The sequence below is a fragment of the Rhinolophus ferrumequinum genome, chromosome 14 (genome assembly GCF_004115265.2).
Source record: "Rhinolophus ferrumequinum isolate MPI-CBG mRhiFer1 chromosome 14, mRhiFer1_v1.p, whole genome shotgun sequence".
Taxonomy (NCBI): Eukaryota; Metazoa; Chordata; class Mammalia; order Chiroptera; family Rhinolophidae; genus Rhinolophus; species Rhinolophus ferrumequinum.
This window is the reverse complement of record NC_046297.1, coordinates 6,484,384-6,628,562: the sequence shown is the minus strand read 5'-3', so window position 1 is coordinate 6,628,562 and position 144,179 is coordinate 6,484,384. Positions and strand designations below refer to the sequence as shown.

At 35.7% G+C, this 144,179-nt stretch overlaps 1 long non-coding RNA gene across 1 annotated transcript; it reads left to right on the top strand.

Moving 5' to 3' along the window:
* Positions 1-59,407: 59,407 nt before the first annotated feature.
* LOC117034073 (uncharacterized) lies at positions 59,408-109,697 on the top strand. The gene is made up of 3 exons (XR_004425006.1): positions 59,408-59,489; positions 62,982-63,171; positions 109,168-109,697. It is a non-coding gene; the product is annotated as an uncharacterized LOC117034073 (long non-coding RNA).
* The last annotated feature ends 34,482 nt before the right edge of the window (positions 109,698-144,179 follow it).

Sequence of the window (144,179 nt, the reverse complement as noted above, 5' to 3'; positions counted from 1 at the left end):
TGTTACTCAGGTACTCATTTTTATTTTATTCATCATGAACTTCTCAAGAGATAGTCCATCCTCTGATACTTGTTGATCTAGGCTTTTCGCAAAGGACATTCTACTTAAAATAAAAAGCATGATCATTATAATTACTAGGAATCTTGGTTCCAGACTTTTGATGGGAAATAGTGGACTCTGTGGCTATATTGTTTACTGATTTCCTTTTACTGATCATCCTGAAAACTGCCAAAAGCTGTAGACATGCTTCTTTTTATTCTAACGCAGAGGTTGGAAGTCACGTCCCACAGGGCAAATCCAGCCATTGCCTGTTTTGGAAATAAAGTTGTACTGAATTGGAATCATACCCGTCTGTCTGTGGCTGTTAACTCACTACAATGGCAGAGCTGAGCAGTTGCAAAAGAGACTCCATGGCCTGTAAAGTCCACCATGTTTACCATTTGCCTCCTTTCAGCAAAAAATTATGCTGACCTTGCTCTAACTAGTCACAAAGTACTCAGTAGTTAAGTTTCCCATTTAAGTGGGTTGGTGTGATTGCGGTATTTTCTCAGAAGTCATCTGGTTTTATAATTTAAACTCTGCCTCCATAATACATACATTTGTACCGAAGTACTTATCTGATGAGTACTATCAGCAAAAATTAAGAAAAAAGTATTAGTAGAATGATTTTCTATTTTATTTATATCTTAAGATATTCAAGGTCAATAAAGATTACATTTAAGTTTGATGAATGCAACTTCAATTATCGTACACCTAATATGAAAGTAAGTTGCTCGAAAAACAATAGGATTTATTTACATATTCATAGCGCTCTATATACTAGATTATGACATTTCACTTTAATATTTCTGTTTCCTTACAACTCTGGAGTATTTTTGAATGTACGAAAGCAGAAGATGTCCAGAAATAGCATTAAATTTTTTTTAAGTATTGTGTTTATTATCTTCCAATTAAATTTTGTTTTCCATAACATCTACATCTCAAATAATAATGATGATTAATGGGAAAATATAATTTAATTTACCTATAACATTTTAAAAATGGAAATAATCTTCAAGGAATGGTCATCTGAATAACTAATAGTTTCCTATATAGGTTAGTATTTGGTTGGAGATTTTTTGTTAATGCTATAGTTGTTTTTAAATTAATCCAAAAACTAATAGACACAGACAACAGTTTAGTGGTTGCCAGATGGTAAGCGGGGAGGGGGTGGTAGATGAGGGTAAAAGGGATCAAATATATGGTGATGGAAGGAGAACTGACTCTGTGTGGTGAACACACAATGTGCTATATAGATGACGTATTATGGAATTGTCCACTTGAAACCTATATAATTTTACTAACCAATTTCACCCCAATAAATTCAATTTAAAAAATTAATCCAAATTTATCAATATCGTGGAAACAAAATATTTCCATCCTTAAAATGTGTTTGAGGATCACAGTCTGAATTAGATTATTTCTAGTTTCTCTAAAGTACGTATTTATATTTTTATGATACAAAATTTGATACTAAAGCATGTTGTTAGGGACAGATTTTAATAAGTTGGATATAATTACTTAAAACAGTGCGAGAATGATTAAAATATTATTCGGAAAATCCAAATAATAATTTTTCCAGTCATAACTCTATTTTCGTGATGTTATTTATTTATTTATTTATTTTAGAAAATGTGAAGCATTTCAAATGTTACACCCCAGTACTTTGACATTCCATGTTTCTCATAATGAATTTTAGTTAAAATATAACTTTATTTTCTATGTATTCCAAAATATGTCATCAAAGTTCAGTGTTGTGCCTGCATATCATCACTTCACCCAGCACCAACTCCAATATAGTTAAAATAAGATTAATTGCCATATGCATTGAGAATTTTACTTGAAAATCTAATTTGTGGTGCAGAGTTTGAAACTCATTAAAAGATTTATGTTTTTATTTCATAGAAAAATAATGTTGAATGACATATATGGAATATTTGGTTTTTAATTAATAGTTAAAATTGAGACATAATTCACAAGTATAATTATTCATGTTGGTTTTTATTGACATGAATGCAGACTCTGAAAGTAAAATCATATTATTATGATACGGCTATGTGTTTGTTTATATGAGGCTGTGTATGGTAGAATTGTCAAAATGGAGGATTATGGCAATTATTTGATGAATAGCGTTTTAATCTATATTCAGTTCCCAAGAAGCAGAACCACGCTTTGGTTATTTTCTCAGTTCTTGGGAGGAAATGGAATAGACATTCTGAGCAATGAGCAGAATTCCCACATTGGCTTCCCATGCCTTGAGGGCCATTATTTTGGAAAGGACTATGTGTAAGCATAGTGCACCTATAGCAATATGGCTTCCCTGGAAGAATTGTAGAAATGAAGTGGGAAGGAAGTAATTTTGACCACTACAGTATTCCCATTCAGTTGGCAGAACTAGCCAACAATTAGGTGTAACCAGGAGAACACCTGAAGACGGTTGCAAACTTACTTAGGAGGTGATTCAATTGCCACTGAAGCTCCAGAAATGTAATGGAGCAGAACAATACAACTTTAGATGACTGATGTACAATTGTTGACCCGATAGTTGCTTCTTTTTCTCTGGACCTACTTATAAAGATTGTGCTTCTACCTAGCAGGCTCACCAGTACACTTTCGGAGTATGGACTCAGGATGTTTCCTGCTCTCCTGCCCTCTGCCATCATGTAATCTGAAGGGGTTGTAATTGTTTTGACATCCTTTGACATCACACTATTCCCATATATTGATTATATTATAACGATTAGACCTTATGAACAGAGAGTGGCAAGTATCTTGGATGCCTCGGTAAGACATTTTTATGCTTTAAGAAAGGGGAATGAACACTATGGACGTTCAGAGGCCCGACACCTGACTGAAGTTTTGGGCACTTATTTTGTCTAGAGTATATGCTCACCAAAGTAAATGGAAAACTCACATACATTACATCATCTACTATTAATTCCCAGGCCCAATACTTGAAGGGCCTCTGACTATTGAAGAGAACATACAGCATTACAGATGTGTTGTTATGCCCTGTTTACTGAGTAACGAACAGACTGTCAGAGCAGGAGACCCAGGTCATACTCCCAGCTGCTCGGCCACTTGGACCTTGAGACCTTGAAGATCCAATAATATTCCTAGAGTTTGTGGCAAATAGAGATGCTTCACACAGCATCTGGCAAGCTTCAGTTAGAGATTAATGTTACCTATTCCTAAGGATTCAGAGCAAAGCCCTGCACTCATTTATAGAAAGCTAGCATTTTTTTCGAAAATAACTTTTTTGTTGTTAATTGGTCTTGGTAGAGACTGAACACCTGCTCTAGAACATGAAGGGAACATACAAACTGAGTTCCGAACATGAATGGGGTGTCATCGAATATTGAAATTATATATAAACACACACACACAGACATCTTTCAGAACTGCTCAGGACCAATTTTTTATTTACTGTTTCTGGATGATAGATTGCTCTTGCATATGTATGTGTGTGTGTGTGTGTGTGTGTGTGTGTGTGTGTGCGCGTGTGTGTGTGTACACACTATTTGGAGCAGTTCTGAAAGGCAAAAAAAATTTGCAGGAGCAGGTAGCTCATATACCTGAAATATCTATTTCTCTCGCAACACTTCCTCTCCTCAATCCATACTTGTGTCCTCATGAGAAGTTCCTGATGACCACTTGAATGAGAATAATAATAATAATAACAATAATAATAATAAAACTCAGGACTAATTTACAGATAGCTCTGTGAAATATGCTGGCATCACTGGAAGGAAACTATTACAGTTTTATAGTCTCGATATAATGTGCTTTTGAAAGACATCAAAACCCTGTTGGAAAAAGTTCATTAAGTACATTCACTTGTCTATTTGGAAGCCTTAGAAATTATGAGAAGTATGAATCTTCACTGATTTATGAATAGTGACTAATAGTTCTATTGGTCAGGAACTTAGAAAGAACAAAATGGAACACAAAAGAAAACGGTGGCAAGAAGATTGGGGCAGCAAGATGTAGATGGACCTCTCTATAGGCAGAGAGTGTGAACATATTTATGTTCCATGTGGAATGTTATTAAAGTGAATTTACTGACATTTCGGTTCTCAATGATCATATGGAGAAGGTGACATGTTCCATGGATGCCATATAAGTCAGCCTCTTCCCCAGACCTTCTTAATTTCTGAAAGGGCTCGTGACATACAGATGAAGACCATGCATAATGTCACGAAAATGAATTTCCCTCGAACAAGACTGATCTACTTACTACACTGCTTTGGAGGGCTCACCTGCCGACCACAGAGACCAACACAAAGCCCTCAGTGTGACGTGGTACTCTGAGGAGACCAGTCAGCCACCTGCTGGATGCTTGGTTACATTTGACCCCTTCCATTATGGCATGAGAGGCAACCTATTCTCCCTTGAATAGACACATGTAGTAAATATATATTTCCATCCTTGGCTCACCATGCTTATGCCAACATCACCGTCCACGATTTTACAAAGTGCTCTATTCACCAAAAAAATTCTCGGACCAATTGTATAGGAAACAAATGTTGTAATGAGCTTATGCCCATGGAAATCATCCGTTTTAATTCACTCACGTGCTGCTTGGCTGATAAAATTGCTAAATGATCTTCTGAAGATTGATCTGGTGCTAGCTGTAAGATGACAACCAAGAAGAGGGGAGTCTACCTTACAGGTATATGTTTGGAATGTTGACCTACATAGGGTGACCTATATATTTTTTTCCCATAGTCAAAGTACATAGGTCAACGTGATAGACATACTCACCTGAGAATGAAGACAATGCATCCCATGTAATAGGAATGAAAGGTAGCATACGAGTAATCAGGTAGAGAAACAGGTACGTTGGTAGATTTGGTGGTGGACCTTCCATGAAGTCTCTAATGATTGGTTGTATTTTCTCAGTGAAGCTGGAGTCCAGGTCACCAATGAAAGCATAAGTCTTTCAGTGTGGGGATGGGTGAGGGCCTCTGGAAATTCTACTAGAACGACAAAGATATGAAACCATCCCCAGGAGAACGAAATGACTGAGAAAATGACTGTTAGGCAATATTAAGGGCTGGTCTGAAGTGAGAGGTCATTCATTTAAAATAGGGCTAATGGGCACAGTTGGACATTTTCTCCAATCAATTGCAGGTACTCATATAGGTTCAGAGGAGGAGCAGGATCGGATTTAGCCAGGTGTTAATCTGTGAGTGCTACAGCGTGGGAAGACACACAGGAAGTGAGAATGTCTCTGAACGGGTGGTTATCCTGGTATTGTTATGGGGTATATAAGCTAAGTGGGAGGGGTGGAGATGCTGGAGCAGAGGCTTAAAGCTTCGCGGTCAAAAACTGAGGACTGATGAGGTAAAATTATTTTACACAGGTGTTTCATATAGGGTAAAGAGGCCACTTGTTGGCTTTTAGTTCATCCTTCAAATATATGCCTTTCAGTTACCTAGAACATTTTGTTTGTCTAATGTACGTGAATGCATTGATTTCAGTGATTGCCAGTAAATAGTGATTTTCGCCTGCAGCATAAATCCTATTTTTATGTGATTTTTTTTTCCTTTTTTCTTTTTTGGTGAATGGGGCTACTTAGATTGTATGGGAGGAATCAGTCGTTTTTCTATCTTTCCAAAAAGTAAGCATACTTTTTTGAAAGCGGTGAGGCAACACGGAACCTATTTAATTATTTGCAGTAGTGTTGAGTAGCAAACTCAAAATTTATGCAGCAGAAACTTTTAGCTTGAATGAATTAAAGCTTTTGGATTTGAAAACCTGTCTGTTTCTTAATATAATCAGATATGTGAGTCTCTATAAACTTTCTTTGCTTTCAAAGGCAAACATAGCTAATAATTTCTGTGAAGGTCTTGAGTCGGCCCAACATCTGTTCTTGGTTTACTATAAAAACCATGTCTCTGATCTCATGTGTTGAACTACTGTATGTTTGCCACTGTCTATTTCCTGTGAAAAAATACATTGAACAATAATAGCTTTTGTTCCTCACGCTCCAACCACTAAAACAGCTGAACAAATAGTATCCGTGCTTTCATTTGGAATAATTTATTCCGTGTATATGTTTATGCAGAGTCATTTGGCTTATTGGATGTTTCATCATTTAAAAATCAAATCTCAGAATTTTAGACTACTGAAAACCCTGGTCTAATAGTTTCCTCATGCTTATAGTAATTCTCTTAACAGCATTTCCTTCCTAATTCATCATCTTATTTTGTGTATAGTTGGGTATATCGGAGTAGAAGTGGTTAAAAATCCCCATTATTAACGAAGTTAGTGAAAATTTCCATTCAAGGTCGCACATTTCACAAATAACATTAAGAGATTAAATAATTTGGCATTGAAATCATACAAATAACTCCCTTTGCTCTTTTGTTACCTAAAGAAATAATGAGAGATTTGTAATGATATAAATTTTAATACATTTTTCTTAGCTCAACACACTCCAGATGGACTTAAAGGTAGGTTTGCAATACCGAGCGAGCCTAACTTCCATTCCACACAGTATCTTATTACATAAACTTTACTAGCCCAGACATGGAATAAGTCATGCACTGATTAAATAAGACAAATAAAAACACCGTTAAATGGAAGAAAAATAAGTTACTGAAAAATCAGTTTTAAATCATTTGCAGTGGCAACAGTTTGGAATTTTTTTTTTTTAAGCATACAAAACGCTCTTAAAATTTAGGAATTATAATTTAGAACTTGGTCACTACAACATCACACTGAAAACCAAAACCTGCAGTCGGTCCTCCAGCTCTCCAGTTGACCCAGTGTTTAATAGCAGACTATCGAGAAGGCTCAGGACACGTAATGTTTTCAATTTACATTCAGACATTACGACCTATGAGTAAAGTGATAGGACCTGTCAAGGTTAAGGTCTGAGTTTGGAATACCGGCGTGTGAGAGGTGAATATTTAATTAGAATTCAGCTACTTGAAGGAATAACCACTTTCTTGTTTCTGGGATATCCTAACACAGAAAATAGTGACATTATGGCTGTATTCATTTGCTAGGGTTCTTGTAACAAAGTGTCACAAAGGGAGTGGTTCCATAGAAATTGATTATCTCACAGTACTGGGTACCGAAGTCGAAAATCAAAGTGTGGACTAGGCCATACTCCCTTTGGAGGTTCTAGGGAAGACTCTGCATTATGCCCTCTTCTAGCTTCTGCTAGTAATTTGGCTTGTGGCAGCGTAACTCCCTTCTTCACATGCTGCGCTCTGTATCCGTGTCTCTCACTGCGTCCAGAATTTTCCCTTTTTATAAGAACACCTGTCACATTCGGTTAGGACTCATCCTAATGATCTCATTTTAACTTGATTACCTTTGTAAAGGTAACCTGTCTCCAAATAAAATTATATTATGAGCGCCTAGGAGTTAAGACTGCAACATTTCTTCTGAGAGGACACAATTCAATGCCTACAGTGGACGTTTATTTTGGCAGCCGTTTGTCATAGGTATGACACAGATACACTGTGTGACTCAATTGTTTTCTCAACAGTGGTACATTCTTAAAATTTTCTGTGCTACATATTTAGGATTAGGGATATTTTAAGAGCCTAGTCATTGTTCTAACCATAAGCAAAAACATGACTCACAATTATAATATGTCTTAAAAAATAATTTAGTAGCTGTTTCATAAATCCAGATGTATTTAGCTTCTGAGCTCGCACTGGATACCTCACTCTACCCTCACCCTTGAGATGTGGCTGGAATGCCCCCTTCAAACTTACATGAATCTCTGTTTGAGTGAAGCATGCTTCCTTAGAGGTGAGCATAACTCTAGTTATTTATATTAGCATAACATCAAACACTCTTGTAGCTCCATCCAGGCAATTTCTGGCGGCTTCTCTATTAGTGTGCGGTCAATTTTATTTTCTTCATGCCTTGTCAGAAGACCACAGAAGAAAGGATTTCAAATATTCAACACAGTTTCCTAATATGATGCCTCCTTCCCACTATTTTTCTCTACAGTCAAAAGTTGATGTTATGTGTACATCACTAGATCATTGCAAGGTAATCTTTCACAGCAAGGTGTACTTATTTATAGATTATGTTCAATTAATTTACAAATGCTGTCTGTGTTTACTGGTTACCATTTCTTGGAAATACTTCTAATTCTTAATTTCATTCAGGCGCATCTTCCTGCTAAATGACTTCCTTTTTCATGTTCCTTTTCAAGAACAAATTTTTGAGAAAAAAAACTGAAAAGAATGGAGTAGGATTTGAAACCTTAAGTCTGCTGCAAGATAGTTTTAATATTTATGGAGTTGGGTAGTGGCAAGAATCTCTAAGATATTCTGAGTTTGTATAAAAGTCTGACATTGTATGAAAGCTCTCCAAACTCTAATGGAATGTGCTGCATGATACAGTTTCTGAATGACATTTAAGATTAGAAGGATAATAACTACAACTTACATTGTACAAATTATGTGCCAGCTTGTGCTATGTGCTTTATATTTTTTTTTATTCTTATCGATTAACGTGTAGAAAAATGTTATCCTAATTTTATAGATGAAGAAATGCAGGTTCAAAGAGACTAAATATCTTTTGAAGGAATACATAGGTAAGAAATGGGGAGACCAGATTTTGAGCCCAGGTTTGCTGATTCTAACCAATTCACAAGCTGCCTCAAAACTACAACTGTCCAACAATTTGACCTGCTTAGTAATATAAGATTCTGCCTCAGTCTGTAATGATTCCTATAGTTCCAGATTCACTAGAAACACAGCCACAAAACAAAACAAAATAGAATAAAACTAAGAAAATATAATAAAGACACTTGTGGTCATCTGCCGGGGATACCAGAGTTCCATATGTAAGAGTATGAGATTCTTAAATTTTTGCTAATGCATTCGGATACTTACTTTTCTTTGTCATCCTATTCATTTCTATTTTATTCTAGTCTAGACTACCTTATTTTTTTTTTTTTTTTTAAATTCTGGTCACAAATCATTAAATGTGTTTCAAAAATCACTAATGGGTAAAAAGGTTGAAAATCATGCAATTAAGTGATACTTCCCTCTGTAATTTCATAACACACATGAACACAGCACACAAACACATTGTATTTTCGAACTGGGAACTCTGCTGGCCAGTGAGGGATGTTGGATATTGTATATCTTTGTTTCTATGTCTTTCAACATGTGGTGCTGGCAAGATGAGATCATAACTATTCCTCTGGTGGGTAAACTCCCTTCAGTGGGATTGGAGATCCCAAGGTCTAGCAAGGGTTTTCAGAAGCCTAATATGGGGAAATGAATTTGGCCTCTCTAATTTCCTGTCCTATCCAGAGTTTACTTATTCAAAAAAAAAAAATGCTCATTGAGCATTTAGTACAAGGTGCTGTGCTAGGCACTGAAATTTCATCAGTAAATGAACGCAGACATAAGCTATGCCCTCCCTGAGATTATAATCTAGATTTATAATCGTTCACATATAATCACACATAAAATACAGAATTGCAGCTTTTCATGATACACCTGAGGGTGATTATCTTGCTTCCAAAATGCCTCTCCCTACTGCTTTCCCTTCCTTTACCCTTCCTTGTCCCAGTAAATATTGGGAACGAAACAATCTTTAATAAGTAAATCTAGACAAGTGTTTTGTAGACAAGTCAACAAAAGTATCTCTCTGGGAAAAAAAAAAAAAACTGCACTCCTCAGGCCTCTCACATACAAATAGCGTATTACACTGCCTTTCAGGGGAAACAAAAAAGGAAGGAAGAAAGAAAAGATAACCCGGTCTCAATTCCTGCTGGTTAATTTCCAAATACAGATTAGAAATATGGCTCATTTGAATTTGAGGATTTCCTGCAAAGTAGTTTCGCAAAGCATCAGAACAGTGACCAAATTTTTGGTAAATTTTATTTATTTGATACATTACTTTTGGCTTAAAAGCTAGACATCTGCACCTTTGCTTTTTTTTTTTTCTTTTGAGGCAGATAGAGCCATGTAGATTCACAGAAGAAAACAGATTCGTCACTTTCGTTCTTCTCTTAGAATTGATTATTCTGTATTAAAATAGATTCTCCTTAAGTTTCAGACAGGCTTCCAGTCAGCGATAGTTTTCCTGAACAGTATTGGCAGGAAGCTCTGACGTTGATTTGGATTTTGAGCTTTAGTGTCAGGCGGAGTGAGGAGTTGATTAAATTATTTCATTTCATTTCTAAGGTACCATTTTTAAATGTCAAATCATTGTTAGATGCTAGACCTTTCATTGTATTTTCAAAGTGTATTTCAGCCTACCTTTAAAGAAAAAAATACTCCCTAAAATATTAGATCAATTGGATCTAAATGGTGGACATTTATGCAGTTGCACCCAGTTGTCTGAAAATGAGACTTACCTATCGTCCAGCTGTCGCTTGAAATCTTCCAGGCTTCCTTTGTGGTTGCTAGTATACTTTTCAGTGAGTGCCACCCATAGGTCACTACCGATTCTGATTTACAATGGGAAAAACTTCAGAATGAAACCTTATGATGAAGAATGCATTTACTCTTCGAGACAGATACTTTGTAGAAGTTATCCAAACAATCACATTTAATATCTTGCTCTCTATAGAACACCTTGCCTAAATTTAAATATAAATGAATGTAAAATTTATATCATGTTAATATATTCCTAATGAAGCAATAGTTTGGTTACACGGTTCTTTCCTTTCTCGCAACTTCCCTCCATCCTTCTCTCCCTTTCTGCTCCTCCTTTCTTTCTCTCTCTTTCCATAAAATATCTTTCAAAGGATAGATCACAAAAATGGAAGACCGAGTAAGGGCTAAAGCTTGATTAAATATTTACAAAGGAATTACAATGAAGCCACCAACTGAAAACAGGTGAAGTATGATATTGGACTGTGTACAGCTAGTATAAATATTAAACCATGTATTGCTTCTTCCTGTAATCTTGTAGGAACATAGTGTCGGGTACAGTTTTAGGGCTAAAACTTGGCCTTTGGGGCTAATCAGACTCTGTTCACTCACATTAGTTACACGTCCATGGGCAAATTATTTTACCTTTCTAAGCCTAAATTTCTCCACTTATGAAGTGGGGATAATATTGCACTACATTAAATAATTGACTCAGAGTGTCTTGTAGTGCCTGGTAACCAACAAATTATAGTTCTCTTGCACATTTCCCTGGTTTGCTCACAATTCACACCTCAATTTAACCCAAAAGTGGAGGGCCTGAAAAAGAATCACCTGCGGTACTAATTATCATTGCCCATCCTCAAGGTTCTGTGGATTGTGAAAATAGAATTTTTTTCCAAATTTTTTGCTGGTGTTTGTAACCCAAAGGGCTCTAAAAGTCAAATAGGTCTCTGATTCCTATAAGCCACCTCCATCTCCCCAGAGTCAGTGCTACCTGTACCCTCCAGGAATGATGCATTACTTGGAATTGTATTTTAGCAAGTTCTTACTACATTTTTTTCTCACTACCCTGCTTCCTTTGACTTCCGCTTGCTATCCAGATATTATTAGGCATTCTTTTATGATCAATTTTCTTCATAAATCTAGCTCAATGGACCTATTTTATATGAAGTAATGTTTAAACACTAGTGGACTGATTGTCTTATAGGATTCGTTAATCTTGCTATTTGATATTAATAAATGCCTCGAGGGTATTAGTTTTTGTTTGGTCAGTTTTTTTTCTTGAAAGAATTAGCAGCACTCTAGATTTGGATATCTGCAGAGTCCAGCCTGTAATTCCAATAGTGATCAAAAAAGGAAAAAAAAAAAAAGACGCTAAAGAATTTGGCTCATTGGATTCAATGTTGAAAGTGCCTAAAAAAATCTGAGTGACATTCTTGGTAGGTCAAATACAATCAGCAATGATCATTGATTGTGTTATTTTTATAAATTTTTCGTGTGACACACAGAATAAAAAAAATCACTGGCTGCTCACTGTATTTTCAACATCCAAGTTCTTGCTTGTCTTCTTAATTTCTTCATGCAACTGTACCTCATTCAGATTTGCTTCTGAGATTGTAAATTTGTTCACCGTATGTACTCTTTTACTATTTAAAATATGTCAAAATATGTTCAACAATTATTCTGGGGTTCACACTGGCCTTCGTGTATGTAGTTACATTGTTTGGGGCAAAGTAAACTTGTTTAAAATCATAGAAATAAATGACACAATGTTTTAAGTTGTAGAAACAGTCATAAACCAAAATTTAGTAATCTAATTTCTGAGATTTTTGTGTCAGGGAAACACTGAGAAATTAATGAATATTACATCCAAATATATATTGCAGCCTTATTTTTACTGGTGAAAAGTTCAAATAAGCAACCAAAATTATGCATGCATATAAACACTACAGGAAATTATAGAAACATTTTAAAGATTGATTTCTCTCTATGGTTAGATTATTGTTGACTTTCTGTTTGTATTACATTTGATAATATCAAAATTATTTCTAAAGTTTTATACACACACACACACACACACACACACACACACACACACCATTTTTTATGGAAATCAACACTCATTTCCCAAATACATTTGAGTGCCATCATTTATACATGTGGTTCTAAAATTTAGTTCTAAAAATAAGCCATGATATTTAAATGTTTACCTTTTTGAAGTTTTATTTTAAAATACCAGGCATCTTTGAAAATAGTGAAGGTTGGAACTGACCAAAATGATTAAGCAAGTTTAAATGTATCCCCGTGATAGAATTCAGCATATATATTTTCAAAGTAACGAAATCCACTTGACTCTCCTTGAGACTGATTGCGTCCCCATCTCGCAGCTACACAGTGTAAACATAATGACAGACAACGTCCAAGCAATCCACAACTATAACCAAGCCACTGTTATGTTACATTTGTATAAAATCTTAGACTATCATAATAACATGAATACACCTATGAAATCTGAATACAAAGGTAACATTTACTAATAAAAGACAGTGGTCACCTATTGCCAGCGGGTCATGACTCTCAATAATAGTAAACTAAGAGTAGCAGCTTTCATCAAAAATAAAATAAATCTTATTGCAAGCCAGCAGTAAATGACATTAAGCCTTACTAAGTTCCTTTTAGCAATTTTAGCCCACACCACATGGGCCCTCTTCTCTTTGGAGGAAGTTAGCAAAACCGAGAAATCGAGCACGGAGTTTTACATTTTCACTACAGAGTGGATCATTTTGTCATTCTTTAAATTCAGGTGGATATAAGAAAATCCAACTCCGCATTTCTACCGCTGAGACACGTATGAAATAAACATCGCTATAGTAAAATTAAAAGAAAAGATACAGTCTGGTGCTCACAGGGCACTTGCTGTTTATGAACACTACTTTACATTTGTGAACCATTATCTGTGACATTAAGTATTTTAATACTGAGATTTTCTTTATAAATTATTTTTGTAATGGATATCACTGAGTCTCTATCTCTGTTTTTACTTTTGTCCATGTGAAAAGCATGATTTGCACAGAGACCAGGTCCTACCCAAGTGCAAACTTTCCTTTAGATTCAGAACATATAAACTGGAGTGAAATGATATTTGGATTAGTAATAAGAATGGATAGTAGAAGTGGATAAATTAGCAACATCACATTACCTGTAGATGATTTCAGGGCATGGTTTGAGACATGGAGGAAATTTAGAGGCAAAATCCCACTCACTGAAACCTACCTGTAAGCTCTTTTGCAAACTCAGAGAGCCAACATTTTGAATATTGTTCTATAAGGTCCGATTTTTCTTATCAAGTTAATGGCAAAATCAGTACATAACCGACATCATTGAGAAGTTGGTACCCGCTAATCGCTTTATACACAGCACCTCATTTCACCTTCTCGGCAGTCGTTGAGGTGGCAATTGTGACCCTAATTGACATAGAAGGAAACCGAAGCTTAGAGATAATCAATACCACATTCAAGACCACTCTGTTAATAAAGAGCAACACCAGAACTAGATCCCAGCTCTATCTGTTCCAGAGATGATGCTGTTTAATTATGTTCTTATACAGCGGAAGGACATGCATCTAGGAGCCCAGACTCACAAAACAAAACAGCCCAATAATAAAATAAATCAAACACTGTGTTTTAAATTGCTGATCAATGTTTTAAAAACACACTGTTGTAACATATAACAAATGGCCAATCATGAAGGCAGGACATGCATGATGCAAATCCAGGAGACAGGTGAGCAGAAGCAGTAACAGCCCACAGGTGGAGAGGGGACGGGCTGGACTGCAAGTGGCAGGTTACAATGTGTTTCTGGGCGGCTCTTTGCTGTTGTAAAAAGTCTCAAGTGTCATGGAAGGAACTAATATTCTGAGTGATATTTACAGCCGAGCAGAAGATACTGCAGCCCTGCAGACTGAGAGGACAATTTTCAAAGGAAAGTCATCGCAAGGCACACTGACTGATGTGATTCCAGTGGATGTTTTCTGATGAGTTTGGGCATCTTTATTTTCTTCTACTAAGTCACTTTGATAGACTCCTACCTGCTAGTCAAAACAATTTCCCAGATATTAAAAGTGACTACATTTTTATCACTGTAAAATCTTTCTTCTTATGACATTTTAAAGGAATGTCATATGTGAATTACAAACTGTTATTTTCGTGTGTGTGTGAAAGAACCCATGAGTAAAATCCATGTATTAAATTTAAATAACTAATATATTAGTTAAAAACTATTTTCCTATTTCCTATTTTTGATTGATGCTGTATGCTTACTGAGGGTGTCGAGTATTTCATAAAATATTTAAAGGGTGTTTAAATATCTTATACATTATACATTTATTATATGTATATTTATTTTTATATTTGGTTTAAATTAAACTTGCTCAGTTTTTTTTTTTTGTTTTTTTTTTTTTACCATCCCTTGTATCCCAGTATGCTAAAATGCCTTTTCCTTTTTGGTATTACGACATCCAAACATACATATTATTAATTCAGAACAGCTCAGTGCCTAGCCACTCCAGAGAGATGGTCATCTGCTGTACACCCTCTGCCATCAGTTGGCATCCATCAGCTGCATCAGAGTTCTGTTTTCTAGCTGTTTTGCTTTCCTAGAACAAAGTATGCTGCAGAGGGCTGCACGCGAGAAAGTCTGGGCCAAGCTAAATCATTTAGTTTCCCGACTGGTCAGCTTTCCACTAAGGTAACGAGGTAAGAAGACTACATCCTGCCACGCCCAGAAGGCAATCTCTTAGTAACAGTCACGGTCAATGTAATGTTGGAAGAGAACAGGTGAGGGATGAAAGTATGCTCTAGGGTGAGGATTACAGGTACTATATTTTTCTTTTCATTACATTTTCTGTAAAATGATTACATTGTATAATTAAGGTTCAGTAACCAGACCCCTGCCATCATGTTGCCATATCCCCTAGGAGCTCCGTAGCTATTGTATTTTGAATGAGTTGTGAACCCTGAAATGCAGGATTTCTGCAGGCGGAATTCTCTCATTTCCATAATCAATCATGCCACATCATCATATTCGAAGATTTGACTGACTGTATCTCTTTCAGCTTATTCAAATTTCTAAGACCAATTTAAGTCATATTTGTTGGGAAAATGACACACCAATCAACACATCCTAAACAAGACCTATATTATACAACACATATTATGCATTCTAAGCAAGACCTATAGAAATATTGTAACTCGTTCATACTATCATAGGCTATAGAATCAGGTAGCTATCTACGGTGAGCTAAGGGCAAGGCCCCGCGGCAGTGAGGCATAAGACAGTAAATTTTCATATGACTGTGAGAATCAGGAATATGCTCCTACCTGTGTAGGACAGGTGGTTGGCCCCGCACGGAATAGAGTCGTGGGTGATGGATGACCACTGGACACTATGGAGGAAACATAGAAAAGTTTGTGATACCACATTGGTGATAACAGTAACCGCTTTACATGGAGTTTTTACCGTAAGCCGAATATTCTTCTGCTAAGTACATTACTTTATAAACATGACTTGTAATTTTCAAAACTTTCACAAGAATGCTTAACGTTAAAGATGAAGATGCCATCATGGAGACACTTTAAATCACACATCCAAAGCCACGCAGCTAATAGATGGTTCAGCTCGGGTTTCTTGGAGTCCCACCTACTCCACAGTATGCATTTCCCATTTATTAATTATGATAAATCGAAATGTTCATGGGGATTTTCTTCACAGGTGATTTGCCTTTGATTTCTTTAAGGGATATTTAGGTCAAACCCTTGCCTACTGGCCCTGGCATTTCCAACACCGGAACAATGAGTTAAGTAAGCTCTAAAATCCCAACTCCTGTGATAAAGTACTTCACTGCTTATCACTCCCCGCTGCCCCATTCTTTTCCCACTATATCCAAGAGGGACACTCAATGAACAGGTGTGACCTGGGGCTACATTTTAGTGTGCAAAATATATCGAAAATTAACCCCTCCCATGATGAATTATCGGTAGAAATCCATCGAAGTTCAGTGATGCCAGGATCCCATGTCAGAATTAATTCCATAATGCCTCACTGTGAAAACCTTCATTTACTTATATAGCTGTCATGCGGGGTCTCTAGTCCCGCTCCCCACATAAGAACACAGGATATGGCGAGGCCAAAAAGGAACACCCATGGAGCCATAGGTAGGGGAGTCACACCACTATATTCTCGCTGGCGGCTGGGTTGGAGACACAGGAAGCAGGAGCCACAATCGGCCTTCTGCTTCTCTGCCAACCAACCAACCAACTAGTGTAGCCAAGGCAGTTATATTAGTAGCCAATGACTAACTGGCTACAGCTGACGGCCACCTGATCACAGCTGAAGGCCATCTACTACTACCCGAGCAAGCGCCTTTCCACGGGAGGTTGAGAGCCTGCAACCTGCTCTCTGGGACTCTGTCCCCACAACATCCTTTGGTTTTCTTTGATGAAGAATACAGATAGAGGATTTTATATCAGTAAAATGAAAATATCCAAAGGGTTTCATCATCCATATGAAAGGTGTAATTAATAGATTCAAATTCCTATAACCCCATGCCCTAAATATATACATTTACTCTTTTATTGCAAAGTTGAGATAAATCGTTTTCTAATTCCATCTTTTCCATGTTCCATTTCTCACATCTATGCATTCTTTATGATATTTTTGAAATATAAGGAGAATCAACAGAATGAAGGATTGGAGGAAGGAAAAGTATTTTGTTGTTGTGCTGAGTTCTTTCTCCATTCTTTCCTGTCTCTTATTGTATATGAATAGCCTTATTAGGAAAATCCTAACACATACTTTCCCTTTGTTCTTTCATTTTATCATGCTCCATTTTTTAAAATCCCATGTAATCTAAAATACTACATTGCTTTCCCATGGAGTTCTCCAGGAGTTTACAACCCTGCATGCCCAAAAAGTCCCAAAATATACCATCACGGAAAAGTATTTACATGTGAAAAATTATGTGATTTACAAATCATTAATAACTCAATAGTAAGAATTAAGAGTTCTATAGTAAGAATTCTTACTAATACAGATATCTGAGGAATGAACGACCTATAGTTACTGCCTGGCTATTTATTTCCCAGTTGATTTCATGTAGAATAGGGATTTTTCCTTGCCCTGTCAGATCATATCTCCTACACAGACTTCCTGAAAGTGAACGATATATGGCCTTGACAGTATTAGTAAATGTGAGAAAAACATTCTTGGTTCTCATTCAAGATCATAGAAGTATGCCATTAAAAATACTCTCTTCCCTCTTTATCTTGATAATACCACAAAGCAGAGTATGCTTCCATTTTAAGAAAAATATTAGACAAATTAAAAAAACAACAACTCAGACTTTCATAGCATTAAAGACTGCATTATGCAAAATACCACTTTTTTTCAATATTTTATAAACAAGGACACTCATCAAGTTAAATCTATTTGGCAAACTTCTCTTGTGTGGTAAACACAGTCCATTTATGATTAAAAACATAGCATTGTTCATGTTTTTGATAAGACAGACCTCAATGAAATGAACACATAGTTTAATCAGTTGTTTTAAATGGTAATGTTTTCCATTCTTAAGCAATTAACAACAGTTCATTTAAAGAGCAGTCAGTGCCTTTTGGAAGTCTTTTTAAGCATCTTCCTTACTGTCTTTTTCTTTCTTTTGAAAAACGAGATGTGCTTTGATAAACTGTATAAACACATTATGCATTATTAAACCTTAAAATTATATGCTCGACAGATAGCATATAGTTCTCTCTGGGGATTTATTTCGGTCTGTGCAACTTATTAGTTGTGATTTCATTGCCAGTGGCAAAGCTCAGAATGTTCTATAAATTAAAACATTTGGCTATGGCTATGGGAAATTCTCCATGATGAGCGGGGGCGGGGAGGGAGTGGGGAACAAACGTGTTTTCATCCAAAAAAGAAAAAAAAAAAATCAGTGCTGGCTGAACTGGTGCTTAGGTTTGTTTATCTCAGAGACTGCACATTCCAAACAATGTAGGGATCACAGTAATTTTAGAGCCTGTGTAGATAAATTTACAACTTAAATCACAATGTTTACAAAAGACTATGTAGAGCAGTACACCTTACTTATACCAGATGCTGGCAATCGGGACAGTGGGAGAACAGTACAGTCAATGGTAACTTGGCTCTTCTTTATGTACACTCCATTTGCCAATTTTTTTTTTTTTTTTTTTGCTTAGCATGGACCTGCTGTTTCTTGTCATCATCATCGTTTACTATCTCTTCATTTTCTATTTCATGATTAATTATTTTTTTTGAAATTATATATATATATATATACATATATATATATATATGTATATTTCCCCATTGGCCTGTGCAGATCAAACCAACATTAGTTTCTGAAGTGAATACATTTCACCTGTAATGATATAGGCAGTTGATTTCATATGCATTGGTATTGTATTAATACGAAATTCAGCTTAGGCACCCATGTTTATGACATTAAACATGTATATATATCCTTACTGCAACTTACAGCTTTACATAGGATAGAAATGATCAAGATGAGTTCACTGTAAATACATTATTATCAACACATAACTAGCAAGGACACTTTGAAATGATCTACTGATCCCCAATTAAACTTGCCAAATAATTACATGATAATCACGGCTCTCATCAGCAACTGTTGTAAACTGATGAAATTTGACTCAACAGAACATGTATAAATTTGCGCATCTGGCAACTGTGGCAAACACAGCGCTAGCGGCATTTCTGCAGTCTTTGTGAAACCACGTTGAAACCAGCATGCTTTTCTCCTTTACAACATGCAACCTTGCTCTTTTTATTTCTCCCTTCCTTGCTTCTTCCCTTCTTCTCTTTTAGTTTCCTGACTCTCCTCAATCTCATCTTTATGAGAAATTTAAATACAGTACATATCATTCATGTTATTCTGCCATTAAATTCCGAATCTAAAGCATTTTATCTTTGAATGTGGCTTTTGTGAACCTAGAAATATAGTACACAGGTGCACCCATTTTGTTTTTCAAATTCTATAGTAAACACACGTAGTGCCCATTTTTTATAAAATAATTGACAATAGATTGACTTCAATTGCATTATTTATTTTTCAGACTGTGAAAAATTATAAGTACATCTGGTTTCCTTACAATAGAATTTGTCCTCACCTACGTCACATCCTCTGAGACCTCTTTCTGAGCGAAAGCCATAAGTATCCCTTCCTTAGCCTGAATTCACATGTCAAAACTATTTTAAAACCGAGTTATCTTATATGTGGAATAATCACACACCTGCCTATCCACCCATTCTTGTCCTTTTTCCTACATACCGGAGGGGTGAACAGTAAGACAAAACAAACGTGGGCAATTAAATTTAGTTCATACATTGTTTGAAATGTGGGAGTAGGCATGACAAAAATTTTCAATTCGTATCCTGGCTTGCTGTTTATAAACAGCTTGCAAATATACTTCCTCATTACACTGGAAAAATGAAGGCAGCAGTTATATCTACTGATTTCACCATTATATCAGCAGCTCCAAGTAATGTTCTCTGTATAACGCTTTCACGACATGCATCAATGGTACAAAAGGGTCTCTGTTATGGAATAGCTTTACTTAGTTTATCAGAAGTATTTTGGTACTTTTCAGGAATCAATAGATTCCTAATAAATCTACGTTCCTGAAAATGTTGTAATCCATGCATGGGAAATGAGGAGAAATTACCTGTGGATGAAGCACAATGGGAAGAAACAACAGTTTGATCATTTCTCTCGAGTGGTGCTTTGGTTAAACATTTCATTGTTTGCTTTGGAGATGACCTTAAAACTCATTCGTTTTAAGTTCCTGATAGTACAGATGAGACAACAAAGCCTCAGGGAGGTAGCGAGGGCCTTGACCGAAGGATTTCCCATGAACCAGTACAGTGCTCTTTCCACGCCACTTGCTGTTATCAGCCCGAGTATTTATGGAAGGACCGTAGTAGAGTGGAGCAAACAAAGAATTAAAATTGGAGACCTCAGACTATATACTACTTTTGTCATTTACTGGCAAGAAACTCAGTTCTGCTAAGCGTCAGCTTCCACATGTAGACAATTATAATTATCTCGTCTATTCTGGAATTGGGGCAGATAGGATCATCAAAGAATATACTCTCTATGAAAGGGAACTGAACTCTAGAACATGTTTTCTTTATGCAAATACATTCAATTTTATACTTGTATAGTACATAAATGCATTCCCAAACTAAATTCAATTATTCGATCACCATTTTCTATTTGGACATTTCCCTCATTTCTCTGATTTAGCATGTAGTCGTTCATTGAAAAACATTGAACACAAGCCATAGACCAAACACAATAGTCCACACAGGAGATGTAAAGTTAAAAGAGAGATTGCTTTCCGTTCAGAGTTTATTTTACTTGGCTAAGCTATGTTCAAATTCCAAATGCTTTCATTAATAAATTTTTCACAGTCACAGATTATACTCAGAGCATCGTCAGTGCTATGCAACCAGACGAAGAAAGAGTAGGAATGAGCAGGGATTTGGGGCAGAAGTCAAACTTACTTTCCGCCTTTTGCTTAAGTCTCACAGGTAATACTTGACCAAATCCTGCTGGCTCTAAACTCCTTCCAAGCCAGTCTTCTTTCCATCTCAAGGTATCCACCTAAGAGAAGGAGGCTTTGGAGTTCACACTTAATGTGAAGCAAAAGAAAGAAGAAACTATATAATAAGAGGGAGGTAGAGAAAAGAAGATTCATATGTGAGGACTACATGGGAGGAGGGCTAGCGTGAAAGATTAGGGAGGCTAAGATTAGAAGGTAAAATGTGGAAAATATGTCTAACGTGGACCTTATTATGGCATGTATTAAAATGATTTCTACTATGCCATATCATCGCACTTTTTGACTGAGACAAATAATGTTCAAAATTACAGTCATTTTCTTGTGGGGGGGCTATGGTAGACTTTTGGAATGATAGGTGAAGGTGAAAAAGAGTTGAGAAGTATTATAAAGATGCTCAATGTATAAGAAACAATGAAGGTTCTCACCAATGACCATGCAGATGTGGTTACAAACCAAAATATCTGCTAATTTCTCTTGGAATCATCCTCTTATAATGAATGGTACACTAACTAAGCATTATCGCTGATATCTTTTGTGCTACCATCTTTTGTGTTACCATGCATTTCAGTATAGAGTAAAATTATGGGCAGTGTGTGGATAACTGTAGAACTCGATGCTTTAAGTTTCTGTTTTGAAGACATACATTGCTGCCACCTCACTTCATTGAGTTTGGTCTTTGTCTACAATTTCTTTCAGCTCTTCGACCCTTTCTGCTGTTTTCCTAATCCTCTAATGAAGACCACTGGTCACTTAACCTATTGCTTTTGTTTCTTAGCTTTCACTCTGCCTGGGTTCTGTTCTAAAACAATTAACTAATTCTTTTTTATTATGACAGATACTTATATTCATAGCATATTTATAAAAGTAATTCACACTATTTTAAAAAATTATGGCAATGCTCATAATAAAAAGTGACACTTCATTACACAGAGAAAAACACAAACTGTAAGCATTATTCATTCAACAGATATGTGCCCACTCCCTTGGGATAATAAGTTTTAATTGTTCATAATCTAATTCTGAAGTAAGTTCTTGTAAAGCTATTGTAAAATTTAACACCTCTAGATATGAATCAACTGGCACCCTGATACAGTAAATGAAGAGTTATTTTTACCAACTCCCTTTCCTTCTCCCACTTCCTCCAATATAGTTTTATCACTTTTTTCATCTCTCAACTGAGAAACATTGTAACTTAAATAATTTACATACATAAACAGTCCCTTTACATTTCTTCAATTTAGACACTATCGTTTGATTCTCAGCTTTGGAGTATGAAGATAGTAATATCTATCTCTATCTCCCTCATTGCTAAAACAACTAAATGTAACCATATTTTCATTTACTTTTACATTTTTAATAGGTCTTGTAACTATAATTTTATGCTTAGTCTTTAGGGTCATTCAAATAGCTGAAACTCAACAAATATGTTTGCGTTATTGTATGTTTGGCCATTACTATTATGTTATTACATGTTTCACTACTTAATATTTCACAGCCAAGTATTGAGACTCATTTCCTTTGACATGTTTGTTTGTTTTTCATTTTATGGGGTTCTAATTGCCTTCTATTGTTGCATTTCCTCATTATTTTGTGGATTCTTTAGTATCTTTCCTTTATCCTTCACTTTACTCCATCAGAAATACATTTGAAAATTTGAGTTGGATAATGCTGAAAAGAAGGAGAACAGTTAGGAGGCGTCTGCCCTGTCCAAGAAGAAATATTAAGGAAGCTTAAATGACAACAGTGACAGGAGAATCAGCTGAAATCCATCATTATTATGAGGAAAACACCTGGAAGCTCATGCTCTCCAAAGAGTGTGTCAGTAGCTTCATTTTGCATAAGGAAAAGTATTGCATAAGATCATCATATTTTCCATCATGCAAGTCCTAAGATTAGAGATCATAAAGCCACTCTAGGTCAGAGTAATTTCACAACTGACAAATATGGTAAACACACACACACATACGCACACATTAAATAACTATCAGTATAGTAGTATGTTACAATTTTATGGTATTTTTAATAGCTGCACTAACATTTTTATTAGTTTTTAAAATTAAGTCACAGGGATAAAAAAAATCCCTGAATTATAATGAAGTAAGTGCTTTTTATAATATGCATCCTTAATAGACAATAATTAATTGGAGCATGTATGTATTGGGGGTGTGTAGTGGTTAGTATTTGTAAAGGATGACCTTGACCTGGTTTGTGAGGCCTCTAAAGCAATTACTGTAGAAAGGGAGATGGAGAACAATGGCAAAATGGAGATAGAACTGCTTGAATTAGTCCAAATCACAGACATTGCTCTGCAGCATTAGATGACAGTTAACTTTTAATGAGGGAAGACACGAGGTAATTAAATCTTGACATACAATTATGAAAGAAAATATCAGGTAACAATCTTGCTATGCAATAGAAAAGAAGAGAAGGCATTTTCTGAAAACTTGCCTGATGCTCTGTCATCTGAAACTATTCTTTATGAGTGCAGGGTGAAGGTCAGGAAGGTATCTCAACTCCATCAATCCTTTGGACAGTTACAAATGACCTTTCGCTTTCCATAAGACATTCAATATTCTGAATTGGAGGGATACATTTTTCTGTGTTTAGAAAATGGCAAAATTGAAACCTTTCCTATTGCAGGAGGTGCACCTATGTGGACTCTCTTGGACAGCCCGATTGTCCCCAAGGCTTGTTCAAGCTATGATCTCATTTGCATGGACTACCTAATCTACAAATACACGTCAGGTTTATGTTGTGTCTCAGAAACTGTTCTACACGCTCAATAAGTTTTGCTCAGGTTTTTTTAAAAAACAACAACAACATCGGCCTGTGAGAGAATGATAATATGTCCTTTAAAATGCCTGAGTGTTTAACTTCAAAGAAAATAATAGACCATCAGTTTTTCATTTAGAACGCGAATAAGGGGGGGCGGGAGCAAGATCTTGGTTCTTGAATTGTTTTCCTACCTGATATTTTTTAAAATGGTGATTTTTGAGCAACAATGAAAATACATTAAGAAAGGTTCAGTTCAGAACTAAGACTTTTGCTCTAACAAATTCAGATTTTTCCAATCCTTACTTTTTCTTAGTTTTCCATATAAAAGGTCACGGTAATGAAGCTGTCATCAACTTATGATACATATAACACTACAGCCACTGGCTAAAATTCATTTATAGGTACCTTAAGATAACACAAGACTTATACTATGCTTATGAATAAGTGCATTGTGACACGTAGTTACAAAGCGATAAGCATTAAAAATGCGTGCAACACTAGTTCAAAGAGTAAGGCATTTTAATTTTCCCTTACTTACTTCCTTATTCCTTTATTATAGGAGTACTGGGTCTCTTACATGTTCGAGATTGATCTAGACACCGAGGATACAGCCAGGGAAGAAGAGAGACACCATCTCTGTCCTGTGGAAATCCCACAGTGGCCAGATGAAGACATATATAGGCAAATACATAAATAGTATTATTCCAAATACTGCTAAATCCTTTGAAGAAAATAAAACAGGGTAATAGATAATGTGAAATTGGAGTGGAGGACCCCACTGTACTGTGGTCAGGGAAACTTTGAATAAAGTGTGTTCTCTTGCCTGCAAAGCTACTTACTAGAGTTGAGAAACATACTTGTATGTCATCTAATGAGTAATTGATTGAGGTTTTGGTCACTGATTACATTCTTCCCAAAGCCCTTTCTCCAACTGAACCATATACTGATTTTTACTTTTTCTCATTATTTAGTCTTCTAAAAGGAAAAGGGAGCTTTGGTTCATTGACTAATTTTATAGATTACAGAACATCAATTCTTACATTGCTTGCGATACAGCGGTAAAGAATTTAGTATGTTTTGTGTGATAATTTTCTAAGTTTAATTAGAGAAGTTAGTACAACAGATGAATGTTTTCATTTCCTAAATGTTGCCTTTACATTTTTAGGTAAAGTATAGGATTTATTAGAAAATTATGCAAAAATCCCATCAGATATTATAGAAAAGACCATGCACTGCTCTAAAATGTTCTTTTGTTTTCTGAAGTTTACATGATAATCATGCCCTCTCCTTTTGGATTTCTATGTGATATTAAAGGTTTACCTTTGAGGGGCAAAGAATAATTTTTGTTGGCCAAAAAACAGATGCAGACAACTAACGGCAATCTCAAAATAAAAGACAAACCAAAAAATAAAAAATAAAAAAAATAATTGATGAGTCTTAAAAAGTTAAAAATAGTTTCGAAATTTAGTTCAAGGAAAATAAGCTTACTCCATGATAAATTATGATGCGTTCTACTCAGAGTATATAGTTGGCTTCATGTTAGCTGACCCAAAGATTTTGTATGCAATGCAGTTACTTGTCTCACCTCAGTGAAAACACTTCAGGTTTCAAAGGCAAATAAAACCTAGTTCAGAAAAATAATAAACTTTAGGAAAATTTAAATAATAAAATTTAGGGGAAAAAATAACAAAATTTAGGAAAAATTAAAAGTTGTAGCAAGATCTTCTATTTTCAACAGGAAAAAATATTTTACCCCTTGTACTTCAGATTGACTTCCAACCTACAAATAATGGTTTTGATTTTTGCACACTGTAGGCTGACATATAAACTATTCTATAGCCAAATCAGAGTCACGTGAATCAGAGATCTTAACCAGTAGCGAACTTTCCTAAAAAGTTCAAGGATACAACTCATAAGGCACAAGCAAAATAGAAAATGGTCTGGGATCTCCAGCGCCTCTCCCAGGCTCTACCCTACATATAGTCACCGGAAGAAGCCATTTTGGCCATGAACTATCTCCATTTTGTACTTAGCTACATGGCTTACATCACATTCTCCAGGGAGCCAGCTTCATGCCACATGGATTTGCAGGTTCCAGGTTTGGCATCCTCGCCAAGCAGGCTTGTCCTTGTATATTCACAGATAAGGATAATCCTATTTGTAAGTACCAAATTTTCTTTTAACAAGAGGTCTATAATTAGCCTGTTTAGAAGAAGATTTGACTGTGGCAAATTCTTTCTATCCCAGAGACATCACCCTTCCACATTCTTCAGCCAGGAAGTGTGTGTAAAATCGAGCTTCCGTTTAACCATTCATTTCCCATAAGCAAACTGCTACACCCATTTCAAATTCTTTATTTCTGGCTCATATACATTGGTAGAGGAGCCACTTTTAACCTAGCATAATGAGGAGTATTTCCACCAGCACATATCTGTGAGAAGGTACAGACACTTGTTTCTTCCACCAACGTCCTCTTGCTCATCAAGAGGAAACCAAGCTCCACCTCAAATAAAAATGATCATTGCAACAAAATCATTGCTATAATTCATAGAAACTAGAGTTTCATTACTGCTCCTGTACATCCAGCTTGAAGTTTATGACAGGTGACGTGAAGAAAATAATTCTATCCAGCTGCCTTTCTGTGTAGATGAGGAAAACCTAAGAGAGAGTGTGTATTGGTGAAGGGTTCAACTCTAAAGTCACTGTGCCTGGATTAACATCTGGCTTTGTTCCTTAAACTACCTGATGTTGAAAGAATTATTCAATCACTACTTGGTTCATTTCTACAACAATAAAGTGAGAATTATAATTATACTTGATACCTAATGTCATTATAAGAATTAAGGAGCAGCTGTTCTCAGAACATCACCACCTTCAATATCGTTGCAAGCTTCCGTTGTATTATTCAGTTTTTCTGTTTTAACAGACAATTATCAAGATACAATTATACTCAGGTAACTTATTCTCCCATCACTTGCATCTTATTGTTTACATTTCACAAATTTGTTTTCTATGTTTCTATTGTGCTAGAGGTCTCCTTGACAACAGTGGGTTAAAGATTCCAATGCCACAAATTGAAACATAATTTTAATTATTAAAATATGGATATAGACATCAAACGTATAGTATTATAAATGTTAATAAGAACAGACATCAGTAAAACTATGGATTGCAAATTTTTGTAATGATTTTGCAATGAACATAGGCTGTCATTACTTCCCACAAGTAGCTGAAAGAGAAAAAAAGCACAAACAAGAAATATGAAACCGGTATCAAAATACTGTATTTTATCACAATAACAATCTGTGTACCCCCAGTATCCTGTATGTTTTGGTCATAAAATGTTAATTAGTTGTGTCTGTCTGTTCAAAGTACACTGTCTAGTAATCTGATTGAGACACTCCAGAATAGTTCCAAAAAAAAATGCTTTTCTATAGTAAATGAATGTTGTCCAAAAAGGTAAAGAAGAAACCAAAACTACACCAGCATCAAAGTCACATCCCTGTAACAAAAAAAGGCAGATACAGTATTTCTGAGAAGTTAATGAAGCTACTGCAATGTGAATGACAAACTTGCCCAGAGAACAAGATGTGTATGGCATATTGGCAGAACTCCTTCACCAAGTGTATGGTTGCACAGGGCATAGCACCAGCGGCATTTGTAGCAGAAGAGAACAGGCTGTGGAGTAGATGGAGTAGCTGATATCTCTGTTTACAGGCGGATGACTCAACCCAGGCCGACTATGACACTCTCTTAGCAAGTTGGCAAACTATATGGGAGAAAATAGTATGTGAAAGAAGGGTTTATTTGCTCTTTTATAATTGAGAAATCATAGCCTAAGGGGGGTTTGCTATTTTCTGAATTTTGGTGAAGATATGGATAACTATTAATACTTACATTTTATGTTTAGAGTCATGATGCCGACTGGGAAAGGTACTTGGGATCCATTTTAACGGGACATCACTCAAAAGGAGTCTGCCCTAAATGAACTCTCCATATTGTCCTCCCAAAAGAATATTTGGAAGGCACCAACAGAGCTTTTGTAGTGTGGTTTGAATGTTAAAAGAAATAGTAAATCTAGTGTATTAGAAAGGGACTAAATTCCAGTCACAGCTAACAAGAGTACATTTTTTCAGCGTCCAGAGAATTCAAAGGTTTGCTTTTCCATTTTGAAGTATGTGTCTTATGAAAAATCCTCATGCTAGTATGTAAAATGGATAAAATATAAACATTTCTTCATGACACTGAAATTGTCAGGAAAATATTACATCCAAGTGGCCTAACTTAGTAATAAATACAGCATCTTAAAATGCCTGAATCTATCACTCTAGGGCCAATATGTCATGCTTTTAATGTTGACAATTACACTTTTGCATTGGAAAAAGATAAGCGAATAGCTTGATCAAAGACAGTTTTAACTCTTCTGAAAAGTGAATTCTATTTTTTTTTAAATCTCTGGAGGAAAAAAATGAACACATATCAATATATGGTATTAGTTGTCAATGGCAGCTAACAAATTACTACACACCTAGCCCCTTATCACATATATCTTGGTTTCTGTGGGTGAGGCATCTTGGCTAAGCTTACAAGGGTTCTTTGCTTAGGATGCCAGAATGCTGCAATCAAATATCAGCCAGACTGTGTTCCTATCTGGAGGCTTGACCAGGGAGGACTGTGATTCTGAACTTATTCAGGTTGTTGGCAGAATTTATTTCCTTACAGCTGGATGATGGAAGTCCTGTATTTTTTTGCTAGCTACCAGCCACGGGCTGCCCTTAGTTCCCAGGGATCATTCTCAGGTCCTCGGCCCTCTCCCACACGGGAGCTTATTTCTTCAAGGCTATCGGGAGAGTCTCTCTTTTGATTAATTTAAAGTCAACGTATTAGTGACCTTAATTGTATCTGTGACATCCTTTCCCTTTGCTGTGTAATAGAACCTAACCATGAGCGTCATGCTCTGTCCTCTTCTCAATATTCTATTGCTTTGAAACACATCACACGTTCTTTTCTAATTTCTTGGGTTGAATGCTATATTAATTTTTAATGTTTCAAGGGTAAGTAGAACATGGACCCAGATGACCTCTTCTACTTTTTTATTAAGAATTTATACTTTTCAAGCAATTTTATGCTCACAGCAACACTGAGAAGAAGGTGCAGAGATTTCTCATACAGTACCCTTTGTTCCCCCTACGCGCAACCTCCCGTCTTATCAACATCCCACACCAGAGCGGAACATATGTTACAACTGATAAGTGTACACTGGCACATTATCACCACCAAAGGCAGCAGTTTACATTCGCGTTTACTCCCGGTGTTCTAATTTCAATGGGTTCGGACAAACACATAACGACACGTGTCTATCACAATAGCATCATACAGAGTATTTTCACTGCCCTAAAAATCTTCTGTGCTCCGCCAGTCGGTCTCTAACCTCCTGTCCTCTGCTCCCAACCTGGGTAACCACGGATGCTTTTTACTGTCTCTATAGTTTTGCTTTTGCCAGGATGTCATGCAGTTGAGATACTACAGTATGTAGACTATTCTGAGTGACTTCTTTCATTTACTGTGTTTCCCCCAAAATAAGACCTAGCTGGACAATCAGCTCTCTTTTGGAGCTAAAATTAATATAAGACCCCATATCATATCATATCACATCATATTATAAAGACCCAGTCTTACGTTATAGTAAAATAATACCGGGTCTTATATTAATTGTTGCTCCAAAAGATGCTTTAGAGCTGATTGTCTAGCTAGGTCTTATTTTGGGGGAAACACGGTAGTACAACATGAATTGAAGTTTCCTCCATGTCTTTTCATGGCTTGATAGCTTGTATCTTTTTTATCTTTTTGTGCTGGATAAGCTGGATAATATTCCATGGTCTGGATGTACTATATTTAGGTCTTTGATCCATTTTGAGTTAACTATTATGAAGGGTGTAAGGTTTGTGCGTAGATTCATTTTTTTCTTTTTTTGCACGTGGATGTCCAGTTGTTCCAGCACCATTTGTTGAAGAGACTAATTGCTCCATTGTATTACTTCTGCTCCACTATCAAAGATCAGTATTCTATATTTATGGGGGGTTATTTCTGGGATCTCTTTTGTGTTCTATTGAACTATTTGTCTATTCTTTCACCAATACCACACTGTCTTGATTACTGTAATTTTGTAGTGAGTCATGAGGTTGGGTCATATCAGTCCTCCATCTTTGTTCTTTTCTTTCAATATTATTATTGTGGTGATTCTGGGTCTTTCGCATCTTCATAGAAACGTTGGATTCTATTTGTTGGTGTCTGCAAAATAATTTGTCGGGATTTTGATTGAAATTGCATGGAATCTATAGATCAAGTTGGGAAGAACTGACATTTTGATAATATTGAACTTTCCTATCCAAGAACATGGAATAAATCTCATTTATTTAGTTCGTTGATTTCTTTCCCCGGAGTTTTGCTGTTTTCCTCATACAGATCTTGTATATACTTTGGTAGATTTATACCTACGTATTCCATTTGGGGGCTACTAATGTAAAAGATATTGTGTTTTCAATTTCAAATTCTGCTTCTTCATCGCTTGTATATAGGAAAGTGACTTTGTTGTATTAACCTTGTTTCTTGCAATCCTGCTATAATCACTTATTAGTTCTAGTGTTTTTTTTTTGTCACTTCTTTCAGATTTTCTACATAAACTGTCATGTCATCTGTGAACAAAGATTAATTTTTCCTCCCCAGTTATTTACCTTTTATTTCATTTTATTTTCTTACTGAATTAGCAGGTACTTCTTGTACAATGCTAAAAAAGAGTGATAAGAGGGGACATTCTTTCTTTCTACCTTGGCAGAGAATATTACAACCACTTAATTGTTCAGTCATTTAGATCAGGGTTCCCTTTGTCTAAATTGCGCTGGAATCACATTGACACATTATATTTACTAGTCTATGCAGATCACAACTCTTCCATTGTGAAAATATTGCCTTGTGCACATTAAAAATTGAAAATAACTTTATAAATTAGCTCTTGACACAGTTCCTACTACAGAGTCCACTCAGTTCTTTTATATAGATTTATATTACAGTGTTTGCATTCATCTTCAATATCGCCTACCATGCATTGACTCATTAGAACATGGCACATTTTCTAAATTGTACCATAAGTAATAAATGTCAAAATTCTTACTCATGGTCAAGGATATTTGGAAAATGTTGTTATTTTATATTTCCCTCTTGGAATTTCAAAGTTCACATTAGCCTTTATAAGCTCAGAGAAATCTACTAGGAATAAACAAAATTTAAATTGTTTTACTTGTTCTTTTCCAAATAGAAGTGACCATGTCACATTAATATTCCTCAGATACAGCTTTTTCATCTTATTCACATAATTGGTTTTTCCAGATAACTTAAAATTAACACATAAATGTACAATAAATAACTTTCAATAAAGTTATAACCAATTTTGTTTTGTATATGTATCACTTTATTTGACGAGTTTTCTCGTCCTCAGTATTGCACCTTATGGATTTTTCCTCATCACAGATAAGAAAGTGCTTATTTTAAAACTCAAACTCAAATGTGATCATGTCACTCTCACTCCAAAGATGTCAATAAATGTCAACCATCTTGAATTGGATGACGATGGCTGAAACTCTTAGCATGACAAGCATGGTCCTTAATGACCTGCGTTACCCTACCTCTTCAGACTGACTTTATTTATTTATTATTGTCTCTCACAGAGTAAGTGTTAATGGTTGGCTTACTTTTTTTTATTCCCTCTTTTCGCTTTCTGAGCAGTGAGGCCCTGCTATGGCTATCAGGTCTACCTCACTACCTTGCTCCTCTCTTTTATGCCATTATACATATTTTCCTGAATTTCTCTAGATATTAGTACATTTCAAAATTTCTGGGCCAGAACCTCTTACATAAGTTACCTACATTCAGAGTACATATATACTACTCTTCAAAGCATATTATCTTTTCTAGATAACTCACCTATCACTGACATAATACAGTCTCTGGATGTGTGTAGTTTATATTCATGGTGATGGTTAACCTAAACTTTCATGACTTTATTCCTTATGAAATATATGGAGTTGTTGACATACATAAAGCTAGAATTGATAGTAATAAAAATGTACTAAGCACCTTTTCACTTATTTGAACAGAGTATTTATGTGTATGTACAGAATATTTGCAATACATGGAAAATAGTGAATTTAAATATTGTCTAATATATCATTGTAAATACAAAAATGTTTTATCTTAGTAGTACTTTTTCTGACTATTATATTTAAGTCATACATCATTGAAAAAACTCATGTCTCTTAAAGGAGGATAAAGTAAATTTGGGTGGAAGAAAACTTCTTTTGCAAAATAATCTCCAGCTAGTTCTAATACTACCCAAATTTTTGCAATCTCTCCTTTTTTGCACATTCTCCTTTGTATACACAATGCCTGAAAGAATGCCTGTTACATTGTAGAAAAAGTATATATTTTGAATAAATGGATGAAAAGTGGATGATTCAAATTTTGAAAGACATATGTCTCAAGATTACCTACCCTTGTGAGAACTTCTATTCTCCATATCTTCAAAGTCATAAAGTTTTTAGTGATAGTCAGCAAACTATGTTCCAGTTAAGGCTTCACTGATTTAATTTGTTGATTGTAGTCCCTATATTTAAATTATTATATTCAAATATACTTGGCCTATTTATTATAAAGAGGATGTACATTTGAAGTTGTCAATTGAATTTTTATGAGAATTATGGATGTAATTTTCCTTGTTTCAGGTTTCTTCTTGAATGAATAATAATATTAGATTTAGTTAGACAAAGAGATGTCATTAGTGAGTAAATGGGAGTTTTTCCTATACTATATCACTGTGTTTTGGTATATATCAGACAATGTGCTAATTATTTTGTCTGTATTGCTCATTTAAATTCATACAACAGCCATACAAAGAATAAAATGTCTCTTCATAGCTATGGAAGATGAAGGTTGGAATTGTTAAATAAATAATTTGAAGCTACTAGATAGCAGATTTAGGATTTGAGCCCAGGGGATCTCTTTCCAGTAGTTATGCGTTAAAGTACTACACTGCTTCCTCACTCAGAGGAGGGACTTCATATTATTTCCCAAAGTAAATACAGACCCTACCATAGATTCTGGCCAAGAGGAGGTACTCAAGTAATTTTTTTGGAATTGGATGCTTAATCTAAAGTGAAGTCTGTTAGAATATTAAGTACCAGGAATAAAAACTCATTTTTTATAATAGAAAGGATGTAAAAATTCTGTACCAAAATGACTTCAGATATTCTTTTTAACTCCATATAGACGTAGAGATCTACAGATACCCTGGAACACCAGAAAGACGAACAAGGGGGTCCTAGAGCAAATTAAGCCTGAAACATCACTGGAGGCAAATATGACAAATCTGAAGCCGTCCTACTTTGGGCACCTCATGAGAAGGCAGGGTTCTTTGGAAAAGACAGTAATGCCAGGAAAATGGAAGGCAGCAGGACAAGAGGAGGACCAAATATGAGATGGACTGACTCCGTAAAGACTCTCACCATAGGCACGAGTCCATAGGAGCTGAGCAGGGCTGTGGGGACAGGACAGTGTGTATGTCACTTATTCATAGGGTCCCCAGGAGTTAGAACAACTCAACGACATGTAATGCACAGAGATTCATAAGATTATGCAATTGACAGAAAAATGATATACACTTATTATCATAAAACTTTTGAGTCCAATGCCACCTCGTTGGATTATGCAAGATATTCAGTTTTAATATTTAAAATGAATTTTAAAAACTATATACTACCATTGTATGGACAAAGTAATACAGAGCTTTTATCTTATAAAAGATTTTCAAAGTCATTTTTAATATTAGAATATTAACCATTGCATATTTTACATAATCTAGTCAAAATATACAGGATTCAAACTCTACACATCCTCCCCCAAATTTAAATCAATCATTGACATTATTTAGAGAAAACAAAGTTTTAAAGGTAATGTTAACCTTTTTATTCACATTTCTAATCTCTTTATTTAAGAAATTCAATATGCGTATTTATTCCATAACAATCTTAACTAACCCACTTTTTCTGTCCCAAAATTGTCCCTACTTTTCAATATAGTCTTCATTATATATTCTATTTATATCAGTAATAGCATTTTCCCCACAAATATGTGATTCTCTTACGTTCTCTGTTTTAACCTCTTTCCATGGGCCTACTTCAAATTAAATTATCATAATTAAAGGTTACATTTTAAATGTTTTTATGCCCTATTTAAAATATGCCTATAAAGATGTTTGAACTAACATGAAAAATTCACTCAATCTCCTTCCCCATAATTCTTTCCAGGAGCTGAGATACCAATCTTCTTGAGTCATCATAACCCCTTCCAGTATATTATTCATAAACTTTACTTCTTGAATATATAAATATTTATGTATTTATAAAATAAATACATCTTTTTTGAGATCTACAGAATCTGTACATATTTTAAATATTGGTCCTGGTAACATCATATATCCTTTCAGATCACACAATTCTTTTATATGAGGGACTAAAGACACTCAATTTATAAATAAGGGGAGGAGATTAGACTTAGCTATTGAAATATATAAATAGCAACCAGTTCATAAAAGACAATTTGCCTTACACATAGTCAACAACTGCTGTAGTTCAATTAATCTTACAAGGCATCGATGAAAGTAATTCTTTAAAATAGAATTGAAAGCAAGTGACCACTACCCCCCACTACTTTTTTTTATAAAATTCTTTTTCTGGATTTAAATTTTCCTTTATTTGTCCTCATCATGAGAGTTTACATGTTTATTTTTTAAAGTTATGACAAATGGAAGTTTTATCTCTCTTAGGTCAACAGTTTCATCAAAAAGTAGCCTGAGAGGTGATAATGACGCACATCTCTACCTAGGGCTATCTGTATATAATAAAAGCAAAAGTATTTAAATCATGTTGAAAACCTTATGGACACATAAAAAAATAAGAAGTAAAGTACTGATAGATGTTACAACTTGCATGGACCTAATAAAGATTATGCTGAGTAAAAGAAGACAGTCAGGAAGGAACACAAATCGCAGGATTCCATTTATATGAAGTGCCCAGAAGAGATGAAATCGGTGATTGGTTGCCCCGTGCTGAGGGTAGGGATGGGATGTGACTGTCAATCAGCGTAAGACTTCTTTTCAGAGTGATGTATATGATCTAAAATTAGATTGTGGTATAGTTCTACAAGTCTACACATACACTAAAATCCAACGAACTGCACATTTAAAACAGATCAACGTATGGCATATAAATTATATCTCAAAAAGTATGGGAAACTCACCTGACCCCCCAAAAAATATCATCTACGAACAAAGGCATTAGAGGCCCAGCAACTGTGGAAGAAGACACAGAAGAAGAACACTGAAAAGATTGGTACTTGAATCGCATTTTCTCTAACCATAAATTTTCTCCTTGACTCATGCTTGATCGTATTCTCAGCTGGAAATGGTGACACTGAATTATAGGTGAACACCTTGAAACTATTGAGTAGAGATTGAATCTCAAAGGTTTTAAGGTGAAACCCAATATTTAACACAAAAGTTAACTACCTGATGTTCTCAGAAAACACAAAAGTGTTTTTAACTTATTGTGCTGTCATTATGGATGAAAAAAGTTTTTAAAACTTTCACTGTCCCCAGTGTCAGTATGACAGTTTTGTTTTCTTATCTGTTGCCTGCAGAGAGCTCAGAATATAAAGGTAAATAGATGTGCTGACAGTGTGTGATATTGTACAGGGATTGCATTCTACTACTTAGTTTGTGGAAATTCATATCCTAGTTAGCCCAGAGAGGTAAATTAGTATAAACTTAGTGAATTGATGAGTAGAAGATGGAAAGGACTAGTGACAAATGCAGCATACGGAGTTGTGAAGGTAACTGAAAGAATGTTTTTGAAACACCTTTAATTTCTAAAACCAGGGGTGCAGTGAATCGGGAGTACTGGCTCTGATTGTACAGTAATTCAACTCCATAGTGAGAAAATTGCTCACCAAAATGGGGTGAATTATCTCTTCTCGAAATACGAAGGTTCCAGGGCACTAATGTACTGGAAGTGATTATTTACCGAACGTCATTCTGATCTTTTGAAGTTAATCCAATTCACATGGTTAAAAATGTGTATATCTAGTGACTATTTACTTTGGCTAATACCATCTTTTCATGTTAAATTTATATTTAAAATATTTGTGTTAGTGGATTTGCGTAGCTGCTGTTTTACAACGACTGGATATATGCATAGTAAAAAAAAAGAAAAATGTTAATAATTAGGGAGGCTTTTTCTCTTAATACTCTTGAAATGAAATTTTACACAAGACTTTAAAAGTTAACAGTTGCTACCCTGGCAGCAAGAAAAGAAATAAAAGAGCATAAAAAATGAAAACAGATCTTCCATAGAAAATATCTGGTTACTTGTTCCTCTATAAAATTTGCTAGTTGGGAGTGCCGACTGTGTTAATGGAGGGAGCGATTTTAAGCTGTAATCAGGATTAAGCCTCCATAAGACTCTTCATTTTTCTTTTCCATTTGATGACAATTTTCTGTAATTAATATCAGTCCTTTTTTACATCAACCAACTGCCCTGATATTACAAATAGAACATTGTGCTCTAGCTTTAGGTAAGGAGTAAATTAAGAACAGATGAATTCTTAATAACAGTCCTCTCACAAAATGTTCATGATTATAAAACAATATAAGTAAATAATTAACGAGGATTTAGAAACACAAGGAGAAAACTCATGTAACAATGCTTGGTGATTTTTCTGAAATTCCATTAAGTTCATCTGGGCCTATGTATTTATTTACACGAACATGCCCAGAAATCTACAAAATGCATTGCAACATATAAGAATCAAGTACCTGTCCATTTTCAGACGAATATATGTCTATTTTAATATCAGAAATATAATTTTTAAAAGGACATTCAAAATCAACCAAATATTAAAATTTTAAATGAGGTTATTACTCACGAACATGAATATTATCTCCCCGTTGTACACATGTAATAAACTACACAAAGAGTACATAGGAAATTTTTAATTTTTTGTTTTTATTGCTATAGGAAACAAAAGAATGAAAACTTGTATATCAAAATATTGCCAGTGGTCATATTCTATCAGAAGATAAGACAAAAAATGTATATTGAGTTATATTGATTTCTTTTCCTTTCACTCATGAATAGCTTCTATGTTATTTCTGTATAATACATATTTTTGTTGTATTTACAATAAATAAATGTATTTAAAATAAAAGTTTCGTGATCATACACAGTTTGAGAATTTTGCTTTGAAAACTTTTAGAAGCACAAAAGAATAGAAATATGAGTTTTAAATTAGACAAGTCTTTTTACTTTTGTCTCAAATCAAATAGTTAATAAGGGTTTAAATGGATTTAAATGGTTCTTCATACTGGGAAATGTAAGTCTAGCCTTTAGTGAATAAATGGAATTAATATTATTAACCAATTAAGTAGAACTGAACTAAAACAAAATCATACAATAGAAACAGTAGGATGAAGTGATACAAATATAAAACATATATATCATTTAATTCTAACTAACAGCCAGAATATAAGTATCCTGTCTCTGGGTTTTGTTTCACTGCAATGGGGATCAGTGACCCAGTCCGTATCGTACATATTACGAAAAAAGTTATAAATCAGGGTAATAACCTTGCAACTGAGACAATGAGTGCCCCCTGGAACCACAGAATGAAGGAATGCAATTGATAATAGAGTGATGGTGCCCCCGGAAATTTCAACTCCTCCTATTACGTGTCAATATGAAATGAAGATGTTTCTTTTAATCAAGAAACACGATTTATCACCTTAAAAAAAAAAAAAGAGTCTTCCCCGAAATCAAACCCTTTCCCCTCCATACAGGCAGTAACTTCACCACTTAAAATTTAATAATTTCTAAAAACATATCATTACGTTCATTAAATAAGAATGATCAACATAGGGGCAAAGGTGTCACTGGCTTATTTTGTCATAATCCCCAAATAAATGTTACTTTGTCTGGTAACAAATCTTTAGAAAATAATGTTCACATGAGCACAAAGTAAATCTTTTATTAAGTTATGCAATCCTTTTGGAAGTGACAATGATGATTCATTAGCAAAAAAATCCTTTTTTTTTTCCTTTTAATGTGTTTTATTCTGTCATCTGGTCTTGAGCAAAACTTGCAGAGACTATATTTTAAAACTTTGTTTTACCAACATTTTGAAAACCCTGCCAAGCTTTTTGTTTAAAGTATAAAGTGATTGTAAGTTTTAGGTTTTTAGAATTCCTGAGGGGCCACAAAAGGAAAAAAAAATCTGAACCTTTTAGGCTTATAAAAAGTTGAAAGTTATGCAGTACTTATATTTGGAGCAGACTCAGTTGAACAGTCTCAGGTTACTGCCTGAGCTTAGTAGAATAACAAAATATTGCTACTGCAGAAATAAGTTACTCTGTCACTGGGGAACGCCAGAAGAATACACTTACATTTGAAAGAATATCAAAGAAATCCAACTCAGAGTTGATGCAAAACCTGAACAAAAAAATAAATTGCTTCATGAAAAAGAAATAAATAGGTGAGAGGAAGTAATTTAACTACGTGTTTTATTTATTTTTGATAGTAAATATATATGTGAGATAAAATATTTGTATAAAGAGCACAAAATGTTTTTGTGTTTTTCAGTTCAAATAAAGCCTATTTTAGGCAGCGAAACACGTAAGTGTGGAATGAGCTAAATACTGGAGTTGAATTCCAACACCTTTTTTTTTATTTAGGTGGTATTCAGTAAGCTTTTAAAAGCATCAAGTGTACTCATGATTATATGCAAAGCTTTGTTGAATAAATATTAAATCTGCTGTATAAATCAAGTATGAATAAAATGCCTGTACATTTAGTTATACATTACCCTTTAAAAATAATTTCAAAGCCCAAAATCCAAGTTTTCAGGCTCTCCATTTAAAGTTCTGAAGTAGAACCAAAGATCATGAAGGTTACATGTCCAATTTATTAATGTCTGCTGTTATAAGTCAAATTGTATTTCCAGTGACCATGAGCTTTATTATTGAGTAAACGCTGTTCCAGTTTTGTGTACTGAAATCCTCATGTTTCCTGAAAGAAATATTTACATTTCTATGTTCACACGCTTATGGAGGAAGATTTCTAAGTTAGGGCAACCATTTCAAAAGAAAATGGCATTGATAAAGGTATTCGAACGATCAGTCACATGCCTGTATGTACTTTGTCTTACATTATTAATTTTTCAAAAATGACAATTTGACATTTGCATTCTATTTTTATAGCCATCTTTACAAAAATCATTTAGAGATGATTTCCATGTTTAAGTCATTTCACTCTTCATGGCTAGTCCTTTATAGGTGGATTTTCCATTCATTTGTTCTTTATTGTTTTACTATATAATTGAGGCAGTATATTAGTTTGCTAGGGCTGCTGTAACAAAATACCACAAACTGGGTGTCTTAAACAGCAATCAGTTATTGTCTTACAGTTCGGGAGGGTAGGAGATCTAGGTCATGGGCAGGGCTGGTTCCTTCTGAGAGTGGTGAAGGATCTGTTCCCCTGTCTCTCCGAGCCTCTGGTTATTTGCTGGCTATCCGACATACTTTGGCTTCTGCTGGGTCCTTCAGCCTCTGCCTTCATCTTCACACTGTGTTCTGGTGTGTGTGTGTGTGTGTGTGTGTGTGTGTGTGTGTCCAAATCCCCCCTTTATAAGGACCCCTGTCATATTGAAGGCCCCACATGACACATTTTAACTAACAATATCTGCAATGATCCCATTTTCAAGTGAAGTCCCATTCTAAGGCACTGGGGGTCAGGGCGTCAACACATGAATTTTGGGGGTGATGCAATCCATATTCACGTTACAGGAAGTATATCTTCAATTAAATAACTATTTGTGGAGTAATGTGGGTAATATGTTTTCTAGTCCTATCCCACTGGAAAAAGTTTTAGTTCCTTTCATATACAAACAACCACTTTGCTGGTCATAAAATTTCTGAATCATTTCTGGATGAAAAAATGTTCAAGAAGATACGCTACGATCACCTGATTCTGAAGCCAGATTGTTTGTATTTCCTTTATGGACTTTGTTGTTTTTGCTCATCTATTTGAAGACTTTTTTATTTTCTGTATCATAGATATTATTTCCTTCTAAAAATTACCTGCTCCATAGTAAACCAATGCAATCTGTGAGATCTGGTGGCACTAGTTAGGATAATGGTTTTGCTCTTGAAACAGCCATGGTTCACAGGAACTTAAACTTTCTAGAAGTTTCTTATTTATTTCTCTTTTATAAAAGTTCTTCTGTTTTCAGGGCTTTCCTCCATGAAGTCACTGGGGGCCCACACACAGTATGTCTTGTTGCTAGTCACTCTCGATATCCAGCGTCCGTTTTCTGATCTGAAATGCTTATTTCAGTTGCTGCCATTTTAACCCATTCCAGCTACAGAGAGAAGAAACAGAGACACTGCACAGGTTGCTGTTGTAAAGATGGTATCGTTTAAACCTTCAAGCAAACCCGCAACAATTGTACTCCAGAGGCTGGCTTTAAGGGACACTGATTTGAGAAATTCCATGATAATTTGGTCTACATGAGCTTCCCAGACTAAAAAGAGAGAATTAGTCAAATATGACAAATTATTACCTACACTTTTAAAAATCAGACGTGCTTCCCTTTAGACGCAGACATTTACATAAGGTTCCTTAATTTAACTCGTAGAAATATCCAGCTATGTGTTCAGCTGCTAATCCTTGCATGTCAATTGACACATTTTGCTAAGACCATCCACTGATGAAAATTATTTTAGTTAATTTATTTATTAACTTTAGAATGCCATATATTTTTTAGTTACCTTGATATACTCATCATTTCCTACATAGTTTTAGTTTAAGACCACCATTAGATCTTGATTTGAATCATTCATATATGTTGCAGAGATTATTTTTTAATACATTTTTACCCTTATAGAAAAAAATATATTGGTAGAAAATTTCATTTACTGAGGAACTTTTGTTAATCTTTTATGATTTATATAGAATAGGCAACATTTATGGCAGGCTTACTATTTGTTAGAAATGTCTTTAGCATTTTAATGGCTTACTTCATTTTACTTCCATGACAATTTTATCAGGTAAATTATTACTCTCTCTTACACACAGTGTGGGACGTGAGTTCCAAGATCATACAGATGTAAAACAGAGATCACACCCCCTCAGATGTTTCAGCCATGAAGCACCTGTGCTTACTCTGAGACAGGCTAAACTAGATCAATATTTTCTACACCAGAATACAGAAGAAAGTGGCAGAGGGGCAGAATGGGACAGAGCAGGGCCTTACAATTTCTTCCAAAGAGCTGGCTGGCAACATAAAACTGCCAGTGGAACTTTCTGGAAGAAAGTTCCTATAATTGCTCTGTTTATGTGGCTGGTTGTGTATGGCCCTGAGTTGTCTTGTGAATCACATCCAGAAACTGTTAAAAAATCAAGGAACACTGGGATCCTTTGATGGGTTCTGATGATAGGTTTTGATGATAGGTTCGAACCACTGCTAGAAGAAGCCGTTACTCTTGACAGCAGCTCTATTGGGAGCTGCAAAAGGCATCTAAGAGTCAACAACAGCAAGACTTACGGCCACAAATGAAATTGCCATGTATGCAACTGGGAGCCACAATGGTGATAATTATATGGGAAACCAGGCTTTAGTCCTTTAGTCTCCTCTGTTCCCAAACTTTGAAAGAAGCGATTTTCTACTAGATGCTGAGAACTTAGTGTTCATAACTTTTGTCTCGCAACATGTTTTCATGTAAATAATTTTTTCTCCATGATGGTGTATGGGGAAGGAGGGGACATTCTGGATGAGTAGAAAAGTAGAAGTGGCAAATTAGCAAATTGCGAAATCTATTTTTTTTAAATTGTTTAAATTTGTTTCGCCCAAAAGTGAGGTCAGCCCTAAGGCTAAGTTTTTCTACTTCTCAATTAATATATGACATTGGTCCTTACAATGTTACAAATCAGAAGCAATTTATGAAAGAGTGATAGAATTTATCCATTCTCAGAAGGTTCAGGTCACCTTATTTACTCATGTCATTTGGCAATCTTCCAGTGTTGTCTTATTGGGTGACTTTTATCATGTAGTTAACGAAAAACATTACTTTCTAGGAAAATTTGATTCAATAGATTGGGAATGACAGTGAATCTTTCACTGCATGTGGATTGGAATATTAGTGACAGTGATTTGAATCTTAAAAGAGTATAAAATACGCTAGGGATTGCATGAACATCTCATTATTTTTTTATTCATAAATCATACATTAATTGAGCACTTACTTTGTTAACCTATTAGCATTTAGTCTTAGTTCTGCTCCTTAAAATTATTTTTTAGTTGTTTTTAACATTTTTCTATTTGGTTTATTTACAGAATTTTGAATATGTTAAACTTAAATATGACTTCTTTGCTCTGTTTAAATTTTATGACAAACAGTTTTGCAAATTCTTAACTATTATTTCTTCCCATAAAGTTTCTGTTTTTTTTCTGTCTCTTTTTTCCTTCTAGGATTCCCATTGCATACATATTAGACATTTTCACTGCATCCTTTATTTTATTTTTTTGTCCCCCTTACCCCCTTTTTTTAAATCATGTTGTGTCTGTGCTACTTTCTACCATTTTCTAGTTAGTATTTTCCAGGGCACTATTTTCTAGTTCACTAATCTTTTCTTCACCTGTGTCTAATATGTTTTCAAATCAATTTGTGGAATTGACTAAGATGCTCCTTTCAGCTCTAAAATTTTGTTAAAATCTCAGTGCCCAGTGATAAAATACATCCTGGTCTCTTTCTGTGTGGTTTATTTCAATAAAATCTTTTATTAAAATTTAAGCTCTATAATCTCTTTTTTTCATGAAAAAATATTCATTCATCATTTAAATAAATGATATAATGTAAGGCTTTGGAATTATATTTTTATAGGTGACTAGGTGGACTGTGTGTAACAATATAGACAATATCTCTGCATTCATTAGCATTTCTAAACTTCCTATTATCATTATTTCAATAGTCAGAAGTTTTATTTTTAACCTTAAAAGTTACATTGCACATCTTAAAGTCCTTTGTACTGTGTTGCATATTTTTGGTACCTGATATAAAAAAAATATTTATACTAAATTTTAGTATTATCTGATAGTATAATATTGGAAAGTACTACTTTGTCTATTAAAGTTGCAGCTCTAATAATGTAGATATGCAACATTCAGTATTCTTATATAATAATTTGCATGGATATGTCCCATTTACTTTTAGCATCACTTTCTTCACATTGGGAGACTATCAATCTATTCTTTCTATCTATCTATCTATCTATCTATCTATCTATCTATCTATCTATCTATCTATCTATTTATCTAGCTAGCTAGCTAGCTAGCTATCTCCTTGGAATAACTTCTTTCTTTCTGTTCTCTTAGTAAGGAAAATTTACTATTATGTGATTTATGCACTAGTACTCTGAATCAACTCAACTCTTTTCCACAATTTTATCCTATGTATTTATTTCAACAAGTCTCCAGTTTGTAGAGTATATTTGAAAAAACAGAATAAAAAAGAAAATTTAGCAAGCATTGATTGAAAACAAAATATATTATTTCATATTCCAAATCCCATTTCTACTTCATACAATGATAGTAAAATAATATTTAAATTAAATTTAAATCATATTCTCTTTCGTTTACCACATTTTGGTAACGTTACACTTTACTACTGTGATGTATTGACTCTACAGTGTTCCAGAACGGATGGGAACTCCCTCTAGAAGGAGCTTCAGAACTGAACAAGTTGCTAATTTTTTAAAACATTCTGAAAAATCTTTTTTTGTGTGTGTGTGGCTCATTAGTTCTTAGATTCTATAGAAGAAGACATCAGCTCTCTTCCCACCACAAAGAGCTTACAATATGATTATGGAAATAAGACTGAGAGTGACAGGAAAATCAAGAAACTAATTCCAATACCATCAGAATCTAATCAGTTTCATTGCGTTTTAATTGTGGTTTTATATTGGAAGAGCTAAACACTAATACTTAGTCATGTAAGTATTAAGTAATTTTGTGAAGAGGTTGTAGGACTGAAATTTAGACCGCACATTTCAAAAGTTGGTGAGGAATTTTATAACCTTTGGCCTTGTAGAAATTACATAAATCATAAAGCTAAGACTGGGAGGGGACAGAGATAGAAGGTAGAATGAATAGTCTAGTTTCTTTATATTTCATAATCAGTAATCAGTTTACAAATCAAGTACCACATCAAAGTGATAAAAGTATTAATATAAAAATGACTGTATAAAATTATAAAGATAGCCATTAAAGAAAATTATACAGTTGAAATTATGTAGTGGATGTTATAAATATTGCTCATATCTCACTCTCTTTTCTTTCTTGGTATCTGCAAGGAATACTCTCTCCTTCCTGGAACTTAGGTTATGGCCAAAGGGATGTCCACAGAAATGACTGCTGTCACCTCCTGGCTGATGCACTGAATTCCTGACACAGACTCGTCCATGTTCCCCACCCCTGCAGAGTGGACCCCAAAGCTCTGTATTGAGAAGGAGGTGTCGCAAGATGAAAACAGCTTGGGTCCTGAGCACCACGTGGCGAACAGCTGCTCTGACAGATCATAGGGCACTTTGAGCAAGAAATAAATTCTGCTGTGATATGTCACTGAAATGTTGTGCTCTTTTTTTTACTGCGATATAACCTAGCCTTTTCTGTTTGACACGAAATGAGCGGTGGTTGGGACCTAAGTAGAAGAGGAAGTGAATAGAGCCAGTCCAATGATTTAGATAACTAAGAACACTGCTAGAAGTAATAGCTTCAAAGAAAATCACTAGATGATGTGTAAACATTCCAAATGATCAGGAGAAAAACACAAACATACATAAAAGAACATAAACATTGTTCATATAGTGAAGGATTAAAAAGAAACGGTGGAAAAAATAAATGACATAATTAACCAAGCATATATACTATTTAAATAAATGCAAATGGGTTTAACTCAATCATTTAAAGTAAAAGACTGTCTGTTAGAACCAAGAACAAAACCTAATAATACATTGTGTACAAAAATACACACGTGACAAAAGAACCCAAAAAAGCCAGAGATAGAAAAGATAGATATAGTCATCTTAGTTATATGCAAGTAAGTAAAAACCAAAAAATGGGATTTGGTAATTTTAAATCAGAAGAAAATAATACAATTTACAATGAAGATCAAAGGGAATATTTATTCATAAAATAATATAGTCATAGATCTAAGTTATCAGGAAATCCAAGGAGAAATAGACAAACACATTTGTAACAGGAGACTTTAAATTTTCTTTTCTATTTCATCAAAGTAAATTAAAACAAAAGTAAATATGTAAAAGATCTAAATGACATCACTGATCTATAGTGGTAATTTTTAAAATTTTCTACACTGATAATAGAAATACTCTTTTTAAAAAAATGCTATGAACTTTTCAAAAATTGGCCATATATAATGTCACAAAACACTTCAATCAGCTTTGAAAAGTCAGACTCATAAAACTACATCCTCTGATTTGATAGAAGAAAGCACAAAATTATATAGGAAAGTATGAAAAGCAACAGTGTGTAAATTTAAAAACTATACATGTGTGTATATTTAAATATATTTAATGATTCTATCGTGAAACATTTTAAACATAAAATGAGTACGTTTCAGGTCTATAATTCAATGATTTTTAGTACCTTTATCAACTGGTATACAACCACCACCATAAAGTTTTGGAGCATTTCCTGATCTCCCAGAAAGAGTCCTCAAACGCATTTATCATTCAGCCCCATCTCCATCCTCTTTTCCACCTCCAGCCTCAGGCATCCACTAATCTACTTTCTGTAGATTCTCTAAAACCGCCTTTGTTGGACATTTCATATAAATCGGGGCATCCGACACTTGTAGTCTCCTGTGGCTAGTTTCTTACACTTAGAATAATGTTTTCTGAAGTTAATCCATGACACGCACAGCCAGTCGTTCAGTCTGTTTTTGTTGCTGAGTAGTATTCTACACGTGTATACCCCATTTTGTCTATTCATTCATCATTCGATGGGCATTTGTTTCCACTTTTTCGCTGTTATGGAGAGGCTGCTGGGAGCACTCATGTACATGTGTTTGTGTGTACATACATTTTCACGTGCCTTGAACATATACCTCGGAGTCCTGGGACCTATGGTAGGGTTTGGGTGACTTTTTGAGAAACTGCTCAACTGTTTTCCAAAGTGTCTCTACCATGTCACATTTCCCAGAAATGGATGTGACGCCCCATTTTTCCACACTGTCACTAATATGTGTTGTTGTTGATCTTATTTTGTGGAGCTGATCTAGTGGGTATGAAATGGTGTCTCATTTTTGTTTGAAACTGTATTTCTCCAATGATCATCTTGCCGTGTCCTTATTATCTCAGATGTGTGTTTTTCCAACACTATCAAGCAATGAATTCAGTTGACACCATCTACCTGGAGACAGCACCAGATGACACAATTTAAGAGCTCAGTCCTACAAAACTGACACCCCACCCACCCGCCCACCCACACACACAATTCAGAGGCTAAACTCAAACTCAATAGTTGATTCTAGAGGTCTTCTTTCGAGAAATCTTATGAAGGTCCAGTGTTATATTTTCCTTTGTATTCTATTTTATAATTCATCTCGGCTTTTTGTGTTTGTGAGAAGGGGCTCACAGTTTTCCTGGATCAGAAATAACTGTTACGTCCTTTAGTTCTATACTAAATAGTTCCCTTTGTATATAACTTATTGAACCAATTAGATAAATAATGGTAGTTTTGCACTAAATGCAACGTGTACATCAGTGGTTTTGCATTCAAAATGAACTCCAAGAAAACACCAATGTAATATTTAAGTGTAACATATTTCAAATTTTAAGAATATACAAAGAAAATAAAAACTGACTCAATTAGTGATCAAATCCAGAGTAGGATCTATTAAAACTTGTACAGCTACACGACAGACCTAACTTCCATCATCTCTCCCTTTTCCCCTCTCTCTTATCTTTATCTATTATGGTTATCTATCTCTCTTTCCATAGGGCTATTATCTAGCCATTTCCTTAAAATCTACTCTCACCTAAGACTTAAAAAGGCTTTTAGGATAAGTTGTACATTTAGATTCCTTTCTGAAGGCAATAGACAGCATCTGATTAGCTTACTAATGGAGGTAAATGCCTGTTCTGATTGGGAGAAAAATACCACAGCATTGTACCACTATATCATGATGTCATAAGAAAGGAGTATAATGCATCGCTTTTATCTGCATTTGCTGGCCTTATTGAAGCAAGGAATGAGACTAGAATAGGTGATGGAGAAGGGCACTACAACTCCAGGCGGCGCTCTCTGGTCCATGTCTGGACTAGCATAAAAAGGCCGAGATGACGCTGGGAGCCAAGGTGTCAGGGAAACACCTCATTAGAGACAGGCGCCCAGGGAGAGCAGAAGGAACACTGCGGCTTTCGAGCAGCGAAGGAGCTAGTCCAGACTTACAGGAATTCATACACCTGAAGTCTGGAACAGTCAAACCAGCTTGAGGCATCTATCACCATGGCGGTGAGTGGGCTGCAGGGGCTGTCTGAACCCCAGATTCCTGGAGGGAGTACAATACTGGAGTGACTACATCACAGAACGGCTGACCCTGAGATCCGGTAACTAGAGGTTCAGAAAGCAAGGATCAAGAGGTTTGGTTCTCCCTGGGCACTTAGCTCCCACGGCGAACAGGCATTCATTAGACAGATAAGGCTCAAGTTGGAGAGATAGGTCTTAAGGATTAGCATGAGCCTATGTGAGGCCTTCTAAAGCGAAAGTGCAGGACACCTGGCAGAGTGGACAGGGCTCAGAGAAAGCACAGCTGGGGCCGACACAGAAGCTAGGGCCAGGGAGAAGTTTATTATAAATGCTCATGTCTCCAAGAAAAGCCAAATGGATTGGGTGAGATAGTGTCAAACACTCATCCTGGCTATTCCTAAATACATAATTTTGTGTGTTTTTGACTGATTTGAGTAATATTTCATTTCTAGTATCTCTAAAAACTTAGTAAGTGAATTTTAAAGATTATGTTTGGAGAAACTTCAGAGCTGGAAAAAAGGATTGTAGAGATAACATATTCTATCTGAAACCCACGAAAACCATTTACAAATGAGAAATGGGACACTCAGGGAGATTTCCTAACCGGCCTACAGTCGTGAGTGGTAATGAAAGATTTACTACGTCGCTGACTCCTAGCACAAGCTTAGTTTAACTATGCAGTATAGCTTCCTTCTGCGAACATAGCATTAATTTGCTAATTACAGTTTCTAATTTATTTCCATTTTTAAAAACATGAGCAGCACCAACTAACAGTGTGCTAAGTTAAGATTGCAGAAACACAGTTCTTTAAAAGAAAAAAACTTTATGTATATAAGTTATAGGCAGATCCTGTATGACTGACTATATAAAATGTATCTAATGCCATTATTTATGTATTACAAATATAGGGATATATATATATATATATATATATATATATATATATATATATATATGGCTTTATATGTAAAGAAATATGTGTAAGAATATATAAGCATACAAACATGTGTGTGTGTGTGTGTGTGTGTGTGTGTGTGTAGTGTTAACATATAGCTATTCCCTAAGGATGTAATTCATGGAGATATGCTTAGCTCCTATTTTTGTGGAGCTGCTCGTTATAACCCCATTCACTTCCTGGCTCACCAGCTCCAGTCCCATTGAGAAAGAGGGCACTTTAAAACCAAATTACCCTGGCAGTGACATCAAACAGCCAAGCTGCTTGGTGTAAACCTTTTGGGTCTAAGATCTCAGGATTTCTTTAATGTTCACAATGAAAATCTTGGTCCCTGCCTGCATTATGGGTGAATCCATTCACATTGTTAAAGAAATCTACTTTTGCTAAGAAATATTTGTACAGGTAGGTAGATGATAGACAGATAGATAGATAGACAGACTAGATAGATAGATGATACATAGATAGATAGATAGATAGATAGATAGATAGATAGATAGATAGATAGATCCAGATGATACATACATACATACATACATACATACATACATACATACATACATACATGAATAGACAGATAGAGATGGGTAAATCTTTTCCTAAGAACATGACAAAGGGGATGACTTTTGATACTTGATAGGAGGGAAGAACTGTCACAGAGGGAGCAGAATTTGCAATTTCTAACACTGATGAAGACATGGTGTCGGGTGATAACCCTCACCGCCCCAGCATGATGGTTGAGAAAATGGAAAGTCTACTCTCAACGCTGCCTTATCGGACAAAGAATATTTTAATTATTATCGTAGGAACAACTTGGAAAATATAAGACTGGAAAATTAAATTGTTTTCTCATATATGTCACCCAGGTATTGAGCCATTTATAAGTTTGTCCTAACTATGTAGCAATCTGTTTTTTGTTTGTTTGTTTATTTTTTAGCTATTAGCATGTAATTTTCTTAATTTTTATTTTTACTTTATGGTAGTAAGAACACTTAATATGAGACCTGCCCACTTAGCATGACATTCATTTGATGTATAAAATCATTGGTTAATTGCATAATTTTATTTATTTTTATATTTCAAATTGTTTTTGTTATATTCTTTTTTTTCTTAGGCTTTGGAACCATACAGTGCTTGGCATAAAATGTATAATGTAAGGCTGCATATGTGTTGAGTAAAAATATATATAATTACCAAAGTACATTACATAATGAATATGAAATCCAGCGAGTCAGAAATTAAGCAAGGTTTTGAACTCCTTTTCTTAGATATTGCTCTTTCCCCAGACCTTATCTATGACAAGCAATCTGGGGCAGGGACACAATAAAACCACTTTCCATGGTTTTTAATCCTACAACTTCACCACATTTCCTCATGTGAAAATCTAATAATATAAGAACCCAGGAATAGACTAAAGTAATCACTTGAGGAGACTTTCGGGGTGGGCTGTAATGAAACAGCCTCTTCCCTAGTCCTCCTCTTTATAACTCAAAAACCCGAACATAACGCAACAAGCAATCACAGGAAGACTGTGAATGATGGAAAGAAAATGACGCGCTGACTAAGGACGATGGGATTTAAGGAATGAAAAGAGAGCGATTTCCCTGGGTTGTCATTTTGCTTTCGATATAGGCAGGATGAGGCACTGGGGGCCTGCAACCTGGACCCACCAAAAAATGCAGACAAAGAGACCCAAGAAAAACCTGCTCCTTCTTGCCAAAGGAGAAGAAAAAGGGTAGCCTACTAGAATAGCCATCTTTTTGACAATACCTGCTCTATTCCCTCAAAATGCCAATGGAAAAGCTGTCTTCTCCCCACCCCTGGTGTCGGGGGGGTCAATTATATCAACAAATTTCCACCCTCCCCCCCTAGCAACCCCTGGCAGCATAGGCAGTATTCTGATTACCCCACCAGATAGTTCTTAGTTGAGCCAGAGAACTGAACTTTGATTCCATAAGGCAGCAACAAGGTGGAACAAAACAAGGCAAGTTGGAGCTATTAGGCAGCCTGCTCCCCACATCTCCTCCACTGTCAGGGAGGCCTGTAGAGCAATGAATCCCCCGCCCCGCACTGTCACCTTGAGGCAGTAGAGGGGCTGGAGGCAGTGTGAGTCGGCACTGCTTTTCTTGGCAATGTAATATGAGTGGGGGGTCAGCAGAGAGCTGAGCTCCTGTCCCATCCAGCAACAGCAAGGTGGTGCAGTGCCAAGCTCTGCCTTCATAGGTGTCCTGTCACTAGGGCCTTTGGTAACCTGGACAGCCGTCTCTACCCAGAGCAGCTTGCTACAGCGAAACAGGGTGACTGCCTGCTGAAAAAGAAGACGGAATAGGATCCAGGATCTCACCACATATCCCAGAAGTCTAGGACACAATCCAAAATCACACATCATTCCAAGAACCAGAACAATCAAAAGTTGAATGACAAAACAACAAACAAACAAACAAGCAAACAAAAAACAGATGCCCACACTGCTATAACTCAAATATTGGAATTATTTGATAAGAATGTGCAATTATTAATTTCCTTCAAGAAACAATTATAAACTCTTGTAATAAATGGGGGAAAAAGACAAATTCTCTGCAAAAAAATGGTGTTCATTTTTAAAAAAGAAACTATAAAACCTATAAAGATATAAAATAAATAAAGTCTTACTAGACTGGTTTAGTAGACTGAATATGATAGAGGAAAGAATCCTGAACTTAATGGTAGAACAACAGAAATTACCTAATCTGAATAGTAGAGCTTTGGTGACATGTAGACCAATTTCAAAACATCTAATATTCACGTTACTTCACTGATATGTGGGATATAAAACTGAAAGCAACAAAGGAACAAGACACACAAAGAAACAAAAACTGACAGACACAGATAATAGTTTAGTGGTTACCAGAGGGTAAGGGGGAGGGGTGTGGGAGATGAGGGTAAAGGGGGTCAAATATATGGTGATGGAAGAACTGGCTCTGGGTGGTGAACATACAATGTGATATAGAGATGATGTATTACAGAATTGTACACTTGAAAACTATGTAACTTTACTAACCATCGTCACCCCAATTAACTTTAATTAAAAAAAAAAAAATCTCAGGAGAGGATAAAAGAGCATAAGGTTAAAAAAGTACTCAAAGAAATAATAGCTGAAAACTCCCCAAATTTGGTTCAATGAAGAAACCATCAGATTCAAGAAGCTGAGCAAAACCCAAACAGAGCAAACCCAAAGAAATCCACACTGAAACACATCATAATCAAACTTCTGAAAACTAAAGACAAAGAATCTTCCATTTGAAAATAAGCACAAAATAACAATATATTTCCACCCTGTTAAAGGTAATTTTTAAATTGATTTATGATTTATTTTTAGAAAAATCTAACAAATCAGGTTGTTTTTTAAAAATCCACAGATGTCCCTTGCACTTGTTTTATTATTATTGAAAAAAACATATTAGGGAGACACTTAAACACAGGATTGCACAAGATATCTTTAAGAGATTTATAAGAGCATAAGGAGAAAGTCATGTTTCAGAACAAAGAAATTTTAAAATAAAGTAATTTTTATACATGGAGGTTCTATAATAATTTTCATAATTTCTTACATTTAAATAAACTTTTATGGTAAAATTTTTAATCAATAACTTTTTAATCAAATTCCTACCATTGAAAAATGTAGCAGGTGTATTTATTTATTTTTATTTTACAGCATCTGTATGAAATTAAACATTATGTCCCCATTTTACAGGTGAGGAAACTGAGACTCAGAGATGTTTAATAGTTTAAGTTTACACAGCTAATAATTAATACAGATTTGATTGAAACTCGGGTTGGCTTGGAAACTCTGCTTGGGTTCCAGTCCAATATGGTGATATGTTTACCTTTGTGATATATTACATTTTGACTTTATGTTGCAATAAAAAAACCATTAAACTGGCACAGAAATTCCAGTGAGAATTAGTATGTGACTGGCTCAAGATGCCAGTCACATACCCTGAATATAAATAACAAGAAACATTTTCTGAAAACACATGAAGAGTATCACTGTTGAACCTTTAAACAATCCTGCCTATAAGGGTTTCCATTTTGGTTTTAAAGAACTAGTATGTTCTTGGTGAAAAATTTGACCAATTGTCACGTTTGTCTTTCCAAATTAAAGTAGACATTTATTCTCATAAAACTTACTGTTTGTTCAAAAGAAAATATTATAGATTATAATTGCAATGACAATGATTCACTTAACCTACTCATTTTCAAATTTTGGAAACTATAAGTAATTGATTGATTGATTTTTTCATTGCATAAGATTCCAAATTGGTAAATTTATTAGTTTTGAAATACAGAGTCTCTCATGAATATTGTTCTCCAAATACAGGCATGCCTCATTTTATTGTGCTTCACTTTATTGTGCTTTGCAGATATTGCATTTGTTACAAATTGAAGGTTTGTGGCAACCCTGCATCGAAAAAGTTTATCAGTGCCTTTTTTTTCCAACAGTATTTGCTCACTCCATGTCTGTGACACGTTTTGGTAATTCTTGCATAATTTCAAATTTTCCATTACTATTACATTTATTATGGTGACCTGTGAGCAGTGATCTTTGATGGTACTATTGTGACTTGGGGCACCATGCACCACACACACATAAAACGGCACACTTAATCGATAAATGTTGTATGTGTTCTAAGTTTTCCATCGACCAGCCGCTCCCCCACCCCTCTCTGGACTCCCCTATTCCCTGAGACACAAACATTTTGAAATTAGGCCGATTAATAATCCTATCATGGCTTCTCAATGTTCAAGTGAAAGGAAGAACCACAGGTCTCTCACTTGAAATCAAAAGCTAGAAATGATTAGCTCAGTGAGGAAGGCATGTCGAAAGCCAAGATAGGTTTAAAGCTAGGCCTCTCGCACCAGTTAGCCAAGATGTGAAAGCAAAAGAAAGGTTCTTGAAGGAAATTGAAAGTGGTACTCCAGTGAACACATAAATGATAAGAAAGTGAAACAGCCTTACTACTGACACAGAGAGAGATTTAGTGGTTTGGATAGAAGGTCAAACCAGGCGCAGCATTCCCTTAAGCCAAAGCCTCATCCAGAGCAAGGCCCTGACCCTCTTCAATACTCTGAAGGCTGAGAGAGGTAAGGAAGGAAAGTTTGAAGCTAGCAGAGTTTAAGGAAAGATGCTATCTCTATAACATGAAAGGCGAGGTGAAGCAGCAAGTGCTGATGGAGAAGACGCAGCAAGTATCCAGAAGTTCTAGCTAAGATAACTCACAAAGAAGGTGGCTACACTGAACAACAGATTTTCACCATAGATCAAACAGCTTTTATTGGAAGAGGATGCCATCTAGGAATTTCCAGGACTAGCTAGAGAGGAGAAGTCAATCCCTGGCTTCAAAGATTCAGAGGACAGGTTGACTCTCTCGGTAGGGGCTCATGCAGCTGGTTACTTTAAGTTCAAGCCAATGCTCCTCTACCATCCTGAAAATCCCAGGGCCCTTAGGAATTATACTAAATCTCCTCTACCTGTGCTCTGTAAATGGAAACACAAAGTCTGGATGAGAGCACATCTGTTTACAACATGGTTCACTGACTGTTTTAAGCCCACTGTTGAGACCGACTGCTCAGAAGAAAAGATTCCTTTAAACCTATGACTGCTCATTGACAATGCACCTGGTCACCCAAGCGCTCTGATGGAGACGGACAATGAGATGAAAGTTGTTTTCATGCCTGTTAACATAACATCCTTTCTGCAGCCCAGGGATCAAGGAGTGATTCTGACTTTCAGGTCTTGTTATTTAAGACAGACATTTCATAAGGTTTTAGCTGTCATAGACAGTGATTCCTCTGATGGATTTGGGGAAAGTCAATTGAAAACCTTCTGGAAAGGATTCACCATTCTGGATGCCATTAAGAACATTCATGATTCATGGGAAGAGGTCAAAACAGCAACATTAACAGGGGTTTGGAAGAAGTTGATTCCAACCCTCAGGGATGACTTGAGGGGGGTCAAGATTTCAGTGAAGGAAGTCACTGCAAATGTGGTGGAGAACAGCAAGAGAACTAGAACTAGAAGTGGAGCCTGAAGATATAACTCTATTTCTGCAATCTCATGAGAAAAATTTAACGGATGAGGAGTTGCTTTTTATGGATGAGCAAACAAAGTGGTTCCTTGAGATGGACTCTACTTCTGATTCCATGTTGAAGACTGTTGAAATGACAATGGAGGATTTAGAATATTACATAAACTTAGTCGATAAAGCAACAGCAGGGATTGAGAGGACTGACTCAAATTTTGAAAGAAGTTCTACTGTGGATAAAATGCTATCAAGTAGAATCACACGCGTCAGAGAAATTATTCATGAAAGGATTAGTTCATCAATGCAGCAAACGTTTTTCTTGTACTCTTTTAACAAATTACCATGACCACCTTAGCCTTCAGCAACCACCACCCTGTCAGTCAGCAGCCATCAACATCAAGACAAGACCCTCCACCAGCAAAAAGATTATGACTCGCTGAAGACTCAGATGATGGTTCTCATTTTTAGCAATAAAGTCTTTTTAAATTAAGGTGTATACATTGATTTTTTTAGACATCATGCTATTGCTCACTTCATAGACTACAGTATAGTGTAAACATAACTTTTAGATGCAGTGGGAAACCAAAAAAAAAAAAATGTGTATGACTCGCTTTATTGTGATAGTCACTTTTTTGCATTGTTCTGGAACCAAACTCGCAATATCTACAATGTACATCTACAGAGGAATTAGGTGTGTATTTAACACATCTCTATCATTATTGCTGCTGAAAGCTTCAGTTCAGTTCACCATGCATTTGTGTGCACCTATTATATGCCAGTGCGGAGCTAGGGCACCGGGTGGAAAACAAATAGCATAGTCTGTTGTCTCACTAAAGAATGGCCTAATTTTAGTACATTGTATAGAGTAACCAGTACAGAAGACATTGTTTGAATCTCAACAATCAATAATGAGCCTCTAAGCTCCTAGTAATAGGACTGGCCATAAATACTAGTTTTCTGATTATATTACACATTATGTAGCAGTGGGTTCCCGCTGAGGCCCTTTCGTAAAATGCAATTTAGAGGAAATACCACTTTCCTCTGCACCTTGTAACCCTTGGTAGTCACTGCGTACAGTCTAGTTTCTCTTGACCTTAACTTCTAACCTTTAGTGTGTTGAGTTCCAGTCTAGCATCCCACTATTTCATCTTATAATCTTTGTGCTAACTGTTGAGTTCCTCTAATTCTACCTTAGGATACACACGGTTGACTGCTTACAGTGTAGTTCCCTCAATTCTTCAGATCTCTGAATTATTCTCGGATATTAAGCACGTTTCCATCTCCATGTATCTCCTGTCCTACAACCCACCCCAATAAGGTCAACCTAAACATAGATAGCAACTGGTATTATCTGAGTTCTAGTAACGATTGCATTTATGGTTCCAAGGAAATCCTCCACTATGCATGATGGCCTTCTTTCAATGCAAATGGGAAAATCCAGCCTCTTTATAAAAATGAGAGACTATTTACCATTGCTAAGCAAGGTAAATAAGTGGATGGCAAAGAGTTCAAATCACAAAACTTTAGAGATGACTTAGTTTAGATGCATGATTTGTACTGATTTGTGATTTATATTCAGTATTACACTATCATTATCATTGTTTAGATTATCCTGACTGTAATATAAACACTTTTTTTCATTTAAAAATCAGTTTATTAATCCAATAACGTATATCACAAAACTCAAATCTCTCAAGAAAAATAACAGCATGCTACAGTAGGAAGAGAGAAGGATTTGGAGTTTAGTTTCTTTATCTATAAAACAGAGTGATAATATTTTACAAGTTTAAAACAGGGACGAAATGAGAAAAACAGTCGTATGAAATACATTTGTAAAATGCAATGAAAGTTTTAACTTAAATAAGTATCCGCTAATTAATGCTAAAAATAAAAAATCTAATTAACTAAACATAATAGAATAATTCTCAGAGAAGAGAAATATCTCGATTATATAAAACAAGTACGTGGAAGTCCTGCTTTTAGACTTGTTGCAAATATATGATAGCTCCTTGATTCCCTAAGATGTCTAAACAGCATATGTGAAACAACCCTGGGCTGAGATAATTGGTTTCACTTTGATATTCCTGAGTTTCTACATTTACATTAGCTGTACTACCAGAGAGGCATGCTTGTTTATTTTTTTCTAAGTAGGTCTATAATAATGTTTAAAGAATATAATGAACAGAATAGATCTGGTATCACGAACATTAATTTCTCATTATAACCACGATCTTCAATGGAATGCAAACATCGATGTAAGTTTAAGAAAGAGGGTAGATCACAGAGGAAGAAAAGCTGAAACAGCTAATATACTTGACCAGTACAGGAGGGAGAAAGCTGTTTTTGCAACTGAAAAGCTACAAAAGGCCATGCAGTCCTTGCACGTGGATGGCATAGCTACCCAACAGACTCACAAAGTGGAACTTGCTCAGCTAGAATAACGGATAGCACAGCTTGAAAGCGACTTTCCAGCTGCCAGAAAACTTTGTAGTGAGAGCAGCTACACCCTGGAGATTGTGAGAAATGGGGAAACAGATATCTGTTCAAAAAACACGTTGCTATTGATAAGGAGAGGGAGCCTGAAACACATTACTTTGTTCATTTGTTTTCTGAATTATTGAGAAATATCTATTTTACCATAAATTTTGTGAATCTTATCTTTCTCTTGTTTGTCTCTAAATTCAATATAGACCTTAAGTGTTGGTTGTAGAAATGCCATCAAGTTTTATTTAGATAGAGATCAAAACGAAATAAAATGGTAGTATTTATTAACTTACGACTGGAGATGGCTTGGAGATAAATCTGCCCCAACTCTAAGTGTAAATCCTTCCATATTCACTTTGTATTTCAGAGGCAAAGCAAACGACACATTTTTCCTGGTGAGGAAAATGACACACGTCTGACAGGTGAAATTAACACCACCTTTCCTATTGAACTCACCAAGCGCTTACTGTAGAGAGAGCTAAGCTTCGGCCTCTGCTCGATGCTGGTGACACACAGATGGATAAATAGGGTAAAGTGTCTATGTACGTGGAGGGCATACCTGCTGGAAATTCAGAGTGGACCTCTGCAATGCACAGGCCCTTGCAATATGGTTCACTGAAAAGCACATTTACTTTACAAGGAATGTGATTTTTATTATTCATTAAAGGCAGTTTTTTGTTTGTTTGTTTGTTTTTGCTTTTTAGTGAAATAATAGAAGTCAATTATTTGAATTCTGATCAACATGTATGTGTACTCTACATCCCAGAATTTTCCCATTTCTAATTCTTTAAACATATATTCATGAAACACGAATAGAGAATTCTAGTACCTTAGACTTTTTAAACTCATGATTGTACAAAGTAGTGTTTTTCTGTTTGTTTGTTTTTTAATCTGGATGCTAATGGAGCCTGCTAAGAATTAGGGAATGAAAGAATTGGCCATGGAGAGTTCCAGAAGTTTTAAGTTTTCCATAAACAGACAAACAAAACAATATAACTCATGTTTTTAAGAATTTCTGAAGTGTTTCATTATCTTAAATTATTTAAAGACTGTTAGCAATAGTGATAGCAAGGCATACTTGAGTCTGGTTTTCAATTTAACAGTTCGTTAGGGAAAAGCCATTTAGAATTGAATGGACTTTAATCCATACCTTTTATTAATAATGACGGAAGTAATGGAATATTGAAATACATACCCAGAAGATATTACATGCCATTTACTAAGTTTTGTACACATGAGAAAATAGGTTAATATAAATAATTGTTGTGTTAAAATTATAGCCAAACAAGCAGGTTTTAAGCTGTCTAAAGTAATTCCACATTCTCAATGAATAATGTTTAACATTTGAACCAAAAACAGTTCGGCACGAATAATTAAAGGCTTACGTTAAATACATAGACAGTCATTTAAATTTAGATCTGCAATAACATTTACTATTATTCTCCAAGGCTTTGACTGCTTGACAGAAACAAAGTACTCTGGGATTAATTTCAAGAAATGGTGCCAACTGTGCCGCAATTTGCTGTAATTAAGACATAAAAGAACACTAAATATTCAGATTAAAAGAAGCATGATGGGCACGATAGAGCATCAAGGTGTGGCAGGGAGCCAATTAAAAAAAATTTAAAAAGCCAGGAATACCATATTGATGGATAGGAAAACAGCACCAGCAAAGTTTACTGAATTTTCTTTTAAAGAAGCACATTCATTTATCATGTTAGTCTTCAATTATATTTAATGTCTTTCCTCACTCAGATTTAAAGCGGAGACGTGGTATGTTAGAAAGATGATAAAATTGAGAAAGCAAGTGACAAACATTGTATTCTTATAAAGCTAATTAGCTTAAGTGGTATGGAGAAGTCATTAGGAGGATATCATAATTATCTTTATGGTGAAGGGATTTCCCTGTGTGTCACATTAGTGTAGTTTGCTTTAGAGCTAAATGAAAGAGCTATATAGGTGGTAACTCAAAGAGATTAAATGCACTTTTTGTATTCATTAAATTCCTCTTTATATTTTAAAGAGAAAGAATTCATTTTGATCCAACGAGTCTGCTTTTTAATTCCCTAGGAATTATGGGAAATATTTTCTTTAGCCTTTGAACCTTCGTGTATTGATTAAGACTGCGTTTAAGCTAATGGTGAATCCTCCTTCCGTCTTTTTTTTTTTTTTTTTTTTTTTTTTTTTTTTAAAGAAAGTCCCTTTAAGGTTTGATCCCAGAAGAGATGAGGACACTTGACCCAGTTGCTAATGAGGGGCTGTATCATCTCCAGTGTCCTATGGCTCAAAATAGCAGGATGCAATATAAAAAGTACATCATAAAAGCCACTATTGGAATGCTTTTTGTCTTCACAGGCAATACGCAAAAGATAGGACTTTCGAAGGAAGCCAGAAGCTGGTCTCCTGCAGGCACACGAAGCCATCAAAGTCAAAGTGGGTAAGGCGAAGCGGCTTGACAGTGTGGTCAAGAGACTGAGAGCAAACATCAGGGATACACGGTGAGGGAAGATTCTGGAAGAGCACTCATCACGAGAGCAGGGCTGCAGCAGCCAGGGGGGTCCTGCAGAATCTGCCTAGAACAGCCTTTGTGAGAGCAATGAGCACACCCTGAATTGTATACTTCATCAGAATGGAAATCTGTTGCAGCCTGACAAAAGAGAATTTCACATGATGGATAGATGATCGGAGGCTCAGAAAAGGAAGCGTGGGTCTTTTCAGGCTTTGAGGTAGATGCTGTGAAGAGTCAGCATCTTCCTGAGAACCATAAAAACAAAACTGAGTCGTTTCCACGCACAGAGATCTTTGCAGAAAATGTAATGTCTTTTGGATACAGACCGTGGATCTTAGCTCTTTCCCTGATGTTGCAAATCTTCATTTGGGGGTGGGGGGCGGGGGGGAAAGCTAAAAATAAAGGGCTTATTGTGCAGTGCTCTTAAACAGTTCAAATTGATACTCACTCTAGAATCTTACTATTCTACTTAAAAAAGAAGTAATTGAAGACATATCAAAGTATTTCACTGAGGCTAGTATTTACATAACTTAGCTAAGATAGAAATAAGGGAATTTATCCCATAGTATAAATAAATAAACAATATTGCTTATAATCTGTGCTGCATAATAGTCACGAGACATTGAATCTCCGTAATTGGAGTCCATATGTTTGTTAAGGTTGTTTTTAGTGTTTTTTTTCCATATAAATAAATAGTATGAAGGCATGAGCACGCTTATCATTATTATTACTTTTGAGCTATTGTTTGACTAAATTTAGTAGTGTAATACTTTTATGAAATAAAATATTAACGAAGCCATTGGGTCCATAAAAAACAACCCTCGTCGACCCCTTAATTTCTCCTCCCACTCTTTGCAACATTGCCAGATACGTGTTCCTGGATAAAAACCCCTAGAGGTCTCCTGCAAATTCTTTTTCAATACAACCAGATCATTGCAGATAATTGTATTACACAGTGTATCGATCCCAAATCGTTGTGCACCGGAAACATCTGAAAAAACATGATTATAGCTTTCTGTTTATTGTTCGTACATCATATAAGCAGGCTTTTGTGTGAATCACCTGTAAAAAAGGCAAGGTGGAAACATCAGAGAAATTACCTCTTTACAAGAATCTATTGATCACTTTAAATCAAAGAAGTATGTTTGACATAAGATTACCTGCCAGTTTGAACATTAGGTACACTATGTTATAGCCTAGGGCAGTTGTAAGTCTGACAAAGGGATTGTAAATAAAGCATGCAGCTCTGACTGCCTCTGGCTTGGGATCAACTCAGGCTCAAGTCCAAGATATAGGTAAACTCAAAATAATTTACCCCTTTTTAACCAGCATGCAATGAATTAGAGTAGACTCTTAGGAGAACGCTGACGCATAAATCTCTTAGTCATTTCGAAATGGCAAACTTCACAGAAAATTCACATCCCACAGAGTCGATAAAAGGTCTTTTGGGGTACGTGCTACAAGTTGACTCAAGTGGTCCTGAAGTCGGTCTATTGGTATGAGTACATTCTTCAAAACAGAAACTTCTTATATGCATAATTGTTTGTATGTGGCCTGATTGCTCCAAGTCCTAACTCTCTCCATTTCCCAGTCTGCAAATTTTCTTCACAACTCATTGAAAAAGTTTGGGCGTTGTTTTTTCATAAGAAAGGGGATAAAGCTTTATAAAGTGAGATATTACAAAAACTATTCACGCAACCATGTTAGCAATGCTAAAAACATATCACTCTCAAGAGATTGTTTTCATTTGGTTACATTTTCTTATTGGTCAAGGACAGGGCAGCCTGTCCATATTTTTTAAGCTTGAATTTTTCCTTTAATGTTGAAAGCAAACTTGTAGTAAATTCTTCCTTGGATTCTCCTCCCCCTCAGACTTCAACATGTGTTGAAATTATTAAACATTTAACTCATTTGTTCAGAGAGATTTCGATGTATTTGGAATTTAATAAAGATGAGCTCTGGGTGATGCATTCTTCCTTGTTAAATATTTAGCTGTTTGCATTAGCTCTGTGGTTTCCTGAGGCACAAACTTAAACTGTTAATATATAGCAGGTTTAAGCTATAAAAATTGTAGATGCCGTAATTTCTTCTGGGGCAAAACTGGTCATTTCCAACACTCGCGAGAAAACAAAGCTAACACGCATGCACACATTTATTAAAATATAAGCACCCAGTTGCTCAAAATCTATATATGAGAAACTGAGAATCGGATTTTCTTAGATCTAATTTATAAGGGAGATATCATTCAACTTCAAAGATGAGTGATAAATGCAGAATATTTATATAGAGTATCTTTTTTATGAGGTTGCCGGGAAAAGGTACCTCTGATGTAGGATTGTAATCTCTTGCTTTCCAACTTTATTGAAGCTTAATATAAACACCATTTTGGGGGACATAAAATGAGAATCATTAACAGGGAAGATACTCTTTTTATAAAAATATAGCCTTCTCCATTTCTATTTATATTGGTTTAGGGGTCCTAAAAGTATTATTTTCCCTTCATTTTGGGCTGCAAGATTAAAATTACTGATTTTCATAAAACATCATTATTTTGAATGCAAAGGGTTGTATATCCACTTAGATTTCAAATTACCTTGAAAATGCCCTATATAACATACTGTGTATAAATATATATCCAAACATGATTAAAAAATAAAATAAAAACCTGATAGCATTTACATTTGATGGTATGTATTTGAGGCAATAGCAGAAAAACCAGATAAGCCCTTTTATAAAGGGGAAATATTCGAACATAATGTACAGATATATATCTCTAGGAATACAGTCAACAAAGAACAAAGGAAAAATGTCTTTGTCTTAAATCACTTATTTTTTGAGAGCTTGAAGCATACTGCCTAAATCTTCTTTGGTCTAATGAAATAGTGCCATCTATTGGATGACCTTGAAAAAGTGCTTAAATTTCACAAATATTCCACATGAAAATAAATCAGTGGCGAGCCATCATTTTGGCATAATTTATAACACATCAGTTTTTGTCTATGTGAATATATATGTATACATATCTATATATATACACATATAGATATATCTGAGGCCTATGCTAAAGAAAGAATATGAATGCTATTTGTTAACATTATTCTTTTATAAATGTAGAAGCAGAAGTCTCAAAAATAAACTCAGCGAATGGTGCCTGATTAAGACATCTAATTGCTGAATTCAAATGTTTTATAAACTTGAGATTACAACAGGCATCTTGTATTTCTTCATACATACCTGTGTTTACTTGTGCTTTAAATAAAAGGATCTGAAAATTGAATGCACGAGCTTGTATTTTGACAAGAAGGATCTGTTTAAATCTTCCTCAAAGTTGCATTGCATAAAATTTAAACCAAAAACAAAAGGAAAAAAAATACATGTGCTTGGTTTTTTAAAAGGCAATGTTCTTGTTTTATCTTTCAGCCCAAGAACTTGCCAGTCAAGATGAAAAACTTCTTCTAATGGAATCCAGCTTGAAAGCTAGTCAAGAGCAGCTAACTGAGCAAATAGCAGAAACATTTCGCCAAGGAGAGAACAGTAGAAAACCCCAGGCAGAGCTGAAGACAGTGACAGAAAGGATTATTGCTTCTGAAGAAGAAAAAAATGATTACAAGTGAGTTGTTTTTGAGTATTTCAGAAAGTTTTACTTTAGCACTGAAATCAAGTCAGTCCTTTTGACTTTAGTTGCTAAATATTTAACTCTCCATGTCTTGCAAAAGGTTATGTGTAAATGTGCTAGCTTGTTCAAGAAATTGGGGGTTCCAAAATAGATAAACTTTAGATTTGCAACATTTCTTCACTGAAATGGCACATGTTGAAAATTGTAATGGTCCTATTCCAGATTCTAAATAATGATGTGGCAATCAACTTTCTTGTTAACTATCAAGAAAGGTTCAAGGTAGGATGCGAGAGAAAGAATACACTGTATTTCTGTGGCACCTATCTGCCAGTGCCCTTCTCATCTTTCTCCTTTTGGAGTCCAAAGGTTACATATGGCTCTTGTTCCCTTGCCTTTTTGTTCAAGTAGCAGCTCTAAGCAAGGCGCTATTAAATTGAGAGACATTTAGAGTAGAATTTTTGGTCAGACCACTGAGTCATGTAAGGAACTATGAAGAAAATGAATAAAGAACTATGCTGTTTTGAAACATTCATGAAAATTATTCTTAGTGAAACATCTTCTAGTATTTCATTTTTGTTTTTATCATCTAAATCTTTATGTAATTATTAGACCTAATACAATGTTTTCAGGTTTCATCATTTACTTTTCAAATAAATGTACAATAGTTTCATTTTTGAGGGTTCTGATAATTAAGTATTCTATCCTCTTTGACTTTTGCTTGATTTTCTTAGCCTGTTTTTTTAAAAAATAATCATGAAAGTAGCGTAGCCCAGATGTTTGTCTGTCTGTCTGTCTGTTTCTCTCTCTGTGTATTTGTCAAGAATTACACTTCACTTACTGAACGTTGGTTAAATTGAGTAATCACAGTTAGATAAAGCACACACACACATTTAAATGTTTTTATCCCATCACTCATATGTTTGAACACAGTCCCGAGGCCAAAAGTAAAATGTGCATTTGATATTAACTGATCTTTGGAGGCCAAATTCTAAACTTACATTACTAACTGCATATTTTGATATATCTATCAATAGGATTTCAAAATACTATATACGGTGAACCTTAAAATTCTTCCTTGATTCATAGTTTGTAATTCTAACTAATAATGTTACAATGCAAAAGAAAAATTTTTGAAGTTTGTTCATAAGGAATTTTTTTTTCGGTGTTTTAATCTAATGATTTAATGTTATAAGGCACTAAAAATAATTGTACAATCTAGGATGACATTTTACGTGCTTCTAAATAAAATTAAACACTCAGATAAACACTGTTTGCATTAACGTACCTTTAGTCAGCTGCCAGAATTCAAACAAAAAAGCCACATTTAAAAAGTATTAAAAGGTAGAAATTGGTACCAAGGATTAAAACCATATTGGGCAAAGTTTCTTTGGGAATGGCTATAGTAATGTACTATTGTTATAAATATTATGGTCTTTTAAAAAGCTAAATTATAGTAGGAGAATAATATGCTTAAGGTATATTTAGAGAACAAGAAACAAATTAAAATGGTGTGAACACTAATGTAAAGCAAATGACAATGTTCGATGTTAACTAAATATTAAAATAATGCAGTTGAACATCACTATAAATGCACGTTATTCATTATACCCACAAAAATATCATTTTTGCTCAGAAAACTGGCATGTAATGACCTGCTTCCAATCTTGAATTTTATAATAAACCAGTGATTCATCCAGCTAAGTTACAATGAAAGATCAAACTTAAGTTCTACGTAGTTGATCTACATTTATCCATTTTATTTTCCAATGAAGCTTGATCATGATATTAAGTATTCTTTCTTAACGTGAATTGCTAGCAAGGTATACAAGTCTCATGCAAGAGAGGAGTTAATAATTGCCTCAGTGTTTTGTTTTGTTTTTAAATCTATTTACAATGATTTTTAACAATTAAACATCTTAAAAGTCATAAAATTATAAATATTATGACATGTTATGATAAAATGTTGCTGTAGAATTTTAAAGGTACTGATACATGATCATAATCAAAGCAGGGATGGTTTCTTAGGAAGAGCAATTTCACCTTTTAAAATACAGCCTTGACAGAGATTGTCACTGGATATGCTGACATGCTAGTTGTGTGTCTTAACGTGAAAAAAATACTAGTCTTTAAATGTAAAATCAAATCAAAGACTTTTAACCCTAGCAAACAAAAAAAAGTTGGTTTATTTATTTTTATTTTTTTTTCCCACTCCAGCGACAGGTGGCATGAATTGATCAAAATTACCAATTGATTCGGCACTGGCCAGTGCCACACACCATGGCGTGCACCAGTCAGAAGAAAGAAAAGGCATGTCAGGTGTCGTAAGGCACGGAAGCATTGTATAATAGTTAGTTCCTTTCACCAGTCATTCCTTTACTTGGAAAAGTCTAGATTTTGATGAAAGGATGCAAAGGGAAATGTATGGAACATAAAGTGAAGGGCAAAGGCTTCAGTAGTTTGTAGAGCTCACAATCACAGCACAGATTTTGCTGCAGAGAATAGAGGATCTCACTAGAACAAAGCATTCTGGGACTTTGTTTTCAAAAGAAGAGAAAATTATTTCTGAAATCATAATTCTTTTATTTTACAAAAATAGAAAAAATGGGAAACCTGAAACACAATTTTGGAAATGTGTGGGACTAAATCATAAAATTAGTAAGAAGAATATGTATTTTAAGGGATCTGCTACAATTTTCAATATGCATCAGGGTCTTATATTTATCTTTCTAACAGTGATAATATACCTACATAGCTTTCTGATAAGTAATTATCTCAAAATGACTTCCTTTATTAATTTCCTTTGGAACAGTCATTCAGAACCAGCCAGGTTCCCATACCACCAAAATCTAGGACTAGGTTAAGTCATTTCTTAACTAAATATGAAACAGTTAAAAAAGAAGCATGCAAAAATTTTGGCAATCAAAAGGAAGAGTGTTTTTAACATTAAAATGTGACCTGCAAGTTATTGGTTCCATAAAGCTGAATTTTTAAAGAACACATAGGACTTAGATTTTATTTTTCTCCTTCTCTCTTTGAACTAAATGTAGAGAACACACACCATATACTCAGTATAAGCCTGTTACACTTGAAAGATTTGTTCTGAATGTCCAGTGGGAACCTGGAAATCGTAATAATTTGTAGTATCGATTGAGTGAAGCTATGCAGCTGGGGCCTCCGGTGAATAGACAGGAATAGACATTTTATTGATTAACTTTTACAGTCATATTTTCAAGACTCCGCTGCAACATAATTTTCACTTCTCAGCTTTGTGTTGCTGCATCATGAAACTTGAATTCTTCTCTCTTAACATTTACCCACTTGAGGAAAAAAGTAGGGACCTGTCTGGCCAGGGTTGTGATCTACAGAGAGGCAAAACTTTTCTGGAAAATGATTTCTCTCGAGTGCTATTCTACCACGAACAGTAGAAAGGAACTAACTGCTTATAACAGTTTTTGGAAATATCATTATGGCAACTATTTGGTAATTACATTTCTCCATATTTTCCTCATTCTTTAGGAACCTTAATTTTCCTTCCTTCACTTCATGCCGGTAACTATCAAAACGAATTATCTTGTGATGCATTGTTTTTATTCATTTATACTTTACATCATTTAATGTGAGCAGAAGAAAAAATATTGTAATAATACTCTATAATTTAGTCTAGAATGAAAGTTATTAAATACTAAATCATTTTGGTCAATAATTTCAAAGTATGAAAATGTAAATATATTCCTATTGGGTATATGTGATATTTCCCTAGTCCTGTGAGAGTTTTTAAAAATTAAGTAAAAAAACAAAATGTTGTATTCGCACAGGTGAGTATATTGCAAATATTGTGTATGTAATCATATGTTTATTTACTTCAAGTTCTTTACTTCTTGCATTTTTTGGTCACTGAAGCAAATTGCAGGTTTTATAGTCTAGTTTACATATGTGGAAAATATTTCACTGTAATTTTATTTAAGAGCTGGTGACAGAGATATTTAGACTTAGATTAGATTTGAAAATGGGATTTAAAGAGAAAGATGACATCAATTCCTTTTTAAAAAATCACATCTGTTATTTTTTTTTTATATAATTTTGAAAAATCTAACGTGAGAATAAACTGATTCAAAGATAAAATTTCGGAGCTTCCTGTGACTACACCAGCTCAGAAGATATGAAATATGATTAAATTACCCCCCGAATTTAGCATTAAGTTTTAATAGTTCTATAAATCATAGTCTATGAAGATTATGCCTCATACAGTTAATTTTAGCAGTTTCCTTTTATTCAAGATCACTGATAATTAAACTGAAAATTTGGTTCTAAAATTTACAGACTTGATTTAAAAATATTCAAAGCATTTTACACTTTTAATTTACGTCTCTTTTAATTCCCCCCAAAAAACTGCGTAAAACACTCCATCTTAATAATGAGAGTGTGAAACTGATCATTTTTCTCTCATTACACTGAATATTAAACTTTTTAATGATTTTCAACAGGTTTATAATTTGTTTCTTACTGATTTTCAAAGATACACATATTAAGAATTTGTTTTTATTTTTCTTCCATGGAGCATTAATTTATTCTGCAAAATGTCTTACAAGCACTTTATGTGCAAAATACACGTATAGACAGTGCTTATTGAAGTTCCCCAGTTATCAAAACCAATACAGCACATCACTGTGCTCCAAGATTTTTCAGTTACTTGCTTATATGAAACTATGTTTTTCTTCTGATGGAATAGGCCTTTTATTTATAATTCAAAAGTGTTTGAATAAAATATCTAGGAATTCTTCCCTTCACAATACAAGAATGAATAAAATAATGTAGAAAGAATACAGGGCATTTTTATAATGTGTGTGTCTCTTAGAAGACTCTTACCTGTGTAATCAAGTATGTGTTTAAATTTATTTACCAAAATAAGGAATGCAATTAAGACAGATCAAGTAATAAACATAAAACACAAAAAGTCTGAATTGAGATTGATTTCAACATAATCCTGTAGCGGAATCCCCACTTATTGATCAATTTTAAAGCCCATGCATAGCACTTAGAAAGATAAAGTAAGCAAGGTCAGATAATCAAAGCATTTAAATAGTAAAAACAGCAACTGCCACTGTAGACGGCTAAAATAAATCCATAATACAAATTGCTTTAGCAAAAAGTGGATGAGCAGCTGATGTTCCTATTGAACTTGGATATTGTTCAGTGACCACACTGGGCAAAGGATTGGGAGAAATGCCTTAAAGATCAATACTGAGTGAGATGTAACAGGCTTCATTTTCAACATGAACGCATTACAGGTGTGAGAGGACAGACATCTTCAGGAGATGGCGTCAAGTGGAGATTGTTTCACATAGTAGTTAAAACAAATCAGGCATCTACCTATGCCTGACATTGCCATACAATAGCCATATGCATGCTTTCCTAACTGTTTCAACCAAATATTTAAATGGAGTTTAAAAGAACTCTCGGATCTGAACTTACAGAAAGTTGACTTTATACTAAAATTGTAGTCGCACTACTTCCCAAAGTCAATTAATACGTCTATAAATACAGAGGGTGCCAAACAAATGGATACACATTTTAAGAAATGAAAAAAAACTATTAAAATTGTATTACTAAAATTCAATATGTACCGATAACAAAAGATGAATACAAGTCACGTTTGACTTCTGCAATTACAAGAGGTGCTCAGAATGGTTCCTATCATTGTCCAGACACTTCTGATGATAGCGAACTACTGCTTGAGCAACGGTGACCAAAGTGTCTACTTGCATACATTTTTTTTGGCACCCCCAGTATAGTCTACATAGACTCATGTCACCAATACATATTTGGGATATCGAATAATTATGGGATGGTAGTCTCCGGTCCTGGAGAGAGGTATAAATATTAATTGCAGAACAGGGGATGGAAGAATGATTTTGGGAATTTTATGGAAGTGGAGTACTTCTGGGCTGAGTCCCTTTTGGAAATTCGTCGCAGTTTGGGGAGTCCTATTTTTAACGAGTGTTTGAATTCTACTGGTTAATTATATTCTTGCCTTTAGTGAACTCCAACAGGAGTTTTCAGTATATCGATTTATGATCAGCAGAATCAGGTTTAACATAATTAACCACCATTCGTACAAAATTTGCGTTTTAACTTCTACTGAAGGAGACATCTTCATAGCTAGAACGAAGTAGTGTGGAATAGTGAATAGAATTTCGCGTAAGTACATGCAGTCTTATTGTATCTTGGAAAAAGGTCTTCTTTGGGTAAAATGGACAATGTCATTGAATTACTCCCTATCTTTTCTCAGGCTCCCATAGGTGTCATCCTTACTTCATTATCTGTTTCCATCACTTCTAAATTCATCAGCGTGCTCTTTACGTGAAGAGTATTGTATTCCGATAGGCACACCCATAAGATTTCCCATACATACTTTTCCACTAGGTATGTCTGATGAACTATAACCATAGCCTCCTAATAATTTGAATGTAGTGTTTAGAGCTTTACAATATTACTGATTGAAAGATCTTCCTTTTTCAAAATGACCTTCCATTTACAAAAACCTTTCAATATTGAACCTCTCAATTACATGACAAAAAGCACTGAATTACTTCAATCGATTTTCTTCCAGAACAGAACAGAGAAGAAAGAACTAAAACGAAGATTGGTTATATTTAAGACAGAATTTCCATATGAAAATGAAACCTAAAAATCAGGCTCGGGGCTTAAAAGTTGCATAACTTGGACTTAATTTTTTTCCCATTCCTTTCTTACCATAATGAATAGTTATTTACAACTCTTGTAGTCTCCTTGTTTGCTGTATGAATTGCTGATAGCAGCGGTTTTAATGGTAAAATTGTGAAACAATATTCATAGTTGTCAGAAAAAGGTCGTTCTATTTGCATTCATTAGGAAGCTGGAGGACCATGCAGTGTGCATTTCCTTTGGGATGTTGTAGCTATTGATTTATATACAGCTGTAGGAAAAATTAATTAGGATTATATTTCACTTATTACTGCAGGCTGTGTAATAAGAAAGAAAACCATTTTTTTGTTAGAAAGTTGAACAGAAAAACCTAAATGGAATCATTGTTTCTTAACTCACAACTACTTGATCACATAATTTTTCTTTTATAATCTGGTTAAAGGCTTAGTGCATTCATGGAAATTTAATTAGCACTTTGAAAAAGGAGTGTTTTAGTGCATATCCTATAATAATCGTGATAATTCAAATTAAGCAAAAGAGACATTTTCCCCTTGTTAATTGAAACTTCCCTCTCAGCTAAGTCAATGTGGCTGTTTGAAGGTTTGGGGAAGCTTTTGTCCAAAGAGTTAAATTAAAAAAAACCAAACAGGGACCCAGATCAGGTGAATTCTCAAGGTGAAGAAACAAACTCTGAAACGAGAGTTTTAGGAGTGAAACAACAAGAGAGGGAAGTTCACCTGATTTTGACATTTTCAGTCTAAGAAACTTCATAATTAGGTTCTGCTGTGAGTTTTAAGACTGCAAATAAATTGGAATGTGTTACACTGATAGTATTCTCAGTCAGTCTGATAATATGAGATTTCGCATTGTTTCAAAATACATATTTGGCATCTATGAATGCCATGCGTAGGTACTCTAAGTGGAAAACTATCCAATTCAGTTCTCCACATTGTTTATACGTGACACATGTTTGAGATTAATCAAATTGTAGTCACTTCTAATTAATAGCAGAGAATAATTTTGAAATGGGGCAGAACCAGATGACAAAGGATGGTTTGTGTGTGTTCATGACATGCTTTATGAATGGAAACACATGCCTATTGTGACATTTCTAACTTGAAAATTTTATTAACTCCCCTGTTGTCTCAGATATGTAGCATTTTAAGAGAATCCCACTGCCTGGACTATTGTGGACACTTAGGTGTAGGATCAGCATTTAGGGGAAAACAAAATCAAAGAGAAGGGTTTTGATGTGCCTATGAAATCTAAAACTAAACTCTAAAAATCCATTTGTACAATGGGAAGTGCTTAGGTTTTATGAAAAGTTTATAAGAGGCCAACAGCAAAACAGCATACAAATACAGGCTTCTACTCTACATTTTACAGATTAAATATTGTCTAAAAAATTAATGACTAGGATTAAAAATACATTACTTCCCTCTCCAAAACTTTTAACATAGCTTTGCTTAACTATGACCACAGGATCTATTCCTTAGCATACCTAGTAGAATATAAATTGGGTAATGTTTTGTCCTTTGCTTTTCTGCTTCAAATGCTTGGGCTCCCATCAAGAGAAAGCAGTTTTTCTTTGAATAATGTAGACCAATCCAAGTGATAAGAAATATTTTCCACCTTGGCACATTTTGTATTCTGCTGCATATATTACATGAGGTAATTATACTGAGATTCATTGCAAGTCCTTGGCTTCTGTAGTGAATGTAGCTTTTCTCAGTTTGTTTTCAGGATAATACTGTGTTAGATTAATAATGAGGTAACTAAGTAAGAATTTTGCAAATTCATGGAGGTCTACAGCTAACATTTTGAATTACTCCTTCAACTAAAACAAAATGACCAGAATGGTATTTCTTAGGAAAATTTACTGATCAAGCCACATATTGAAAAGCTAGTGTTTTAAGTCACTCTTTCTCTGGGTTGGGAGGGGCATAAAAAAATAGCTAATATGTGGTTCTTGACCATGAAATGCTCATAATCAAATAGGGGAAAATTCATGTAACAGATGTTCACACAACTAAGGAATGTGTGTGATTTATTCTCTAAAATTAACGGAAAACCTTTGCAGTGTAGAAACAATTCCTCCAGAAGTGGTAATTAAAGAGTCAATAATTGGTCATTATATTTTCAAAATGTGTAATATTTGACAGGACATTTTACATGGGCAGAAGGAGCATGAAGCAAAAACACAATGAGATAGTATATTTCTTGGCCTGCATAATGATGAGTAATTTATTTTGTAGAGAATATTTGAGTGTCTGGAAAGGCAGGTTAAGACCGCATCGTGGGGGCCTCTCAGTTTCAGGTACCCCCTCTAGTAAGAGAGCTGTACTTTTGCCTTAACAAACATCTTTGCTCCTCTACCTCTCAAAAACAACCACCACCACCACAACAATAACAAAAAACATTGTGGGTGGTCTCTATGCTAGTTTTAGGAAAGTAATTTGCTTAGAAGTAGTGAGGAGATTTTTATAAAGAGTGGTGAACAGTCGAGTGCATACGACTACAATAATATTAGAGAAGCAATAGTGTGAATCTCTCACTCTTTTCTCTTAACATTTCACCTGGCTTATTCCTAATGATCCTTAAATACTAATAGTTTAGGCCAGCTCCTCCCTGGGGCTGCCTCTTCACTCATTCCACACTGAAGTATGTTACATACTTTGTGTCTCCCAGGCACCGACTCCATACTCTGTCACAATGCGCGTCTTACCCTATTCTACCTATTGGTATAAGTGTAAAGGCCCATTTCCCCCACGGATAACTTTGCTCATTACTATCTTCCTGGACCGTTGTACGCACTGCCATCTTTTAATTCACCGGTTACATTAGTCATGGATGAAGGGGATGAACTTTGCTCTGTGCCTGGTCCAGTGTCCCATCCATCAACCAGGGAAACATGCTGAGTTGCCTGCCTGACCCCTAGCAGATACTGAGAGTATCAGAGGAAAACTTAATTTTCATCAAAGTGCACTGCCGATCTTTAACCCCTAACTACACGTATATACGCCTTCAAGACTAAGAGAAACGAGCTTGGAAATGAAAGCTTTATTGAAGTAGAATGGGGATGGGAGGTGGCTAGATGCAAACAATTAAACAATGTGTGTGTATTGAATAAGAGGTCCTCAGCTCTGCTTTCCATGTGTGGTGCTGCTATGGTCTGAATGTGTGTGCCCCCCACACCCTCCATTCATATACTGAACTACTAACCCCAAAGTGGTGGTATTCGTTAAGTGTGGCCTTTGGAAAGTAATCAGGCTTGGAGTGTTAAGCCTTCATGAATGGAATTGGCACCCTTCCCCAAGGGGCCCGAGGAAGCACCCTTGCCCCTTCCATCATGTGTGCCCATAGCGATAAGATGGTCGTGAATGAACCAGGAAGCAGGCTCTCACCACACACAGAATCTGCTCATGCCTTCATCTTTCAGTTCCCAGCTTCCAGAACTGCGAGGAATACATATCTGTCATCGATAAGCTGTCCAGTTTATGGTCTTTTGTTGTAGCAGCCCTAACACACTCAGACAGGTGGGGAAATAGGAAAGAAAAGAGAGACAGAGTGGGAGATGCACAGGTGTGAGGAGGGACCGTGTCCTTATCCAACAGAGACTTGAATTTGAAGATGGACAGGGGTAAGAAGCAAGTGGACGTGGAGAACACGGGAATGAAAGTAGGCAAGTGATAGAGCAAGGAATCAGAAAATATAACAGACGTTTGTGAAACGTAAAGGCAGACTCTTAGAAGGGTCTCCTCTACATCTGAGAAAAGATATGGGTGGCTGATAGGCAGAGGTGTAAGGAAAACTTGAGGGCATTTCAGGAAAATGAGAAGGGCTTTGAAAATAAAATCATCTGACAAAAGCGAGCATAGCAGGGCTTTATAGGACTGTGAGCAGGACCCTCAAAAACCAGCAAATCATTGAACATTAAGTGAAATATGAGAAGCCAGCATACACTAACGTATGCTTCAGGCAAATTAGACTCACAAGAAATTGAGATTGTGTGCAAGGATTACTGGGTTCATGTGAATTTGAAAATACTAAATTAATTCATTGAATTCATCCAATTCTTTACTCTTGGTCTCATGGCTTCACTTACAGAGATAAATCCAAAGTGTTAGAGGCTCTGGGCTACCTCATGTAGGTGGCAAGGGTACGTTTTCCCATCTTTTTCTGCTCCTGGTAAATTTAATCTAATTTTCAAATTAAAATTATTCTATTTTTCAACATCGTTGTACCTGAATCTCTCAACATCCTGGAGTCCTAAACCATCATCCTCACACTTTGTTAATACGACACTTAACCAGAGACAGATTCACACTGGTGGTCACTGCTTTGTATCTGTATTATTCCCAATATGAATTAAGGTAACGATAAGCCACAGCTGGTCTAACATTGTTAACCACAGAACTCAGACGGATTCACTCAGAAACCAATTCATATTTTAAATAAAATTTTAAAAGAATAAAACAATGGTAAATAGAGACCTTAGAAAGGCTTTGGACTTCTTTATCACCATCGACAGCTAATGTTTCTATCACATGGTGCCTGATCTTCCTAACTCCTGAAGCCATGTTTTTAGTTGCTAATATACATACAGTTGATAGGGAGAAATTTGTTTTTGTTTGTTTTGTATTTGCTTTTTGCCCCTCACTCTAAAGCCCAATGTCTTTTTGTGACCCTAGACACGTTCCCAATTTCATCCAATAACTCTCTTCATTGAACTTTCTGTGATTACCTCCCAAGCTGGGTGGGAGGCCTCAGAGCCTGTACCTCTTAAAATGTTTCCTACGTAAGTGAAGGTCAAACGCCTACATACCTGAAGACCTTCATCCAGAACATCACGTATGAGTGACTTCTACAAAATGAAGGTTGGAAGCTACAAGAATGAGTGAGCAAAGTGACCAGTGTTCACTGCCATGTGAACTTGAAAAGGTGAGATGTAATTAGGAGACCATCTCAGGGTTGCCAATAGCCAATCCAAGTGTGGACACAAGAAATATATTGACGATTCTTGGACAATCAAGTGACCACATTTTTTTAGGTGAGACTAAAGCGAATTCAAACCTGAACTAAGGTAAAATTACTCAAAATTCTCTAAGGAGAATTCAAAAACAGCATGCTAATTAAAGAGAATATTCGTCATACATTGAGGACTCAGTGTGCGCTGGGCTCGGTATGAATGGCTTCACATGCATTGTTTAATTTACTCTCCACATCACCTGATTAACACAAATAGTATTGCTATCACTTTCCTAGAACAAAACTAGGGACTGCAGAAATTATAGAATTTGCTGCCATATCCATACCTGAGATTTAACTTCCTGTGTAATTAGACCCTGACATTTATATTTTCAACCATTAAATAAACTGCATTGATTCAAAACTACAAATATACAGTGAGGAAAACCTCAGTTGATGGGTGGAGAAGATGTACAGTGTCTTTTTAAATAGGAGTTCCTGGAGTCACAAAATTCATTCTGGCCACTGTAGATTATACCAATAGCGGATACTATTACTACAATGATAACTTATCAATGTGGTGAGAAAAAACAACAACAATGAAAATATATAAAAATGAGCTTTAAACACAAATAGAAAATTTTAGCATGTCGATCATATTAAGAAAAACCTTAAAAACATATCAATCAGTCCCAGCCAATAGATCAGACTACGATGCAATTGACAATGTTTTGAATGATAATGATGGAGTAGTCCCACTTGCCTGGGATATTTGCAAGCAATAACTATTATTACATGCACAAATACATACTACATGCACCCACATGAGTGTAATTTTAGTTGGGGAATGTAGAATTGTAGAAACTTGTGGAATAAGAATTTTACCCTGATACTGGAAATGGTTCCATATATACTGGGGATGCCAAAAAATGTATACACAATTTAAGAGATGTTATCTATGCTCAAGCAGTAGTTCGCTGTAATCAGAAGTGTCTGGATGCTGATGGTAACCACTTTGAGCACGTCTTGTACTTGCAGAAGTCACACGTGACTTGTATTCATCTTTTGTTATCAGTACATACTGAGTATTACAATTAATAATTTTTTCCTTTCTTAAAATGTGTATGCATTTTTTGGCACCCTCTGTATTAACTTGACATTTACAAAACTATAATACTTTTGACTCTATGATACTTTGAAAAAAATTCTGAATATTCAGACTTCTGTGGTTTCTCTAATTTTCTTAAGGAGTGAAATAACATACACAAATAGGTTTTCAAAATATCATATATACATATACATATATACATGTATGTATATATATGTATATATATATGTGTGTGTATATATGTGTGTGTGTGTGTGTGTATATATATATATGTGTGTGTGTGTGTGCGTGTGTGTGTGTGTGTATATATATGCATTTGTATGCTAAATCCAAAAAGGATTTGGGAAAACTTTAAATGAAAACACATTTTCTTTCAATAGAAATAACTGATGGCAAATCCAAAGAATAAGGCAAAAGTAGGAAGACTACACAATAATTCTGGGAGGAACCTGGCTATTGAAATCACTGCCTCTGTGCACCTGACACCAGGAAATCAATACTTGGGCAGAAATGCAGTGTTGATTGAATCAAGGGTGCTGGAATTTTCCCAGAGAAGGGACCCAGGGAAACCCTGGAATGCTGAGATGGGAAAAACTGTAAGATCAGGGAGACCCATCCCATTCCACAGCTGGCCAAGCTGCCACTTGTGACATTGCAATGGGGACACAGCCACTTTTGGGAAAGCATAGTTATTTCACTGGCAAAAAGGTGAATAGATTAAGTGTGTCAAATCAGCAACCTTCATTATTGTGGAGGAAACAAGTAGGCAGAGCTTTAGTTTCTTGACGCTCCCCATAAAACCGCACCTCCTCTGTGAGGTTACAAGGCTGGGTGAGCGCACATGTCCAAAAAGCTTTTCAGGAACACTTCTCTTCTCAAGTTAAGCACTGGAATGAGTAATATTGCTGTGCCTAGATGTGTTTTCCTCCTAATAAATTAGTCAGGATTTCTGGCTTAATAGCTTACTAGGAATAGCTTTTTGTTTGAGAAACAACAACAACACACATTGTGAAAACTGCTATGTGGGTAGGGATGCATTGGTGGGTGTTCATGACATCTCTGCTGCTCTCTGTCCCTCCTGCTGAGACAGACACCACGTTAGCCCTCGGTGGCAAAGAGAGGACACTTTGGATGACAGTACTTTTTATGGCAGAGCTTTCACTTTTTTCCCTGATGGACCTAAAAGCTTAACTCTACTTTTAAATTCAACTGTATACCTCCAGACAAACAAACGTGCTACAGACTTATGCCCAGAGTAAAGGGAAACTTACACAAGCACTTACAGAATAAATGGGCACAAAAGGAAGAAGAGGAGGTGAAAACAATGAAATAAAGATACATTTATATGGCATATGCATTTATATGGCATATTAGCCCCATATAAACAGTGACATTTTAATTTGTGTTACCCTAATACAAAATTAGTACATATCAATTCTTCCAGTTCACAGGAGGTCCCCGCCACTTTTTTTCTTTTTAATTATGAAGAAATCAAAATAGGTAAATTCTGTGATCTCCTCCTCCAGGTAATGATGTATCTGGGGACAGAACACTGGTTTTCTGATGAACCTCAATAATCTTCTAATTAGGAGTTGTTTTAAATTAAATCTGAGTTTTATAAAAATATATTGACCAGAGAACTCTATATTTCACTGCATATGATTTAATGTGAATGTGAGAGTTGAGATGCAGTAGATAACTGGCAAGAAGGCAACGTGCGAAACAATTCTTACCCTTAGGTGAATATTTCAAATATGTTATTCCGTGCTTGAGGTTAAAGTGAATTTTTGCTCATGCAAGAAATAAATTCTGCTTAGGTAAAATGCAGCGTATTATTTTCCTTCTTATAATTAATAAGTGGCCTTGAGGAATCAAAATCGCTGAGTAGTATGATAAAGTACTTGTTAATGGAGAGACATTTATCCAAAGAAATATTTATTTTTTCCGAAGTGTAAACCTTTCCAGACCTGCCCCATCAGCCCATGTGAAATATCAGACCATGAGCTGGACTGGGCTCAGGAGAAATGTGGCTTTGCTCAAGAGAGGCTTTTAGGTGTCTAGGCTCAAATGTTCTTGGTTGCACTTGACTGCAGCGGATAAAGGAACCCATTCACCTGGTCATATAGGAAGTAGACGAAAGATGAGCGCATCCATTCTTTTCAATAGTGATACAGAAAGTATCCTTAACAGATTTTTACTGGATGTCATTGTAAGCAATATGTATGGTTAACTCTACATCAAATTCAGGTTGGCTTATAAACAAAGATTTAAAATGATTATTTTGAACCCATTACTTGTTTTTCCTTAAAAAACAATAGCGTCCTCAAATAGTAGTGCAGCATCTGATAATAGCTTATGGAGTCAGACGGACATGAGTCTGAATTCTTATAAGCTATCACCACCTTGAACAAATTACTTCACTTCTAAGATTCAGTATTTTCATCTGTAACATGAAGATAATCGCATCTTCCTTGTAGGGATGAGAAAGCAGAAGATTTTGTAGAGGGCATGCACTGTTCCTGACACAGTTGTGGTTCTTATTAATTAGTAAACATTGCGAAACTAGAAATAGAGGTTCTTTTGTGTCAGATGAAAGATGTTACCAGTTTTCTAATAAAACTCCATCATTAACTATGCACGGGGACATGACAGATACAAGATTAAACAGATTATTTTATGAATACTGCCCTTATTTATGTCTTGATAAGTGGATATAAAGAAGCGTCTGGCAACCCCCGATTGAAGGGTTTTTTTATTTTATTTATCCATCTATCTATTTATTTATTCATTTATTTTGGTGAGTTTCAACATGGGTTATTGCCTGGCACCAGCTCTCAAGAAAACAAACACTTTTCCTCCCAAATCCAGCAGCATCATATTTGCAATATTATTAACCTCTTTTGAGAAAAAAAAAAAAAAAAAAAAAAACCTGGTTCTCTAGGAATTATCTAGAAGTATTCCCTTTAAACTTGCAGTCTCTTCAAATTTAGTATTTTGCAAACTAGGTTAGATATAGTTTTAACATAACCCTTGCAAGAAGAAAGAGATTGATTAATTTGCTGCTGACAAGAGTTCACATTCTTTTTGTTTTTCTCAGAGGATGCATCTGCTTCCTATTCTGAACATGGTTCTACTTACAATCTAATTGCACTACCCTTCACTGCTCTATTATTTTCTGAGTCTGAGCCTACATTTTAGGCCAATCATTGGAGAGTACAGGAAGAGAAGACTTGGAAATTGAAGGCTACACATATACATACTCATCTCGTGTCATACACACGCACGCGCGTGCGCACACACACACACACACACACACACCTCAGTATAGCTGCTTCATATTGTGTAAGTATGCAATTCTATTCTTTAGGCTTGTCCTCACAATTTCCTGAGATAGGTCAGAATTATTGTCTCCATATGAGGTGTGATATTTGTCATCTAATGATGAATGGTTGAATGATTTAAGGACTTATTTTGGCTTCAAACTTACCTTGCTCCTTTCACTGATACTCAGGTCATATAGTTAGAATATTTTATCCAGATGTATAAATGGAGACTTGAAAGAAATCACAAATTTCTTCAGGCTCTATTAAGTTTAACTACTGAAGTATCACTGAGTAGTGATTAAATTAGCATCCATGAAATACTATAATAAATAAGATACAATTTAAAGCAAATATTACATATATGAAAACTAAATTCAAATTAAGATCACCTCTTCTGCATGTTAATTTAATCAATTTAAGTTTTCTTACATGGTCATCGTATTCTCTAGAAACCCATCTTGGTGGTACTCATTCCACATCTAGTAACATATACTGGGGGTGCCAAAAAAATTGTGTACACATGACTTATATTCATCTTTTGTTATCGGTATATATTAAGTATTACAATTTTTATAGTTTTTTTTTCATTTATTAAAATGTGTATACATTTTTTTGGCACCTCTGTATATTTCCTCATAACTTGGAGTTAGAAGATTTTGTGAACCTTGGGTAGAAGTTGTATATTTGAGCTTGGTGCATATAGCTCAGGTCTTGAATTTCTGTTTCTTCTCTCTAGACATGAAATCTTTAATTACCAAATTACCCAATGACTGCTGCTTAGCATAGGAAAACCTTAACTGCAAAGGCTAGTACAAGAAATGAATCCCACCTCAGAACAGAATCATCAGCCTACGAATTACAGAGGGTGAAATCACTCAGACTCATCTTGACAAGTGTTCACTTCTGAATATTGACTTACTCTGTTATATTTCTAGAATCATTGGCCATATGTGAAATATTCAACACTGAACATTTATGAAAACAGGTCCTAAAATAATGTTATTGGAAACTTTCATACATCATATATACGATCCAAATGCCATCATTTTACAACTGAACAAACAGGTTCAGAGAGATGATTTAACTCTGCTGAAGTCATACAGCTAGTAAACAGCAGGTTAGAATTTTAAATCCAGGACTTCTAAATTCAAGGCCAGCATATATTCAATTATGCTATATTTGACTCTGATGATACTATATAAAGTTTAACAGAATTTGAAAAATATTGTGTTGTCTTCATTAGTCTTGGTCCCCACCCCCTCCCCAAAGTTAAAACCAATGATCCATTTATTGAGTAAGACCCCCAAGGGCAGGACCATGGCTTCTGTCTCTCTGTAGAGTCTCAGAATCTAGTATGTACAGTGTTCTCCATGAGTAGGCATGCAGTAAGAGCTGACTCAGATGGACAGAGATCATTTTATAAACCGATTCTGAAATGGAGACGCCTGAGTAGGAAGTCTGTAGGGATGCTCTGGGAAGATACAGGAAGGCAGTGCCGGGAAGGGGAGAGGGAAGCTGTCCAGCTACCTTCAACCTGGACGCCACCAAGCCATCAACTGATCACATCTGTGATCAGTTGAGAAGGCAACTGGGGACTCCGCAGTTATCCCAAACTGAGGAAAAGAAGTCAAGCCTTTATATTCCTGTATCATCCAGGCATTGGCTCCAAAAAGAAGCGTAACATTGGGTAATTCCCAGTAAGGAGACTCGGCCTGGATCTGTCAGCCACTGATAATATTTCCAGCAGCTCGGGGACGGAGGCTGGTCCCTGCACAGATTTGGTGTAGCAACACAGCGTTCCCTACAACCATCTGCCATTGTAAATATAACATCGAATTTAGAGAAGATTCCACCACTCTCTGTGCAAATCAATTACACGCATTTGAAACTTTTCCCTCCATCTTAAAACTATATCCCTCAATATTATTCAGCTTCAGCCTCAGGTATACAGTGCAGTTATCAGGCACCCACACCACCCATGACGTGGTCTCCCTAATAAGACAAGTGCCCATCTGATACCCTACACAATCTTTACAACATTATTGATTATATTCCCCAAACTGTCTTTCATGTCCCCATGGCAACGTTGTGGTTAACAATTGGTGTTTGATAATACTCTCACCTTCTGCCTTATCCCCACTCCCTTCCCATCTAGCAACCCTCAGTGTTTCCTCAATATCTCTGAAACTATTTCTGTTTATTTTGCTCTCTTATTCTGTTCTGGAGGGGTGTAAATGTCTAACTATTATATTGTTGTACACCTGAAACTAAACAACAACAACAACAACAACAAAACTGACTACATCCCTCATCGACTTGGATTTCTATAATCAAACAATCTATCTTGAAACCTATTCTATTAAATAACCTCAACAATCAGTAACAAAACAACTCAGAAAATCCAGAATCAAGGAACAAAACAGATGCTGAATGGAAAAAATGGACAGCACAATAACTAAACTTTTAAAGCAGTGGATAATTTCATAAAGTGCTCTCATTAGTAATAGTTCATTTGGTACTTAAACTGACTCATACTGGAATTTCCTTTTTGGTACTGAAGACATTGAGGCACAAAGAGATGATACGATTTAACTAAGGTCAATGATGGAACCTTAAATTAAACCATGTCTTTTGACACCAGGTAACCATCAGCAGCAATATTAACTTGGTAGGTGAGGCAAAGGCAACAGAAGTTTCGATGGAGCCAAACTTGTAGTTCATACATATGCTGTTTCAACATATCAAAAGCAAATATACTTTTAATTAATGCACATTCATCTTAAAGTGAAAATCATAAAATCCCAGACTATCAAAATAAAAAATAAATTCTATCTATCTAATATCCACTAAAAATACTCAATTTCCACATTAAATTTGATGTTTATTTTTTTAAAAAACTCGAAAATGTTCTGTCTCAAATTCCCAAGGCAGTTATGTCCAATTAATAGTAAGTCGATTTTGATCATAAGATTCAAAGAGTCAAAAATACTCTGAGTGTCTACCATGTACCAATGCCCATTGCAGGCACTGGAAAAAGAAGGATGAAATAGGAGTTCTGTTTCCCTCATGGCATTTATGTTCAAACAAGGAAAAACAGAAATAGGGACACAAGCAGATGTGATCAACTGAGAAGGCAAGAAGTGCTTTGGAGAAAAACAAATATTGAAAGGTAACAAAATAGAATAGGTTGGGAAAGTACTTTATTTCTGAGAAATAAATAGTTCATTTGACTCAAATAAAAATGAGGCGTTAGCATTCGAATTCTAGGTGAAGAGCATTCTAGAAAGAGGAAACAGGTAGATTCTTCAGATGAGGATGAGGTGGGTGGTGAGGGAAGTCTTACTGGAACATTCTGAATAAGTGTGGAGGGCGAGAGCTGGGGTCAAGGAAGTGGACAAAGGCCAGATCAGGAAGAGTCTTGTGGTTCCTGCGTCTGTTTTTTACTCTAATTCCAATCAGAAGCCATTGGACTTCAGCAGGCTAATAATTTAACCTGATAACCCCTTTTAAAATATTACTTGAGCTGTTTCTTGGAGAATGTGCTAAATAGTAATGTAACAAACATGAATCTCCTTTGATGCACAGTTTATGTGAAAGGGAAAAGCTTGCCGAGGATGTTTTTGATTAACATCTGTTTTCTGATACACTGATCAACTTCACACAAAACAAAATCAAAATAAGCATGTAAACACTTCAATTGATCAGTTCTACCATAACTCAGATTAGGCAAACTTCAGAGCTATGAATTTGAGATTGTTATCACTCTCGTTATTAAATGGAAACACATCCTGTGAAAGTCCTCCTGGAGAAACCGTCCCATTGCCATAGGTTATGTACATGGAGCTCCATGGGAAGTTTTGTGGTGTATTTATGATCAACACATAAAGAAGAAAGAAGAGTTTGTTAAAAACAATGTTGCTTATTGAATGGGAAAACATGTTAATGACTTTTAAATTCCACAGCAAATATCACCGACCCTCTACAATACACCAGGCCTTTTGCTGAGATTTAGAATATTAGGGTTAATAGATATTTGCTATTATTTTTCTCTTACAACATTCATCTATGAATGATACATAACCAGATATTTCTATATGAATGTATTTGTGCTTTTAAAATATCCATCTTGTGCACTAACAGTGAGTTTTGTGAATGAAAAATGAAGATCTGTTTGTCCACCCAGTACTGCATTCCTGGAAGATATTACAGTATGCTTTCAATTGCTACTTGGTGAATAAATTAATGAATAACTGAATACAATGAAATGTGGCTTAATAGAGTAATAATGAGTATTTTTCTTTTATCAGTTAATCTCAAAAATCAGGTATTATTTATTGCATAATTTTCGTATGCCAAACTTGGATTGTGTATATGAAAGTAATTTCATACTCAGAAAAATTGGTTTAACTATCCTGTGTTAAATTTTATAACTTAGTATTTGCCTCCTAACAAATCCTTCTTTTAGGAAATTTACAGTGCAATTGGGCCAGTGCATTGATTTTTTAAAGCTGTACTTCCCAAAACATAGCTCTATGAGATGTATTTCTGAACTCAACACTTTCCCACTATGTACACATCTTTCATTTCTCATTCATTTTCATTAGTTTTTATTCAATATTTTTTTCTTGAAACCAATTTAAGTCATAATATTTTTCCTAACTTAAAAATAAAACACTATTCGCTAAAACTTTTGATCATACTATGATAAATGAACATAACTACAATTTTAATTAAAAACAAATAACTTTGACAGTATAATTATTTCATGTAAATTTGCATTCTTCATCATACTTTTTGAAATTTTGAAATTTTAGGTACCTTTGCATGCTTTTGGGAATATTAAAGAGAGCACAGACTTTCTTATCACTGTCTTTTAGAGTCATTGATCATTTTGAAACATTTTATCCCTGAGACATTTTTTTTTTGCTCCAAGTCTATTAAGGGGATATTTTTCCTATGTTTATCGCATATACGAGGTCTGACAATTAAGTTCACAAACTCATCCTAGAAAAAGTGCTACGTACCTCATCACCGAACATCACTACAGTCACCTTGAAAGTACTCCCTTTGAGAAGTTATGCACTGATGCCAGTGCCTAGTCCACCCTTCAAAGCAATTTGGAACTCTTTTTCTGGAATGACCATCAGAGCTGTTGTTGTATTACCCTGAAATGTCCTGAATGTCATCAAAATGTCTTCCTTTCAATATTGCCTTTATCTTCAGGTAAAGAAAGAAGTCATTGGGAGCCAGATCAGGTGAGTAGTGATTTGTTTACTGTCTAAAAACTCCCTCACAGACAGTGCCATGGGAGCTGGTACATTGTTGTGATGCAAGAGCCATGAATTGTTGGCGAAAAGTTCAGGTTGTCTAACTTTTTCACACAGCATTTTCAGCACTTGCAAATAGTAAACTTGGTTAACTGTTTGTTAGTTGGTACAAATTCATAATGAATAATAACTCTGATATCACAAAAGATTAGCAACATCATTGCAACAAGTTCACGAACTTACTTGTCACATCTCGTAATCATTCTCCGTTGTTATTGTTTATCCACCAGAAAATTTGATTTAATGTTATGGAACCAAACCCAAATTTCATTTGAAAATTATAATGTGTGTGTGTATGTGTGTGTCTGTGTATGCCAAAACACATAACCATATAAACGTCCATCCTGAAAGATCAAGATGAAATGAATTTCATCTTTTGCAAACTTCCAGTAGAGAAACCAGTATTTCCTCACTCTTCCTCTTCTACTTTGGACAGCCACAACAATGAAAGGTAAATAGACCTCATTTATTAATCATTAAACTCTAACTCACATCTCAAACTTTATCCACATACCTTTTATCATTTCCCATAACACTTACTAAAAAATACTATTAGTCTTTAAAATATCCATTAAAGAATTGTCAGCTTCTAGAGTAAGTGTGACTTAACTCTCTGTATTGATACACTCTCCATAATGTATCAAAATGGATTTCTAGCAACATAATTGGGCAATTGTTTAACACCAAGCACTGACCTCCATTTTATGTTTACTGTAATGATAATATACTTATTCACTTTCTACTCTGAACTTTCTTTGCTAAAGCATGGCATTCCAAAGTGGTATGAAATTGTTTTAGTCAAGAACCTCCTGCCCACATTAGGGGTATAGCATATGAATTAGGGGTATAGGGTATGAATTGTTGCATAATTGAGTCTCGTGTGACTTTCCTAGTTTGTCCACTCATACAATAATTGAGTTATATTACAGAAAAGGAAAATGATTTTCATCTTGACCAGTGTACCCTATCTTTGGTCTATCCATTTTTCCTTTCAGAATTATACAAAGAACGTATCATAAGCCTTTAGTATGATCTAGGAAACTGAACCTGTAGTGTGCACTTACACTGAAGTTGAGTCAAAGGGAAACATTTCTTTTTTCATGGCCAGAAGTCTAAATAATCTTTTTCCAATGCCAAACCTGAATACTGAACTGAGCACTCCAATGAGGGAAAAAAAAAAAAGAGTAACAAAAACTGCTGGTATCACAGGAAATGGAGGTGAGAGAGAGAGAGAGAGAGAGAGAGAGAGAGAGAGAGAGAGAGAGAGAGAGAGAGAGAGAGGAGAAGGAGGAGAAGGAGGAGAAGGAGAAGGAGAAGAAGGAGAACATAGGGTTTGTTCTTAGGCCTTATCCTGACTAGACTGGTGGAAGAAAAAGACCGTGGTCCATATTTCCTTGCACTGAGTTTTCACTCACTTTGAAAACTTGTCTCCTACAAAATGGAGATTATGGATTTCTCCAAAATCCATAATGCCTTTTATCCTGGGAATTTGATTCTGATCAATTTCTGGATTTGTGCGGGGGTTCGTGGCAGATGGAAGGAAAAGAGGGGAATGTGAGAAATCTTGCACTTACTCTGGGGTAAAAAGTATTGATTTATAAATTTAAAGCTAAAAGATCTCAGTAGTTTTTTTTTTGTTTGTTTGTTTTATTAAATGGCAGATGATGTACTTAGATAATATTGTATTAATTGATGTAAGGGGCTGTGATGCTGAATGAGATTTACTTTATCTAGTTTTAAACAGCAATTTACCTGGTACATTAGAAATATAATTCCACTCATAAGTATAATAAAACAATTCATAAGTATATCTATTAATACGGGAAGACATACCTATGAATTTAGAGAGATTTTTACTACTGAATTAGTTATGAAAATGTTAAAGGCCATCTAATTAACTTTGAAACTTGTTTTCTAAAATGTTAAGAATAATTTAAGATGACATTGAAAAGTTTGACTATCTCTGTCTTGGTAAAAGTAAATGAATGTTGATTTGCTTTAGAAAAAAGTGAAAGAGGATTCATTTTTGAGATGAAAAGGTGGATTTGCTTTTTTTCTATTGTGGTAAAAATCACATATGATGAAATCTATTCTCTTACCAGCTTTTTAAGTGTGTCATAGTGTTATTAAATGCATGCACATTGTTGAACAGCAGATCTTAAATCTATGATAATGGCTCTTCCTTCCTAAATTCTTTTCTTGAAAGTTCATGTAGGAAACCTTAGGTTTCCTTCACATTCTTCACATTTGTTCATTAACTCGCCACCTTCAAGTGGTTAAGACAAGATACCAGACACCCCACACAAGAATCCTGAGGCTGTCATTTACTGCTGTATAACTTTCGAATAAGTTGTTTTCTGAGCATTTAAAGTACTCCAATGTTAAGTGAAGATAATACTTGTGTTGACTTCATAGGGTTTTGATGAGGATCAAAGAAGAGAATGTGTACAAAGTTATTGACATAGCGCCAAGAATTTAATAAATGGGAGAGATTATAATCATTATTGTTCTTCATAATACATTCTAGTCTCATGTACTGATGACTGCTGAATCCAAGTTCCAGACCAGCACTATCCGATAAACTTTTCTACGATGATGAAAATGGTATACAATTCTGCTGTCCAACATGGCAGCTATTAACCACATGTGACTAGTGAAATGTTTGAAAGGTAGCTATTGTGACACAAAAGCTGGATTTTTAATTTTACTTAATTTTAATTTTAATTAAGATAAAATTTAAATAACCATATGAGACCAGGGACTAGTCTATTGAACAGCACAGCTCTAGACCTTGATTGTTTCACTTCTTAAAAGAACTAAGTTCACAATGTTAAAACATGTCTAACAACCACTTCCACCTCCTATGGGTATAGAACACGCTACTTTTCTGAATCCCCTGGTTCAGTTAATGGAATCACCATTCACCAAGGCAACAACATTGAAATGCTATGTGATGTATTAGGATTCATTCCAAAATGAAAAGAGCATGACCTTTGAATCAAACACACCTGCCTCCGAATAGGGCATCTCCATTTCCTTGCCATTTGACCTTAGGCAAATTAAATAACCTGCCAGAGTCCCCCCTTTTTTTTCATTTGTAAAATAGAAATAAATATGTGTATCACACAAGGCTATTATCAGGATTAAATTGCATAGCATATGTAAAACACCTGGCGTAGAGCTGGACATATAAAACGTATAGATTTCATACATATACATTACCTCTCTCCTTGCCTCCCATTTCAAATGGATTAACAGATCCTATTCATCTCCTGTTGAAAAATTTTGAGTCTTTCTTCTCTTTTTATTCTCATTGAATATGTTCTTATCAATCTCCTTCTCATAAAATGTTTCCGCTAGAATACCTCTTACTCAATACCTGTTCCCCAGTTCTCTTTTATTAATCTCACTCATCTAATCCACCCTCTAAATTTCTACAAAATAGGTTTTTAAAACATAGGGCTGATTCTGTCACTCACTATTTATTGCTTTATGGTTTTACTACACAAGTATATAATTCTGTATTGCATGGTTCTTTTATAAAGTCAGTGGTATCACAAGTTTACCGAAGTACAAATATCCTTCTGCAGCTTTCATTCTTGCATCTTTGGGCTCCACAATGATGTATTCAGGTACACATAGTCTCATTTATTTATTTTTATATTTATAGCACATTTACAAACTACCTGACTGTAAGATCTTTTCTTAAAATGGCAAAGAGATATAAGGCAGTATCTCATAGATACTTTCAGACAGAAAAATAAAAATCAAGCCTCTGAAGGGTATGCCTCACACAACTTTTCTGCTAAACAGAAAGGATCTAAGAACCTCCTGAAGTTCCACGGTTACAGGTAGTAGATATGAGATTCCTGGGTTAGAAAAGAATAGTTTATTACACCGAAACGCCAGAGTATCCATATTTTTGTATGAGTTCTTGATTCCCACAGTGCATTGAAAAGAGGGCCAGATGACATTTGAACGTGCAGAGGCTAGTGTTATAGGAGAGGGACCCTAAACTTAAGGGATTGTATGTTTTCTAATGGTTGATAAATCAGATGGATCTTGAATACAGAAGGAGACAGTGTGTTTTTTATACCGAAGACTAAGCAAATCTTAGTCTTAGTCTCTTGGCTCCAAACGCTTTGGAGTCTTTTCAAGGTTAAGAAAACTGGACCTTTGCTCCAAAGAAAGACACTCTATCTCTCTTCCTGGACTATTTGCTATGTCCCAGAAAAGACATCCCTGATGGAACAGTCAGTATCTCACTCACAAGACAGGCAGAAGCAACAGAGAGCCACGGAGAATGATCTCCTGACAAGAAGTGGAGACGATTAAAATGCAACGAGTATCATCCATACAAAGACAACCATGTTATACATTTAATTTGGTAAAATTTTGTTAAGAATTTTTGCACAGGTGTTCATGGGGCGTAGATGTCTACAGCTTTCTGTACTTGTAATGTCTTTGGTTTTGGTGAATTAGAAAGTATTCCCTCCTCTTCAATTTCTCTGGAAGAGTTCTTCGTAGAATTGGTAGTATTTTATCCTTGATGTGTGTGTTCACTGGGGAAATCATCTGGACCTGAAGTGTTTTTGTTGGTTTGTTTGACAATGATTTTGACAATTAATTTAATTTAGTAGATATGAGGCTACCCAAGTTATTTCTTCTTCAATAAACTTTGGTCGTTCTTGTGTTTCAATACATTTTTCCCTTTCATATAAGTTTTTAAATTTATCGACACAATAAAGTTGTTCATATTTATTTTCCTGCTAATGTCTTAAGAATCTGTATAGATGTCACTTTTGTCATTCATGATATTGGTTAATTTATGTCTCCTCTCTCTTTTTTCTTACTAGTCTAGCTAGAGGTTTATCAATTTTATAGATATCAAAGAACTATATTTTAGTTGTACTGATTTTTTTCTCTTGCTTGGCTATCTATCTCATTGATAGCTTTTCTGATTATATTATTGCTTCACTGCTGATTATTTATAGTTACTTTTGCTCTTCTTTTTGTAGTTTCTTAAGGTGAAATGGTTCAATGCAAGTATTTAGTGTATTTATTGACAATAGTGATTTAGTATATATTTTTTATCTCAAACACTCCAATTTTCATTTCTAGAGACTTGATTTAATTTTTTTAATATTGGACATGTCTCCACTTAACTTTTGGATCATGAGATACGGTAATAACTTTTAATGTCTTCGTCTTCAACGACTAATATTTGTGTCAGTTTTCACTTAGTGTCAATGTATTCATTTTTCTCGTCATCATCAGATGTGTTGTTCTGCTTCATTGTATTCTTTGGTATCAAATGTTGGGCTTGCCTCTGGTTTTCTTCTCTCTTGAGTCTTAGTTCCTCAAATTCTTTCTTCCTCTGGAGATCTCTAATACTTTAACATAGTCTTTTGTGGTTGTTGTTGTGTTTATATCCGTTTTCAAAGTGTTATCACCAGATGGTTGGCACAGAACAAGCTAGGCTGTGCTGCCGTTGGTGGTAATGGGATTCACCAATTATTTCATTTTGAATATAAAATAACAGATTACAGAAGAACATTATTACTAGCTGCAAATGAGTTACTTGACGATTCATGCTTCATAATAGGATCCGAGGTTTACAGAAGGTTTATAAATGTTTCTCCTTTGATTTCTGGAATGCTACAGTTCTCTCCTAGCTCTCTACGCCATAGAGACTAAATAATAAATTTATTCCAGAGCAAGACTTCAGTTAAAAAATCTCTCCCCCAAAACTGTCAAACCTGGATGACAAAGACTTGTTCATCTTCGATTCCCACTGTACTTGGCCCAGTGTTTCAAATATAAATTTATTTTCAAAATAAAGTAGTATTTTGAGTTTCTATGATTATTTGGGGGAATTACATTAAAAATATTTTAAAACACCTAAGATGTGCTAATCATTGCACTGAATGATTTCATTGTATTTTCTTATTTAGCCTGCACAGTAACATTATGGTGTAGTTTTAAGGCAGGGAAAATTCAAATCTTGTTTATAACTGTAAACAACTCCTGTTGGAGAATTAAGTTCGCGAACTTTCCACCGTACACTTACACAGTGGATAGTTCATGAACTTAATCGTCCCCCATGGCATATACTCACGCCCCAAACATATCTGTTTTGGCTGTGTTCATTTGAAATCATATCACACATTCCATATTTAATGTTTTATGCCTTGGGAGTTATAAGAGGAATTTATATGTTTGTGTTTCTGACAATTTTATTCTCATTAACAATGATGGAAAGAATGCACTTTAGAGTGAGAGGTTACTTTCAGGCCCAACCTGGTCCTTGCTTTAATGTTACACAGCCCATTCTCTTCCCAGAAGCACTTGTGGCTTGGATCCTGTATTGCTTATCCATCTCTCATGCTGGCTGAATATCCGCTTCATTCACAGTGTACACCTCTCTCCCTTTTATCTTCTTCTGTGCCTGCAGCTCCCTCTCTGTGCCCCAGTTCCCTACTGGGACAGCCCTAGTGACATCACACGCTGTGTGCCTTGACCATGAGGTTCTTTATTGCCCAACGCAATGCTTTGCCCGCCATGATTCCTTCCAAAGATTATGTTGATTCCTTCCCCAGAGGAGCAAGTCTAGCCCCAGATTCTGTCACTTCCACTCTTTCCCTGATCTGAAGGCTGAAATTTTATAGCTCAATCAGTGCAGGGTAGAGAATAAAACTCAGAAGAGGTGAGTGACCTACCATGTATGGTCACGTACCCAAAGAGTGGCAGCCCAGAATGGGAGCCTGTATCTCCCATTTAGACTTGAACAGGAAAATAATAAATCAAAATCAGACGTGGGCAACCAGAAAAGAAGGATAGTCTACTTATCTGTGCAAATCTACTGCATTATATACAAAGACCATCTAAAAAGCAGAGATCTAAGTAAATATATAAAGATATACCATATTTCCACAATTCAAAGGTGACTACTTTTCAACATTTTAATATTTTTGTAGCTTACTGTTGTAAGTATATGGATAATTACAGCACTTTTTGGTTCTTTATTTTTCCTGAAAAAATTAATTAACAGTGTGTCTTAGAATCCAGGAAATTAGTATTTATCGATTTGTTTCTGCGAATTTATCTCTGTAGACATCACAGACTTGAAACCCATTATCCAATTTATGCTCTTAGTACATGATTAAACCATTTTATATTGACAAGTTTTGGTCATAGCAGAACACACACACACACACACACACACACACACACACACACAAAGGAAGATAAATATCATTCATTTTTTCTCCTATTATAAATATCTTTGTTTTTTTTAAATGGCTTATTTACAGTAGTACCATAAATACTAATTGTGTTAATAGTTTTTCCACCTTAACTAATTGCAATAATGTCATTGTGAGTAAAAAACAAAACAAAACGAAAACAACAAAAAAAGATAAACCTCATTGCAATAATTTAAATACTTTTGTATGGATTTACATTTTCTTGAACAAAGTGTTGATGATCTTTTTGATCTGTTTAGACCATTGAAAGAAAGGTAAAATTGGTTTTAAATGGGGATATATTACTCAGAGTACTTTGATTCAATTTTCCATGAAAGAAAAATAATCAAACATATTTTTCTTTAGCTTTGAAAATGGAGATGTGAACATATGATGTTACTGGACCAGTAACATATGATGTCATGAGGAATTTGACTTATTTCACTTCCGTGTCCAGAAAGAGGTCCTATCTCAGAACTTTTCTACTTTTACAGAAAGAATTCCTGCATAGACTATGATAATTATACTTAGGCTTAATTTTGAAACTATATAAACCCATCCTGTAGTAGCAGGTGCTAAATTATGGGTCTCAAGTCTGGTTTCAAGGGATTTTACTTGCTTTGTTTTCAGTATTTGGTATGAAATTGGCAATAGAGAATGTGTGATTATGCACTTATGGTCTCTCTCCTATGTGCTAGTTTTCTGCTGATGTTAAAAGACCTTTCGTCTGATAAATTGAAAGTAAAAACCGTATCTGCAGTTAAAGTGTTCAAGTTACACTTTATATTCCTTCATAAGTAAAAATAGAAACTTTACATGCTGAAAAATTGCCATGCACCAAACGTTGCAAATTTGTAGTTTCTCCATAAAGAGAGCCAGACATTCAATATACACGAACACTGTTGCCTCAACATCTATTCCAAAAAGTGAAGAATAGTCATTCTGAAAGGTATGTTAGTAAATGCACTGTGTGTCTTATATAATCTGACTTTAAATTCAAGATGGCCAGAAATCTGGAATGCTTTCAAGTTCAAGTTGTAATGTTTTCCACATCCTTAATTTTGAAAAATCTGGTATGCTAAAGCCTTAACACAATCTAAACACCATTGCTGCATGTGCTGATGTAATGTGACAGATTAGTGACCTTTTGCACAATTTTATTCTCCTAATGACTTTTTAAACACTTATTGTCCGAGCAATGACTATTCTTGTAAATCTTCTCGTTTTAACCTTTTGCTAAATCATGGGAACAAAATTTGACTTCTGTTGCCTAAGAAACTTAATTTAGATGACTTTTAAGTAAGAATATTAGGTGTAACAACAAACAGAAACAGTGGAAAAATTCTATGTATGTCACTGTTCCCATTTTACATAATATTAGGTTGGTGCAAAAGTCTCTGCGGTTTAAAAGGTTAAAAATAATTGCAAAACCCGCAATGACTTTTGCACCAACCTAATATTATTAATGATAATAACATAGCATAGTCAAAATTGTCTGGGTACTGCTCTGGGATCTTTAGAGTGTAAACGGGGGGAAGGTTATGTTCTCTTAGTGTCCATAGCATGACCAGTGCGGAATGAAAGTTCAGCACATATGAGATGAGCACTGTTGCAACCAATTTGGTCGCCTGGAACATCAGCATACATTTTGTGATCATGCCTTCAACGCATTTATTGATTTAAAACTTATGGAATGCTACTGAACTATTATATACATCATGAAACATATAAAAACCAGTAATGGAAAAAGTGAGACATAATTGAACATCAACAGAACTAGGACCTCTTATTTTGCTGGGTAGAACGCCGAATAGGTTCCCGAAGCCTCTCCTTTCCCACCTGTAGAAGTTGTACCCAAACCCACACCCAGCGCAGGGAGAGACGGAAACATCTAAATACGTAAAATCCACTTTGTTCTTCAAGAGGTACTCAGTCTAGTGCAGCCTAGTCTAGTCTACGTTGAATTCTATATTTCTGGGCATCTTACAACTTCTTCAATTTTCTTGACACTTACAACATATGACTTTCATGAACAGACTTCTCTAGTCATCGGTCCCCATGCCACATAAAAAAGGAATCCTACAATTAAGTACCTATACGATATTATGTTCAAACCAAGGCCGTTCACAATTGTTAAGTTTCCCAGGATAACAGGCACAAATAGTACTACCCTGGAAAAATGGGAGCTTATATTTACCCCATTAATAAGGGTTATTGTGAGGTATCTGTAAGAGAATGATTCACGCACTCCATTCACTCCCCTAAGCCCTCTGTGTATGTGAAAGTTACCTGTGCATGATTGTGTAAACTTCCTGTGAATTAGGCTAGCATTGTCTTTTTTTTTCAGTTTCATTAAATTTATTGGAGTGACCATTGTTTAGTAAAATTCCATAGATTTCAGGTGTACGATTCTGTAATACATCATTTACATGTCACCTTGTGTGCTCACCACCCAGAGTCAGTTCTTCCATCGTCGTCTTTTCTCTCTCATTAAAAAGACTTGGTCTTTGACACTTTATATTTTCTTCCTTCTGAACTTTCAAATCTTTCATCTAATAACACAATTTTTTTTTAAAAAAAGAATTGAGTAAAATAGGTTGTTTTTTGTTTTGTTTCCTCCTCTTTTACACAGTGACAAGGCTAAAATGCATATGGAGAAAAAAGTGCTCGACAAAAAAGAGTGTGTCTGGAGAGAAAGAGTGTAACATAAATGAAAAAGTACAGCCCCAAAATGTCCTTCCTTCTATACACCACAGCAAAATTGCTAAAAGAACCAGTTTAGTGAAGGTTTGCAAGGGGAACAATTCTCATTTTGGGAAAGGAGAAACATTTTTCTCTATGTCAATTTCATGACACTACTTTAGAAAGAAAAGAACTACTTTGTTTTTTTCCACTTTTATTTATGCTTGAGTTATGACAGCACTACATATAATTTTATTAGGCCAAGTTAATGGCATGTGACACTTTTTAATGTGTAATCCTTGTACTCTAATGTTAACTGCATAACCCCTTGGGGTATCGCAGGTCACAACACAAGACTTGGCTGGACTAAACCAGCTAAACTAAAATTAATGGGTTTTGATCTATCGGATTTTAGAATATATTTTAATTTAATTAATTTAAGTTTAAATTGAGTTCATTTCTCAGAAAAATTCTTAAGAGCACAGTTAATTAGCTCAGGTCCAAATTTGCCAGCTGATTCTAATTTGATGAGGGATTTCTTTGGGTTCTTAATTGCTATATTTGCCTTCTTAAAATCACAAATTCAAAGTCCAAGAAAAAGCTGCTATCCCACTGTATTAATGCATTACCGAGAGAGCATATATTAGCAAGAAGCGTTATTGGAACTGTGTGCATTATTCTGAAAAAATGAAAATTAATATGGGTGATAGCTGAACTGTAATTATGTTTTTCAGATATCACTGGAAGTTGAGTGGGAAAGTCTGCTTATTGGAAAAAATAATGCACTCTATTGAATAAAAGTGTTATAAAACAGTGAGCATAATTCTTCCTGAGACTGGTAAAGTTAAAGTATATTTTTTTCTTTTTTCTTTAAAAAATGCAACTACTATAAAAACTATTTTGCCTATGTAAATGCTCTTTCTGAAAAATACCTGGCAGAAAGTCTTTTTAAGCAATCCATTTTCACCCGTGGTGAACAACGATGAGCCTATTCATTATAAGCAACATCTCAAGAAAATAAATCTTAAAATTAGGTATTGATTAGTTATAGTTTCATAGCAATGCCATAGTAATGGAAAGTGATGCCTAAGGCATCTAAGCTATTCACGTTTTGAAAATTTGAAATCATTGTTCAACTGTATTGAGATTTCATGAATTGGTAGGTTCAGAGTTAAATGGTTTTGTGTTTTAAGTAGGATTATTTTATTTGTAGACACTTTCAAAATCCTAAAATATATATTACAGTGGTTACTGTCCTTAGGTTGTTCTGAATGTTTAATGAATCTTCCACTGATATGCAATTTGTAATAATAATTAAATGATAAATCAAATGGCCCTTTAGCTACTTGAATTATAATATGAAAGGTACTATATAATAGATAAGACTTGATTCAGACAATTCAGATCAAACCCCAACTAATTAGTATCTGTGTGAACTGAGACAAGTTGCTTCAAGTTTTCTGAACTGAAGTTTTTTCATCAGTAAAATGAAAGTAATGGTAATACCAACTCACATGGTTGCTACGAGAATTTCAAGGAAAGAAAGCACAGTTATTAGCCTACCATCTAATATAGATAATTGTCATCATTAGTTTGGGATGTAAATCCTTAACAGTAAAAATGGTGTTCTCAGTCCTTTCCTTCCTTCCTTCTTTCCTTCCTTCCTTCCTTCTTTCCTACCTTCCTTCCACCCTCCCTTCCTTCCTTCTTCCCTCCCTTCCTCCTTCTTTTCTTCCCTTCTTCCCTCTTTCCCTCCCTCCCTTCCTTCATTCTTTCCTTCCTTCCTAACTCTACCCGGAACGATTTTGCCTTTGTGATAATCCAGTGACTCAGTGTTTTATTTTTTATTACGTTCTTATTCTATCTCTAAGCAGGCAGCTATCTTGTGTCTGCTTAAAGTTGTATTGAAAACAATTAGACTTTTTAGTTCATGACTTGAAAGACCACAGGGGACACTTGATGGCTGGGACAATGCCTCCTCTCACAGATCTTGGATTTTGAACTCTGTACAGTGACTGGTTGGGGATTGAGGCTGTTTCTCTTAGGGAGAAGCTGACTGCATTCTCTATACAGGAGAAAAGGTTCGAATGGGCATTTGGTGGCTAAAGAAAGAAATGTGGCAGAGCGAGACTAGTTGTGCATCATACCCATTGTTTCTCTCCGGTAGCCTCCTTTGTACTTAAGAATGGCCATGGACAGATTTCTGGCCTACTGAATATGAGCTGAAATTATTCATGTCACCTCCAAGTCTGACCCATAAAAACCTCCCCTGTGCTATTCTACTCTAATTTTTCCCATGCATTGACTGAAAATAAATGACTCTAAGACCCCAGGGAGTTCTGGAGACAATTTGGAGTGAGTCATGTCCACGAGTCACCAGCCTTCAGGACTGCCCATTCGGGGACATAAGGATTGAGGTTTTCTAAGAGATAAATAGACTTTATCATGTTAAGCATTGAAATTTTGAAGTTGTTGGTTACAGTATTCAGTCTGTTGTGAGTAATACACTTTGTCTTCCTTTGTGGGTGGGAAGGGGGTAGGGGTGAGAAGGTGCTAGAAACTTTTCAAATCTTTCGTAAATCCCTGATATAAGCTCATGTCTTCTATGGGCAGTAGCAAACACCTCATAATTTTCAGCGCATTGTATTAAAATTATTTGGCTTGGGAGGCAGTGATCTTCTTGAAGACAGTCTGTCTTATGCATTATTGCATCTTGTATACACAGTACACAGTATTTCGCAAGAATATAAGAAATGCAGGTTTGTGTTCTTCAAACTAAAATTTGGTATGTAACTTAAATTTTATGAAACTGAGGGTGAGTGGCCGGCCTTCTTCCCAACCAGGAAACGGATAAATAAAAATGGAAGACAGAAAAGTGAATGCCAATCACAAAATTTACCCAGCATATCCTTCCTTTTCTCTTCTTACCAAAGGGAGGTCAAAAGTGACTAGTTCACTAAACCCAACACTGGTATATGATGCTTCCAGTTTTCAGTTGCTACTGTTTACTTCAGATAAAGATATCGAGAAGCGGACATCCAATAGGCAGTTTCTCTCCCCTATCTACAAACCTGGTTTTCTACATTTAATGGACAAAAAGCAGCGATAGCAGTTCTTCATAATACTCTAAAATCTCAGAATGTTACTGTACTTGTTATGTGCAGAATGAGATTTAAAAACCATAACTCAACCTCCTTCGATATAACAGCATTAATGTAATAAAGTATAGAAAGTAATTAAGGTTGGAACCCAAGCAAAACTCTTCAAGTTCCCTGATTTCAGATGTTATAGTATATCCCAGCTTATATTAATTAGAAATTAAGTTTTGGAATCTTTGAATTCTCCTTTGAATAGTTCGTTTATTTTTGAGTTTCATTTCTTTGTTCAGAAAGTTTCTCTTGTGCTATTTGGTGCAGAATGGCATGTCCCTAATAGGTACTCTCCATTAGAAATATTCCGTTAAACTAACCAAAACCCATTTCATCCCTAGGGTAGTGAGTCAACTTTAATGGACCTCTGTGGATATCTCAACTTTTAAGAAAAATATGGAATACAGGGCCATGCTATATCAGATTTGTTCTAAATCCTAAATGTTGATTGAAACACAACATAATTGAGTATTACTTTTTTAATTTTATTAAATTTATTGGGGTGACACTGGTTAGTAAAGTTACATAGGTTTCAAGTATACAATTCTGCAATACACCATCTATATATCACACTGTGTGTTCACTACACAGAGTCAGTTCTCCTTCTATCACCATATATTTGACCCCCGTCTGAATATTACTTTGAATCTGCACCATCAGGATCTGGCATTGCTCCTGAGGTCACAAACGGAACTTAGGTTGTGGTAAGAGTCTTCAGGGATACTGTTTTAAACTCTTGCTTCAATGTTTATAAAAAATTATCAGAAATCAGCACGATTTCCCCTCAAAGAGGGGGAAGACATTTTAAGGGGCAAGATGATAAGATAGGTTTGAAGAAAGTTTATCAGAGCTTATGTGATTAACTTTCCATCAAAGTAATGACATCCTAGTTCATACCTTAAAAAAAAAATAAAAAATCCAGGAATATGGTAAACATTTACACACAATGGCAGCTACTGCTGATGCTATGGTTCAAACGTCTTTTGCCATTTCTCTGCCCCTTTCTTGGCTCCAGGTATCTTTGCTACCAACAGCCCACACTCTCCTCTTCTATGGAGAAATGCTCTCCTGCTGAGTCACTTTCTACACACTCGCAGAGAACTGGAAGCGGCGGAATTCACATCACTCCACAGAGGCTCACCTGGCTCTGGAGGGGAGTTGGCCTGAAATCACTACCTCGCTTGTTTTTCTTCCCCCTTCTTTCTGCTGTTCCTCCTAATTCCTCACTGGTCTCTCTTAGCAACACTTCTTAATGAATCACTTACATACAAACCCTGTCCCAGGCCCATTTCTAGGGAATCCAACCTAAGGGAGACATTAGGCACAAACGCTCCTGTACAATAATTAGTTGATTTGAGAACTGTGCAGTGAATATCTGTTTGGTGGGAGAAAATACATACATCCCGTGAACTCATTAAAGATACATGTACTGAGCAGTTCCTGGGTGCCAGGCCCTGGAGTAGGCACTGTGGACATAGAGGAGAGCAAGACTTGTCCCTGAACTTGTCCCGCTGACAGACGCAGCATGAGATGAACAAGATACTGAATCTGAGATGTAACTATTGCGGAGAAGGAAACATGCCCGGGTCTATGAAATGGGTCCTAGGAGAGGAGCAGGGGGCTAGACTGGACTGCCACAGAAAGCATAATCAAAGCAGTCACATTTAAACCGAATCCTGACGGGCAGCAGGAGAAAACCAGGGCACTAGGGAAGGGACATTTCCCCAAAAGAGGGAGCAGCCAATGAGAAAGGCCCAGAAGCAGGACAGATGGCCAAGCTGACCAGGGTACAGTGAGCACAGGGGAGTGACCTGCGGTAAGGCGGCAGAGGTGGGCAGGTGTCAAATCATAGTCATAGTAAGGTTTCTGCCCTATCCTCAAAGCAGGTCCTGAAGAGTTTGAGGAAGAGAAGAGACATGATATCTGCATTTCAGAAAATTACCCTGGACGAAACGCTAGGTTTAGTCTGGAGTGAACGGGAGGTCTTTGAGGAGATCTACGTACTGTCTAAGCGAGTAATCATTGTGGCTTTGGCTGAAGTGGGCTCCATTTAAAAGTAGCACTGACTGAAAAATCAGATATGGGGCAAGACATAGGGGAGGTGTCAAAGACCGTGGTCCCATTTCTGTCGTAAACACCTGAGTATAAGTTCATGTGACTCAGGAGAAGCTGACCACAGGAAGGAAAACCACTTTCGTGGTCTCGGTACACACTTAGGGAATCAGTGGTACACCTTGCACTCCATTATGTCCAATACATAAAACACACGTTATCAGTGAGAAACACCAGTAATCTGTGTCGACATGGGAAATGTAAACACAGATAGGTATTTCTTCTGTTTTTTGATCAAATATTTAACTTGATTATGACTTTCTTCCATCTGTGACCATTCAGAACATAGAAATATTATATAGTTAGTTCTAGTTGCCGAGAAAGCGTCAAGTATATGAAGCCTTTCGGGAAAATGTTGGAGGAAAAAAGAAGGAAAGCAAGGGGGGAAACATGCAAAGAGAAAGAAGGGAGGGTAGGAAAGAAAGAAGGATGGAAAGAAGGAAAGAAAGAAGGAAAGAAGCAAGGAAAGAAGGAGACATCCATTTTCCCCCCATTAATTGTCAGTCACATTCAACCCCGTACCAAGTTCATTCAGCTGTTTTAAATGAAAACAAATGTATATACTGGATCCTGCCTATATGATTTTTAAAAATCTTTTATTTATTTATTTTTTATTCAATCAAGGGTGCAGATTTTTAATTTGGTGTTTCATCTTTTAAAAGAATAGGTTGAATTGGATTTGGTGTGCTTGTAAATTTGGATTGAGATTAGTCCAGTCTATTCTATAAGGAAAATACCTTATTATTTTTACAAACCATAAGGTGAACTCAAAGCAATACATTTCCATTAATAAGACATTTCCCACTAGAGGTAAGCCATTTCTTGCTCCCAAGAGAATGTCTAAGAATAATTGAGAAAGAAAAATTCTCCAGTGTTGCTCTGTATCAACTGGAATAAGCATGCCCCTCGTGTAAATACAACAGGAAATCTCTTCCTTGTCTTTCGGCCCTGTGGTGTGGATTTTGTCGTGTGACAGGTACAACTCTCTGCGTGGCGTTACGACGGAATCGCTGTCGTGCGGTACAAGGTTCCGTTTTTGATCTCCCCTCCAGAATAATCGCTCTTTAATCTTTTCTCTTCCCTCTGTTGCTTCACGTCGCTTTCTCTGAGTATTACGCGTGCTGAACGCTATTATTACTTTTGGTTATTAACTAGGGATGGATTTGGAAAAAGTAATTTTGTGCCGGTTCGATGTAGCAGAAGAAGCTGTCAAACATCATAGCAGGTGACAGCGGCCTGTCCTTCTGTGGAGCCACAGCACAGTGTGTGTGAGAGCTGGAAGGTTATAGGTAATCAGAGAGGCTTACACATGGCAGCTTTATTAAATATCTGCAAAGGTCTACTGTGGCTGAGCCCGGATAATATGAGCTTCCAATATGAAAACAGGAAATTATTAATAAACCGGAATGGCTGTTCTGAATGCCCTTGCAAAAGTTTATCTAATTTTATTTTCCAGGGAGATGAATGTCAAGTATTAGATTTATTATTACTTAAGGTGTAGGCCTTTTATTCTTTGAAGTGATTCTCTTTTAATTTGTTCTATTTCCCTGGATGTTTGATGATATTAACATTGTTTAAACCAGAGTGCTTCCATTCTCATTTTCTAGCAAGTAAATTTTGACAGTTCAGAATAGAGCAGGTTTTATGTGTTCTCTCATAGTATATGATAAAATGTGGTTTACCAGGAGACTTAGATCAATATATAAGTTGGCATGATGCTTTTCTACATTCGAATAAATCATTTTTATAAGCTTGCCTCAAATGCAATTCTTTAAACCATTTTTTTTTTGGTGGAATTTTCGGAAAGCAAAAAATATATTTTGCTCATCTTTTCAAAGAATTCTTGCATGTATTGAAGAAACTGTTGACTTATTTTTGTTTAATTGCAGCACCAGATAATAAGGTATAGCATTTTGAGAAGTTCTCCCACCATTTTTGATGTACCTTTATCTATTCAGAGATGAGAAATGCAGCACGTTCCGTTTAACACTGTGAAGTTTGACAGGCATTGAAACGAAAAAGGAAGTGTAAATTTTACTAATCAAAACATCTGTACTGTGCAGCCATTTACATTTTCCGATCAAGACATGAGAGAAATGTTAATTTTAGACGACTCTTTTTATGACCTATAATTACTGTCATTAGGAAGGCTCTGGAGACTTACAGGGAGCTTTGACTGAAATGCAGTTTGACATGTTCTATAATTAATGCTGAATTAACGTGCTACATGAAGTGCCTTAGAAGGAAAAAAAAAAAGGTTTCTTTTTCTCAAAGAGAAGTCAAAGAAATTGTATTACAGGAATGCCCTCCAGAGCAGCGGTATTTCAACTTACATTATTGAGCTCATGAAAAGCTGACTTCTGAGGTACTTTACAATGATTGTTCCAAGTTTCTTTAGTTTCAGTTTGAGGAGGGCATGGAGAGATATGCATAGGTATTTGTTTCCAAGTTCTTTCTTTCACATTCTAGATGAAAAGTAAATTGACGCTTCAAAGTAGTTAGTTGCTTTTGACATTCTAAGAATACTCTGAGAACACTGAAAACACTAATAGAAAATTTGATTAAAAAATGCACAATGAATACTCCTAGTGTAGTCCTTTTAATGCTTTCCTTTGAAACAGGTTACTGTAATCCTCTCCCAGAATATAAGATCCAGAAGGGCAGGCGATATCGTCTTCAAATCCCATGCAACTAGAATTATACATGCTGCCTACTGGGTGCTCAATAAATATGTGATGAATGAATTAATAGAGTAAGTAATCTATTAATAATATTTCAATGTTTCCCATGATCTCCTTTATACTATTTTAATATTCAAAAACTTTTTTGATTCCCTGGCAAGCAATGTGACATAACATCTTTTAATTTTTTTCCAACATGTGCCAGTTACTTTATTGATTCCTTTTTTTACATCATCCTGTTCAATTCTTACAACACCGTCGGAAGTATTAATTACCTCTGTTTTATTGATTTGAAAACTGAGGCTCAAAGAACTTTTATCATTCATGGTCTCAGTATTCTAAGTACAAAGAATATGCTCTTTGCACTGTAATACGTGACCTGGTAGGTAACGATGCAGTACACTGAATATCATTCCATAATATCTTCAGGGAATTTCTTGTATGACTTTATCACCTGAACTGAAGACCTTCAGTGTCCCTCTTAGATTATAAAGAATAATTCTCAGTAGTCTTTATCCGTTATCGGTCTTGCTAAATTGGTACTTATCTAGACTGTAGTTTGGAAGCATATTTCTGAAGTTTTAAAAAGTTCAACATCTTTTTAGCAATAAACTAGTATGTAGGGCTTTGTGTGTGTGCATGTGATATGAAAAAAAGACCAATCATTATTTTAGAGTAATCTTTTTAAAACTGCTCAGATTAAAAAGGAAGATCTCATTTTTGTGTAAGAGCACATTTTATATTAGTTCTAATAACTTCACATTAGTCATATTCAAAAAAGATAAAAACTTATTAAAAAGTCTTTGAAGATTATTTCCAGAGTTTAAGCAGTTTCAATTCTAATAATATTTATAAATAAAAATATTGATGAAATTCTTTGCAAACACGAATCAGTACCTTCCTGATAATTTAATTATACAGTTACTAACTTTTTGTTCAATGTTTTTTATTAATTTGAAAACAGATGCTCTGAAGAAGATTTGTAAATACTTTATCTTCTACCATGTTCTACCTCTAACTTTAAGGCCCAGAGTCAAACTTAGGGGGTTTAATAAAGAAAACATTAAAGTACTTCTAAGTCAATTTCCTAATGTTTATTATTTATGGTTTGGAAATTTTGGCATCTCAGATAATTTGGTTGTCCAGAATTTTCCAGACTAAGAACCGGAACTGATTTTTCTCTTATAAGAGGAGCAAGCCTGGACATTGTACAAATCTGCTGAATATCACTGTGAATAAAAGCAAAACAAAACAAAAAGAAAGAAAAACAAAACCAAAATTGTAAGACACACAAATAATAGCTCAATAAAAGCCTGAGAGAGTGGAATACCTTAAGCTGAAAAACCTAAGATAAACTGACATAGGAAGTTCTTTTAACTTTGTGATATGCCTGTTATCATTTGTGTGAACAAATTTTTGTTTTTATTAACCTTGGGTTAGGGAAAAACACCATAATAAATATCTGTAATTATATTAGGCAGAGAACTATTATTCTCAATCAGGAAAGCAGGCCGCCACATGAGTTTCTAAATTAGCTGAATTTAAATCGGATAAATGTAAGAAAATCCAATGAAATAATTTTCAAGTATGCAAAATTAAGAACAAAAAAAGATTTAAAAACTATCGGCAATCAATATTAAGGATTATTTCATGCGCTTTTCGATTTACATTTTGCTTATCGCTGCATACCAAAGTGCTTTAACTCTTGAACAAAGTTTGCTGTAAAAGTTTACGCTGCTATTATTGTTATTATTATAATTGCTATTTCAATCTTACGTTGTTTGGTTGTTTGGCGCTAAAGAACATCCGGTTTTGAAATATTAATAGGGATTTCCCAGCTATATTTGGAATGTCTTAATTTGTTTTCCCCATCTCCTGTGGGGAGTTGAGCACAATAACTTTCTTTTTGAGTCATGAGAGAGGAGGGGAACGTTATTCCAATCAGAACCACCACCATGAACTGAAGTGACATACAGTATACACTTTATTTTTGGAGCCAGTTTTTGTTACTCAGATTTTGGGAAAGAGGGAAATGAAATTAAAAAAAAAAAAGAATGAAAAAGTGAACCCTATCCTCTCCTGAGACTCTTCTGCATGTTACCCAAGTCTCTACCGTTCAATTGGGAGCTCCTGGAGGGAAGGGAACCTGTACTGTTCCTTTGGGAATTCTAACTGTAGGACTTGGGGGGAGAGAGCCAGGCCCCGAGCTTTAGGTGAACGCTGACGACATAGAGACCAAGCCTGTCTGGGAAGCAGGGGTCCTTCACATGAGAAGTGGCACTCCAGCTGGTCTTTGGGGTCCACTGACACCTTCTCTGAAGTCAGTAAACAGTAGGTAGGAAGGATAGTGGTTTAAAGAACAGAAATGCAGAATTTGTTCTCCAAAACTGGAGAGGGGGATGAGGGAGGGTGCGTGTGCGAGTGTGCGTGTGGCTGACACAAACCTTAGACAAATGGCGTGTTAAATACACAGCTGATGGGCTGTGATCCAAACAAAAAGTTCCTCTGAAATTGCTGCTAACTCTTCAGGAAAAGTCTACGATTTAAAGTTCCAAATTAAAGCTTGATTTCAGCCATTAGAATGTACCCAGGCCAGGATATTAATCCACATTTTATTCTCAGTCAAACCAGATGTCTACTCTCCCTTCTAAACCCTGATAAGGTCTGTAATTGGGGGTGTCCTCCTGGAAGGAGACGGTACTCGGTGCCCACTCTCCCCTTTCACGTTCTTTCCTGTTCCGCATTGCGGGTTTGAAAAGGGACAAGGCAGGAGAGGCAGGAGACAGAACAGAAGTCTTTATTTTCTGGTGGCTTCACACCCCCGAGCCTGGAGTTGGTTGAGGTGGTCTTTCCCCTAATGAGGGCGTGTGTGGAAAATCAGAGGTCATCACCAGGGAACACACTTTGTAACACTCTTGGCTCTAACCTGGTCTCCCTCCTGGCTTCCTGTGCAGGCTCTTTGTGGCCCAGGCTCTCTTCCAAGGTAGGACATAATGACGGAGTGTGGGCCTAGTAATGCCTCCATTTCCGTTTTACTGCTTTTGCGGGGGTGATTCGGGCACCAGTTCATTCTCCCTGGTCCCACTCGGTGTAGAAGGTACACATCACCCAGTTTCCGCAGACCTGTGGCGTCACCTCACAGGGCATAAGGACGGAGTGCCCCTTAGCCCTCTCCACTTTGCAGAGTGGAATAGCAGCGTTGGTCATTTCTCTCCAAATATGTGACTTTGCAACTCTCTCTCCACTATCACCCTACCTTTTGTCCCTGATCTGGCCCATGGTCCTAGTGCTGCAAAACTCATAATTGTCCCCATAGTAAATTCTGCATTTCATAGCCTTTATACTTTTGTTTTCCCCACAGAATCTTCTATGTTATCATCTGTTACAACTTCATAGCCAGAGGTATGAAAGAGAAGAAAAATTAAGCTGGTAACTATTTCGAAGTCTCACCGACAGAGTTGGTCATGTTTCTAAACAGTAGAACTACTTCATCAAAGGAAATCTTACTGATATGTCCAGAAAATAAAATAAAAAAGGCCATACTCAATGAAGTAGAGTCCATAAGTTTGGAAGGTAGATCTCCTCCTTTCCCTCTCCACTTCCTGGCCCTTGAAACCTCTGCCCTCCACAGAAACCACCGCATATGATGAGTACAAATTGAAAACCCTTCCTCATGATCACACGTTGATCAACCAGAAAGACTGAAAAGTCAGATGTGTGTTGGGGAGATAATGAAGACTATTAAAACAATTAGGGAATGAGAGAGTGGTTTCAGAAAAGGCAGACGGAGAAAAATCTTGTGTTGGCATGTCAGGCTTGGAGAACTTGCAGGCAGGCCGGGCAGAGATGTCCTATTGGCATCTGAGTTCATGAGCCCTCTGACTTGCTTCCCATGATGAAAAAAGCTTGCATATACAACTTTACACTTTTTGAGTACTCCTCCAGTAAAGAATTCTATCATTGGGGGCATCTAATCACCAAACATTGACCTCATTCACATAATCATGCAATCATTGGAAAATATAGTAGCTAATTAGGATTCCTGAAATTAAATGTGGGGGTGGCATGGCTTGTGGAAGGGTACTGAATTGTTCATGATTTTGAGTTTGATGAAAAGAAATGACTTTCTAACGGTCACAGATGCCTTTATATCAAAGAGATGTTGAATCCCCTTCACTGGGGACGTCCGGTCTTCACAAGGATACCTATGTGTAAAGCATGCTGGTCAAAGCCCTCAAGCATTTAGTAAGCGGTTGGCTCCCAACTGGTTATTTTGCAGTTTTCAGTATCTGAATCTATGACCCTTCTTAGTTCTGTTTGGGTCTAAGCTGAAACGTCCACATACCAGAAAATCTACTACTATTTGACTGCTACGTTTCCAGGTGCCTACTGTGGAACTTTTATCCCCACTGTCTCAGCTCACCCATACCCCACACTTCACCAAACAACTAAGTAAATAAACCTACAAACACACCACAGAAAACATGATTTTCTAGTGCTGTATTTATGTGTCATCAAGTGACATTATCGTTCACCAATGACACAAGCTAGAAACATGAGACTTACCTCTGAGTACTCCTGCCCTCAAACGATCTCATCTATTATGTTTCCTGATGGTTTTACAGAGCCCATCCACCCTGACACTTGTCAGTGACTTCATCTGTCAGAGAAAATTGAAGATCCTCAGATATGGCAAACAGAACCCTTCTCGATCTTGACCTTGAACTGGTGGATCACCAACTTTGCCATTTTTCTTATTACATTTTATTTTCTCACAATAATGAACAACTTTTAATTCCCCGGACATACACTAGTAACACACATATCTGTGTCTCAAATGCCTTCATTTCTTTTTGGTCTGGAAAATATTCATTCTACTTTTGAAACTTGATCCAGTTTTCAAAGCTTTTCTCTAATGACTCCTTTATTCTACTTCAATATCTAATAAATCATTAAATGGTTACAAATAGGTAGTAGGTATCTGTTTACCTCCAAATATTATTACCTCTAAAGCAGCATTTTGGAAACATATAGAAATATAATGTGATACACATGTGTGATTTTAAATTTTCTAGGACTTAAGAGAAGTGGGGGTGGGGAGAACAAAAACAAAAACAGACGAACCTAATTTGAATAACATATTTAACTCAGATCAAATGCTTATTCTTTAAAAATTACAAACGAGACACTTAAAATTGTTTATACTTAGTCTCTAAAATCTGGTGTGTATTTTACACTTTCAGCACATCTCAATCTAGACTAGCTAAATTTCAGTGCTCAACAGCCACGTGGGGCCAGCGGCGTCCCTATCTACAGAGCAGCAAGAGCCACTGGTCAGCTTGGATTCACCGGGCAAATCTAGTCCAATGTCTGTTTCAGTATGGCTGGGAGCTGAAATGGATGTTTACATTTTTAAATTGTTGAAAAAAAGTATGACAACAAGAATAAGATTTATTGACACCTGAAAATGATATGAAATTCAAATTTCCAAGTCCTTAATAAAGATTTATTGGAGCCATGCTCATTCATTTACAGATTTTCTGTGGCAAATTTCATGCGAAAAATGACAGAGTCAATTCATCTTGAGAGACTGTATGATCCCCAAAGTTTAAATTTTTACCATCTGGCCCTTTGCAGAAAAAGTGTGCCGACCTCTGCTTTTGAGCATTCGCTGTGCTAGGACCACGATCACACATGATGCACCTCTGCACTGAGTACACGGCGGACACACATAAGAGACTTAAGTTTCAGAATAAGATATATATTATAAATTCAATTAAGGATGCGTGTATTGAACAACTGCAATCCTAAAACACACCCTGTCTACCTTGAAATCATACCTCAGAATTTTTCCAGTCCAGAACATTATGTCACCAGAACAGAAAAGTGAGAAAACATAGTCGAAAACAGAATTCTCAATTCAGATAGGTCTGGGTCCAAGTTTCAGCTTTGCCCTTTCTGTAGTCTTGAGTAATTTACTTACCCTCTGTAACTCTGTTCCCATATCTGCAAAATGATGCTTAACTCAGCGTTGTTGCTATGATTAAATGAAGTTATGCATATAATAAAAGTATAGTGACTGAAACTTCGTAAGTTTTCAATAAATATTATCTAGATGTAGTACATATATCTAAAGTTTCCTCACCTAATGTACTCCTCTCAATAGCTTTTAGCCACTGCTTTTGAAGAAAGTGATACTTTAATTAATATGGTTTATAAACTATAAGTATTTATTCATTTTGACCAATCTTGGCACAACTATATAGGTTAAAAATATTCTGGACACCAAAACACATTACTATAACATTATAATTAGATGATTCTTTTAAATGTGTGTGTGTGTGTGTGTGTGCGTGTGTGTGTGTATTCTATTTAAATGGAAATGAAGAATATCTTCAAAGGAAAAAAGGGTATTTATGTATAAGGAACATGAAAGAAATATTACTTAGAATGCTTTAACAGTTTTAGAATCAGAAACACACATGTTTTCGTAATATACCATATAGCTTTACCCTAGACCCATATTTTATATATATATATATACATATATATATACATATATATATGTATATATATATATATATTTAAATTAATAAGTGGTGTTTAAAAGTTATAAAATATTATATTTAATGTTATAAAATTATTCAAATCTAATAGTTCCATTTGCTTCCTCTTGAAATGTTAACATAGCTGAAAATAACTCTTTGGACAGTTATGTTTAATTTAGGTTTTATGAGTCCTCGGAGGATAAGGGAGGAAGACTGCTGTGGTTGTGTGATGGCCTGGACGTGGGGAATCACTTGCTATGGAAAACTGGACAAATGCTTGCGCTGCCCCTGGGACGAGGATGTAAATGAAGAGCTGGTTCCCTTCTGCTGAGACGCCAAGGTCTCCATATTCCTTCGAAGCCAGCGGCCGTGGAGGGACCACGAATCGCTGGAGTTGAGCTCTACTTTCTCCCCTGTATCGCTCATCTGCTGCCTTTGGAATCCACTGGAGCTGCGTACTTGGAAGCAGCACAAAAGGTAAGGCGGGAACTAAAAATATGGCCTAGGATTGTGACGCTCAAGCGATTCAGGCTCATTCGCCCAATCGCTGCAGAAGTGAAATACGCTGGACTTAACACTGATGCATTCTAGTGCACGGCGGTCTAATTCGTTTCACAGAAGTAATCCTGCCCGGCACTACCATTACGCTTTTAAACAGAGCTTGCACTTTGCTTCTGTTTGAAGGAATTCGTCATTAATTTCATAGCACCTGATCTTATCAAATTATGCAGATACAGAAAGTGTCCGGGCCGCCTTGTGGACAAAATCAAAGTGGTGAAAAACCTCTAGAATACATAATGTTCACGTGTGATAGGAAATGCCCTTCCGAACTGCCAAACCTTCCACTTCCCTCATTTAAGCAGTTTCTGAAATTGTTCAGATTTCTCTCCTGAGTCATTAAAAATTGGGATAAACAAGTCCCTTTGCTTCTTTATTCAGCATACAACAAAATGCAGTTAGTTACGCTTTCTGTGTATAAGATTGATATTTTAGAAATCATGTTCTTCTTCACATCTTTTCATTTCATGGATGCACTGCACATGTTAGTATTGTGTACCTTAGAGAGAACATGTTCTGGGTCTGCTTAATTTGTCATATATATGTCATATGTATATATATATATATATATATATATATATATATATATATATATATGAATTATTTTGTATTGATAGGCTCCTGCTCATCAATTATGAGGATTCTGATTTTACCACTTCAAAAAAGAAAAAAAGGGGTGGGGGGACTAAAATGTGTTACATGCACTGGAAATATATATAAGCAAGCCAGAAAATAATTTGTATTTTGTGACATTTTACAATAGAATGTTACAGATTATTACTGAATAATGTTAATTTTATTGTTTTTTACTCTTAATTTGTAACACTGTTGCCCACTTTGATAGGTTTATTTTATCCATCAAAATTAGATCTAGTTGTTTGCAACATTTATTATCATGAAATGCTCATTAACAATAATGGAAGAATTATATTGCCCTATTCTCCTACAAAGAAAAATTCAGATGGATTTAAATAAGAAGAGCCAACCATTGAGTGAGGAGAGAAAGAAGATAAAGGCTCCAAAATGTAAATTTCATCTATATTACTGATAAACACATAATGAATGTTACATTTTTGTAAATAATTAAATAATTTGTTTTTAAAAAATACTCTGTAATTTATTGTAAAACTATCATTGACCATTTCATGTAAGTGTATGGTTATTAATCAGTTTTGATTCAAAATAACACAATCATTTGGTTTCTCCAGACTCTAGTTACACATTGAGTAGTCCCTTATTTTAAGGGACTACTCCTCCTATCACTAATCATGGAGGAACAAAGATATGTCCAAATTTTGAAGGAACATGGGCGTCCCAAAGCTCAGATAATGAATTTTAGCTCTCTCTGGAGAAAAGACTTTCCTGTATGTAGCCTGGCAATATTCCAAGATTTCTTTTTAAAAGTAACTCCATATGTGTACTGAAAATAAGCTAGTGATGTTTTAAATCAACTGGAAAGAGAGGCTGTTCTTTTCAATATTTTTTTCCTGAGCATAACTTTGAAGTGCAGCATTTGGGGATTAGGAAGGTTTGGGTTACCTGCTGAATGAAGGCATGGAAAATTATTTGAAAGTACCCTTTTTTTGAAACTGTACTTTAAACTTATGAAATATCACCTGTGGTTAAGAGGAGATATGCAATTCAAAGCATTTTTTTCAACCTAAAGACAAAGAGTTAATTTTAAATTGTGATTATATTTTCCAAGTGTTCTATGGCTGCAAGATCATAATCAAAAGTTTTTGGTTCACTTATTTTAAAGGCAGGAGATGATGGGGAAGAGTAAATGCTATTAAATTAAAGAAAATATGGGTAAATTTATAATGAGTTACGTACTGTGAGCAAAAGTGAGCCTAAGACTACAGCTTACTATGCTCTAATGATGGTTTCAGAGCAGGTATTTTAAGTGATTTCATTTTCAAATAAATTCAACTTGCATCTATTTCTCGGTAATGTGTTCTGAATTTTCTGGATGCATTTAAAGGCTTGAGAATATATGCATTTCATTGTGAATATTTTTATCTAAGGAAAAATGGTTGTATTGTCAAATTTGCATCACATACATATAAAGAAAAAGGTATTTAAATAAACATTCTTTTTTACAGAAAGCAAAGGAACTGTAGTAACATGTCTTACTTACATGAGAACAATATCCGTTGCCTAATATATCAAACAATCACTTGATATAGTTGGCTAGTGTCTAATAGCATTTTGAAAAGATACAAATGGTTATGTAGTTAAATATTTACTTTAGTATGCAAAGCATTTCACTATATTCAAACAGGAAGATGTCTGCATCTTCTTTTAGCAAAAATGTAAAATGAGAAAAAAGTGACAAAAATCTGATGCTTATTTAAGTCAATAGCAATTGGGTTAACAATCATGCTTCAGAGATACTATTAGGTTGGTGCAAAAGTAACTGCAGTTTTTGCAACTGTTTTTAACCTTTTAAACTGCAATTACTTTTGCACCAACCTAATATAAAGATATTACCTCAGAAACTCATTTCCAAAGTAAATTAATCTGTAATCTGTATCAACAGGTACATTCTTTTTAATTCATATATTATAAATGTATATGTTACATGGTTTATAGCTTATGGTAAACCTGTAACAGTCACTAGAATACATGTTTCCTGAAATCAATAAATACTGAGTGTGCTTGTTGTGGACTGAGGCGGGCGGAGGTGAAGTATAACGCGTATTAGCTGTTGATAAGGGTTAAAAAGAAAAAGGTAACTCAGGGAAGAAGAATATAATGTGTTGGTGTGTTGTGTGGGAAGGTTGTTGAAATGTCAGATATAGAGGCTCCAAAGCATCTCTGAAGTGGCTTTGAGGAAAGACCGAAGTGGCACATGGGAGTGGATACTGCAGAAAGCTGAGGGAGCGTGTCCCGGCCTTTTGGTACCCCATGAGAATGATGCTGTGTTCTTCAAACAGTGAAGAGGGGATGGTGGCTGTAACTGCATGAACGAAGGTGGGAAGTTGTAGCAGGAGGGGTCTGAGAGGTACCAGAGCCAAATTTAGAGGAGACCTTGAGCACCGTGCCTAGTTTTTGGCTTTGATTAGAGTGAGCAGGAGGGCTTTGAGCGGATGAATGACACGATGTGGATTATGTTCAAGCAGACCAGCACTATTTTGAGAATAGAATGATAAGTGGGCAAGGACGGAGGCAGCAAGGCAACTTAGGAATCCACTGTGACAATCGGGGAAGAGGTGATGGTTTTTTCAACAGTGGACTGTGACAGTGGTGATGGTGGAGATATTAAAAAGTGGTGGAATATTAAATCCGCAGTATTTTGAAAGTAGAGCCAAGAAGACTTGGTGATCGTTTTTATGTGGAATGTTAGAGAAAAACAAGAGTTAATCATGGCAGGAGATAAGGTTGGAAGGTGGAGCTTCTCACTGACTGTGATGAGAAGACTGTTCAAGGAGGAGGCTTGGGGACAAAAAGTTTGAAACTCTTGACTTGAACAAGTTAAGTTCGGGATGGCGATCAGACTTTCAAGTTGAACAATCGGGTAGTCAATTGTTTATTTAAGTCTGAAATGAATGGGGAGACCTAGAGTTGAAATCTGGATTTGGGACTCATTAGCATATTGATTGTACTAAAAATTACGCTGGATGACTACACTCAAGTGAATGCAGTAATTTCTTATTACAAAGCTAAATATATTCTTTATCAATTTCTTATTTTTATATTTTTCAGATTCATATATATATAAAGAAAGCTAAATAGACACACTGGACAATGCATTGTCAAGAAAAAATAGTAAGATACTGACAAATAAAGAAAAGGGGAATTTACAGGACGAACATAACGACTCCAAACAATTTATTATTATGTACTGTTTTTGAAAATGTGTATGCCATATGACTTAAAATTCACACTTATGGGTATATCATAAGAATATGTTATAAAGAATAATGATAAGATATCCTCAAAAAGATATACATAAGTATTTTCACTGAAACATTGCAAATGAACATCCATCAGAAGAGAAATGGGAGAATACATGTTAGCATAACCAAACAATGGAATATTATATAGCAGTCAAAATAAAGAAACCAAAACTACGTGTATCAACTTCGATCTTACACATAAAATTGAGATCAGTAAGCAAAGTACAGAACATTTTATACAGTTTTGAAATCATTTATGTCAGCTAAAAATCATAAATATTATACATATAAAGATATAGGTTGTGATATTTATATTTACTAAAATGTAAAAGTATGATTGGCCTCAAATGAGATTATAATTATTGCTTCTGGGGCATAAGACTAAAGAGAACATGGAGTATTATATTATTTGTATCAAAAATATAAAACGATCTCATACAACTGTGACACAATGTTTTCACTTATTAATTGTGTGTGTTACCTTATGTTTTTTCCATGTACACATTTTTACATCTTTTTTATAGACAAGCTCTGATGGTGTGTGTTTCTCTCTCTCTGTGTGTGTGTGTGTGTGTGTGTGTGTGTGTGTGTGTGTGTGAAAATTGAATTAAGAACATTTCCAGAAATTGAGTTACTATGCTAGAGAGTTGGATTGCTACTAGAACTATTAAATCAATTGTGAAGTACTTGGCTTTTAGTAAAGGGTTTTACAAAATTCTATTATTAACTTCTCTCCATGTATTTTTAAATTTTTCTTTCCGGTAGTTTCTCATAGTCAAATATAAATTCATAGCATCACCCAGTCCAAAATGAAAAGGAAGGAAACAGGCTACATCTTAAAAGGAAAATTCCAGTCCCTACACAACCTGGTTTGAAAACTGAAATAGACATCCTGGGGAGAAAATTCACAAACAGCAGATGTTGTGGTTCACTTTTCAATTGTTGATATTAAACAAGAACACCTCTGATATCCCACATCCTGTGTTTATGGATTGTAGTTAAAATGGTAAAATGGTGTATTCTGGTACTTCTAAATATTTTACAATACAAGGCATTTATGATGAAGAATCATTTTACTCACAAAATGTTAGATTTCCTCTGGTATTCTATTTATTTTATCTTGGAAGGAAGCTACACCTTTAACCTGCACTAAATGAGATTGGAAATTATAAGTAGAGTGATGAAGGGATTGTGTGAAAAGTATATCTTCAATATAACATGGGGAATATGATTGTTTTTTAATATTGTATATAGTAGGATTCTCAAAATAAATTAATGGAATTAAAACATAAATAAGCAAAATCCTCAAATTTAAATGAAATATTAGCTATTAACACATTCTCTATTACAATGATAGATCATACTAATACAGGTATAAAAGTATAGATAAAATAGCAAAAAGTGAAGCTTGCCAAGGTCAAGTTACTCTTCTATTAGGTCTAACTAAGTTTACATTCTAGATGTTTTAATTGTTACATGAAGACAAATTATGTTTTCCATAGCTTCTATTTTTAATTCTTCACAGCCATCTTACACATATCTTCCCTTGATTACAGGGTATGAGAAAGTAAAGGTATGTTTTAGCGGTTTTCTTGCACCGAAAACAAAAGAGTGCACTTGCTGAGCATGCGAACTCTGGCTACCGATTGGGTCTGAATTCTAGAATCTCTCTTTCATTGTTCTCCCGTTTACAATGAGGCTGGTGGTCCTGTGAAGAGTCAGTGGGATAATCTATGAGGAGACCAAGTGTGCTGGGTCTGGCGTGCACTCAGATCTCAGCTAACCACAGCGCCACTGGTCTTGTGTTGGTTGTTGTTGGAAAGCAACAGTTCTGCAAATGGCCTCTGGCTTTCAGCATCTGCCTCAGATCTCCTTGAACTCATTTTCATTTAAGGATCATTTAGAAAATCACATCTGCTTAGGTCCCTTTCCTAATTAACACCAGTAACCATTTTCAATTACTTTCAGGGCAGAGCCCGAATATCCGTAACACACCAGCTAGGGTCCTGCGTGATATTGCCATTGCCTTCCTCTGCGGCTTCATCTCTAACAATGCTGCCCCGCTTTTTTTTTTTTTTTTTTTTTTTTTGCCCTCCAGTCACACTTTGGCCTTCCAAAGTCACCAGCCCAGCCTCCTTCCTACCTTAGGACAATCTTGTATACATGCAACCCTTCTACCCAGTTGATTCCTATGTACCCTTTAGATCTATGTTCTAAATTCAATTCCCGTGAAGCTCCCTGGACTCTCCCTGAAGCTTCCCACCCAGGTCAGCTTCGTTCTACAATGAATACTTCTTCAAGTGTCGTAATGAGTTTTACCGTGGGGACGGTGTTTTAATATATTGACGAAGAGGATCCACTTAGGAATTATGTAATGAGTTAGTTCAAGCATCATCACACCGCACCAAGTACCCCTGACTATAGAAAGTTCTCCCAGACAGGAAACAGTGAGAATAGGAAGTGGAGAGGTAACAAGACAGCTCAGACCTCGTTGGGTCCCAGGGCGAAGGGTGCGTAGGCAATCGGAAGAGCACGAATGTTGGGGAAATTTAAGAGCTTTGGAAATTTAGGGGCTCAGGAAACTTTCTAGGTCTCTTGGTAAAATCAAGACATTGGCCAAGCCCTAAAGTACTTTCCCTCACATCAGACTGAAGCAGCAGGAAAACAACAACAAAAAAGTCTTAATACTGTTTTTAGGCATTTGATCCTGAAATGACTGCTGATCTTCCTGCAGCCCTAGAATCCTGCAGATAGGTTTCTTATACCTAACTGCAGAATAGATGTTCCTTAAAGAGATATCACCACTGAAATACGTGGGAGAGAGTACCATCTTGCGTAATATTTTGGTCAACAATGGACTGTGTATATGGTGATGATGGTCCCATAAGACGATAATGGAGCTGAAAAATTCCTATCACCTACTAACATCTTGGCAACCATGAGATTTAGCTCAACACATTACACAAATCCTTACCATTGTGTTACAATTGCCTCGAGTATGCAATACAGTAACATTCTGCATAGGAGCTGTAGGGGAACAGAATTTGTCACCCCAACATATGTCTCTTTGGCATAAAGATTATTTTAAGCAGGTTAATTTTAAGAAACAGAAGATGTGGGAGAATCTCTGGGAACCAATTACAAGTTACCCTTTGTAAAAGACATTTACATTTGTCCATTTTTAAGGGTGTCTCCCTCTCTGTACCAAGAAGAAAGGGATGTCCTTATCTCTAGAAACTCTTATCAATGTAAGGGGGCAAAAGACTTAAATCTGCCCTTGTTTACTGTGCTTTTCCTGGTCACCTCCCATAACTGACTCCCCCCATATCTTCTTTTGTCTACAGGTGAAGACGGTATTCAAGGTGGTGGCTTCAGCCATTTTGGAGAGTTACTCAGTTTTCCTGTTCTCTCCCAGGTATCCAGGTGGTATACATGTTATTAAACTTTTGTTTGGTTTTCTCCTAGTAACTTGTCTTTTATTACAAGATTGTCTCAGCCAAGAACCCAGAACGGTACAGGGAAAATTATTTCCCTCCCCCACAGAGCAAAAGCCTGTACCACATAGCCTAGGTGTGTATAGGCTGTCCCATCTAGGTGTGTGTAAGCACACTCTGGGATCGCATGACGACGAAATCATGTAACGACGTGTTTCTCAGACCACGTCCCTGTTGTTAAGCAGCTCATGACTATAAAGCAGAAATACACAAAGAATGGGTCTGAGGATGTTTCAGCAAATGGAAGGCATGAATACACCATAAAATATCTCTATCATCGCCACCACAGCCACCATACAGGTGATGGTGACCATTATGTCTGGGCTGGCACACCAAGCATTCTCCAGAATTTGGAGGAATCCTCAGAGCAAATGCTTCCACTAATTAATTAGGGGCCAGAATGTAATTTAAATTCAGTCATAAGAAGATAATACAGTTATTTGGTTGTAACACAGACTTATTGACTATATCAGCTCTCTAAAATTGTGGAATTCCATGCTAGACTATAAGCTCTATAAAGACAGGAACCTTTTCTATCTTACTCACGCTTGTATTATCACAACACAGTACACGTTCCTGCACAAGGAAGTGAATACATATGTTTTGCTTGGATAAATAGTGGAAATAAATGAATGGTAAGTATATGGTCTACTGAGTATGGACTGGAGGCATTATGTTATGGAAATATACACTTGAATTAAAACTTAGATAATATGAAAAGATTGCTTGACTTACAGTCAAAGATGTCACCACGCAAGCTTTGGCTCCTTGGCCAATCTGGTCCTCAGTTGTCACATCTGTAAAATTGAGATAATAATACTTATATTACTGGGTACTGAGCAAATTAAGATGAAATGAGGTATGTACACCATGTACAAGGTTCATTTACTTAAGCTTTCCAGTTTTCTCTTTAAATTAGAAAACATTGTTTTTCTTAACTCTATTTTGTAGAAAATAAAACAATGCCTATACTTTCCTTTGGCAGAATATACATAATCATTTGATGCCAAATAAAAGTTCTTTATAATTGAAAACAGTTCTTTATAGATAAATATATCTGAGGAAATTCTATTTTCTTATTGGTACATAGGGAGTTAGGTCAACACTTCACCAAATACTAACTGCGCTTACGTTATTCTCTGAAAGTGTTTACAGAAGTATCATATCTATTTAGATTTATGGATTAATGTTCATGGAATTATTCTTTTAGGAGTCAAATGATTTTTAGAAATTAAAAGAAAAACAACTACTAGGCAATCAGAGAATCTGACTAAACTACGTTTAGGGGCTGAATTGTGTCCCTTTCCCCCCTAAATCCCCCAAAAAAAATTATAGGAGGAAGCCTTAACCCCAACCACATCAAAATGTTACATCATTGGTAAATAGAGCCTTTAAAGAGGTAATTAAGTTACAGTGAGACCATTAGGATGGATCCTAATTCAATCTGACTGGTGTCCTTATAATAAAAGGAGATTAGGACACAGAGAGTCACCAGGCACACAGAGAAAAGACCACATGTCAGAGAGAAGGCAGGCTGACGCAAGCTAATGGGAGAGGCCTCAGAAGAAATTAAGCCCGCCCACACCCTGATCTTGAACTTCCAGCCTCCAGCACGATGAGAAAACAAATTTCTGTTCTCTAAGCTACCCTCGGTTGGTATTTTGTTACGGCAGCTCTAGCAAATGAATAGTTACCATCAGCATTATTTTTCCATAACAAAATTTTAATTTACAAAATCATGACATTTAATTACCACTTGAGCTAAACATGGCCCAGGATTTCATTTCTGGGTATACGCCCAACAGAAATGTACGCTAACATCCTCTATAAAGATATTCACAGCAGCCATATTCCTAATAGCAGCAAAGTGGAAATAACCTAAATGTGCATGAATATGAAATAAGATAAACAGATTGTGGTATATTCACCAAATGGAATATAGCACAAATTAAATGAAAAAGAGAAAAAAATACGGATAATACTGATACATGCCACAACAAAGATGACTTACCAAATATAATTCTGATTGAAAGAAGCCAGACACTACTGAATAGATGCCATATGATTTTATTTAAATGAACTTCATAAACAGCCAAAACTAATTTTTGATGATGGAAGTCAGACTAATAATTACACTGTGTAAGCAGGTAGTGAATGGGAGAGGGAGGATAAGGAAGGGGGCGTGCTGAAAATTTTGTGTACATGATATGGTCGGTGGTTACATGAGTGGTTATATACGCATCAAAAAAAGTCATGGAGCGGAACACTTAATCTTAGTTTTATGTAAGTGATACCTCAATTACAAAATAAAAAAATAATCAATATCATGCATTTTGTGCTATTTTTTTTAAATGTGTATTTCAGAATAAACAGATCACTGTGCATATAACAAATCTCTAGTTCATCTTTAATTTGGGATTTCTAAGTTGGGCAGGGACAAGGAAGGTACAGATTTTGCTTAGGTAACTCTTTCTTGAAAATAATGTGGTTTTTGTTTTTGTTTTTGTTTTTGTTTTTTTAGGTATGATAAAACTTTCCTAAACACTTGAGCTTTCACACCCTTTCTTTGTGCATGTCACTCACTCCCTGTTGGCTCAGGATACTCTGTCTGTCCTCCAGCCTTATACCTCTTGTATGGAAAACTACTCCTTCTTCCAGATACCACTGAAGAGTCACCTCTACCTCCTCTCTGAGTCCTCTTTCCACTGCCTCAGGCAGAGTTAATTAGTTGCCTATATTCGTGAACTTCTTATTCTATATTGTAATCAGTTTCCATGTGCATGTTCCCTGCATGTAAAAAGATGCCCGAAGTGTTTGTTGAATAAATAAATTAATGGAATACATTGTGTATAGAATTAACCATGGGGTAGGAGTAGGCTCTTTGAATTATATAAGAGAACATTGTTTCTTTGATCATAAAAAAGTCACCCTCCTTTATTGCTCACATGGTAATTTGTGCATTTCTTCTGATAGCTTGAATCAAAGTATAATTTATATGTCAATCTCCCCTGCATGCTATAAAATGCCACCAGTGCAGCACTGTACTTTATTTATTTATTCTTATTTCCCCATTACTGCACTTAGTTCCATTATACACGGCAGTTGGCACTTCATAAATGTTTGTTATATGATTACGAATCAATGAATTTAGACGTAGCTATTTAAACAGTGAATGCAAAACGCTGCCATAGTTTTCCATTCATGAGATTGGCCATACTACTTGTAAACATTTTCTGAGCTGAGTTCAAAAATTTTGAAGGTCTTTGCTACCAGAGTATAATTTGTATCAGAAAATTTGAAGTCACTCGTGGGTACCAAAAGTTTCCTAATAAATAATGAAAAACAAAAGATATTCCTGAGAACCTATCTCAAAAACAAAATAAGAATTATAAGAATAAATTTATTTAACTTTGCATTTTGAAAAATTCAGTTTTCCGTGCTAAGTCTTAGAGTAAAGAAGAAATAAAAATATTGATTTAAGGATGTATACATAGTATATTTCAACTAAATCATCCTAAGTGCTATATGACATCTTTCACTTTGTCTTTGATTTGAGCATAATTTGAGCATAATTACAGATAAGAGAGGGTGAAAGGGATCAAATATACGGTGATGGAAGGAGAACTGACTCTGTGTGGTGAACACACAATGTGATATATAGATGATGTATTACAGAATTGTACACCTGAAACCTATGTAACATTACTAACCATTGTCACCCCAATAAACACTAATTTTTTAAAAAAGAGTCATTTGAAGAATAGTAAAGGGTTTAATTAATTTTATCAATATTCTTTCTTGATCCTTTAATAGCCATCTATTGCCATCATATTTGTCCAATATTCTCCATATATATTAACTGGTATAAATAAGATCTTCATTTGCAAATGATATCAACTGTAATTTGAACGTTTTTTCTAACATCATTTTATTAACTGTAAGAAATCCTACAATTTGTTCAAGATTTACAGTTCATCTTTACAAAGAATTGGTGGTGTATTCCTAAAGTTTCTGAAGATAACTGTTCAGCAACTAGAGACTTAAATATAATGCATGGAGTAAATGATTTTAAATAGACAACAAATTTTGAATGATCAGCCTTATAAGAGCTATATTAGTAAACATTCTCTTATAATGATATTTGCTTCCCTTCATAACCTCAGAACTGTGGATAATAATAATACAGGTAACATATGCACGTATAATAAATACTCAGATGAGCAATCTATGGAATAAAATACAGGCAGTATAAGTGAGAATATATATTCACATGTGTGTTTATTGATTTCTTACTAATTTCCAAGCAGTTTTCTTCATCATTTATATAGGTCCCTTTTCCTCTGTACAATAATATAATGCATATTTTTATTCTCATTGTGCAGATTTAAAAAGTTTAGGTGAATTAAGAATCTTGTCCAAGAGGTGGAGGCAGAATTCAAACCAGGAAGTTCTGAACTGTCTGTTTCTTGACGATTTCTATACATCCAATGATATATAAATATCCTTTTATATTTTTTATAACTCTAGCTAACCGTCTCACAGACCAGTCTCAGTTGATAAGGTTTTAGGGAGATAGGTTAAGTGATCTCTAGACGTCTACACCTTCAACGTCTACAATACATTAATAATGAACTATGTTCGCTGTAACCATTAGTTTCAATAATTATAGAATATTTCTGAAACTTTTGTTTTTCCAATGCACATCAAAAATTTCCATTTTAGTATGTAAACTTCTTTCCAAAGAACACTGACTAATACCTTATAAAAGACAGTTTGCAAAATGTTGGCTAAAAAGAGGAGCTTTATTTGCCCTTAATTGTTTTATTCATCTTTCCTCAGATGCCATTTGGAATATAACTGTGTTCAAAATGAACCTGATTGGAGGGCAGTCGGTGACCACAGGATGGCCACGGGGTTTGAAAATTAATCTGGGGAAAGTAATTTAGTGGTTACCAGAGGGTAAGGGGGTTGGGGGGTGGGAGATGAGGGTAAGGGGGATCAAATATATGGTGATGGAAGGAGAACTGACTCTGGGTGGTGAACACACAATGTAATTTATAAATGTTGTGATACAGAATTGCACACCTGAAATCTATGTAATTTTACTAACAATTGTCACCCCAATAAATTTAAAAAATAATAATTATATATATATATATATATATATATATATATATATATATATATATAAATGAACCTGATTGTACATCCCTTCATTAATTGACTTAAAAGAAATAGATAATCTTTATATGATGCATTGTTCTTCAATACAATTTATCTTTAGAACAGATTTTCAATGCCACTCGTATGGATGTGAAAGAAAAATTTCAATGATATCCATTAAACCCTATCCCATTGCAAATGTTCCTCTTAAGTAGGAAAGCTACATGATACCACTTAGGAACTTTTAACAAAACGTTTTCATTCCAATCAGGCAACATGCAACCACGGCCAGGGTTTTGCTTCTTTCGGTGCAATAAGACTCAATTTGTGTGACGAGCCTAGAATGACTGGACAGCTACAACAAAATATTATGATGTCAATAGTCACACTTTTACAAGGTTTACATCCCATATATTAACAACCAACCACATTTTACAATCTAAAAGGAAAACAAACTTGACTTTTTTCTAAAATACAAAAATTATCCTGAAACATTGGAAGGAATTTTTTTTTTTTAATAACAATCTCTAAAACTAGGATGAGACCGATAGAAGTAGTTAAATATTTCATTAAGCTTTAGTATCTTCACAATTTGTGTCAACTTTGCTCTACCTTTATAGAAAGTGAAACGAGCTTACTGTAGATCTAATTTCCAGAGATCAGAAAAAGAATTTCGATAAAATTAAGTAATTCAATAGTTGTAGGAAAGCACATTGGAAGTATCTACTCCTGCTTGGCCTCCTGGCATCAGGAAGTGGCATAAAGCCCTATAAAAACACAGAATACTGTGTTTATAACACAGAATACTCGGGAAACCAGTAGGTTGATGTAAGTGGAAATTCAATATAAACGGGTTTGACAAATGTGGGGAAATTTAACATCGAGCCTGTGGGAGTTTTGGCCAGACTTTTAAATTTGATTGATAGATTTCAGAATGCTATATATATGGATTCAATACAAGTGGGTACCGTGGTATCATAAAAGCAATATTATCAACTAAAGAAGTTGCAGAATTCTATCTCCTGGGCATTGGATGTGTAATGTCTTTTTAGCTACTAGAGTTCACTGTTGCAGTCCACTCATTTGTACCTAGTCTGGACGTGGTTTTGCAATTGACGTTTCTTTCTGAGCCTCTTAGAGGTCTTCTTTTCATCATATCAGCATTTGTTGATGTACGCTGAGGACAATGTCTTCTACTACTTTTTGTTTGATTACAGTTTTATTTTCTAATGCTATTTAAAAATTCAATAAATACAATGTCTTTTAATATAGTTTCTTCAAGAAATTTGTTTCAAATACTGTATATGTCCTTACAGGTATTCACTTTGATCTAATGGAAAGCAAAAAAATACCAAACTATGTTAATAAAAATCATATTTTAGATGAGGATTTGTTTTCTTTTTTCTAGCCACCCTGGAGAATACCTACAAATGTTTTGTCATTTTAAAGTCAGAAGCTGTTAAAACAAAATCAGTAGCCATGAATGTGGCCTCAAACTGCAATTTCAAAATACATCTCATATCCCACTCATTTCTGTGGTAGTTTACGTGGCGGTTCTATCATATAAACATGCATATGTGAGAGATATTATCAGACTCCTAATATACTTCTCTATTATAGCACATCCTTTCTATCAAATATATAATCAGTATTTTCATATTAAATAATATAAATTAATAAATCATATCAACGATCAAACATGTTGGAAGTCGTAGTTTCTGAATAATTTTCCACAATAACACACGTAAATTTAAAATGAAAGAAAATGGATCACTCCAGTTCATACTATTAATTGTAAGATAGATTAAAGTTATAAATTAGATTAGTTCTAGAAATTCAGATTAATTATTAATACGTCTCAATTGTAGGTCAATGGAATAAATGTTTGAAAATATATATATATATATGGAAATATTCATACACACGTATATCCGTATGTGTGAATATATAGACAAGTAAATACAAATTTATTTTCTTTTAGATTTACCTTTACCCAAACATTAAAATAGCAGTTACAGAATCAATACGTAATTTATTATTTTGAGTGTTGAATCATATGTCCAGATTTGAAAGAAGATTTTTGCCCAATTAAAAATATGTGTGTTCATTCTCTGCTGATCTGAAAGCAATCCACACAAACTGAAGTTTCCAATTATAATTTCTATTTCAATAAGATACATTGATATATAAATTATTATAAAAATGTATTGGGCCAGCATTCCATGTTTTTCAAAAGGAATTCCTAAACTGTTTTATTAGTATTTCAAATGAAGGCCAACTCACATTTTGAGCACCTGTATAAGGCACTGTGCCTTATACACAGTGGTAGGACAGGAAGTTGTTCTGGGTGAGGCAGTGAGTGGGTGGTGAGCGAAGGTGAAGGCCTGGGAACCAGTGTGCACGACTGGAGACTTTGTAAATACGGTCACACAAGCCCTCCCCTGCTTGCTTCTGACAGATTCAGAAATTGAACATCACAGAGGTCAGTGCTGCTCCATGAATCTGGATGTGGGCTGGCTTGATCGGAAGTGTTGAGGAGAAACTGGCTGGGTAAGGACTCGATCACCCCGACAATGACTTCCCTTGTATCCATCCTGTGCATATCACGCCATGGTCGACAGGCAATGGACCCAAACATGCTAAAGGCGGCAGTGTTTCTGTGTACTCTAGTAGTGGTGGTCGTCTGGAGATACAATCATCCTCTCAATTTTGCTTGTAAAATAACCTGGTGGCACGCTTCCGTGCTAATTTCATCAGAATCCAAGTGGCACAGGCCATTTACCACTGTGAATAGCCAGTGAGTTATAGTTGTCAATTGCCACATGTATCGCCTTGTGGGAAACGCCAATCAATCAGATCCGAGCTATGGAACTCTGACAAACTGCAGGACACATTTAGAACACTGCTGAGTGGGTTCAGGACGATGGGGCTGGTGGCATCGTTCCCCATCAGCAATGTGGTGGTGGGGACCAATCCGAATAGGTATGCGTTTCTAAACACAGTTCTATAGTAATTACCCAAGTTTACTTTGTTCTCCGACCTAAAAGTCATAGAGAAAATATGGGTTTTTCGTGATTTATTTTAAATTTTTCATCTTAAAGCTACAATAGGAAGTTATTTATTTAGATTTATTTTACATCGTTTTAATTTTTTTGTTGTTGCTTACTTTTAAAGTAACTCACTCAAGAAGTTTTCCAGAAAAAAAAAATTAAGTTTGCGAATACTGGGTATAAAAGAGCAAGACGGTGTTATTATCAATTACGCAGCAAGACATGGCCCTAATATACGAGTTGATCTTCTTGTGCTGCATCTTCATCAATTAGGAACCACATATGTGATGTTATGTCCCGATTGCCTGCATCCTTTTAACACGTCCAAGGCTACTGATCTTCCTGATATATCAGACCTCAGTTTTCCCGCATGATTTTGGAAGGTGCTCTTACCTCGAGCCTCAGGAGTTCTATTCTCAGTTAAGAGAACTCTTCACTGAAATCCTTTGAGAATAGAATCCAAACTCTGTTTCGGGTCTCTCGTTGAGTATCTTAGATAGCATTGGGTTATTTGGGGGAGGGGGAATGGTAGTTTAGTTGCAAAATAATCAAGTGTTGCATTCATATATTTGTTTGCTCTCACTGTGTCAGTATAAAACTCACTGTCTCCCGGCCACTGAGGTTTCTGAGGAACAAGCTATTGACAGACTTATGGGAATTCCCTTGTAAGTTAGAGGCTTTTATTTCTCTTGCCTTTAAGATTCTCTTTTTGTTGTTGATTTTTGACTCTTGTATTATAATATATCTTGCAGAGGATCTCTTTAAATTGTTTTTGTTTTTTGACCTATGAGTTTTATTACCTTACTCCCAAAATTTGGGACATTCTGAGTCTTTCTATAAATAAGCTTTTGCTGCCTTCTTCCTCTCTCCTCCCTCTGGAGCTCCAATAACTCACAAATTGGTTCTTTTGATGGTATCTCATAGATTATGTAGGCTTTCTTCACTCATTTTCAGTCTTTTCTCTTTTTGTGCCTCTGATTGGATAATTTCAATCGATTTGTCTTTATGCTCACTTCTTTCTTTTGCTTGACCAAGTTTGAAATTGAAGCCCTCTATTGAATTTTTCAGTTTACTCATTGATTCCTCAGCTCCAAATTTTCAAAAAATGGTTTGTATTTCTTCATTGAACTTCTCATTTTTTTCTGCTGTGTTTTCCTGGTATCATTAAATTGCTTACCTGTGTTTTCTTGTAGCTCTCTGAGCACAATTAGAACAATTGTTTTGAATTATTTGTTGAGTGGTTCCTGCAGCTCCTTCTTTTGGCTGAGGGTGGGGTGGGGGAAGCAGTTTCTGGAGGATTACTATATTCTATTGGTGGTGCCATATTTCCTCGATTCTTCATGATCCCTGTAGCGTTGTGTCGGTGTCTGCACATTTCAAAAAGCAGTCACCTCTTCCAAACATTATTCAATGACTTTAGTAAGGGAAGACATTCTCTTGCAGGTGGTGGCATGCTGGCACAAGCTGTGACTCTGAGTCCAGTGGTGCATCGTGCCAAGTGCAAGGGCGTGTGATGGCACTGGGTCCTGGGGTGCAGGATGTCTCTTTGGCTCAATCCACTGGGGTCACAGCATCAACAACTGTGTGGAACTTGGCTAGCACTGCAGGGGGCCCAGAGAGACTGCAAACACTGTTGGGTCCTTACTTAGTAGCACCTCCAGCTCATGTGGCTAAAGACAAGGTCAGGCAATGCTGGTGGCCAGAGCTAGTAGTGTGCACACACTTAGCTGAGTGGGCCAGCTGTAGGTCCCTGTAGCAGCAGGGACAGGTTGCAGACACACATGTAGTTGTCGCAAGCAGCAAGAACAGTGACAGACTGAGCACATTGGCACCTGCAGGGGCACTGGCTGTTGGCGTGTGCTACTGTGGCTGCTGGGTCTTGTTGCAGGCACATGGCTGTGGAGGCTTGTGATGGCATCATACCAGTGGTGTTGCTGATGCACAGCTGGAGGTGCGGTGCCACAGGCCAGTGACCGAACATGGGGCCTGACTGGTGCCCAGAGCTGGCTGCTGGGGCTGGACTCGTGGGCTTGCTCTTGCTTAGTTGCACAGATTATCTCTGCGCATGTGCACACTGTGGAGGCCAGTGACAGGTGTTGGGCCAGCAGTGTGCAAGTATGCAGCTGGAGGGCGAGCCCCAAGTGTGTGCAGGGTGGCGGGGTCAGCTGCAGGGATCTAGGCTCATGCAGTGTCACAGGCCTGGGTTTGCTGTCAGGAAGTTCCTGGGGTTCCAGTAATGGCAGGTGGGGGTGGGGAGGTAGGAGGGAGGGACTCAGGTGGTGGCCTCAGCAAGCATGAATACCTGTGGGGCAGAGGCTGGTGGAATCTGCAGGGGGTCCGCCGCAGCTGTGATAGTACTTGGTTCCTTCTGCAGTGGCTTAATCTGCGGGGATCATCTGTAGGCTGGTCCCTGTGAACTTTAATCATCCCGCTGCATGGCTGCTATTTGCAGCCTCTGCTTTTTGTCCTGGTTTCTAGTTAAATGACTCAGCTTTGCTGTGCTGAGTGGGGTGAAATTGAAACGGGCCCTTTGTGGAGAGCCCCCAAAGGCTGAGGAAGCTGACTGCTCACCCTACTCTTCCCTTCCAGGTGGGGGTAACTCTAACTGGAGAGTTCCCTCTTGGCACTGAGCAATGCCGGCGTGGGAGATGGGACAATGCCGGTGAAAGTTTTCTTCTCATTTTGTTGCTATGTTGCTGAAGTTTCCAAGTGGACTCCAGCACTCGCCCAGAGCTGTTTTTGTTTGTGGATAACTGTCTAGCGGTTGCACTTTGGAGGTGGCAGGGGTGTCGGGTGGAGGCTGGGTACCCGGTTGGGCTCTCTGATGCCACTATCTTCTACAAAGGACTTCTATATATTTTCACAGTTAGAACTTGATCAGTGTGCTTATTTTAATTAAGTTCATCTCAGATGTTCAACTTCAGAACATTTTTTTTTCTTCCGTATGTTTTATTTTTATTTATTAATTTTTAAAATTAGTTTCAGGTGCACAAAGCAACATAATAGACATTTACAGGACTCACAAAGTGATAACACACCCCCCCCAATCTACTACCCCTCTGACATTGTATATAACTGTTACAATACCATTGACTATCTTCCTTATGTGGTACTCCACCTCCCGTGGCTATATACATACATATATATACATATGAGTATATACATATATACACATATATGTATGCATATATGTGTATATATGTATATATGTGTATATATTTAATTATAGTTGACATAAGAACATTTTTATTATATCAGTTTAGTCTACATACAATGTGCAATCCGCAAATTTGATGAGTCTGTCTTCTAAGTATTTCAAGGAACAGATGAAAACATGCTTGCCTAAGAATTCTCCTTGTAGATTGATGATAATTCCAGCAGTCCTATTCACTGTAGCTTAGTGTTAAGTGCAGAGACACAGGGTGCAGGGTGCCTGCGTTTGAAGGAATGTGTGCTCTGTTGTTCTCAAGAGCTTTGTGGTATTTGCTCTGTTGTAAAATGGGGAGTAAAATTAGGGTCTATCTTGTAAGGTTGTGGTGAGGATTACACGATAAGATACACAGAACTGTGACAGACATATGTTAAATGGACAATAAACAGGACTGCTAATAGTATCATTGCTTTTCAAACACCTACAAATCTACCTATCCCATTTGATATCCATCTTTTCTTATGTACATCACAAGAGATAATTATTTCAGAGAATACACAATGAAAATATAGAGTGCTTAGTTTGAAAAAGGTTGCAATTTCAAGTTCTTTTTTTATCTTTTCTGTTAACACGTCTTAGAATGTGGTAATTTTTAAATTTCTACATTGTGTGACAACACCTGGCTATCACAGATGACATTTTGTGCAGGATTTTTATGTATGCTCTCTGCTTTCATCAGAATATTGATCTAAAGCTTTAAGTGTCTTGAAATATTTTTACTTTATTGAGACAAAATAAGAATTAATTTTGTCTGATTTAATAATGCAGCATGTTGTAAGGATCTTTCCAAAATGGAAATTGCTCCCGCTTTCATTTTATTATCTATTACATAATATTAACATACATAACAGATGCGTCTCAGAAGAGTATTATAATATTAATTTTGATTTGACTTTGATTAGATATATATTATCTCTTCCATTATGTATTATCCACAGCAAGACTATAATAGGCTTTTTTGTATAATAATCAAAGATTTATTACAATTTATTACAAAGATTTATTAATAATTTAAAAAGCATCAATGGTGCCATGTATTGAATTATGATTTTTTTAAAAAGGCTAGTTTGGGTGGAAAATGTTATCAACTGTGAGAAAATGGGGTTCCTTGGGGTAAAAAGAAGCAGTGTCTTTTAAATCTACACCATTATTCGAAAAATATGAATATTTGCATTGTTCTTAAAAAGCTGTAGATGGAAAAGATAATACTGAATCCATCGCAATATTTTTGCTGTCATATATTTCCTGTACAGCCCACTTCAGAACAATCATACATTGTTAATCATTCCTTATAAAGGGTTACTGCTTATTGAATATTTTTATGTCCATTTCCTCAATAATTCACATTTTTAATTAGTAAAAAGGTACTAGATCAGCACTGACATAATGTTTTTTAAAATTAGGAATAATGTGAGAAAACACAGCATTTAGAAATTCTTTTCTCTGTGTGTCTTTGTGCCGTGGGAGAGCTCAGTTCCCTTTCCCCCACCCAGCCACAAAGTGAGGAACGTTCATTACATGTTGTTTCTCTCAGGTAATTCTTGTGATGCCCAATAGAAAAATCTGCACGCTGGCTCCCTGCTTTCCTTCTGACACCGAATTACGGAAGCTGCAGATGTACAATGCATCCTCCCGGAAACAAGAGGCGTAATGAAGGAAAATAACTCAGATTACATGGTCTACTTTACTCTCAAATTAAACAATCCTAGATAGAGGTGCATTTTAATACGAAATAAATTTCCACCATATTGACATCATTTCAGGGAAAATTTTTTATCAATCCTATGGGTGTTCTTTTTTTTCTATTATATTTGTGACATTTATGTCACATGTGAAATGTCAATCAAATAGATAACACTCAGAGTTAAACTCTTTCAGTCAACTAAGGACACTGAAGCTAGAAATGAGAAATGTGTAGTGGAAAGACACAAAGGCTTTTCTGAGGACAAACTAAGATCGGCTCACTGCCTTTTTCATGGCATTAAATTTATTAGCCCTTTAAACCTCAGTTGTTCATAACACCCAAGGCTTATCCTTTCCCTTCAGTCTTTGTCTTACAGAAAGGTTAAAAGACATTATAACATGCACTCTCTGCATATACAATTATCACACAGGCCCTCCCACCCAGTCATCCTTTGTACCATCTAAGAAAAATGAAAGGTAAGCTCTAAGAGGGAAGGGATCCTGGTTTTAAATATCTTTTGATTCCATGCCGTCTCACCCTCAATCACACAAGTTTTGTACATGTTTAGTAAATGCCCACTTGATCATAAATTAGTTGAATTAGACCCCGTAAGCTTTTTATCTTCTACAGATGTCAGGAATACACGGCCACTGAGGGAACGTGTTTCACAGACCACAACCCTAAAAGAGTCAGACAACAGAAACTACTTCTTAGGTAGAAACTTGCAGAATTACCTGAAAGCAGAATACACCCTAAACAGGCCAAGGGTAACTCAGGAATAAAAGAAAAGCAAATAGCGATTGTTACATCTAAAACAAACAAATAAACAAGCAAACAGACAAAAACCCCTCAGTCTTTCACAGTGTGACAAGTCTGAAAATCATTGTCTGTCATTAGTAACGACTTTGAACTACTGGATTCAAAATCGTGGACGGTCTAATAGGGCCAAGTAATCTTTATGAAGGATCCACAGTAAAAATCTTAATATTCATCAAAGTAGATAATGAAATTCTACTCGAAGCAAGTTACGCGACATCAAAATTGAACAGGGTAGGCGATGACATATATACACACAATTATAAAACATAAGAAAATGCATAGCATATAAAGCTAAACATAACAAGTACCCATTCCATTTTTATGGAAAAAAAAAAAGAAAAAAAAGAAGAAAAAAACCTGACTTGAATTAAAACAACCTCTGGAGGTAGACTAATGTATATAATAAAAAACGAGTAAGTGTAAGGCGTGGGAAAAGTTCAGACATTCCTTCCGCATATTGAATCAATTAATAGCATGTACAAGGAAACCCTGATTATTTGAAGGAGTGGAGAAAAATGACTTGATTCTTTACAAGTAGTACAGACTATTATTAGTATTCCAGATAGACTGTGTTGTAGAGAGTCCATCAAAAGCTTTGATCTGTCTGCATCCACAGCTGGAAACTGTGCCCGGCTCTGGAAGCAGCGCCATCTGACAGTCACCTCCTTCAGCAAAGGGAGTTAATGGTTGCAAATGTTAATCAGTGGATCAAAGCACAAAAGTGAGTGAAATTGGGTTCTTTAAAAAATCTGATTTCATTTCCTTTGGACCAAAACAATTAAAATATTCATAATTCACTTTTCAACTTACCCCATACTCTTCTCTCTCTCTCTCTCTCTCTCTCTCTCTCTCTCTCTCTCTCTCTCTCTCTCTCTCTCTCTCTTTCTCCCCACCTCTTTCTCTCTCTCTCTCCCCCCTTCCTTCCTTCATCCTTTTTCTTTCTCTTTTTCATTTCCTTTTTTTCCTTCTGAAACATTGTATTTTTACTAGCTTGAAGAATACCAGTGTTTCAAGTGATCAAACAGTTACTTAAATCACATATAATTTTAATATGTACACCATACACACACATATATATATATGTCCATTCCCAAAGTTGTTGGAAACTCTTTTAATAATAGAAGCGTACAGCACCTGACTGAATTACAGCTATCATACTGGTTTGAGTTATCTTACATCTGACAATGACAATGGCACCACTGCTAACAAGCCAAAACAAGCAAACCAGCATTTCTGTCTTAATTCTTGTGTGCCCAAACATTCTCGCACTTTCACAACTGTCGGCTGAGGGAGTTTCTAAATCATGCTGGGATTCCATAGTTTTAAAAAGGAAATCTTCCCCAAGATAGTCTTCTCATATTTTAAAGAGTCAAAAGGCTGGCTGTTACAATAGAAAAGTATCTCACAGTCAATGGCAAGAAATGCAATAACAGCAATAAAGAGAATTTTGGTGAAAGTCTGAGAATCTATGTTTGAAAATGTGAACAAAGAGTGAAAATAACTTGTCTAAAAATTCCCTCAGAGCAGGAGAACTGCGGTCTGCACACACCTAACTGCATAATCCATGATGCTGATCCAGTTATAATGACCACATTTCCAGCTGAATGTTTACTTTCTTAAGTATTTAAAATTTGTTCATGAAAAATTAAGGGGACATTCATGCAATTAACAAATTCACAGAGGCTACATCAGAAACCACCCCTCACAACCATCACTCCTCCTCCCTCTGAGAATTCCTGCACTCTCCCCTCCCTAGTCCCCCAATCTTCCCCTCCCACTGTTTTCACTTCTCTACCACTTAGTATTTTCCAAGCTTTTCCACTTCCATTGTGTCAAATATCTTGGGGCATGTTTCATTGTTTTGGAGTATCAGGCCTACCTATACGAGAAGCATTGATCATTCTTTAACCTACAGGGTTTGAAGTTTGTCATGTGGGCCACGCTTGCTTATTAAGTACATAAAAAGCAGGTACTGTTTTCCAGCTTTGGTATCATATGACACTTGATGTGATGGAAACTATACGTACAGTTACCCTCCAGGGTTCATTCTAATGCTAGTGACAATGTTATTTAAATTTTAATATTAAAATCTTAAATTTAAATACGTGATATTGAAAAAAAAAATGTGCTGTAACATTACTGTCTCCGTTCCTAATTCCCAAACGGGTGAAAGTCAAAGACGTAATTTTGTCCCATTTCTCAGAATCGAAGCTCTATGGCCTGTTAGCTACCATTTGATCAAACTATCCTAGCATTCCAAGGCGCTTCAACTGTTTACAAGCCCTCAAGTCTAAACTCTCTGGGAAATATTTTGCCTCAAAACAGTACATGTCCTCATAGTACCTCACCGTTTTCCACTAGTGCTCACAGAATTTAATATCGATGGCAGATATATTTTATGCATTCATACAAGTTGTTTTATTGTGACTGCTTTGTCACATTGACTTTTTAGTTTTATTAATAAAAGATCAAAGATGTGAAGATCATTGGAATACTTACCTAAGGCAGAGTTAGTCAGGCTTATCAGTGCTTTTTTTGCTTCTGAAAATATACATGATTGACTAATAAAATGTGTATTCCCGTATGCAAACTTTCTGAGGTTCTCTGGATTCTCTTCTGAATTTTGATGATTTTTGTTGTTGTTGTTGACCATTTTGTGTTATCACCATTATTTTTCCCCCTCTTCAATGAGATGTACTTGCACCTGTTATCAAACTTCCTTCTTAGTCAATCTTATTTTTTGGGTCATCCCAGTTTTTGCAACTCCTTTTCATTCTTATAACATATATATTTGATAAAGGATAGTCTTTTATAGCATTTTGTAGGAACTATTTGCCTTCACAGTGTGATATGAGGATGCTTTTGTGAAGATTTAGAGTAGCTCCATTTCTGATTCTCCTTAAATTGTCACACAACGTACTTGGAAGACATTCAATATATTGTAATATATTAATTTAAAAAATTACTATATGTACGTTTGCATGTATATAATTTAACTCAGGAAATGATGTGGAGTTTTCTGAATTAGCAAGTTTAATCCATTCTGTCTGCCATTTTAAAAACAGATCTTGAAAAGGTCTCGAGGCCTTAGGGATGTTCACTTTTCCTGTCTTTTCTGATGTGTGCGGACTGGGGAAAAAGGAGGTTGCTTTTGTTTTCATGATTGTTGATTTCACAATGCATGAAAGCCAAACTTTCGGGAAGCCTATGAAAACAACTTGCTAAACCCTTCCTGATTTCCAGTCTCTTTAACCCTTTCCTTTCTCTGGATTCCTTAATCGAGATTAACCCTGCAACCTCTCTCAGGACCTCTGGCCAACACTCCACTACCGAGCACCCTGCTGCCCTGTTGCCCTTGATGCTGAATTTGGAGCTGACCGCATCTGTCTAGGCTGCACATGTAGGCTTCCTTTCTGGCCAAAATTTGAAGGAATGAACTGCACGGTGTGGAGTCACCAAATTCTTGGTTTAAGTGTTAGCTCTGCAGCTTTATGAATATAATTAGACAGATCTAGTCAAGATCCTCGGAACCTCAACTTCTCTACTATTACAATAGATGTGACAGTGCCTCTTTTTTTTCTTTTTTGGTAGGTGGTTGGAATAGTAAATGAAATTACTGTTAGCAAAATGCCAAGGTAAGCACTGAATAAGTTGGAAGTATTATTTCCTTCACAAAAATGAGCCATTTTCCTGGAATAGTGTTTCTAAACCTCTAGTGCCTTGTGAGATTTGACTTTGCTGACTAAACAAATGGTTACATGAGTCTAGCCTATTTTTTGTAGCTTAATCCACCCTGATGATATAAGTCTTCTATCAAGGACTCTTAATGGATTGTTAAACCCAAATAAAACAGAGTATTATCTTAGTGTTGGCTCACTTTTACTAATAGTCAACTAGCTTTTATTTCTCATTTATTTATTAGCACATATGAATTGATAACGGTACTGAGACTGCTCGTGCAATACAGACAAAGCATTGTTATTTTATGACAGTTTTCACACTGGATTACTTCAGTGGTCATCCTATTTTTGTATCAGCATTTCCAGAGATTTGAATGATCAAAGGTTAAAAATCAACGGCATTGTCTGTCAGGATAAAACCATCAATATTATTAAGCTTCTCATAGTGACTGTCTTCTGGAGCATTTTAGGGAGAGCATTTGTCAAAGCCACACATATTTGGGAGTAAAAAGAACTGTACTTCAGGCTACAACAGCTGTGAACGGAAACTTGTCAAATAAGGACTCAATCTGCGCAGGTGGGACATCCAGCCGAACCTTCAAGACACTCTTCCGTGTATAATTCATCCTGAACTTTATCAATTTTGTCCCCCAGAGACATCTTGTCCATCCCTAGGGCATGAACTCAGGCCCCAAAGTAATGACCGTAACTTTTTGTTTAGCTTTTCATAAGCCTATTTCTTTTTCAAGGGAGAGAAAATATCCCTTGATATATTATTTAACAATAATACAGGAAAATTCTTAGTATCAATTTTTAGGTCATGTGCCCCTTGAATTTTTTTCTTTGGCCAAGTTCATGCACAGAGACAACTTTGGAAACGATTTAAGCAAAACAATATGCTCTTGTTGAGTTGAACTATTTATGTGTGTATGCAGATTTCACCCACCCGTATGATGGCAAGCTCCTCCCTGGGTCACAAAACCCTAAGAGCACCTGTCATTCTGATCGCTGGCTTCTATACTGACAAGTGTAATTTGGAATCAGAGTTGATTCTGTGGATATTCTTTGGGAGGTTCTGAATCCATTAGGACACATTCCTTAGCAATCTACCAGAGAATTTGCAGACCTTATTAACATTCTTGTAAGGAAAGACACTGACAAGCAGTTACTTAGGCCAGAGCATCCCTTGGAAGCCCTTGTCAAGGCTTTGACGATGACACGCATACCTTTTGGACTACTAGCTTAAAGCAGAAGTGTGTTCTACGTCTCAAGGAATCATGGTTTTGCTATGAAAAGAAATTACGGAAGAATGAAAAAAATAAAAAATATCCAGTGTTCATTAATTCATGAAGTGTATTGTAGGAAAACATTTGCTATGAGTAGTATTCCCCCTTCTTTATTATCGGGCCCTGTATAGAGAGGAGCTTCTCTTAACTGAAGAGCATATTTCTAAATTAATTGGACTCAATAATACATTAGTGTCCGTGTAGCTTTTCTATTTTTACTATTTTATATACTTGCTACATAAACAGCAAGCATGATAAAACTCTTCTATTTTCTTAAGAACTAGCAAGAGCACACAGCTCTGTAACGCTTCACATTCTCTACCTTAGTCTTAGTAATATTTGTGACTCGACCTTGGAAATAGTAGTTTTAGTAAAAGTTTGAGAAAAGTAAGCTGCATCTTAGGGCTTTTGTAATTATTAAAAACACAGACTGATTCTGTCTGTTTCTTCCAAGAAACTTTACATTACCTGTGAGGGTATGGGAATTACAAACGTTCCTATTGGCAATTGAAATTGTTTTTAATATAAAAAACATGTGCAAATGTCTGTTATTCTCCAAACACTTCTGAAAAATATGCAAATGTCTTGGGTCTCAAAATATTAAGGTTGTCCATTTCCCGCCCTAGTTCCCAAATGTCTACTTATTTTCTTTCATGTCTGGGTAATATTCTAAACCTTGGTTTGTTATCAAATGAAATTAAGTTTAAAGTTAATTCCCCTTTGTTTCATATTCAGAATCCTATTACGGTATCTGCAAATTTAAGGTCTTCATATTCAAGGGAACAAACAGAACAGTGTGTGATTCATTTAACATTTATCTTTTTAGGAAAATACATTTTTGAAAGCTAGCACTTGATTCAATGAATGACTACTGTCATTGATTCACTTGTGTTGTTTGTATATTCATAATTATTCTTTGTAAAACTGAATTTTATTCTATGCATGTTATTATGAATTCATCTTATATACACTATATTTAAGCTTTGCACTGATTACAACCTTTAATTAAAAAAAAACTAATCACATTTTATTATGATCTCAAGGACTGAACCAAAACGGCGATTGTAAGTGAATGCTTTAAAAAAATTTTCCGTCAAGACTGGTTAAAAGCGATCATTTCAAGCACGTAGCTATTAAAGGGTATTTAATTAATTTATACCCTCCTTTTAATGCTTGTGAAATACATGTTTAACAAACAAAGGAAATCAAACTAAATTATTATTTTACCCTTTGCCTAATTGTTTATGTGGGAATGGCTCACTGAACTGAGTGAAATGACATGGCTTGCATATGGCTTTAGCCGTTAGTCATTTCTCTAATTTCAAATACACTTCATACTCTACAAGAATTTTCACATTTGCCATCTACTCAGTTCTTACAACCTTCTCATGAGGTAAATAAGAGTACGACGCTAATAAGTTCATTTGTTAGATGACACTCAGAAAAGGTAAGTGGACCTATGTGAAATTATGCAGCTATGAAATGAGAAGCCACTAAATAACCTTTAACCCTCATCTTCTCAGAAGAACATTTGATAGATGGGTAAGATTGGACACTGAGTAGGAAGTAAAAGCACCTTTATTGTCATGAAAGACAGAAAGAGACTAGTAAATAAAACCAACTTGTCCAACATAAATAGAGCATTGAAAGCTAAAAATGATAAAACTGACATATGAGAGGAACCAGGAAGGGTGAACCGGTCCTTGGGCATAGCAAGATTTAATTAACGGTATTAACATATAAAAATGTGTACATGAGTGTGTGTATGTATGAAATCTTCTCTCTCTTTTTCACTTTCACCTCTCATCCATCCATCGTATCTATCATCTATCATCTATCTATCATCTATCTATCTATCTATCTATCTATCTATCTATCTATCTATCTATCTATCTATCTATCTATCTATCATCTATCATCATCTCTCCATCCATCCATCCATCCATCCATCCATCCATCCATCCATCCGTCCATCTATTACTTATCTTGCCAACCTCTGATGTCACACAATTTTTAATCATCATTTCTCCACTTTCTCAGCTCTGTTTGTATATCAAATAATAAACAAGCTGGTATACAATAAAGGACAGGCGGGGGAAAGAGTTGATGTTGTAGTCTTGGAAATTGAAAGTAAAATCGTCAGACTCTGAATAATAGAGGGCAATACATGTTAATTTTACAAATAGAATCATACATTCCATGCAGTGTGAAGCAAATTGGAAAAAACGCAGTACTTTCTAATGGCTTAACCAGCTGTGAATTGAAGGCCCTGCAATACACATGGAATTTATTTTTCACATTTTTTTCAGCACATGCAAGGACTTCGTTCCCCATCATCACTCATGGCAGTTGTTCAGCTCATTTTTGGCAGGTTGTAGAAAAAATGTCTCCATAGTCACCAAGTGGCTCATTTCATTTATATAATGAACACCATTTAGCATTGAAAAACAAAAACAGATAGTAAATGGATTGAAAAACACAAAGAAAGAGTGCACGATGAAGTGGGAAGCCACTAAATTACTATCACCAGCTTCTCCGTGTTATTGCTCATGTGAGCTAAATTGAACAAATCCAGATGTTTTAGGTTTTCTGAGAGATACAAGATAATCTTTCTCTCCATCACTCTCCCTGGCCAAATGGTTCCCCGTATTCTAGCATTGCGACTACTTGCAATTGTAGAGGAAAGAAAAGGCCAGGTCATGTAGTTTTGGGGCCACCAAAAGCCCACTTTCTGACACACTGACTTTTATCTCCACTTGATCTTTCTCACAGTTTTTAATGAAATAGCCCTTGTTAAAGGTGGCAGAATTGGAGGTCTCAGTTATAGACTACTTTAGAAAATAGTTTTTAGGCATGAGTTAGCCTGGCATTTGACTTACTTGTCCTATTTCACCTATGCCTTTGTGCATATAACTAGAGACTTAGAGGATTTTTGCCAGTTTTGAGGTGGAGGAAGGTCAATGTCATTGGGCTCCAGTAACCTCAATTAAAAACGTCATTTCTTTCAGTGTAGTTGGGCAGTTGGGCTTCCAAAAAAAAGCTCTCTGGCTTGCCAAACTGAATATGTTTCAAGCCGTGGTTAGGGGAGTTATTTGGTTTTCTAATTTCCTTGTCATAATTTTTTAGTGTTCCCTTTGTTCTGATGACAGAACTGGAATAAACAAAAATCATTCTTAGTATTTTTAAACATATGTATATGTACCCAATTTTGACTTATAGGTAACATAAAATTTTAAAATTTCATTTTCAGATGGTATTGACGTGGATACTCCTTTTCGTTTCTAAGAAAAAAATATTATCAAAAGTAACTAAAAGTGATAATCATTATTTTTTAATTATTTGTATTCATGTTTGTAATTTAGATTGGACATATGCATTGAGAGAAATAATTTATTCCTAATGTAAATGTACAAGACTAATGTATTTTACTAAATTCTGAAAGTACTATTTATATATTTTTTAATGTTTGTACATCAAAGTAGGTAACTGGCAAGGAGAGAACTAAATTTTGGAAAGTATACTGCCTATGTAGTAACTTTATTTCCAAGCTCCCTTTAGATAAGTTATACACATACATCCCAAATGCAATGGACGGGGGAAATAATATGTATTTAATAAATAAAGTAGCTTGGCCCTTAGTAGCTTGGCTCATGTGGTTAAGTGTGGGGAGCTGGCATGTAAATAACTAATATCACCAAATAGTATTCCATTGTGTATATATACTACAACTTTATCCATTTATCTATCGAAGGACATTTTGGTTGTTTCCATGTCTTGGTCACTGTAGAAAAAAGCTGCAATGAACACTGGAGCACACTTGTCTTTATGACTTTAATTAAAAAAAAAAAACCTAATATCAGATTCTATATGTTCCTTGTCTCTTTTACAAATCATGACAGTGATGAATACCTTTTTAAGGACGGTAAATATAAACTTACAGATATTTAAGTGAACTGTTTGAGGTATTATACTTTATAAGAGGTGAAACGGTACTTTCCAAAGATGGTAACAAACTCACAAAGACAAACTATAATAATAAAAGAAAGGGCTAGGAGAGAGAGGTTTCCAGAGATATAAATAAAAGGGCCATTTAATTTATTATTCAAATCAGCATACTTTTGAGAAAAAAGAGGAAGCTCCTCGTAATTACACAGGGACTCAGGTACAAACTGGACGTCTCCTGGGAAAATTAGGACACATGCTAACTCTAGACATAAAAAGCCAAGACAGACAAGACATGCTGTGGTTTGAATTTAAAGAGTACCAAGAAAAACCACTTCAGTTTGGATCAATTAAGTAATTAATTGGTCACCCTTAATACAAACAAAATGTATTTATTGAAAGCTTACCAGGAACTAGACACTTCACTAATTATTGGGGTTTTAGTGGTGATTAAGGAAGATAAGGTTCTTATCTTCTTTGGAGAGCTTTTGGGCAAATGGAAGGAAGAGACAAGCACAAGTAAGACAACGAACAAAGTAATTATCAAAGTGATACCTTCTATGGAGGAAAGATTACACCGCACATGTCTCTTTGAAGGAGAGACAATCAAGCCTTTTGTACCCTCCTGTCAGGAGGTCATTGGTTCAAGTTGGAGAGGGGGGTGGGTAGGGACGAAAAGCCTCTTGTTGGAAATCTCCTGTCTGGCGACCTTCCACCAGTAAAAAGATCACGACTCGCTGAAGGCGGAGATGATGGTTAGTATTTTTAGCAAGAAAGTATTTTTTTTTTAATTAAGGTATGTACATTGTTTTTTAGACAGCCTGCTATTGTACACTTCACACACTGCACTATGGTGTAAACATAACTTTCATAAATGCTGGAAAAGCGGGAAAAAAATGTGCAACTGTTAACTTGGATATTTGCTTTACTTCTGTTCTCTGGAATCGAACCCCAGCATCTCTGATGTGTGCCTGTATCAGCCCATACAGCAGCAGGGGGCTGGCCTTGCCCAGATAACGGACAAGGGCAGGGATACATTCACTGCAAGGGTTACATATTCTGATTCCTCTTTTTTTTTGTCTTTCCAGATAGGCTGGTGAATGAACATATGCAACATTTTTAGTCATAAGACTTTGTAACAGTTATCAGGAAATTATGACTATATGATGATAAAGCTTTTGAAGGTAGGTAATAATTTCTTTTTGGGAATACGTAATCAGTTCATTCAATAACTACTCATTGAGGAAATTTTGTATGGGAACAAATTACCAAATATTTTAAGTAATGCAAAGATATATATTTTCTTTAAGCATTTTATAACCCAGCTACAAGGGCTGGAGATACTTTGCAAGTTACTAATTTTGCATATACCTGGATGTTAAATCATTATTTGGTGAAATTCAGTAGACGTTCACGTATAGTAGGTTTTCCTTTTCTTAAAGAGAGAATAATCTTTGAGATTTTCCCTATTGGCACAAATTAGTTTTACTATAATATTTTTAATGTATACAAACTAAAATTAGGTCTCCCTATACACATAATGGATCAAACTTGAGTGGCAATCGTTATAAAAATGGCCACGATCCGGTATATGTTTATATTCATTTTAGATTATTGCTAAATGAAATCACAATAACAAAAACACAGACTTTCCAGGACCCCCAAACATCTCTGAACTCCTAGCAGCCCATAAAATCTAAATGGAAGGGGAAAAAGGTGAGTTTACTGCTATAAAAATAAACAAAATAGGAATTAAAAAAAAAAAAAAAAAACCACAAAGAAGTTACATGTATATGATAGATGAAGAATGGGCCTCTTGGACTGATTGAAGAGAAAGGAGAGGGTATAGCCAAGGGAGGAGTAAACTTGGAGGCAGTATCAGTGATCTTGGATTCAGGATTGTGTAACTATAAATATGACACCCACAAATAACAGTACATAAGATCACTCAATGCTTGGCGCATCGCACACTACACACATTTATATGAACTACCATCAGCAGACATATCCATGTTCACATTTACTGACTTTTTGTCTTTGTATCACCTTAGGTGATAAAATACAGTCACTCTGTGTGCTCTGACTATGACAGTCCATTGAGTTCTCATTTGCTTTCCCTTCGAAGATTCTAGGCTGGCTCCTGATATGCTAGATCCTTCACTGAACGTTTCTGGATTTTCACTCTTTAGAAAATGCATTCGATTTCTTCCCACTTTTGACACTGACATTAGGTCAGTCCACCTCTGAAAGCGTCGTGTTGAAATGGCTGTCTTCATAGATTCCTCATTGTTGTTCTTTGGTGAAACTGTCACTTGAGGGTCAAATTAAAGCTCATTCAACCAGAGCCCTCGCAGCAGAGCAATCAGCCTCAGGTCATTTCTTCCACTTGAGAATTTAAAGGGCAGGCACTTGTAGATCATTTCCTGCTTTTAAAAAGCATTGCTATCTATTGGTTACATTGTGTCATGATGCTGAGTTTGGTTTACAATTTTATAAATTGACAGTTTCTGGTTGTTAGCTATTTATTTGGTTTTGCCCCTTGGGATCCAGATTTCCTTCGTTATAAAAAAATATTTATCCTTTTTAATGTTTTCTGACATTAAATTTTATTGGATCAATGCATCAATCAATTCAGATCACAGCATTTTAGTTCACATAACTTTCTTCATTTAGGATGAGTTTCTCATGGAATTTAACATCAGGGCATGTATGGAAGAATTTTATGTATCACTGGATTAAACCTCACTCTTTTTTGTATGTTCTATGATGGCAAGAGCTCAGAGGTCCTGACAAGACATAAACACAGTCCTTTGAAACAGATCAGTGTTAACAATGAAGGGACAGACCTACTGAGTACAGAGGGTTAATTTCTTCAGATATTCCTCTTTTCATAAAGATAAAGTTTTATATATATATATATATATATATATATATATATATATATATATATATATGAAATTAGAAGAATTTCACTCCCAAGAATCTTTTTGAAGGAAGATAACATTTCACAATTTTAATCTCATACATGCTTTACCTTTCTGAATTTGCACACAACTGTGCTGTTTAATTCTTCAATAGCATTATAAACACATAATTATTCTATTAATAAGGGAAGAGTTCACCAACATGGAAATATATGTTTTTTAGACGTTTGAAATTCTGAATGGACAGAGACGAGCAGTATCACCTCAGGTCAATGGATTGCAGGTGTGATCTTCAAAGTTTACATAGAGTGAATAATTTAGTCCTGACAGTAGCATTAAACATAGTTAACTGACTACAGCAGAGCCTGGAGAGGATAATTCATGATCTATAGCTCATTAATTTATAAATACGTACAAACTAAAATATCTGTGTCAGTGGAGAGAATAATTACAAACTAAATGATGAATCTATGTACCATTTACTCTCTCCTTCTCTGGTCCTGGCCTTGTGTCCCTCCCTACCCAGCAGAGATGCACGGCTGACACTGCAATGCTCTCAGGACATTCCCTGCACTGTTGTCACCAAGTCTCCAGACCAAACTCAAAGTTTACTCTTGAAGAGATGCAGTAGATGATAATTAGGTAGGACCACTCTAGCTTGGGAGACCATATCCTGCTCAATATTCTACAGGTATCAAAAATGGAACAAGCTTAAATTATAACTCATTATCCTCAACTCCCCAAACCTGGCACTGTTAAGAATAAATCTTAGCACTGCTATGTTCATTGCAGCATTATTTATGATAGCCAAGATACGGCGGCAACCTAGGGTCCGTCAACAGATGAATGGATGAAGAAGAGGTGATACATACGAGGTTTGACAATTAAATTCACGAACTCGTTCTAGAAAAATGCTACATGCCTCATTGCTGAATATCACTACGGTCACTTTGAAGTACTCCCCTTGGGAAGCTATGCACCGACACCAGAGTCTAGTCCACCCTTCAAAGCAATTTTGGAACTCTTTCTGAACGGCCATCAGAGCTGTCATTGCATCATCCTTGATGTCCTGAATGTTATCAAAATGTCTTTCAATATTTTCTTTATCTTTGGGTAAAGAAAGAAGTCATTGGGGGCCAGATCAGCTGAGTAGGGAGGGTATTCCAATACAGTTATTTGTTTATTGGCTAAAAATTCCCTCACAGACAGTGCCGTGTGAGCTGGGACATTGTTGCGATGCAAGAGCCATGAATCGTTGGCAAAAAGTTCAGGTCGTCTAACTTTTCACGCCAAATAGCACATTTGATTAACTGTGTGTCCAGTTGGTACAAATTCATAATGAATAATCCTTCTGATATCAAAAAAAGGTTAGCAACATCGTTGCAACAAGTTCTCGTACTTAATTGTCAGACCTTGTATACAATGGAATATTATGCAACAATAAAAAGGAATGAAACACTGTCCTG